Source organism: Panthera leo, chromosome D1 (assembly GCF_018350215.1).
Source record: "Panthera leo isolate Ple1 chromosome D1, P.leo_Ple1_pat1.1, whole genome shotgun sequence".
Lineage (NCBI taxonomy): Eukaryota > Metazoa > Chordata > Mammalia > Carnivora > Felidae > Panthera > Panthera leo.
Genome location: NC_056688.1, coordinates 97,517,353 through 97,659,832, shown reverse-complemented (window position 1 = coordinate 97,659,832; position 142,480 = coordinate 97,517,353). Strand labels below are relative to the sequence as shown.

General features: G+C 52.6%; 1 long non-coding RNA gene across 1 annotated transcript; it reads right to left on the bottom strand.

Annotated features, from left to right (window-relative positions):
* Positions 1 to 93,228: 93,228 nt before the first annotated feature.
* LOC122200804 lies at positions 93,229 to 115,984 on the bottom strand. The gene is made up of 3 exons (XR_006193941.1): positions 115,565 to 115,984; positions 112,187 to 112,288; positions 93,229 to 93,912 (listed from the first exon to the last, which is right to left on the bottom strand). It is a non-coding gene; the product is annotated as an uncharacterized LOC122200804 (long non-coding RNA).
* Positions 115,985 to 142,480: the final 26,496 nt, after the last annotated feature.

Here is a 142,480-nt window from a genome sequence, read left to right as displayed (position 1 = left end):
CCCGCGTTTTCCAGAGGAGATCCTGGTTTTCATCTGGGATGGACCTCTTCCCCTCCGAGGCACGTAGTTTCAAGGAAGCTGTCTCCACCTCTAGCTCCATGGGGACAGCATGTGGCCCAGGTCAGGCCACTTGCTCTTTCCATTCCTCTGGCCGAGGTGATTGGTTCAGGGATGTGCACAAGACTGAGGCCAGGCCAATAAGAGTCAATGGGATTTGATTCCAGGACTTGATTGTGCTGCTAGGGAAATAGACTCAACTCTTTTCTGGCTTTGTCTGGACAAGAGCAAGTGTGGGACTGGAGCTAGGCCAGCCACCTTGCCCCCCATGCAGTGTGATCCTAGGGGAAAATGGAGCCAGCAAAAGGAAGGAGAGGCAAGAGATGGAAGGAAAGAAACCGGGTCATGGCAACATTGTTTGAACCTTGATCAAGCCTTGCCTGAATCCCTTCCCTGTCCTTGGGCTTTCAACTATGCTCATTAATAAATTCTGTTTTTCCTTGAACCACTTTGGGTTGCATTTTCTGACATTTGCAATCAAAAGAATGATGTAGCTTCTTAGAATCTCCCCACGTCCTCTCCCCTGTGCCTCCCCGCAAATGTTTTTCTTGCTACAGACTGTAAAACCCTTTAGTGACTGCCCACTGACCTAGGGATAGATCCCCAAATCCTTAACATGGCCCATGAGGCCCAGCATGATCTGGACCCAGCCTCTTTCTCAGTCTTATTCACTATAATCCAGTCATGCTGACTTCTACTCAGTTTTTCAAACACGGCTCTTTGCTAGTTCAGAGATTTCCCATACAGCATAGCCTCTGCCTGGCTCTCTCTCTCTCTCTCTCTGTCCTAGTTCTCCACCTGATGGGTTCCTACTCATCCTCCATGTCTCAGCTCAAAGAGGACTGCTCTCAATGCAACCAGTCCCTGTTACGCTCTCCCATAGTACCTTGTTTTTATTCTTCATGGCGCCTAACAAGTACCTTGTTTTTATTCTTCATGGCGTACATGACTTGCAGTCAGGTACGTGCACATGCATGCGTGTATGTGAATGTTTGTATACTCCACGAGGCCGGGAGCCATGCCTGTCTTGTTCACCATGCTCTGGCTTATGGCTGGAAGAGTTCCGGGTACATTTAGAGGCTCAGTTAATATTATTTGACTAATGGAGTGAAGAATAGGTAAGGATTAGGTTGGGTTGGGCAATCCTGCCTGAAATTATAACAGAAGCAGAAGTTCCAGATCTGAGCAGAGAGTGTAGTGAAGGGAGTGTAAGAGCCCCACAACAGAGGCTGGATTAGGAAAGGTGGGCCAGCGCCAGACCATGGGGGCCTTGAGTATCTAGCTGAGACATTTAAATTTTTTTTAATGTTTATTTATTTTTGAGAGAGAGAGAGAGAGAGACAGAGTGTGAGCAGGGGAGTGGCAGACAGAGAGGGAGACACAGAATCCAAAGCAGGCTCCAGGCTCGGAGCACAGAGCCCAATGTGGGGCTTGAACTCACAGACTGTGAGATCATGACCTGAGCCGAAGTCGGCCGCTTAACCGGCTGAGCCACCCAGGCGCCCCTCTAGCTGAGACATTTAATATTCAGTCTCCTAAGTGTTTCATGGGGAACACCGGTCGTCACAGATGCTCTGCCAGAAGAAAAGACCAAGTGGATCAGAGGCTAAATAGAAAATAGATTCGATTCTATTCTAATAGACGGATGGAAAATAGATGGATTTTCTAAGACCCTCTGGAAGAAGCACAGCACAGGTGATCATTCCAAGGCTCTGACAAGTCCCGCAGTGGCAGAATCTTAGGTTAAGTGAGTGTTGACTATAAAACTTCTCCCGTCACCAAAAAACAGTTACAACTGTAGGGTGAATATTTCCATATTTATGAGATGGGGAGTGTCTTATAACCGATATGCACATGGGAATATAGGGTTACTTTCAATTCCCTAAACGCTGTTTATTATTTATTTATTTATTTATTTAATCAATCAATAGGGCTTCTCATAACTGACAGTCGCTTAGAATCGAGGCCATATGGCATATCTTGCAGAAGTAATGATCTATGGAAGCCACTTGTGAAGAAGAAAGGGACGTATCGTAACTCGCATTTGGGGGCGGCCATTGCTACAACAATGTGAGTGGATTGCCGGGTGCCAGTACAGGTTAGTTAGAGGCATGAAATCGGGACCTCCCACCCCTACTAGGGTTCCCACTGACAGGTCTTGGTGAGCGAGGTGCGGACTTTGGTGCCTGTGAATAGGAGAATTTAATTAGGACGCTAGGGTATTGTTGAAAGGTTGGATCAATGCCCCCCCACCCACCCCCAGCCCCCGAGGAGGCCTCCTGTCTTCTCATGTGAAAAGACAATCCAGAAGGTGCCTATTGCTTTCATACAGCTGTCCAGAGATGCCTCTTGAGGGTGTCTGGGGGCTGAGGCTGTGCATGGAGCCTTGGGGCAGGCCCATGCTTTCCTCCCACAGCACATCCCGATCTGTCAGGAAATCCTGTCGGCTCTGCCTTCAGAACATATCCAGGGCTGAGGCACCACAGCTCTTCCCCTGGGTAATTGCAAGGCCCTCCTAATTGGTCTCCCTGCTCTGCCCTTGCCCTGTGCAATCTGTTCTCAACCCCACAGCCCAAGAGGTTTTTTAGAAATTAAGTTAAATCGTGTCACCCGTCTGCTCAAAATCCTGTGACGACCCCCATGTCGCTCAGCAGAAAGCCTGCGTCCTCTCCATGGCCTACAGGGCCCTATAGCGTCTGACCTCATCCCCTGTGACTCTCGCTGGTCCTCGCTGTTCCCTCAGCCTGGTGCCTGCTCCCCAGAGAGCTCTGCGGCCCACTCTCTCCTCTTTTGTGTCTCTGCTCGAATGCTGCTTCTCGGTGCTGCTTTCCCCGACCACCTGCTAAGGAGGTGTCCCCCCGGCCCTGCCCCATTCCTGCTCAATTTCTTCTTATCACCTGGCACCTTCCAACATACCGTGGTGGGCAGAGCGGAAACCCCCCAGAGACTCCAGCTCCCTGGCCAGCATACACTTTCTCCTGGGTGTTCAATCAGACACGGATCTAAATGCTGCTGTGAAGGGATTTTGCAGAAGGAATTAAGGTCCCAAATCATTCGTTGACTTTATTAAAAGGGAGATTATCCTCCAGGGGCCTAACCTGGATTAGATGAGCCCTTCAAAGGGACTGGGCTTCCCCTGGCGAGGGAGATTCAGAGACGAGGGAGATTTCTATGGGTGAAAAGCTGTGGGCTTTGAAGATGGAGGGAGTCACATGGCTAAGACCTGGAAGTGACCTCTAAGAGCGAAGGGTAACCCCCCTGCCGATAGCCAGCGAGGAACTCAGCTCCTCCAGCCTCCGTATGAACTTGAAAGGGGACCCTGAACTCCAGAGGGGAACGTTGCCCAGCCCCTAGCCTGATTTCAGCCACGAGGGACTGCAACACCCTTGTGCCTGGACTCCTCGTCCATGGAAATTGTGAGATAATTAGTGTGCGTTGTTTGAAGCCACAGCAATAGAAAGTGAAAACAGAGTGCTACGTATTCCTCTTATCTGTCTCTTCCCGCTAGAACGTATGGGAAGAGATACTGAACTCTTTTGTTTACTGCTCTGTGCTCAGTGCTTAGCACAGGGCCTCCCGTATAGTTGGTGCTCAATAAAGATCAGTTGAATGAGTGAGTGGGAGTGGACCCCAGCCTCAGCACAGCCTTGCCCCCCAGGAGCTCGTCGTCCATCAGAGGAGATGCGTCCCATCCATAAACACCAAGGTGGGAAACGCTAATGGAGCGGGAGAGGCAGAGCGCTGTTTGTCTGCCATAAATCCAGTCTGGCTGCCCAGTGATGATCTGTATTTTCCCAGCCCTACAAAGCACTCTGCTCCGAGGGGAGCATCTTTGGGCTATTAGTGCACGCCTCGGGTAATTAAAGCCAAACCGGCCCCACCTCCCCCTATGCTCACCTCGAGGTTGCTTGGAAAAGCCTGGTCACCCCGTGGTCGCCCTGTGCTGAGAAGGACGGCTTCCGGACACCTACCTGTCTAAGCAATTAACCTATTAAAATGAAAGCGATAAATCCTGGTGCCAAGGTGCGGTGTGGGGGCGGGGCCTCTGTTGTGTGTCTTTCATTTAGATTTCAAAGCCCACGTCCCAGCCACAACGGCAATGAGTCTGTGCGCCGTCTGGCTGCTGGGGAGCAGTCACTGTGTCGAGGTCTGCGATGGGGCTGCTGCTCCCCAAACCCGGCAGCCCTGGTGTGGAACTAGCCCACGGTGCCCTTTGGATGAGATGGGTCAAGGTCACCAGCAGCTTGGGGAGGAGATTCTGGACCCCTCTCTGAGATTTCCATGTTTCCTCCCAGGCTCCCACCCCTCTCTCCAGCCAGGCAAGGGTTGGGGCTGGAAGCCCAGGATCTTACATGTTTAGAGCTTCCACTTTCTGGTTGCAACTGGAGCCCTGAGAGCCGGAGAGGGTGAGAGATTTGCCTGAGGTCAAACAGCAAGTCGAAGGCAGCCTCTGGGCTGGAACCCAGGCTCCACCCACACACCGACTGCTTGTGTGTTTGCCTCCCTGAGGGTCTCTGGGTTAAGTTCACTCCATAAAGGGGAACAAGATCTCTGCTTCCGGCCCTCTGAGGGTCTGTTTATGGTCCCTGAGACCAGGCTTACAGATGCAGGCTGATGTGAGAAACCGGACCCGAGGAGGGGGCTTAGATATCGTGAGCCCCGCAGACTCCAATGAACAGAGGAGGGAACAGGGTGGGTTCAAGGCCTCCTGGCAAATCAGTGGTGAGAAGCCAGGAGTCCCAGCTCCCAGTTACTGTTCCCTCTTCTGACTCCCTCCAAATTGTCTCTCCTAATAGGAAGGAAGTGGCCTATAAGTCAGAAAACTTTGAGGAGTTGACGAGGAGGGAATTCCAGGCGGAGGGGACCGTTTAACACCTTGGGAAAAGCCACCTCAGTTTGCAGAGCCTCAGTTTTCTCACCTGTAAAGTGGGGATGGCTGTAGCTTTCCTTAGGTGGGCTCACTAAATACCACCTTTGTGCTGGGGACACCCGCATTTGTATCACCAGTCCTGACCCTTCTCTCCCCCACCGCATCAACTATATGATTGCGGAGCCCAGTCCCGAATGAAACATCAAGAATTTCGAGACGGCAAATGCCGGAACATTAGACCAAGAATGGGGCTCTCTGAGCTTGGGTCCCTGTGCTGCCTGTCTGTGCGCCCTGCTCTCTGGAGCTCCAGACCCCCACGCCCGCCTACGGATGCCTTGACCCGGAAGCCTCACCGGACTCTGCAAACTGACCTCCACCAGATCGTTGCTCTGGACACAAGCCACGTGCTCACCTCTGCCCTCCAGGCTCTCCCGTGGCCCCTGTTCACTCAGCTACCTGAGTCCGAACCTGGCAGTCACTCGATTCCCTCGTCTCTTAATCCCCAGGTTTAGTTTATTATCAAGTAATTCCCCTCCTCGATTTGTCTTGATTCTGTCTGGTTCTTTGAATTTCCATCGATGGCCCCATCACTTCCCCTTTTCCTCTCCCTGATGTAACTCCCACCCCCCACCCCCACTCGCCCAGCCCAAGTTATCTTATAAAAACAAATCAGGCCAGGTGACTTCTCTGCTTAAAACCTGTCGTGGTTCTTTTTTACATTTAGAATAAAATCTGTTTAAAGAACCCCTTCCTGGGCCGGCTGGTGCCTTCTTCTGCTCACCGCCCTCCAGCTGTGCTGGCCTCTTCCCAGTTCTTCGAACCCTCCAGCTGGGTCCTGCCTCAGGGCCTTTGTATGTGTTGTTCCTTTTGCCTGGAGCACTCTAAAATCTGAGTTTTAATATTCTCGCCCAGACCCTCTTCCCCCTTCCCGACTATACAAAGCGCTGTGGGACTACAGAGAAGAGAACAGCAATGAAAGTGCTTATAGTGTTAGTGCCTGTCAACATTTGTGGAGCCCTTACTACATGCCAGCTGCTGTTATAAGTACTTTATGCATAATTAGCAGAGTCGATCCTGGTGAGAAAACTGAGGCACAGGGAGCTGATGTCAACCTGCTTCAGTCACGTGGCCAGTCAGGTAAGGTGTGGCTCAGAAAGCTTCACAGAGCAGGGAACATCTGGGCTGCGTCCTGTCTTAGCCTCAGACAAGGACTTGAGTGAGGGTGTTTCTCCGGGGAGGCGAGCCTGGGAAGCAGGAGGTGGGGGGTGGGATGGGGGGGGAGGAGGGAAGCCCAATTTGAGGATGAGCGATTGAGCTGGTTGGTCCTGCTTTGGGCAACTGAGGCTCAGTCCTGCCGGGGCTCTTTGAAGGACAGTGTGGAACGCACCTCAGAATTTCACTTCAGAGGGCAGGTGGCTGGGCATTTACCTAGAGACCGCTGCCCGCTTTGGTTGAAGGTTGAGCCGGGGACACGCTTCCTGCTGGGTCTGTGCTTGGACTGGGTGGCCTCGGAGAGGGCACCGAGGCGGGAAGGCGGAGAGGCACCATGGAGACTTGAGGCAGGACAAGCATAGAGTGTCTTCCACAGCTACACTGAAATCAGGAGGTCTGGGGGCGGTGACACGGGACACATCAACCCTCTGCTGCGGGCCTTGAGGGGTGAGTAGAGGTTTGCCGAGGGACACGTGATGAAGGGACACGGGGGACAGTGTGAGCTGAGGGGTGCTCTCAGGCCCCCGCCTGAGTGTTCTGTGTGGGTTCGGCCTGATGGGGTGTTTCTTCCCCGGCTGGACTGACAGAAGCCCGTGGAGTAAGCCCACGGCTCCCCGCCGGTGTTGGAGGAATCACCTCAGGCCATAAAACCCTGTGCAGAAGGCCTTGGACTTGAGAAGCCAGCCGTTGACAACCTAGGTAGCACCTGCTCCCCACCCTGTCTTCCCCACGGTGACCGTGGTCATAATTCAAAGTCCACCGATGGAGAAAACATCCAGTGACTAAAGCTTCGACGGATTCGGCCACGTCTAAAGAGAAATCCGTGTTTCTTTGTCCTAACCGCATCCGCGACACTTGGCGAGAGAGAAACAAAAGAGAAGCCCATGAACGTGCTGGGCGCGATCTCGTCTCCAGACACCGGTTGGGGGCGTGCGGGTGTTGAGGCTTCACCCCTTACTCTGCCCGCCCCTGGCTTGGGAGTTTCATAGCGCATTTGCTTTTTCTTTCTGGCCTGGGAATGACCACAGAAACCACCGGTGTCATAGGGCAGGTGAGAGGTGATTATCCCCATTTTGAAGACGAGGAAACTGAGGTCAGGGGCCTCATCGTTTCTCAGACTGCTCGGACGTCCTCTGGGAACCCAGACAGTGTTGAGTAATAAGCGAGTAATCCCCGACTCCTGGTTTTCATCCCGGCTGCTCCAGCCGCCAGCTTCCCGGCTCTTGAGGAATGTTACTAACCTCTCTGGACCTCAGTTTCCCCATCTTAAAACCGGGATGCTGGTATCCTTGTAGGGCTGTGTGCGGGCCGAATGAGCTAACCCAGGTGAGCGTTGAAGAAATGCTAGTTCTGGCCAATGTCACTGTCACGGCCAACGTCACCGTCACCGTCAGGACTGAAAGGGCCCCCGGAGCTGAGCCCTGCCCCCCCACGGCTGGGGCCGCCCCTCCGCAGCTCCTTGGGCCCAATTGAATCTGAAAACAATGAACCAGCCTCTGGAAGTGTTTCCAATCGTGACAATCAGAGGAGGAAAAAAAAAAAAGAAGAAGAAGAAGAAGAAAGAAAGAAAGAGAAGAGAGTGAGACCAAATTGTTTTCTTCTGGGAGAAAGAAATCTCATTTGGAGGCGCTCTCCGTGGCAGGGAGGCTGCTGTGCAGGGTGTAATACACGATCTGTCCATCTCCAAGCGGCTCCAGAATTGCTGCTGGCATCTCGAGTAAGAAGCTGCCACCGGCCCCACTTCCTATAATATACTAATTAAAGGGCTGTTATTCATATAGGAGGCGGGGAGACCAAGTGACAGGCTGGTGGCTGACCATGTCCGGGCCGGGAGCAGAGGTTGGAGGCCAGGAGGGGATGCCTGACAGCTCCCTGCCTCCCATGCCCCCTGCCCACCCCAGGGCCCAGCGCTCCCAGCCCGTCGCCCCCTGCCCTCGCCCACCCCAGGCCTGAGCCGTGGAGCTGGAGAGCAGAGAAGGAAGGAGCAGGGGAAGAGACTGGACGGAAGCCGAGTGCCCACCAGGTACCAGACCAGGCTCTTGGTGCTCACCGCCTCGCTGCCCAACGTGTCCCTCTTTGGAAGCGGGTTCTGTGGTGAATCCTCTGCGGGAGCCTCAGTTTCCCCACATGCAAAGTGAGAGGTGGGTGGGGGTGGATGCTGGGGGACAGATGAGGTATGAGTGTGAGGGGAAGAGAGAGGGAGGGAAGGGAGTGGGCGGAGGGGAAAGGCGAGGGGCCGGGGCGGGGAGGGGGGAGGGGATGCTGCCGCAGCTGGACCACTGGCCTTGAGGGACCACTGGCCTTGAGGGATCACTGGCCTTGGGGGACCACTGGCCTTGAGGGATCACTGGCCTTGGGGGACCACTGGCCTTGAGGGATCACTGGCCTTGGGGGACCACTGGCCTTGAGGGAGAAGGGGCTTCGGAAGGAGAAACTCCACGGATGCCAGCGAGTTCTGTATACGCTTTCCCACAGCCAGGAAGTGGGGGAGGGAGGCGGCTGAATCCCCCAGCGCAATTTTGGCAGAATGTTCCAGATGTTCTGAGGGGAGAGCAGAGTCCTCGGGACGCGGAAACAGCTGTTGGTGCAAGTTGGGCTTCAGACTGGGGGTGGGGCTGGGGCTGGGACTGGGGGTGGGGCTGGGGCTGGGGCTGGGGGTGGGGATGCGCCCTGGAAGACCAGCCTGTGCGTGCGCGTGCGCGTGCGCGTGCGTGTTTATAAACCTGGTAGCAGGTGATTGGCGCAGGCCTTCTCCTCACCCTTGGGAACTTTCTAGCAGACACTGATTGGCACCTTGAGAGTGCCTACTGGGTGCCAGAGCCCGAAGGTGTGCTGGGCATTCTGCGTGCCTCATCTGCCTCATTTCCTCGATTCCCTCCTCTTTGGAGCGAGAGGATGGCAGGAACCGGAGGCTCCGAGAGGGTACCCCCCCCCCCCCCACCGTGAGGATCACCCCACAGGTGACAAGCAGCCCAACTGGGACGCTCACCTCAAAGGCAGCCTCTTAAAACCGGATGTCGAGCTGCCAACTCGGAGCCCAGCTCTGGTGCTCCGGAGCCGGAGCCGGGAGGGGGGGGGGGGCGGGGGAAGCCACCCTCCCTGCCCTCCAGACATTCTCAGACCGATGGGGAGGCGGAGTCAGAACCAGGCAACGTGCTAGGGACAGGGATAGAGCCACGCCCTGGGTACCCTGGGCCCGGTGGAGAGGCACAGCCTAGCTCGCAGTGAGCAGAAGAGGTTCTGAGTCATCCTTCCAACGTGTCAGGCAGCTTGCAAAGCATTTGCATCTCGGGTATCCCCAGTGCTTGTCGCAGCAACCCCATAGCTAGGTTTTGTGGCTCCCATTTTACAGAGGTGGAAATCGAGGCCCCCAGGGATTGCAAAATATGCTTAAGGCCACACAATTGTGTAGTGGCAGAGCCAGGATTCAACTCTGGCCAACGCTGCCTGACTCTAGATGCTGATTTAAAAAAAAAATTTTTTTTCATTTCATTTATTTTAGAGAGAGAAGGGGAGTGCATGAGCAGGGGAGAGGGGAGAGGGGAGAGGGAGAGAGAGAGAGAATCCCAAGCAGGCTCCACTCCCACGACTCTGGAATCATGACCTGAGCTGATATCAAGAGTCGGATGCTCAATTGACTGAGCCACCCAAGTGCCCCTGATTTTTTTCTTACACCCATACCTAGCCCCCCATCCCACCCCCCCCCCCACCCCCCCAGGAGCAACACCTGCCAAGGGGCTCTTCCCAGACTTTGCTCTCTACCTCAAGATCCCCTGCTGTCTCTAGAGCTGGAGGGTAGAAGGGAGCAGGTTTGGGACCTCACTCTGCTGGGAAAAGGCACCAGAGCTGGGACACAATGGGGGCAATGTGAGGGTGTAGGGGAAGGAGGGGGAGGAGTAATGAAAGAAATGCCTCTGAGTCATTATTCCCCTGAGGGCCATCCCCATGAGGGGTCCCTTTGAGATGTGTTCTTACCCCATCAGCCTCTGGTTAAGTGATGAAAGATGAGACCCTGAGGGAAATAAGCTGGGGGTCAAGAGCCCCCAGGGTGTCTGTTACCCCTTTGGAAATATCAGAAGGACCCCTGGGCACCACTTCCTCCCAGGCAGCCCCTCCCAAGGTTCAGGCCTCGAGTCTGAGGTTGATTCCCCACAGTGTGGTGAAGGATTGAAGGAGGGTCTGGGGTATGATGCTGCATTCTCTTTGGCCTTCAAATCTGGGGCCTCGGTTTTCTCATCTGGAAATGGAGCTCATAGTGTCCGCTGTTGGGACCTCAAACGTTGGCCATGAGGACCCCTGGAAGTGATGGCTAGAAGAAGGACCCAGTGCAAAATGGAAAGTCAAAACTCTTGGCAACGAAGCATCAAGGCATCTCAAGACCGCACCAGCAGAGCATTAGACCAAGCATGGTCCCCGGGGACCGTAGGGTCCCATGCCCATGAAGCTGGCTGTGTCTAGAAGAGCTGTGGAGGAGCAGGGGTTTCCACCTGATGCCTGGGCTCAAGACCAGCTCCTCATGGGCCTTCAGCAGGGGATTCCAGGTGGGGCGGGTGGGTGCAGGGAACTATGGGTAGTTGGGGGGAGCAGGGTGGGGGTGGCTGATGCAGGGCTTAGAGGGCTGAGAAAGGAGGAGACAGTGCAGGTGTGAACACAAACCCTTAGTCCCCACAATTCCCTGGAAGGACCCCACGCCTTTGCCCCAGGAAAGCTAGGCAGAGCCAGATCTCTGTGGGTGCCCTGGGCCCCTGGTCCAGTGGAACCTTGGAGACTGCAGCCCAAGCCGATGCACCTTGAGTACAGCCACAGACAGACCCGAGCTAGAGCGCCTGCTTAAACTGTGCCTGGACTCCCATACCATCAGGACCGTGAGATAGTAACCGTGTGCTATTATAAGCTGCTAAGTTTGGGGGTAATTACAAAGACATCCCATGATAGTAATAGCAACAGGGCTCACTCGTTCGTTCGCTCATTCATTCGTGTCCTGATCCTTATTCATCCATCCATGCATCCACTCACCCATTCATTTGTTCATTCACAGAACCAGCAACTATCCATTAAGCACCTGCCATGTATCAGGTGCCAGGGTCACGTTACCATGGACACTAGACAGGTGACCAGCGCTTTACAAGGAGCCCTTTGTGTGCCATTTATTCTCACACTTCAGCGGAAGGGGATCCTGGGGCCCCTCAGGCCCATCCCTTGACGAGGCCAGCCCTCGGTTGTGACTCCCCTCCCACCAGCAGCTGAGGGTGTGAGCCCCCCTGGCACCTCCCCACTCCCCTCCTGGCCTGTTTGGTTCCCGGGCACTGAGGCACGGTCTGTTCAAGGCCAACATGACTGCCTTGAGGGAGTGGGGTTGGTTCGTGAGCTTCCAGTCCCCAAAGATTCAAGGGTGAGAATCAGAACCTTCTAGACCACTGCACAAAGGAGGCATCTCCAGCCCCTCTCTGGCTCAGGGAAGTGATTTTCCTAGACTCCACACCTGCCCAGCACTCATCCTGGGGATCTGAGATCTTGGAGGGGTGGTGGTCTTCCCACCTGCTTCCAGCCCCTTGGATGTGGAGGAGAGAGCCCTGGTCTGGTCCAGCCCCATCACTGACCCACATCTGCCCAAGCCCGGGGGCAGGGGGGAGGGGGGGCAGGTTAGGCTGAGAAACCGAGTCAGCTGGGATGCTTTCCTTAAGCAGCAGAAGACCCAGCTACGGAGCATAAACAATAAAGAAAGGATGTTATGAGATAAGGAGTCCCTCCATTCGGTGACTCAGCAACACCACCCAAGGCCACGAATTACCCAAGGCCAAGATTCTTTCCTTTTTCTCACTCCGCTGGCTGCAAAGTGGGCCATTCCCTCATGGTCGCGAGGTGGCTGTGTCGGTGCCTCACACAGCTGTAACCAAAGGCAGCAAATGACCTGCTTCCTGTTGCTCATTTCTTCTTAAGAGCGAGGAGACCTTTCCCAGAAGTCCCCGGCAGCATCCCTTTCTTGTTTTCCTGGCCAGAATGGCACCGCATGCCCTCTTGCTCCCCAGCAAAGCACACTCACCGGGGTTACTGGGACTGGCTTAGACCGATAGTGATTCACTCCCCGGGGCTAGGAGGGGCTCAGCCTTTCCCGGCCTCTGAACAACACTGGGCTCTGTTAGCGAGGGAGCTCCTCGCTGCCCCTCCCCTTCCCACGCTGGGCCCCAGCCATCGGGAACCCTCTCCTAGCGCCGCGCCCAGGCGCCTCGCCTCTGGTCAGCCAAGGACAGGGGAGGATCAGAGTTCTCCTGAGACAGAGGACCCAGTGTGGGCTAGAGTCCTGCGCTGACGCAGGAGGTTGTCACAGTCCAGCCCCCAAATCCCTGGGCTGCTGAACTCCCAGCTCCCCTGGCCCCAACCCATCACAGAACCGACTCCCGCTAACACTTATATCACATTTATCAGGCTCTGTCCTAAAACCTTTACACAGGTTAATTATTCCTTACGACAACTGTGGAAATAGTACTGTTATCACCCTCATTTATCAGAGCCGGGAACGGAGACAGATCACGCAGCTAGAGCTGGGATAAGGACCAACGCCGTCCGGCTCCAGAATCTTCCCTCGTCACTGCAGCCCTACTGCCTCCTAGTCCTGGCTCTGTCCTCTTGGTGCAGGTCCCTGGATTCCCGCCTTTCTGGGCTGGTTGGGGCCTCAGGGGCCTCGTGAGGCGGTGGGGAGGGTGGGCTGCTCATCTTCCGGCGGCCGTGGAAAAGTCATGTGGCCTCTCTGAGCCTCCGATTCTCACGATGGAAAGGGAAATCCTAGATACTCACATCGAGGAGAGATGTGAAAATTAGAGATCGTATTTGTAGATAGTAGCAGACGCCCCATAAATAAGCTGTTATCATGTGAAGCCAGAGAGAACCGAGCTTAAATTCCAGCTCCAAGTTTCATAAGCCGCGTGACCCCGGGCAAGTCGCTTTGCCTCTCTGATCCCCTCTTGTCTTCATCAGTAAACTTGAGATAATAACGTTGCCCTTGCAGGGCTGAGTCGAGGGTTAAATGAGGCACCAGCAGCGAAAGCACTTTGTAAACTGTAAAGGGCTCCTCAGATGTGCTGTGTGGTAATGATCTCCTGCCTACCGGTCACCTCTCTTCTGCTCGGGCCCCTTCGGGGACACTTTCTCTCAAAGCAAGAAGCTACTTGTCTAACTCTTTCCTTGCTGCTCTCTGCAGGTGCCGGCTGAGGGTCCCGGTGGATGCCAGCTACCGTCATCTGTCCGTGCGTCCATTCGTGACTCATTCAACAAACACGTGTTAAGCTGCCATTGCGCCTGGTGATAGAAGGTCAACAGAGCAGACGTGGAGTCTCGAAGCTGGCTGTGCAGGGGGAGAGACAGGTGCTAGCCCAGTCACCACACAGAGAAGTGTATTTTACAAACTATGAAGGGGCACAGTGAGCTAGGGACATGTGGTTCAGGTAGGAAGATCATGGCAGGTCTCTCGGAGGAGGCGACACTGAGGCTGAGACACCATTCTTGCCGTGACGAGAATGAGGATGTAGGCTGGGTCGGGGACTCCCTCTTGTCCCTGCGGACCGAGGGCTGTGTTCCAGCCAATCCCGGGTGCTGCCGGCATGAGGCTGACCACAGCTTGCCCGGGCTCCTTCAGGGTCTGCACCCTCACCTCTCTGCCCCAGTACCACGGACCCTCCCGCAGCGGCCACAAGAAAGACTGAGCCTTTCTGGTCCCCGCAGCCCCAAGTCTGTGATGGGTCTCACGCTCTCCTGGACCTCCCCCAGGAAAGCCGGAATCTCAACTAATGGGTCCTCTTGCTCTGGAGGAAGTTTCTACGTTCACGTGAATGTACACATGGGCTGGGCCTCAGTTTCCTCATCTGTCTTATGGGGTAAGCATTCCCCCCCCCCCCCCCTGCGCTGCATGAGAACAACGGAACTTCGGGCTGGAGGCTTCGCGAAGTCTGAGAAGTGCGGGCTCACATCTAAGCCTTCTTTACCTCATTCCCTTCCAACCCACGCCCCTTTCGTTTCCTTCGCTTCCCCCACCCCTCGCTTTCACAACGGGGAGAGTGCTTGCGGGTGCGGGGGATTAAGCCCAGGGTCCCGCGGCTGGTGGGGAGGTTGGGGCTGGCTGTCTGGCCCCAGAGTTCTGGTCCTCGTTCTGGGCCTCTCCCAGAGCTGGGACTCCAGGGTAACTTCTCAAGAGAATGGAAGGGTGGAAGAAGGGTGATGGACAGACAGACGAGGGGAGACAGTGGGTGCTGCCCCCTCTGCCTGGAATCCGCCTCCCCAGATGGGCACATGACTCCTCACTTTCTATAGACCTCTGCTCAGAGGCCGCCTGCTCAGGAGGTTTGTCCCGACCACCCATAGGAAATGGGACGCCCACCGGGCACGGCCTCTTCCCCTTACCTACTCCATAAGTAAAGAAATATGGACTCAGGAATGTGGTTATTGTCTGTCTTCCCGGACTGGAATGTAATTCCAGGAGAGCTGGACTTTTTATCTGTTTTGTTCACCGCAGTGTCTCCACTGCCCCAGTGGCACCTGGCACATAGTAGGTGTTCAGTAAAGAACGGCTGGATAAAGGACTGAATGAATGAATGAACAAATGGATAAAGAGAAGGATAGGATGTCTCATTCTGGGATTTGAACCCTGGTTTGCAAAGGGAAGGAGGAGGCCCGGCCCAGGAGCCCTCCCCACCCCATGGCTGCTGTGCCTGGAAGGTCGCTGGTGTGCCCAGGAGTTCTGGCTCCTTCTTCTCTCTTTCCAGTGTCCTGCCCTGGATCCCTGCCCTTCTTAGGCACAGGGGCTGGTTCTGGAGCCTGGGCTTGCTCATACCTCTCCTCATGGATGGTCCATCCAGTTTTTGAACGTTAGGAGCACTGGGTCAGGAGCAACTCCCACCTCTGGGGCTTCCTTGCTGAGTGACTTTGGGTAAAGTGACCTCACCCCTGAGCCTCCGGTGTCTCGTTTGTAAAATGGGTATCATCTCCAGTCTGACCTGCTCGTGCTGTCGGGAAGACTGAGCCGGATGATACGTGCAGAGTGCTCAGCTTGGCTTGTGAGAAGGGCTTACGAACCAAAATAACACTTTACTGATCCCCACCCTGCACTCTGCATGCTGCTAAGTGCTTCATGGACACTTCTTCCTATCACCCACTGCCCGGGGCAGTTACTAGAATTATTCCCATTTTACAGATGGGAAAACGGCAGCACTGAGGTGTTGAGTTACTCGCCCGAAAGCACAGAGGTAGTGGATGGCAGAGCGGGGACTTAGACCTTAAAACCAAACAAAACGGAGGCAGCTGAGAACAGATATGAAATGATGGAACAGTGAAAGGCGCTCCCGCCTAGGGCCGGGACAGCTGGTGCTGGGTCCCTAACTTGCTGGGTCACCCGGGCTACTCCCGTGGCCAGGTGCTGAGGAAGCCCTGGGGAGGACAGGCTCTCAGCGAGGGGGTCTGGGCAGCAGGGCCATGAGTCAAGAGAAGAAGTTTTGCTTTGTTCCGTTTTTAGAAAATTTAGGGGGGGGGGGGAGAGCGGGGAGCTTCTGGTTATGAAATCAACACATGCTCATTTCAGAAAACATGGAAGTGACTTAAAAGTATAAAGAACAAGATAAAAATGATCTGACGTTTCCCTACCCTGAATATCCATTGCTGGCAGCTCAGTGCATTTAATTCTTTGCTCAACAAATGTTTATTGTGTGCCTCCCATCAGCCAGACGCTTGTTCTGGGCTCTGGGAACCGTGTGAGAACAAGACGGACCTGGTCCCTGCCCCCTCGGATCTGATCAGCAGCAAAACTGACTTGGGGCAGCATTTCCGGGCGGGGGGAGGGGGGGTGGCGCGTGAGGGAGAAACAGGCTCTGGAGGTGGGGCTGGGGCTGGATGTGGATGCCCCAGATCAGGACCTCGATGATGGTAAGGCTTTGTATTCTGCATTCCCTGCCGTTAAGAGTCAGTGTTCTTAATCGGGAGATTTAAAAATTCAGCTCCGGGTGGAGAGGGGCCACCAGGCAGAGGGACCAGCGTGAACAGAGGCGCAGCAACCCCTTGTACTTTGGACCGGGCCCTGGGACGAAGGCCTGGTTCTCCTACAGGAACCCTCTGACCTAGTTTCTTGTCCTCCTGAGTGTTTGCGGCCATCAGAGCCTGGACTCAGGCCTCACCCCACCCCTGTGGCCCAAATCCCGTGATGACGTGAGTCATGGAGGGGGACTTCCTGAAGGGGGGGCCTCCGAGGTCATCCAGTCCTCCCGCCTCACCTAGCTCAGAGGGGGCAAGGGCTCTGCCGAGGCTGTATAGCAAGGTCGGGCACGGCCATGGCCAAGGTTAAAGTCAGGCCTCGTATCTCCTGTGTTCTCTTCCTGCTGCCACCCACCTCCGGCCTGAGCAGCAAGGTCTGGAGGCAGGCTAGGTCCACCTGGCTGGGGGCACTCTGACCTATCTCCTGTCCCCTCCCTTTCTTCCCCTACACGGGCAAGCTGGAGGAGTGGCATCGCCCCTCCTGACGCCATTGGCTGTCATGGTGATCTTGGAATACACACAGGCGGATGATGGCTCTGCCTCGGCTTGCATTTTCTTTGAGAGCCCAGGAGGGCACCGCGAGGCCAGCCTGTCCCTCCGGTCTGCCCCCAGCCCTTGAAAGTCCTCTGTGTCCCTCAGCCTGGAAGAGGGACCTTGGCTGACCCACGGGTGTGCTCACAGATGGAACGAGGTCCGGGCCAGGGTGGGGACAATGAGGTCACCTGGTACCTAATGTCCCCTCCCCCCACAAGTGAGCTGGCCCAGGCATGGAGTCGGGTGAAGAGCCAGAGTTCTCTTTCTAGTATTTATTTTTGTTTTTTTAGTGTTTGTTTTTGAGAGAGAGAGAGAGCGAGAGCGAGCTCATGCAGGGGGAGGGGCAGAGAGCGGGGAACAGAGGATCCCAAGCTGACCCTGCGCTGACAGTGGAAAGCCCAGTCCCAGGACTGGAACCCACGAACCATGGGATCTCGATCTGAGCTGAAGTCGGACACTTAACCAATCGAGCCAGAATTCTCTTGCTTTACGAGGAGGTCAAGGGAGGCACTTTGTTTTGTTCCCAAAGCTGGAATAGTGCCTGGTGCATAGAAGGTGCTAGCTAAACATCTGTCCAAGGGTAACTAAACGAGTGATTAAAGGAATGGAGTTACTTGTGTGGCCCGTGGACGTGTACGTGCAAAGTGCATGGGGACGAACCAGTGTCCTTTTCCATGCGTATGTTAGACGCATACACATACCCGTGGACACCGGCCCACAGACGTGCACAAGGAGAGGGGTGCACAGGTATTTTGTGGTCACTGGGGTTGATGTGCCCGGCTATGCATGCATGTGCATTTGAACCTGGGACTATGTGGCACATACCAGCACACACAGGGAGACTCATATAAGCTAGCCACACTCCTAGTGGTCTTGTGCACACGTGTGTGTAAAATTTAAGAATGAGAGGGATGCCTGGGTGGCTCAGTCAGTTAAGCTTCCGATTTTGGCTCAGGTCATGATCACACGGTTTGTGAATTCGAGCCCTGCATCAGCCTCTGTGCTGACAGCTTGGAGCCCGGAGCCTGCTTCGGATCCTGTGTCTCCCTCTCTCTCTGCCCCAACCCCGCTCATGCTCTGTCTCTCGAAAATAAATCGACATTAAGAAAAAGAATGTCTAACAATATTGAGCATGCCCCTGGCTCTGATTCCTGTGCTAAGTGCTGGGTGGGACTTAGGGATGGCAAATGCGGAGAAGGGCCGGGCCGGGCACTGTCCTCAAGATGCTCATAATCCGTGAGGATGAAGGCCACTTATATAAACAGACCATAAGGGAGTGAAGGAAACCGTGTAGGTGGTGAGGGTGTGTTTGTGTGCGTGCACGAGCCCAAGGGACCCTCGAGCCACCAGAATGCAGAGTCGGATTCCCGGCACTGTGTCCGGGCCACTGACGGACCTGAGTGGAAGCCCAGGAGCAGAGATGAGAAGGACATGGCTCATACAGTTGATCCTTGAACAACCGTGGGGTAGTGATGCCAGAAAGCCACATAGAAGTCCTGACTCCTCAAAATCCGAACTGCTAATAGCCTACTATTGACCAGAAGCCTTACCGATAACACGAGCAGTCAATTAGCACCTATTTTGTATGTTATCTGTATGATATACTGTCTTCTTACAATAAAGTGAGCTAGAGGAGAGAAAACGTTACTGCGAACATCATAAAGAGGAGAAAATGCATTTACAGTCCTGTACTGTAAACAATCCACGTAGGAGCGGCTCATGCCCTTCAGACCGTGTTGTTCGAGGGTCGGCTGTACTCCCTTGCCCGTGCGTACACGCGTGGAAACACCTGCACCCATGTGCACACAGAAGCACATGCCCGTGGGCACACGGAACACCCCCACAGGTGTTCACACATCCAGTTATGCACGCATATCCCACAGGTACTGACAAGGCCTGCAGATATCTCTGACTCCTCCTGAGTTGAGGAGAGGGTGCATTTAGAGACCCCCCTAAGGATCTGGAGCTTAGGGACTCCTCTAAAGAGTCTGTGACATGGCCCAGCTAATCCACGGAGGGTGCGGGTGATGGATGTAGGCTGCATCCTGGTGGCAGGAAGAGGTTTGAAACGTGGCTGAGTCTTAAAATTGGCCCCAAAGGAGGAAGCTTGCTTCAGGCTGCCTTGGGGCTTGCTCTTGTCCCTTTAACCACACCAGGCTCCACATCCGGTCCAGAGAAGCTGAGACAGCTTCTGAAGTCCCTGAGGTCAGGACGAGAGCTTGACTATAGTTGCACGGGGTTCACCCATGAATACCAAGGCTGACTGAGCAAGTTGAAGATCGGTTACTCAAGGGGGAAACTGAGGTTCAGAAAAGGAAAGGGACTGTCGATACTACCCAAAGCAATCTACATATTCAAGGCAATGCCTATCAAAGTAACACCAGCATTCTTCACAGAGCTAGAACAAATAATCCTAAAATTTGTATGGAACCAGAAAAGACCCCGAATAGCCAAAGCAATCTTGAAAAAAAAAACCAAAGCAGGAGGCATCACAATCCCAGACTTCAAGCTATATTACAAAGCTGTAATCAGGTGCTGGCACAAGAACAGACACTCAGATCAATGGAACAGACTAGAGAACCCAGAAATGGACCCACAAACGTATGGCCAACTAATCTTTGACAAAGCAGGGAAGAATATCCAATGGGATAAAGTCAGTCTCTTCAGCAAGTGGTGCTGGGAAAACTGGACAGCGACATGCAGAAGAATGAACCTGGAGCTCTTTCTTACACCATACACAAAAATAAACTCAAAATGGATCAAAGACCTCAATGTAAGACGGGAAGCCATCACAATCCTTGAGGAGAAAGCAGGCAAAAACCTCTTTGATCTTGCCCGCAGCAACTTCTCACTCAACATGTCTCTGGAGGCAAGGGAAACAAAAGCAAAAATGAACTACTGGGACCTCATCAAAATAAAAGGCTTCTGCACAGCGAAGGAAATAATCAGCAAAACTAAAAGGCAACCGACAGAATGGGAGAAGATATTTGCAAATGACATATCAGATAAAGGGTTGGTATCCAAAATCTATAAAGATCTTATTAAACTCCACACCCAAAAAAACAAATAATCCAGTGAAGAAATGGGCGAAAGACATGAATAGACACTTCTCCAAGGAAGACATCCAGATGGCCAACTGACACATGAAAAAATGCTCAACATCACTCATCATCAGGGAAATACAAATCAAAACCACAAGGAGATACCACCTCACACCTGTCAGGATGCTAAAATTAACAACTCTGGCAACAACAGATGTTGGCAAGGATGCAGAGAAAGGGGAACCCTTTTTGCACTGCTGGTGGGAACGCAAGCTGGTGCAGCCACTCTGGCAAACAGTATGGAGTTTCCTCAAAGAATTAAAAATAGAACTACCCTATGACCCAGAAATTGCACTACTAGGTATTTATTCAAAGGATACAGGAGTGCTGATTCAAAGGGGCACATGCACCCCCATGTTTATAGCAGCACTATCAACAATAGCCAAAGTATGGAAAGAGCCCAAATGTCTATCGATGGATGAATGGATAAAGAAGATATTGTGTGTGTATACACACACACACACACACATACACAATGGAGTATTACTCGGCAATCAAAAAGAATGAAATCTTGCCATTTGCAACTATGTGGATGGAACTGGAGGGTGTTATGCTAAGTGAAATTAGTCAGAGAAAGACAAAAATCATATGACTTCACTCATATGAGGACTTTAAGAGACAAAACAGATGAACATAAGGGAAGGGAAGCAAAAATAATATAAAAACAGGGAGGGGGACAAAACATAAGAAACTCTTAAATACAGAGAACAAATAGAGGGTTACTGGGGGGAGTGTGGGAGGAGGGGTGGGCCAAATGGGTAAGGGGCATTAAGGAATCTACTCCTGAAATCATTGTTTCACTATATGCTAACTAATTTGGATGTAAATTTTAAAAAATAAAAAATAAAATTAAAAAAAAAAAGAAAGAAAAGGAAAGGGAATTCTCCAGGTTACAGAGAGGGGGCACCAGCCAATTTGAGACCAGAACCCAGGTCTCTGGGGCACTTAGTATATACAACCCTGAGATGCCTCACTTGGGGTCTGTGGTTCTCAGCAGTCCTTCCTGTCCTCTCAACACAAAAATCAAGGTCTCCCGACAAGATCTTGGACCTTGGGCTCCTAACTCCACTCTGTCTGCCCCAGCCCCTTCAAGCTGTAGCATTTTATGACAAAGCAGGGGGCTGGACCCAATGACCTCCAGATGCTCCATGGGACAGCGCTGCTGGGGGTGCTGAGCCTGTATCTCACATCAAGACACCAAGAGAGGAGGGGAGATCCTGAACCTGGCGTCGGGGGCCTTGATTTCAATCTTTGAACAGCCACTTCTAGCTATGTGACTTCAAACACGTCATTTAACTTTTTCTGTGCCTCAGTTTCTCACCTGTATAATTGGGACAACACTCTTTCCCTCAAGGCCTGGTCTGTAGATTAAACGAACAAACGCACAGAAAGTTCTTAACTTTGTCAGGGAGGTAGTTGTTAGCAATTATTCGTCCGGGTAGAACAGCAATTATTAGACTTGTCTGTATGGCCCACAGCCTGGCATAGGCCTTGAGTGTAGTAGAGCCCTAAAAAGCAACTGGTTATTGCCCAAGGGGCTGGGCCTTTACAGCTATAAGTTGTTACCCTGCAGTGGAAATTTGGGAATGGTTCTGTTCCAGTGCATGCGTGGTGCGTGTCTGAGTGTGGGTACGGGGCTGGCAAATGCCCAATGTATTGCAGCTTTGCCCAAAAGAGGCGACTGATCCCCCTAGTACGTTGGCGTGAGGAATGAGTTTCGACTTCCACCTGCCTGTGATGTATGGGTGTGCTCGCTCAGGGGCTGCGGGCCGGAAGTTTCTAAGCCTGGTGTTTAGGGGCGCCTGGATGCTGCCTCAGTGGGCCCAGCACCTCACCCAACCGCTCTGGGAGGGACGACTAGGGAAGGATCTCAGGGATTTCCCGGTGACGGCTGCAGCACTGGGAGGCCCTACAGGCTGTTGGGAGGTGGGATGTCAGGGCTGAGGGCAGCCAGGGGGCCACCTCGTTTCCTTGGTCCCTCTGGGTTTGAGGAGCCGGGCTCAGCCTGGGAGACTGAGAAAGCTGGGCCGAGCTGGGGCAGATCCTCCCCTGGGCCTAAGGTTGCCAGACTCAACAAATAAAAATACAGAACGCCCGGTTCAATTTGAATTTGAGATAAAGAACAAATACTTTTTAAGTGTAAGTATATCCCAAATATTGAGTGAGATATACTTATACTCAAGAAATTCTGTTGCTCTGAGATTAGAATTTAACTGGGCATCCTGTCTTTCACTTGGTAGCCCTATGTAGGCCCCACTGGTGCCAGCCGCGTGACCTTGGGCGGCTTGCTTCCTCTCTCATGTCTGTGTTCCCTCCTGCACAGTGGGGATGAACTATTACACTCACAGGCTTGATGTCAGGACTGACAAGACTGTATAGACAGGCGACAGACGGTGGTGATTCAGACAGGGAGCTCTAGAGCCAGACTGTTTGAGTTCAAATCCTGAGCTGGCCATGTCCTAGCTATATAACCCTGGGCTTGTGCCTCAGTGTCCTCTCTTCTGTACAAAAAAAAAAAAACAAAAAAAAAAAAACAAAAAAAAAAAAACCCACTTTTCTCAAAGAGTTATGGATAGGATACAACAATAAAACACACACATACACAAAGTGCTTATTATAGTGCCTGGCACATAATAAGTGATATATAAACGTTAGATACTACATTATTATGAGCATTATTATTATTCTCATAATTTTTTTCTGTTCTTTTTTTTAAGTTTATTTATTTATTTTGAGAGAGAGAGAGAGCAGAAGAGGGGCAGAGAGAGAGGGGAAAAAGAGAATCCCAAGCAGTCTCCGTGCTGTCAGCACAGAGCCTGCTAAGGGACTCAATCTCATGAACCATGAGATCATGACCTGAGCTGAAATCAGGAGTCAGACATCTTACCCACTGAGCCCCCCAGGCGCCTCAGTATTATTCTCATCATTATTGATTGTTCCCTGCTCCTCAGTGGCCTCCAAGGCTCTTCCTTCTCGTTGGCCATTTTCACGTTAGTATGAAATAGGTAATAATACATTTTCCAATAGATTAGTCACGAGTGCAGGCTTGAGGAGGGGTGATCGGGAGACAGAACCTGGTGTCCAGAAGGAAAGGGCACCAGAGACCATCAACCCCCACCTCACACCTGACCCTTTGGAGAAGCCAGCTGGGGAAGAAGTGGGAGCACTGGACTAGGAGTCAGAGAACGTGACTCTGCTGTGTGATCTCTTGGTCTCTTGACGCAAGTGGCCCGAAGGCCAGGTAAAATGAGCAGAGATAAAAGTGGCCAGCCTGGCTCCTGAGCTCAGAGGTGAGGATCCCAGGGACCTCGAACAGGCATCTCAAACCTGACTTGTCTCCCACCACACTCCTGGGGTCATCCCCCCACCCCAAACCTGATCCTCCCATAGCCATCTCCATCTCAGGTGAAGGCAAGACTCCTTCCCCGGGGGGTCCGGTCCCAAAGTTCTGCCCTCCCCTTGACTGTGCTCTTTCTTCCATACTCCACATCCGAATCCATCAGGAAATCTCATGGCTCTGCTTCCTCCTGGAAGTCTTCCTTGACCATCAAGCTGGAGTATGGATTGACACCATACTCAGAAAATGCGCGTGGACTGGAGCGTGCCTTTGCAGGGGACAGTTCGGGCGGTGGGGGGCGGTCAGGCTCAGGTTGGACCTGGGCTCTGTGGAGAGGTGAATGGAGACAAGCCACCAGCCTCTCCAAGTAGCTTCTCCATGAAGAAACCAGTTTTGCAAACCACCTTTTAAAAAAAGTGTATTTATTTATTTATTTAGAGAGCCAGCAGGGAAGAGGCAGAGAGAGAGAGGGAGAGGGAGAATCCCAAGCTGGCTCTGAGCTGTCAGCACAATGCGGGGCTTGATCCCACGAGCCAGGAGAGCCGAAATCCTGAGCCGAAATCAAGACTTAGATGCTTGATGGACTGAGTCACCCAGGCGCCCCTCAAAGCACATTCGTTAAAGCTGGTGGCCGGGTCTCTGTCAGCAGCACTTAATTTATCAGCCTCTGCAGGACAGAGGCCTTCTCAGAAGTCTGCGGGCTTCTGTGCCGTCCTGGGGGTCCGCCTTTTTGGGGAGCCCGGGCAGCGGGATTACGCTGTCTCTCAGTCTCCCCAGTTTAGGCCTATTGTATCCACACCTAGGCTAGAAGCTTGGTAAGAAGGGCTGGGGCTGATTTTAATATAAATGGATCTCTCCTTGTTGCTTTCCAGCAGCCTGAACTGCTCTAAAAGGATAATTAATTGGAATGAAAACGCCAGCTTTGGCTCCTTGGAGCAGCTCCTCTGGGGGTGGGGGGGGGGGATTCACAGTTCTCTTCCTCCAGCCTGCGCCCCCCCCTCCCGCCCTCACCCCTCAGGCTCCCCGTGAAGCCTGCAGAGGGACGTCCGGGTCCTGTCCCCCTGTGGGAGAGGCCATGGCATTGAGGGCTTCTTACTGAGTGGCCACGGGCAGGTCAAGGTCAGGAGAGAATGCCAGCAGTGGTCGCGGGGGGCTGGGGGGAGGGCAGTTGGCTCGACCCATGCCATAGGCACTTGGTGGCCCTTTACGACAGAGACAGAGGCACCTCTGCTGGCCCAGCCAATTTGTCTACTTCTGTTCCTCAGAGTTAGGCTGATAGTGAGGTTGGGACATGGGTATCGACAACGACTTCACAACCGACTCTTACCAGGTGCTTACGCACCAGGCACTTTGCAAGCATTCGGTGTGAATATTGACGGCTTCACAAGAACCCAGTGAGCTGGGTGCTATTATCATTCCATTTCACAGGGGCAGAGACTGAAGCACAGAGAGGCTGCGTCACTTGCTCAAGGTCACACAGCCAGTGCGTGGTAGAAGCGGGATGCAAGCCAGAACACGTGACTCCGGAGCCCTTCCCTGTGGCCTGGTGCCCGCTGGAAGGTAGAGGAAAGACAGAGTTCACGTGCCCAGTTTGCACCCATCTGCCAGTCCCTCTCTCCCAGTAATGGCCCCCCTGTAGCCCTCTTCCCATTGCTATTTCCTGCACAATCACATCCCCTCTCCCGGCTCTCTGTCCCTCTCTCTTACCTGCTTTCCCCCCCTGCAAATGGTCCCAATCACGGCTGATCAGCTCAATTGTGAGGATACAAAGGGGACCCTGCATTCTGAAGTGAAATTAGCCGTAATAAAGAACAAGAGTGCTCAGCCTCAAAAGCCCTTGAGAAATCCCAGAAGCCCACTTCAGAATCGCCACCACAGGCTTCGTTTACCTCCTGGGCCTCCCCTAACCCATCTGCTTTCCTCCAGGCACCGCCATCCCACAGGAAAGCACACCCTCCCCCCCAACTTTGTGGTGGACGTCACTGTTTTCCTGTAGGGTTTAAAGACGATTTTTGAGGCTGTGTGGCACCTTATGTTCTCTAAGAAAGAGAGAATTTGTTTCGGAGCTCCAGGATTGCCCGAGCAGGCTTTTGTGGGCTAGCCTGGGAACCAGTCTGCCTTTACGAATATTTTTTCTGTGGAAAATGCTCCCTGGGTCCCAGACACCTGGCTTTTTCACTGACTGGGGTGGACACGGCTTATCAATTTAGCTTCTTATAATCTTAAAATGCCTTTGGCAGCAGAGAGATGAGCTGCTTGGAGGAAAAGAAAGGCCTCAATCTGCCCTCATCCTTCCCTACCCTGGCCCTAAAAATATTAAAATGCCCATCCCAACCTCTCCCTCCCAGAATGCACTTTTTAACGCAGGGTAAACAATGCAGGGGGAGGGGATGGGAAAGGAGGGAGGAGACAGCTAGGTAAGTTGCAGAGAAGACAGCAAGGGGGCAGCTGTATCGATTTCCTAGGGCTGCCTTAACAAATGCCACAGACTGGGGGCCTTAAACAACAGACATTTAATTTCTGGAGGCTAGAAGTCCAAGATCAAAACGTGGCCTCCCTCCTTGGGTTACAGATGGCCGCCTTCTTGCTGCGTCCACACATGGCCTTCCCTCTGTGTAGTCTATGTCCCTGTCTCCTCTTCGTATAAGGACACCGGTCATCCTGGATTAGGGCCCACCCTCATCACCTCATTTTAGCTTAATTACCTCTTTGAAGACCCCATCTCCAAATACAGTCACATTCTAAGGTACTGGAATTAGGATTTCCACACGCACGTTTGGGGGCAGGCTGCGTCATTCTGCCCATAACGGTAGCCATTTGCCCATGTGAAACTTTGAGCGGCCTGTGTGGCCTGGTGGGGGATGTTTCAGCTGGGCATGAGGTGGTCCCCACAGGGCATCAGCCATAATAGAAGGTGTGATGGCCACCTGCTATCCTCCCACATTTGTAACCAATTATTTGGGACCCCAGAGCAATGAAATATAGGTAGAGACTGATTGAGTTCACAGCATCTATAGACATGTGATTGATACCAGGATGCTGCCGTCATTTTGGGAGCACGCCAGGGGTGTTTCAAATTAGTGCAGAGGAATTTGTTGAGAATATAAAGTTGAGGTTTAGGCTACTATCGGTCAAAAAAGCCCCCTCCACTGCAATGTTTCTCAACCCTCATCACTACGTGGCCAGGACAAGTGGCAGGTGCTTTATAGACAGAATCAGGGTGAGCAAGCCCTCCAGTGTCCTTTCCACCCCCAACTTGAAGAGGTTTGCCTTTTGTGTCTTGCCTCATAATCTCATCTCCCTCTGGTGACTGGCCCATGCATCCTGAAACATTTCCGGGTATATCTGGGATTGACTTGACATGATGGAAGCAAGGGTATTGATTGGGTCATTTGATATCAGTAGGTCAAAAGACACCCAAAATGGTGGAAAGTGTACCTATCACCTACGGGAAAGGTGAGACTTCTAAGCCAACAGAGAGCCGGTTAGGCCCAGGAGGACTCTTTTATTTGATGAAAATAGAGGGCAACTGAGTCCCTGATCCCAGCAAACAAGTCAGGAAGAGTAGAGAACAAAGGAGATTTGACTCCAGGCTTTTGCTGCTAAAGAGGGAAACCTACCATAGCCACCTTCAATGGGAAGAGCCTAGGATTTGGGGTCTAGAAGACCTGGGTCCACATCCTGGCTGTGTGACCCTGGGTAAGTCACTTAATCTTTCTGGATCCTCAGTTTTCACATCTGTAAGGTGGGGATGACTGAATGACATCATCTATAAAAGTGATGAGCCCAGCAGCTGGCACATAATAGTGCTTAGTACATAACAGCTCGTTTCTCCTCCCAGTCTGTGTCTCTGGGTCTTTCCACACTCACCTTGCCCAGGCAAGGTGCCTGTCACATCTTTTCTTGCCCCTTCTCTACAAGGTTAGTTATATAACATGACAAAAGAGGCCTGATATATGCAGTATAATTTGACAATTCCTTGGTTTTCCAACCTGTAAGTGAGTGGGTTGGATATGGTGGTATCTGAATTTCTTCTCATCTCTGACTTTCAGGAATGTTATACTCTATGGGGCTGTGAGACCTTGACCTTGGAAATTCTGTTTGGGGCATGTTGGGACCCAACTCATCCTGATGATGAGGCTGGCCTGGGTTCTTGGGGGACAGCTCCAGGCCATACAGACCTCTCCAGACTTACCATGAGGGCGGGGTGGGCAGGGCTGGCACTGGCGACAGAGCTAAGGAATGTTGCTGGAATTAAAACACCAAGTCATACATTGAGTCTATGCTGATACTTTTCTGCGGTGTCTGGGCTGACATCCATGACTTATAAGAATGCTTTATCAAAATAATTTTTTATTAAAAAAAGAAAAATCCATTAAAAAAAGAAAAACTGACTGGGTGGCTGTCAGTTAAGCATTCAACTTTGGCTCAGGTCATGATCTCATGGTTTGTGAGTTTGAGCCCCGCGCTGGGCTTTTACACTGACAGTGCAGAGCCTGCTTGGGATTCTCTCTCTCCTTCTCTCTCTGCTTCTCCCCCACTTGCTCTCTCTCTCTCAAAATAAATAAGTAAACTTTAAAAAAATTAAAAAGAAAAAAAGAAAACTTGTTGCCAAACAGCAGAGCCACATCGTCCAGGGCTCTTTGAGGAAGAACTGGCTCAGAATGAACTCCGAGCAGGGAAATCTGCCTGTTGGCCTTGAGAGACAAAGAGCCAGGGTGGGCCTGGACTCTGAAGGGTTCCTGGTTCCAAGTCTAGTACTCCAAGGTCAAGGTTCCACAGAGGGGTGTGGAATAAAAATGCTTGGAGGCTGGAACTCTGGTCCAACCCAGAAGGGGACCCAGAAGGGTCCAACCCAAGGTCTTGCCGCCTCTGGGAGGGCAGGGCTGGAGCTGTCTTCCTCATGACTGAGGCACTGTAGAATGGAAAAGGCAATGGGCTCCATGGTGTCCCTTTCTTAGGCTCAGTTTTCTTGTTTGAAAAGTAGGGATAACAATGCCTAAGCTAGGGGTTTGTAAAGGGGGTTAGATGAGATGGTATATGGAAAGGTGCCTGGCTCAGTGAAGCTATGGATATAATTCCTGAGAGTATTTTATGGAAGGGCAGAGAACTTGGATTCAAGAGGCCTGGGTTTTGGGCCTGACTCTGTCCCTTGGGTCAGTCCTTTGTGTTCTTTGGGCCTCAGTGTACTCATCCACATAATGAGGATAATAGTGCCTTGCCTGTTACCCTCACAGAGCATTATAAAAAATGACCGAGGGGCCTCTCTTCTGAACAGTGTAATCCTGTACTCCACCAGACAGGAGTAACAACAAAAACTGGGGTTTTTGGAATGCTTGTTAGGAAGCAAACAATAGTCTTTCCATTTTATTGATGAGGAAACACAAACACAAAGAGGTTGAGTAACTTATCTGAGACTGGGTAGTCCAGGCAGCTTGGTTCCAATCTCTCTGCTCTTGACTATTGTACCACATTGCCTCTCTAGAAGGACCATGAGCATGTATAATATTAACCCAGAGCATCCCAGGCCTTCTGCACCATGAGTCTGTCTTAAAGACTCAGCTCTATGAGGACATTCTACTCACAAAGGAGGCTCTGGGGCCCACGAGCAGCTGACGGTGTGGTCCTCTCTCCCCAGTCCTATCCCGGGAGCAAAGACGTGCAACTTCTGGGGAGATCTCTGGGTAGAAGAGCCACACTCTGGGCTCTGAGCTGGTGGATTTCTCCCTCCTAATGTATTAACCTTTTTGCCTAACTGCCTACAAAACAGCCTTGCTCTCCTGGGCCCTGAGGGAATCAGGCTGAAAGTCGAAATGGTGGCTCTCCCACCATCCCCATGAAGCTCAGGATAAAATAGCATATCCCTTCTCCTGGAAGATCTCAAGACCTCAGTCTCTGGGTCACAAAGCCCTAGAGGCTTCTGGATCATCTTCCCAATGACTTGTGAGAAGGCTTTACGGGGCAGCCTGGGTGTCTGTGGATGATAGCCCAGACAGAATTCTGGGTGAGCCTAGGTAAGGGCCCAGCAGGTTATAGGCTGGGCTGGGTGCAGAGAAGTCGATGGCATCTTGAGTCCTCATTGCAGCCACAGAACAGGCTTAAGGGGAGACATGGGGGCTCCTGGCATCTCTAGACAGCACCTACTCTAAGCTCCTCGGTTTTGAGAGATGGAGACTGCGGTCCAGAGATGGGAAGGGAGTCAACCCGAGTCACGCAGCAAATTGTTTGCCAAGTTGGGACTAAACTAGATCTTTGCAAACCCTATAGGCTGCATGTTTGCACCTCCTGCCCCCAGTCAGCAACATAAGACAAGTAGGATAGAAGCCTGGAGCTGGAAAAGGGGCTTGTCCTTTTCTCTGAGCTCTAGCTGCCCTCCCAGTGCCTTTATTACTTAGCATTGCACTGTTTGACCAGCCAGGGCTCCAGGTTTGGGAGGTCAACCAAAGACAGAGGGGCCAACCCTGTCAGAGAGGCCTTAATCAGGGTTCAGCTTTATAGGGATATGTGCCATTTCCCTTTAAAAACAACATTCAACTAAATGGCATCTGGCCCCTTGCCCATGGTCTTTCTTGTGCCAAATGACCCAGCCAGAGATGTCCCAGCTGGAGGTTTCCTAAAACAAGAGACACTGCAATTCAAGAAGGGAGGGTTGCTGAGGAATTGGCTTTAATTGGGCACTTACTATGGGACAGGCATGTACTGAAGGCTATATATAAGCCTTCATTTAAATCCTCATCTAAATCTCATAAGAGTGGTGTGAGAGAGGCATTATTTAGTTCCCATATTACAGAGGAGACAACTGAGGCTCAGAGAGAGGAATCTGTTTGCCCTACGACACACAGCTAGTAGACATCAGAGTCAGGATTCACAATCAAAGCCCTACTTATGGCGTGGGCATGATACTCATCTCAGTGAGTCCGTGGGGCTAAATGTACAGATGACGACACTGAGGCTCAGAGAGGCCTGTATACCAGTTCAAGGTAACACTGTGTTTGGGCCACAGTCAGAACTTGAACCCAGGTCTCTGGTAACTGGGAGTCACGTTGGTTTCCCTATTCCAGGGAGCTGTCCCTGGTGCTGACCCTGGCTCCACACTGTCTAGCTTGACTTAGCCTCCTATCTCGCTTAGATTCCAGCACTAAAGGACCCGTAAAAGCTTCTTTTGATAAAGAAAGACAAAGCCCTGAGAGGACAAGTGACTTGTCCAATGTCATATAGCAGGTCCCTGTGAAACCGGAGTTACCTTATTATTAACTTGATTTCTTGAGGACTTTGCATTTCTAGATTGGCATTTGAATTTTTCTTATCTCCTGGGTTCAGCTAAAATGCTGTTTAAGACCAGACTTGAAGCTTGTATTGGTCACTAACTCTGCTAAAGTAATGGAAAGAAATATCTTACAAGTTTGTGGTATATGCTAATTTGCAAGATGCTTTCACTTTGAATTTTTAAAATAACCCTTAGGAAAATAGACATAGGAAAGATTCAGAGACGTCGAGTGACTTTATTAAGGTCACCCAGCTAGTGACTGGTAGAATCAGGAATTGAATCTAGTTCTTTTTTCTCCTGATTCTGATGTCCCTGAATTTAGGGACAAAATGGGGAAGGAATCTTGCTGGTTTCAGACCTCTGCTTGACTGGACATCCCTCCATCTGAACCTGTGCCTCTACCTTATGCTTCAGCTAGCTAGTTTCTTAGCCCCTCCTGGGGATCCTGACTCACCGGGCCTTGGACAGTTGCCCTCTTTACTGTCATGCCATGAGGGTAAGGGAGGTAAACCATTCACAGCCCATTCCCACCTTCTACTCTTCCTGAGTGGTGTCAGCCTCAGGGGCTCTGGCCAGGAATTCATATGCATACTGGATGGGGGCCCACAATCTGGACCAAAGAACCTTCAAAGACTGGAGAATGAGTGTGAAGGAACCCTGCTGGAGGCTGGGAGAAGAAGACTGTGGAGGCAAATAATAGGAAATGAATGAAATGTTGAGTACCCACCCACACCTCATTCAGCCTGGTGTTCACTGTCATCAGAGGGCAGCATGACCACAACACTCTTTCACAGTGTATGTGGACCTCTTTTAGGATGGCAGGTTGCAAAGATACCTGCAAGGTGGTTGTAGCATATAGATTCCACTTCAATTATGGGTCCCAACCAGGCTATATAGAAGTCTCCACTTATAATCTGCTCTTCTCTGTTAATAAGTATCACTTCCCAAAGTGGGATTAGTGACTGTAGCCACTGTGTTTGTAAGTATGTGTGTGCATGTGATTAGGAACCTATCAGTCAGCCCTTTATTTCTTTTATCTCTTTCTTTTATTACCCTCACCCATCTCATCCCTTCATCCATACAGCGGTGGGTGAGGACCAAGTGACCTAGGAACCCAGGGGATGATGGTGGGAGCTGGAGGGGCACCGGGAGTAAGGAATTTCTTCTCATCCAATCAGGTGATGAAAGAAAGAGCTGCTTCTTCCCTCGTTGCCCCTCACCCCACCCTTTATCTGTAATAAGCTCCCTTTTCCCGGATTGCCACGGAGGAGGAGGAGAGGGTGGAAAATTATTCTTGTTCTGCTCCTAGAAAACTTTAAAATGCTATCACCATGGAAACTGCTCTCGAGCAGTTATGGAGCATGCTTGTGGGAGAGGGTGAGGCAAGAGGACGGAGGTGGGGGGAGGATGAGGATGATGTTGGAGTGAGATGCACAGAGGGGTCTCCATACTACCTCGGCTCTGTTTGTTCTTTTGGTTTAGTTGATGCATGATGGAACCAGGCTATCTGGGCTGAGAAATCTTTCTTGAAGGTGAGTGTGCACAGGTATCTCTGGATTGGAGGAGTCTGGGTCACTGGGGATCTATTCCCTGGTGTGTGTGTGTGTGTGTGTGTGTGTGTGTGAGAGAGAGAGAGAGAGAGAGAGAGAGAGAGAGAGAGAGTAGGGGGCGGGGTACAGAGATAAAACACAAGCTCTGCCCTCAAAGGAATTTGATAATTAGAAGGAAAGAAAGAACTGTCTTCTCCAGAACTTACTACATGCCATGCATTTCATGATACAACTTTTTTTTTTAATCCTTGAATTGACCATGCCCAAACATCCATTGTAACTCCCATTTTACAGAGAAGGAAACTAAGGCTCATGAAGCCAAGTGACTTTTCCAAGGACACACTGCCAGTCAATGGCAGAGCTGGATTTGAGAACTGGTCCTCTGGCTCCAAAGGATCATGATCAGTTATTGTTTATGTTGTGTCTACTATGTGTCAGGCACTGTGCTGGACACTTAATATATTTATAATTCTCATAGGCATGTGAACAGGGAATTTTAACCTCCAATTCACAGAGAAGGAAACTGAAGTTCAGTGAAGTTAAAAAAATTTCCCAAGGCCACACAACTAAGAGGTGACACAGCCAAGATTAAAAGGCAAATGTGGGGGGGGGGGGCGCCTGGGTGGCTCAGTTGGTTAAGCGTCCGACTTCAGCTCAGGTCACGATCTCGCGGTCCGCGAGTTCGAGCCCCGCGTCGGGCTCTGGGTTGATGGCTCAGAGCCTGGAGCCTGATTCCGATTCTGTGTCTCCCTCTCTCTCTGACCCTCCCCCGTTCATGCTGTGTCTCTCTCTGTCTCAAAAATAAATAAAAACGTTAAAAAATTTTTTTTTAAATAAAAAAATAAAAGGCAAATGGGGAAGCCAGGATTTGAACCCAGGTGTGCTTGATGCTGAAAAAAAAGCCATGTCCTTTTCACTGTATTTTGCAACCAGATGATATAGGTGAAGGGGGTGGTCGAACGCTGATAGTGGACTGGGACTAACCTGCCTTGCCTCAGAGTCCATCATGAAGACAGGTGTCACAACATGGGCGTATATTGTCTCTAAGGCCCAGTCAACCCCAGAGAGGTTGGTCCACACATGGGAGGTGAGGAGAAGGCTCCATGATGTGCCCAGTGAATAACTCATCCTAGGGAGACGGTCAATGGCAAAAGGTCCTACCTCAGAAGAAGCAGAGAGTGGGCTTCGTGGAAGGAAATGGTTGAACAGGAGGGCAACTGTGAAGGGCAAAGCCCATTGCAACTTAATTGGGAAGTTCTTCTTTTCCTAGAGGGAAAGGGGAAGGAAATATATCAATCAAAATGGGTTAAGTTATCCTGTGGTAATGAACATCCCCAGGGGTCAGTGGCTTAATACTCTGAGCTTTATTTTACATTCATGCTACGTGGTATCAGTTAGCCTTTGTTGAGTAGCAAACCACTCCAAAAACCAGGGTTGGCTGGGTAGCTCTTGTGGAGTGTGGCAATCGAGATGGAGCTAGATATAAGCCACTCACATGTTTGGGGCTTCAACTGGGACAGCGGGGGCCTTTCTCTGTGAGGTCTCGCTTCCTCCAGAAGGCTAGCCCTGACTCATTTACACGGTGGCTGAGTTCCAAGCCACAAAAGAGAGTAAGCTTCAGTGTGCAAGCACTTCGCAAGTCTCTGCATCACATTTTCTAATATTCCACTGGCCAAAGGAAGTCACACAGCTGAGCAGGGAAGGGATATAGAAATAGACTCCATCTCTGGATGGGGGGAGTAGCAAAGTCATATTGCAAAGGAAAGCACACACGGGGATGGGAGGAATATTGCAGCCGTCTTTATAATCTGCCACATGTTCCTGCATCATGGGTCAGCTGGAGGAATCTGCCCATGTCTTCCTCATTCCAGGACCCGGGCTGTGTGGCTCTCCCTTATTGCTGCCATGACTGTGGAGGCCAGAGAAAGAGAGCATGGTGAGGTGCACATGTGCTTTTAAAGTCTCCCTCAAGGGTAATACACCACTTCTGGGTCTCATTTCATTGGCCCAAGCAAATTATATGCCACATCCAATCTCAAGGAGGGGAGAAGTAGGATCCTGCCATGTGCTTGGAAGGATAACTGCAGACATTTGGGGAACTAATGACTTTAATAACTATTGCAAGCTTCATTTACTGAGTGCCTACTGTATGCCAGGCAATTTAAGAATGTCTCAGAGCGTCGTCCTGGCATCTTTCTTTCTTTTTGTTTGTTTTTATTTTTGAGAGAGAGAGACAGAGAGAGACAGAGAGACAGAGAGCAAGTGGGGGAGGGGCAGAGAGAGAGAGAGAGAGAGAAGGAGAGAGAGAGAATCAATCCAAAGCAGGCTCTAGGCTCTGAGCTGTCAGGACAGAGCCTGACGCAGGGCTCGAACCCAGAACCCAGGGATCATGACCTGAGCCGAAGTCAGACGCTTAACAGATTGAGCCACCCAGGCGCCCCTGGCATCCATCTTTCTGAAGTAGGAAGTATTATCCTCATTTTGCAGCTAATGAAGCAGGGTGGTTGACGAAGCAGCACTAGGACCCAGGTACTCTGACCCCGGAGGTGATGTGCCTTCCAGAATGTCATACTCTTCCTCTAGCTCCTCAGAGAGAGGACAGAGGTGATATTCCACAGGTGACTCGGGTTTCCTGCAAGAAACGTGCATGAGCTGACCTTTATATCATTTGTTTACTTAGACATTTGTTCATTTGATCCATAACTATTTAAGTGCCACCATGGGCAAGAAGAGACTGGGTCCCTGCCATCATGGAGTTTGTGATGTGAAACTCCCACTTCTGATCCCAAAAGTCAACTGTTTCATAAACTGTCAGCTTTAGAAAATGGGGAGTTTCCAAGATTGAGGAAGTTCACAGGGTCCCTATCCTAACAGAGGTTCCCCAGGGATCAGAGGGGTGTCACTTCTTGGAAAGCCCAGGGAGCCAGCAGCCTCAGTGGTGCATCTTGAAGGAGCCACCTATATGCTCAGTGAGGAGCAAACAGTTACTGAGGAACGCGGTCCGTGAATGTGGGCGGAGCCTTTCCTGGCTGTTTCTTGCATCCAGAGAAGTTGGGCTGAGGCCCGAGCGGGAGCCCACGCAGGTGAGTTTCCTGGCAAATGAGAGCTGGAGACAGAGGTCATGGTCTTGGGAAGCCACCACGGTGCTAAGATTTCCCAGTCTATGTAACCCCAGGTGTAACACGGGAACCCAGAGAACTTTGGGATCACCTGATCCAGCCTCCTCTATGCCCCCACCATGCTTCAGAGCATGCAGCTTGGCTGTTGTATGCTCGTCACATGGTCATTTAGCTCCCCCTGGAACCCCTCCAGGGATGAGGAACTCACTACCTCCAGAAGCAGTCTGTTCCAAAGTCCTTCTGATTCTTTGGCTACTTTGCCCAAAAGCCCACACAACCCACATGCCATCAGCTATGTAGAGCCAGCACCTGCCAGGATGCTGTGTGTCCTGGGTGCAATGGCGTTTTCGTGGGCGGGTGGGCTGCTGGTGGGGCGGGGATGTTATGTGAGCCTGCATGGCCCCAGGCAGATGGGCCTGGCTCTGCCAGGCTGTCATTCAGAGATGCCGAAGCCCCAGCTCACTCTGGCTCCCTGCAAAGACAACAATTTATAAAAGAGGAGGTTTGCCAGGGAACAGGGAGAGGCTGAGACACCTGCTCCCTCTGTCCTGGTGGCCAGCCATGCCCTTCCCAGCCTTGTCATTCTGATTGGAGGGGCCCCAAAGGTCCCAGCCCACCAGCTCCCAGTGAGCCCCACCAGTACCACCTCTCTGCCTCAAATGGACCATCTCAGGGATGGGCCTGGGCGTGGGGGATGATGCTCTGCTCAGAGTGGCAGCTCCCTTGTCCAGCCCCCTTCCAAACTCAGCTTCTGGAAAGGAGAGGGCGGCTCCTTTGGGAGGGGTGAGGCTGGCCCACCCCTCTGAACAGGCCGCGGTATCTGTTTCTCTTGTGCAGCCGGCCTCTGGCCACCTGGGCTTACTTCTCCTGTGAGACTGGAAGCCTCTTGAGGGCAGGGACCACGACTGGTGCTTTTATCCCCTGACGTATGGCTCTCGGGATCCTGCAGGAGCAGATATTTGCAGCGCGATGGGTTTGGAGCTGGCTTGGGGGCAGTTTGGAGCCGGGCCAGAGACGTGGGTTCAAATCCCGACTCCGCACTTGGCATTTTCTCACTTGCCAGAGAGGGATGAAGGGTTATCTACCTCTCACGGTTGTAATAACGTTGCATATTACCTATCGTTATATTTTTCACTGTTTAATGAATGACTGAGTTCTGGACTGTGTAGCAAAATGGATGGAGCACTGAATTACGAGTCAGGAGACCTGAGTTCTGCCGCTGTCAGCCCAGAGCAGTGTGATGTTGGGCCCTAAGTTCCTCCTCCCTAAGCCTCAGTTTCATCATCAGCATGATGGGCATGATAATGTCAATGACATCCGTCCTACTTCTTTCAGGGCTTGTTGCGAGGTGGAAATGGGGGAAAACCAAACCATAAAGCCCTTCAAGTGTTTGTTCCAACGACAGCCTTGTCAGGGTGTGACCCTGGGAAGCGACATGCCCTTGTAAAGGGTCGGAGGGTCGAGGGAGTCAAGACAGATGGGCTTCAAAACAATGAACGGGTCCCGGGCGTGGGGCTTCATTAGCCCCCTCACTCACAGTGCGTTGTCCTTGGGGCAAATTGGGTCCCCTCTTGTGCGTGTGTTTCCTTATTTGCAAAATGGGAATAACAATATTTCCTTCGGGAAATGCTATGAGGAAAACCAAGTTTCCTGACTTTCTGGAGACAGAGGGAAAAGTTGGAGTGTCCTCGTCGGGGGGAACTGCCGGAGAGAGGCTTCCCTGGGAGGAAAAGAGTGATGGAAGGGGACAGTCATGGCCACTGCTTGTGGGGTACGTACTGCATACGCTTCCAGGGCTGTTACTGTGTTATTTCTAGTACAAGAATTCCTCCATGAGGACATTACCTTCTTCATTTTACAGGTGGGGAAACTGAGGCACAGAGAGTCATCTAATGTCATAGGTTTGGCAAGTGGCAGAGCACAACGACTGAACCCCATCTTCCTGGCACTGGGGCTTGGCTTCTGCACTCACATCATGCTTTGCCCACAGAGACGTCCGAGGGCCCCTCCATAGCTCATCGTGGAGGGCCTGAGGGTAGCTGGGCCATTTTCCAGAGGGTCAGAGGGCTGGGGTGAGTGGGCAGCTCCCCAGGCTCAGGCTGCTAAAGTCCCTGAAACCCCTTTTAGGTTTTTAGGAAAACCTGAATGATTCTGTCCCAGAGGCAGTTCGGCTTGGGGCGTGGTGGGCAGGGATCGGTGACCCAGGGGGTTAAATCGCGTCCCCTAAAAAGGTATGTCCAAGTTCTAGTTCCCAGCACCTGTGAATGTGATTTTATTTGGAAGTAGAGTCTTTGCAGATATAATGAAGTTCAGGATCTGGAGATGAGATCATCCTGGATTTAGGGTGGGCCCTAAATCCAATTACTGGTGCTTAATAAGATAAAGGAGAGAGAAATTTGAGACACATAGACCCAAAGGAGACCGGAGGCAGAGGCAGAGGCTGGAGTTATGTATTCATGAGCCAAGGAACACCAGGAGCCCCCGGAGGCTGGAAGAGGCAGGGAAGGATCTCTCAGATCCTTCAGAGGGAACGTGGCCCCTTTGGCGCTTACATTTTGGGCTGCTGGCTTCCGGAGCTGTGAGGGAGCACACTTCCGGGGTCGTTAAGCCTGTCGGTGGTAATTTGTTACTGCAGGCCTAGGAAAGTAACACAGGAGACAGGAAGATGGATGGAACTTGGCAAGTGGTCTGGGGTCTGGGGAAGGGAGCTGGTGGTCTTTGGGGTGAAAGGAGTGGGAGGGGTGCAGGGCTAGGGTGATCAAGGCACACTTCCTGCCCTAAGATGCTAGGGTTGTGGGGCCAGCCTTGGGCTGAGAGAAGAGAGGAGCGGGTGCCGATGGCCGGCTGACTCCCTGTGACATATGACTGCAGGTGCACCATCGATTGTGCTGGTCTTCCCTGCAGTCCTGGATGACCTTGCTGCTCAGAGATCTTCTATTTTTCCCCCCCTGCACCAACTCTTTCTGGGGCCTCGGGTGAACATTTTGTTCCATCAGGGACCCAGTTTCCCCATCAGTCAGTGGAGGGGTCAGCTCCCTCGCACAGGTCCTGGAGTCAAAAGGAGAGTGAGGGACAGGAGGTGGCCCCTCAGAGTTTCTCTGCACCTTGGGGTTGGACTAACGTGGAATGTTCTTGGCAGGAGGATCTGGCCTTTGAGATTTCAGGGAGATGCAACTTTTATCTAGAAGAAAAGGAAGGGTATGGTGTGCTTTGTACCCAAAGAGCCTCTTAGGGTGACTTTGCTAAAGAGCAGGTTGTTAATCTCACAGAGGATGGAAAGAGAAGGGATATTCGTGGATGTGGGGAGGAGGGATACTGGTGGGTGTCATCACGTGTTGGATGGGTGGGAGGCTCTAAGCCTGAGCCTGATGCTCAGACATCCTGGCTGGTGGGGAATTGCTTATCCTTAGCCCTGGAGAGTGGAATTAGTCTTCAGCTCTCAGGACAGTTTTATGCCAAATCCCACTTATGGATGGCAGAGGACTCTGGGTTGTGCCTGGTGTTCAAATTAATCATGACGTGGTGGTGGTAGGGGGGCAAGCTTGTGTTGGCCTCGAAGGATGGGCAGGCAGAGGGAACAGTGTGGAACAAAGGTGTGGAGGTACGAATAATAATAATAAAAAAAGCGTTTCTAGAGAAGTGAAGACCTCCCATCCTGGGTAGCGTTGAGAATGTGTGTGTAGCTCATTGGGAGGCAAGGCTGGGGGGCGGGGGAAAGGTAGGGGCTGTGGATGTGGCTGTTTCCTGTGGGTTCTTGTGGTGCCAGCCTTCACTGTCTCTTCGCATTGTATCCTTGTCATAGTCTTACAAGATAGGGACTGCGATGCCCATCTTACGGAAGCGAAAATGGAGGCTCAAAAGAGTTAAGTAAATTTCCCACAGAGCCTGTTGGTGGGAGCTGCCAGACCCACGGGCAGGCAAGGTTTGGAGGCTTTTGAGAGCCAGAAAGAGACGTTTGGACTTAAGGCCATAGGTAATAGGGAGCCATTGTCGATGTCTGAACAGGAGCGTGGCACAACAAAGGCGATGCTGACCGAGACCTGACAGCTGAGTGCAAGACTAGTCATAAAATAACAATACACAATAATAACCATAAGAAGAAGAAAAGGCTCAGGAGTACCTTGACTGTCTTAGCATCCTTGTTTCTCAATCTGAGGGCCCCTGGAGGTAAGGCTGAAACAAAAGCATAGCTGGGGTGGGGAGGGGCTGGGAGGCAAGACTGGGTAGAGTGAGGGAAAGGGGAAGGTGTTGGGGGAGCAGGGAGAGAGGGGACTGATGAGATCAGGTGGCTCGGCAGGGAGAGAGGACGGGTAGATGAGTTTTAAGGGAAACTTGGGGTATGGCTTTTTCTACCAAAGTCCAGGCAGGGCCAGAAGGGCAAGCACATCAGCCTAGGCTTAGGCTTAAGCACAGCAGCCACTACCCTGCTGTGTGATCATGGGAAAAGGACTTCATGTCTCTGAGCTTCTGTTTCCTCATCTGTAACATCCAGAGAATACATCCACTGCCCCCACCTAAAAAAAAAAAAAAAAAAAAAAAAAAGAAAGAAAAGAAGAGAAGAGAAGAGAAAAGAAAAGAAAAGAAAAAAAAGAAAGTTCTGTTATATTGTTCCTCTCTCCGGCCCCACGGTTACTTCTTAGAAGGCAGCTGCAGGGAGAACATCTCAGTCCCTCCAGCCGCTTTCTGCAGACAATGGGGGTAGCTTTCCTTTGAAGAGGGCATCTGAACTGGCCTTGAAGGCAGGGATGCAACCACCGGGGAAAATGGTAGGGAAGAGGCGTTCCTGGCAGAGGGCACAGCAGGAGGAAAGAGCTGAGACTTGGATGGACTTAGCTTCTGAGGTCTTGGCTACTATCTCATTATTTGTGCCTCTAGTGGGTCTGTTCCTGTACGCACTCCAAGCACTGATGGACTCCAGCCAGTACTTAGCGAACCCTTGCAGGTGGGGTTTGCACCCATTTCTCGGTTGAGACAAGTTGAGGCAGAAAGCACATCGCTGCTAAGAAGGGAGAACAGAACGCTGAGCCCCCGTCAGCGCGGTGGGTGGTAACGAAGCTGTCAGGGAGCAGGCTGGGAGGCGAGGGTGTGACCGTAGTCACATTATTTTTGCACCCAAATTGAAATTAAAGATCATTTCGACTCCAGATGCTGCAAAGGCCTGGGTTCATTACTTTCTAGGATTTTGTCCATGCTCTCGTTCTACATTCAATTAGAGCAATTTGAGGTAATTAATTAAATTTGTTATTTGATTAATAAAGATAGAAATTCAGCTAAGTTGCTGCGAAGGGAGGAAGCTAGGTTGGGATTTGCTAGCAGAGGTTTGGGGAAACTCCTTCCTGCCTCCTGCTCTGCCCCCTGGTACCCGCCATATCGTCCGTGGATGCCCTTCCCTTCCGGCTTGAGCCAAGGAGTCAGAGTTTCGGCGTCAAGTTCCTATGTGTGGTTGCGTTCTAGAAGGAGCAGGGGGGCTCGGGTGGCTGGACTAGTGTGGCCTACAGTGGAGAGGTAGGAGATGAGGAAGGAGCGATTAAGGCATTGCTTCATCTGCAGGGGACAGGGTGCTGAGAAGAGACCAGACACACAGCTTGGAACAGGCTGGGAAGGAGCTGGACAGACAGAGAAGTCGGTGGCTGCAGAAACCCAGGGCCAAAGTGCTGCGGTACAGGGCAGGGAGGAGGGGGAGAGCCAAAGCCGGTTGGAGCCGTCCAGAGGCTGGATGCAGAAAACAGGTTCCAGCACGGGCATTTCCACAGAGGAAAAGTCCGGCCGATAGACCAACGTGAGGAGTTAGTGTGGGTCAAGGTTTGAAATTCAGAGGGTTTCTAAGTATGACCAACCCTAGAAACCCCAGAAACTCCAGATCATTTAAAAAAATCTACATGGAAATAAGTCAAAAATTTAAAAATGAAGAAAAGAACTGGGGAAAATGCTGACGCCTATATCACAGATAGAGGCTACATCTTAATTTGTAAAGAGTTCCCATAAATCAATAAGGAAAAGACATACATAAGAAAATCTGGGGAAGGTTAGGAACGGACAGTTTGTAGGAAGAGGACTAGAAATGGCTCTTTGGCATATGCAAAGTTGCTCATTTTCTCCCATAATAAGAAAAATGCAAATTAAAAGTGGGAAGAGGGTCTCCTGGGTGGCTTAGTCAGTTAAGCATCTGACTCTTGATTTTGGCTCAGGTCGTGATCTCACGGCGCATGAGTTCAAGCCCCGGGGGCTCTGAGCTGGCAGTGCAGAGCCTGCTTGGGATTCTCTCTCTCTCTCTCTCTCTCTCTCTCTCTCTCTCTCTCTCTCTGCCCCTCCCCTGCTTGCACTCTCTCTCTCTCAAAATAAATAAGCTTTTTTAAAAAGCGGGCAGAGATATAATTTTTATCTATCAGATTGGGCAAGTTTGTAAATATTCTACACTAAGTGGAGATTGGTATGAAGAAGCGGGCACTCTCTAACTATGTTGGTACTACTTCCATGGAGGGTATTTTGGCATCACGGAGCAAAGTTATAAACACCCATGTCGTTTGACGTAGAGATTCAGCTTCCTGGAGCTTCTCCGACAGATAACACGAGGATTTATCGTGGCACTATTCCAGCTTGATGGGCAACAGCAGGAGAGTCCATGACTAGGAAGCCGGGAAATAATGATGGTAGAGCCAAGTAGTGGAATACTATACAGCCACAAAAAAGAAAGAGGCGGCTCTCTATGGCTTAATGAGGGCAGACCGTTCTTGGGAGAAGACAAAGCAAAGTCCAGAACGAGGTGTATAGGATGCTGCTATTGATGTGGAATAGAAAAGACTGTATAAATACACGTGCGTTTTTGCTTATAAAGGTGTAGACTAGGGGCACCTGGGTGGCTCAGTCGGTTGAGCACCCGACGTCGGCTCAGGTCACGATCTCGCAGTTCGTAGGTTCGAGCCCCATGTCGGGCTGTGTGCTGACAGCTCAGAGCCTGGAGCCGGCTTCTGATCCTGTGTCTCCCTCTCTCTCTGCCCCTCGCCCACTCTCACTTTGTCTCACTCTGTCTCTCAAAAATAAATAAATGTAAAAAAAAAAAAAAGGTGTAGTCTATCCCTGGATCACTAGATCACTTGAAACTGCGGGCGGTGGCTGCCCTTTCGAGAGGGGAACCGGGTGACTGGGAGACAAGAAAGGGAGGGACTTACTTTCCCCTGTCTTTACCCTTTTATGCCTTTTTGAATTTTGTCCAAGTATATGTTTCCTATTTAAAAGAAGAAATAAAATCACAATTAAAAGACCAACCCTGCAGACGTTGACATGGAAGGGTGTGACAAAGTGAGGGTCAGAGATGCACGGGAGAGGTCAGGGCCGAGGCGATCTTTAGGCCCAAGGAAGGTGGGGAGTGGCCTCATCATTACCCTGCCGGGCCTTACCTGCCGGCCCTGGCGACGAGGCCGGGAGGGAGGTCTGGGCCTGGCTGGCTGCAGTGCGGGTGCTGCGCTGGGCATCTTGTGGGCTGGCCTGGGGTGTGGGGCCCCCTGGGAAAGATGAGGAGAGCGAGGAGCTTGGTTCTTCCTTTGGGAAGGGGGAGGCAGATGCCTCCAGGGAGGGCGATATCTAAGGACAGCTCCAAAGAGGGACTCTGAGGCAGACTGAGCCCTCCACTCTTCTCCACCGGTAGGTAGTAGATGGCAGAGAGGGTTCTGGGAGGTGGGTGCTAAGACAGAAGGGGCGGGGAGGCATAGGACGCCCCAGAGGAGCAGTCTGAGAGTGACAAGGGCTCCGCTCAGCCCTGGTAACAAGAGGGAGGACTTGGGATTCTGCCTAGAATGTGAAAGAAGTTAATATTCCTCTGATGGCCAGGGTGGGGCTGGGGGAGTCCTTTCAGGATGTGGCAAAGCCACCAGTGAATCCCACCAGGACAAAGGCAGCTGCTGATGTGACCGGAGGGACCAAGGGCTTTCACATCTCAGATGCCTCCCACAGGGGGCTTCCTCGGGGACTGGAAGTTCCTTTGCACACAGATATTATGGAGCTGCCTCCTCGGGGAGGTCCGGCCTCCTGGTGTAATCCCGGCATCGCCTCAGCCAGAAGGGGGAGGGGACTGGCCAGGAAGGGAGCAGGGAGGGGTCCTCCAGATTCACCTGCACCCGTCACAGGCCAGAGAGGAACGGGGCGCAGGGGGTGCGGGAGGGTTTTGACCACACACACAATGGGTCACAAGGAAGCCGAGTCAGAGCCTCACTTCCAGGGCCAGCCGCACACTCACCAGCTGTCGTGTCCGGGCAAAGCCCTCCTCTTTGGCTCTTACTTTCCCCATCTGCGGAGTCAGGCCGCTTGGGCCTAGATGGCTTCTAATGGGCCCTTTGCACCTTGAGGGGTGGAGCCGATGGGGTTTCATCCAGGACCTGGAGGAACATGGGCGCTGGAGGGGCCGATGGACAGGAGGGCCATGGGGTGCCCTCGTCACCTCTGCCTACACATCTGTGGTTTATAAGAAGCTCCTGGGGCGCCTGCGTGGCTCAGTCGGTTGAGCGTCCGACTTTGGCTCAGGTCGTGATCTCGCAGTTCACGAGTTCGAGCCCCGCTTCAGGCTCTGTGCCGACAGCTCAGAGCCTGGAGCCCGCTTCAGATCCTGTGTCTCCCTCTCTCTCTGCCCCTCCCCCACTTGTGCTCTGTCTCTCTCTCTCTCTCTCTCTCTCTGTCTCTCAAAAATGAATAAACGTGATCCCAAATTAAAAAAAAAAAAAAAAAGAAGCTCTCACTGCATTTTCTCACTTAACGCCTCACAACAGCCCTTGCGACCACCCCCATTTTCCAGATGGGAACCGAGGGCTGGGAGACATGAAGAAGCCTGCCCAAAGTCACACACCTAGTAGGCGGGGCGTGTGGGATTCAATTCGGGGTCCAAAGGACTTCGGGGCATCTTCTTTCCTCATGGCACAGTCCCCTCTTTGTCTTTAGTATTTATTTATTTTTGAGAGAGAGCGCGGGCGCCAGTGGGGGAGGGGCAGAGAGACGGAGACAGAGTCCAAAGCGGACAGGTGCCTCTTTCTAGTGCATTTCTTCGTGGGGGGGGGGGGGGCGCAGAGAGGGGCCTCGTCACAGCCCGCCTCTGGGAGTCAGACCTCTCCATCCTCGTTCTGTGGATGCTCAGTGAGGGCAGGCCTCAGCTGGGCTCTCCACTGGCCGCTTCCACCCCTGGCACTCCACGTGGGGGCATGACATTTGCTCCCTGATGCCCTTATCGTTAGCCCTGGGGAGGCGTGGGCCGCTGCCTTGGCCTCCCCCCTACTCCAAGCCCTTCCTTTTTCCTCCTGACGACCTACCGGCAACCTACCTCCTCCTACACTGGCTGGGCATGGCTGAACCGGCCGTCAGGCAGGGTCAAAGGGCACGGTCTCTCCCTGTCCACAGCCTTGCCCAGTTCCCGCTGTGACCTCGCTGGCCATCCTTTCCCATCACCTGCCGTCTCCAAGACGACCGACAGCTCCTAGTGGGCAGTGAGGGGAGAACGGGGCGGGGACAGGCAGGGTCAGCTCAGCAGCCAAAGCTTCCCGGCTGGGAGGCCACCTGTTCTGTCTGAGAATCTTGGGGGTGGGGGTGGGGGTGGGGGGGTGGGAGAGAGAAGATGAGGCCCTTCGTGAAACACGAGGAGGCCGCGGGGGACCTCCGAGGTGCTGATGGAGAGGCCGTTTCATAAACCAGTGCCCCCGGCTCTGGCTGTTGCCCAGCGTTCACAGAGTGACGGGAACAGCATGAATGTGGAGTCAGAGCTGGACTGGATGTCCCCCTCCAGCTCCGACGAGCCGTGTGACCTTCGGTAGGTTCCTTGCTACCTCTGGGCTTCTGTTCTGATTGGTTTATGGGCTCACTAGGGGCCTGCAATAAAGCGAAATGTGCTTTGTTAACAGTGAAGCTTTAGCGGCTAAGACCATGGGCTCTATAGCCAGAAAGTCTGAACTTGAATCTTAGCCCTACTCTTTGACCTTGACCAAATGATTTCACCTCTGTGTCAGGTGCTTTTGCTGTGTAACAAATACCCCACAACTCAGTGGCTCAGTGCAATGACCATTTATTTAGCTCATGGTTAGGCGGTGAGCAGTTTTAATAGGGACCTGCTGAGATGGCCTTCCGCTCAGGGTAGGGCTCAGCCGATCCTGGCTGGGGCCCTCTCATGTGCCTGCTGTCACTTGGTGGTGCCCCTGGTTAATTTGGCCTCACCTAGGATGACTGGAGCTACAGGGCCTCTCTCCACGAGGTCTCAGCCTCAGCAGGCTGGCCTGGGCTTGTTCTCAGGATGGCTAAAAGGCTTGGAAAGCAGCAAGAGAGCAAGCCCCAGTGCGTAAGCCCTCCTCAGGTCTCTGCGAGCATCGTGCTTGCTCCTCATTGGCCAAAGGAAGTCACACGGGCAAACCCTATGCCAGGGTGGAAGGACACAACCCAAGGTAGTGCCTTAATTCCCCGCCTGGAGGGAAAAGGGTGCCCTTTGCAGCTCTGGATAGAGATTTGGGCTTTGCACGTTCCAGAGCTGGTCCTGGGGTCCTGCCCCCGAACCCAAAAGAATGCATTTGCTCCTCCCACTTCCCTTCTCTCCTCTCCCCACTGGGCTCAGGACACTTCTGGATTAGGAAGAAAGTGGTCTGGGCATGCGCTCACCTGTAAGTGGTTGGTTCTGGGAGGGACTTCCGGCAACTGTTAAACTGGGATCCTAAACCTTCTCCCATCAAAGCTCGCGTGGATCACCAGGGAACCCTATGCATCATGCACCCTGAAATATTTTCTCTGCCACAGTCCACATTTGCAGGATAGCAAATGACCTTCACATGCCTGCTGGGTGCAAGGTAGAGACTAGAAATACTGGGCATGTGATCTGGAATTGGGGTTGGGGATCTGTGATGCCACCAATAGCCAACCAAAGTCCTTTGGACAGTTGTTACCACTCTGGGCAAAATCAAAGGGGCTTCCATCTTGGCACGCTTGTGTAAGCCGTCCTCAGGTAGGGGGAGGGAGACGACTTCACTAGATTTTTCTAAAATCTTGAAAACAGGATTTACACAGCTGCCTTCACAGATCCCACCTTGGCAACCACAAACCTGGTTCACTCCATGATTCTAAGGGTCTATTTTTCTTTCCTTTCCTTTCCTTTCCTTTCCTTTCCTTTCCTTTCCTTTCCTTTTCTCCTTTCTTTTCTTTCCTTTCCTTTTTTTCTTCTCTTCTCTTCTCTTCTCTTCTCTTCTCTTCTCTTCTCTCCTCTCTTTCCTTTCTTTTCCTTTCCTTTCCTTTCCTTTCCTTTCCTTTCCTTTCCTTTCCTTTCCTTTCCTTTCCTTGTAGGCTCTATGCCTGTGTGGAGCCCACTACAGGGCTTAAACTCACGACCCTGACATCAAGACCTAAGCTGAGATAAAGAGTCAGATTCTTAACTGACTGAACCTCCCAGGTAGCCCTTAAGGGGGTCCTTTCTGAGCTCGTCAGGGAGCCCCAGGAAGGTGAAAGGCCATTTCTCATTCATCTAGTCTTTGTTCTCCCCTGTGTGTCAGGCCCTGTCCCAGACACTGGAGATAGGACAGTAAGCCAACTCAGATGGGGGTCCCTCCCTCACGGAATTTATGGTCTAAGGGAAACAGATTCACTGATCACAAGGATAAATGTAAAATTGTATGGCCAGATGGTTTTCTTTCTGAAGAATTAATCTTGTTTCATAGGGCAGTGGGACTCGGGACATTCACTGCCGCAGGGAAGGAATGACCGGGCGGAAGTCAGGAGTCAGGGTCAAAATTGAAGCTTGGGTGTGCGTGGGTGTGTGTGTGGGGGGGGGGGGGGTGCAGGGAGGACAGAGAGGACCAAAGATTTGGAAAGTGTGGGATGCTCCAAGGCTTCAGCTCAGAGGCTGTGGGCGGCAGTGTGGGGAGGAGGCCTGCTGGGTTTGACATTGAAGATGGGCCACATGCTTACTCTGACTCCTTCCTGTGCCCACCCAAACAGGGCTGGAGGGCCTGGGAATGGAGAGGACCTGTGTCGCCATCCCCAGGGTAAAGCTTGGGGAGGGGGAAAGACCTCAGACTCTTCTCTGATCCAGTGTAGCCCAGACTACGTGGTGATTCAGAGCACAGAGTCTCAAGGCAACCTTGACTCTCCTGGGGGCAGGGCCAGCTTTCCCACCCCCCAGCTGAGGGTCACCCTAAGAGCAGGGGTAGCCAACCCTCCCACCTCCCCCTGTTGCTAGGCTCTTACTTGCTTTACTACATGAGTTGTGCTTCTTTTGTTTTGGGGTGGAAAAAGTTCCTCTGAGTGTGACGATTTTTTTTTTTTTTCAACACAAGTGTATTTGTCACCCTGGCTCCTTGAGCTGGGCAGCACCTGGTATTGTTTGCTGACCTCCCGACCTACCCATGCTCGTTCTCTGAAAGAGGAGCCTCGGTGTGGGACCTGGGGGGGCCGGGGGAATTGTCACATATGAGGAGGGAGCAGAGGAACCATTGGCTTGATTCTCAGCCACAGCATCTCCCCAGTCCTGGAGCCACTGCTGGCTGGGCCACCCACTGGGGTCTGCCTTGTGGGTGCAGGGAGAGCCCGGAAGCAGGGCGGGGATAAGACTGGCCACGCCCCTATATGATGGGCACAAGCTGAGCTGTCTTCCCCATGCCTGTTTCCTCATTGGAAAGACTGGAATGCGGGCAGGGTGACCGGGTGAGGTAAACGCTGGAAGGCCAAGGCTTATCATCACAGTAAGGCAAAGAGATTGCAGAGCGGTTCCTGGGCTAAGAGCTGGGCACTGTGGTCACAGCCAGCCTGGGTTATTGTATTTATCCCTCCCACGTCACTTTGAGGTGGACACGGCTGTTATCCCCACCATTTAGATAAGGACACTGAGGCCAGAGAGCTCAAGGAAGCTGCCGAAGGTCACACAGTATTTGGCAAAGCTGGGATGCCCCTGTCGGCTGTCAGATTTCAGAGCGCGAGCTCCACGCCGTTTTCACCCTGTAGGGCATTTACAGAGCTTTGCCGGCAGGTGGGGGCCCAAAGCGCCTGTGAGACTATCTCCTCCACGGGCACAAAAGGAGATTTGAAGCTCCGAGAGAGGAAAGGACTTGCTTAAGATCCCATGGCATCCTAGACACTGCACTGACTTGCGTACAACGTCAAACGCTACGCGTAGCTTTTGGACAAAGGTGTTTGCGTCTCCAAAAAGGGCTTTCTGAGGATGTCAGAAGTTCTCGAAATGGAATATATCCTAGCTCTGAAAAGTGCAGGTCCTGGGGAAGGCCTGTGGTGAGAACAGGGGAACACTTGGGGGCCTGTGAAGTCCCCTCTAAGCCCTCTGGAGCAAATGGAATAAAATGGAACTACCACATCCTTCACCTGCCTGGACTCGACTAGAGAGGGAACAGAGAGGTGCTAGGATGCTGGACCTCATATGCTCACTGCGGCACAGCCTCCAAGAAAGTAACATCTGAAGCTGCCTAAATGTCTGACAAAAGGGGGTTGGTGGATGGGGCATCGCAGGAAGGTATTTGCTCTTTGTCCCTGCTTCCTGCCACAGCTCTGAAGTCCCTTGTAATTTTTTGAGTGTAAGATCGTAGGGGTGTCTTTTGTTCCACGAAGCAACTCTTGGCAGGTCCCTAGACAGCTTAAGGATGTGGGCTGGTTACCAGAAAGACCAAGCCTTGATTAGAAGCCTGGAACTTTTGGCCCCAGCCCCAACCTCTGGGGAGGTTGATTGAGTCAATCACCAATGTCCAATGATTTAATCCATCGTGCCTATGTAATGAGCCCTCCATGAAGACCTCTAAGTGATGGAGTCTGGAGAGCTTTCTGGTTGGTGAGCACCTCCGGGGACTGGGAGGATGATGCTCCTAGAGGGGGCATAGAAAATCTGCACCCCCCCCCAACTGCCCTGCTCCCCTCAATACCTTGCCCCTGTGTGTTTCTTCCAGAGTCGGAGAAGCGGTGTCGAAAAAGGCACCACATATCTTCTCGGTGTCAGGGAGGCAAAAGGCGAACAGTTAAATATCCTACTGTGGTTTTGTTTGATTCTGGAATATAAGACAATAAGAACTGTCTAAAATGGCATTCTAGGGGCGCCTGGGTGGCTCAGTCGGTTAAGCGGCCGACTTCGGCTCAGGTCACGATCTCGCGGTCCGTGGGTTCGAGCCCCACGTCGGGCTCTGTGCTGACAGCTTAGAGCCTGGAGCCTGTTTCAGATTCTGTGTCTCCCTCTCTCTGACCCTCCCCTGTTCATGCTCTGTCTCTCTCTGTCTCAAAAAAAACAAAACAAAAAAAAAAAAGTTAAAAAAAAATGGCATTCTAGAAAAAAAATGTCTCATGGCATGGGAATCTTTTCCAGTATAGAGTTAAGAATATAGTAGGTTATAGCATAGGATGCACCATCTGGTCGCCATTTGGGGGGGAATAAAAAAGAGAATGAAAGACAGAAAGGAAGAAAAAAAGAAAAGTAATATGTATATGTGGTGATAGCTTATTTTCACTTCTTTATGCTTTCTTGCGGTTCCCAAAATGTTTAAGAACATCTATGGCTCTTGTGAGCAGATCCCCATCACGTTCTATGCATTAATACGATTTCTGTAAAACAAGGAGGGGGCGCCTCAGCAGGGAGGGGTCTGTCCCTGCAGGGCTCAGAGAACCTGGCTGGCCGCCTGCCAGGGAGGCAGGGCGACCACACAAGCAGCAGACGGAGGCAGGATGGTGTCCACAGCCCTCCCGGGGACCTCTGAGCCCTTGGCCGGTATCCGAAATGTTTTCCCAGATTGAGGACTGAGACTCCAGACCCCAGGCATCTGCTATGTGCCAGGGTGGGGCGGAAAGCAGACTTGCTCCCTGGGGAGCTTGTCGGTGCCCGCTGGCACCAAATAAGCCACTGGCTCGTTCATTCACTCATTCATTCATTCATTCAACAACAATTTACTGAGCACCTACGATGTACCTGGCAAGGCAAGCTCATGGGGCTTTGTGTTTCCTTCAGAAGGCACGCAGGGCGGCTGGCTCCAAGTTTGGGTTTGTTAGCAGCTGTGCACGTTCAGTATCCAGATGCCTTCCTCCGGGAGGGGCTGCAGATCGGCGAGTGCTAACCCGATCATCCCTTCCGCCTTTATTAGCTGAGATACTTCTGAAAAGCGGGACGTCCCTCCTCTACAATTTTGGCACCCAGCGGCACGGTTTGTATGGGAAAGAGGGGATAAACGCGTGGTTCTTTCTTTTTATTTACCAACGAATTACCTTTTTATGGCGTGACGCTAACGTTAACACTTGGAGAGCACCGACGAATCACCAAATGCTTTTATCAACACTATCTCATTTAATGATCACAAAGACCCTTTGAAGTAGGCACGACAGATGGTGTTATTTTCTTATCTTTTATTTACTTATTTATTTTTTTGCGGATGAGAGAACTGAGGCCCCGGAGTAGTTAAGTGACTTGCTCTAGCTCAGAGAGCTACTAGAAAAATCGTCGCCGGGGCACCTGGGTGGCTCAGTCCGTTGAGCGACTGACTTCAGGTCAGGTCGTCTGTGGTCCGTGATCCCACGGTTTCTGAGTTCAAGCCCCGCCTCAAGCTCTCAGCTGTCAGCAGGATGCCGCTCTGATCCTCTGTCTCCCTCTCTCTGACCCCTCCCCCTCTTGCGCTCTCTCTCAAAGACATAAACATTAAATTTTTATTTTTTTTAAAACTAGAAAAGTCACCAACAGACAGGGAACCCTAAGTCCGCGTCAGATGTTGTTCTCTGTGAATTTCTGCGTTTGCTCCTATGAGATAGGAAGGGGCGGTGACCCTGCCCATTTTACAGATGGGGAAATCCAAGGCCCAGAGACGTTAGCTGACTTGCCGGAGGTCCAATGATCACAACGGTGCTTATTATTTATTGGGTGCTTACTGGGTGCCAGGTGCTGAGCTGAGTGCTTACCACAGAACACAGCATTCTGCCACCTGTTGGCTAATGAATTCTTGCCACATGTCAGGCACATTGACTTTTCATAGCAACCTTATGCTAAGCCTGCATTATGATAAGCGGACTGAGGCTCAGCGTGGCTGGCCCTGCATGATGCTGCCTCAAGCCAGTGCACCGCCAGGACTGGAGCCTAGATCTTTGTACCCGTGTCTGCGCTTCCTCTTCCCCTTTCCAGCCTCCACAGCATGTCTGGCAGGGAAGAGGGAGCTTTTCCCGTGGGCGAGTAGCTGCCTCCTGCCTTCTCCACCCTCCGATCACCCACCAGAGAGAAGCCAGAGACCGGCTGCCGCACTTGGCGTTAACTGACAAGGAGAGAGCGCGCCCACAGGAAAGGGAGAAAACCTCATTACCTGGCAAAAGAATGAGCGCTTTTAGTGCCTACACAATGCCTTCAGATGTAGCCGACTCGGGCCTCTAATTGTTGTTCTTCACTTTTCTTCCAGAACCAGGATATTAAACCCGTTCAGCCACACAGAGATTGAAAGGATGCGGAAGCCCCAGGGCCTGCCCGGAGGAGGCCCCACCTCTGTCACCCGGCCAGCCTGGGTTCCCTTCAGACATCATTACAGGGCCCTAAGTCATGATGGCCCCAATAATAGTTGTGATCCCGGGGCGTGTTGCTGCCGCCGCAGGCTGGCACGAACGGTCGTGAACGTGAATCCTTAAAGCCACGCTCCATCCCTTAATGAGATGCTGCGGCCCGCTTCCCGCACAGAGAGGGGCCCTTTGGCAGGCAGAGGAGTTGGGGGAGAAGACGGGAGGAGGAGGAAAAACAGGAATCCAATTAAACCCTCAATTCGAGCAGAGTAAATGAATTTGACTTTAGGTGATCAAGAGGGAGAAAACTTCTAATTAGACGCACGGCAATCCTGGGGCTGAGCACGCTCATGACCCGCCCTCATGCCCGCCCCAGTCACTTTTTAGATAAATGTTAAGGATTAGAACGAGATGTAATTAAAATCCGTCAATGCCACACACTTGCTGCTGATGGGGTTTGATGACCGCTCACCCACGTGCTGGGCAGGAGCTCCCGCCCCGTGCCGAATTTCTGTGTTCTGATTGGCTCTTGTGGCCAGCCAATCCCTTTGGAGCAGGAGGAAGGTCGAGGGCGGGGCATGGGAGTGGGGCGGGAGGGGCAGCCCCCTCCGGGTCCTGCCCTCGAGAGGGCGGGGCCTCTCTGGACGCGGGGCAGATTGGCCAGAGGTTGCCCCCCAGACGGTGGCCCGCCTACACATGAGCTTCTAGAATATGACGTGCATTTCGGACACTGCCAAATCTGAGCATGTCGCATAAATATTTAGGTTTTCTGGTTTCTTTTGAAACATCAGAGATCTGGCAGTACCGGGCCTGTGTTCTCACACAGCGGACAACTGGCTCAGGCCGACCCACAGCCACCATTTGAACAGGATGTTTGTGCCCCAGTTCATGACATCTCCGGGGTGGTCTGATTCACCCATCAGTGTGGCCGTTGAGCCCCTTGAGGCATTGGAGTGTGCGGGGCTCTGACCTAGGCCTTATCTGTAGGGGTCAACTCTTATCCAAAGGTCAACTCTGAATCCCGCCCCCTCCAACACCCCTTTGCTCATGCTGAGCCCTCTGCCTAGAAAGCCTTTCCTTACATGGAATCCGGAAGCACCATTCAAGGCTCTGTTGAAATGCCACCTCACCCAGGAAGAATCTCCTGTCTCCCCAGTAGGGATTCATCTCTCCCTGTGCTAGCTTTTGGAGCTCTTGGTGCCTGCCCCCAGGTGGCACCTCTCTGGCGTGTTATGGTGAAAGTACTTGGCCCAGTGGGCTGTGACCTTCTGAGCAGAGTCAGGCCTGATTCACCCCGTCCCCCTCTCGGTGTCCAGAACAGGGCCTGGCCCAGGGGAGACCCCCAGTGAGCATGAATGGAGGGAGCTGAGCCCATCCGGGGGTTAGCAACAGCCTGGGCCAACATGGCAGGACCAAGGCCATCTTGGCTTCTTTTCCAGGCCCTCTCTGCACCTTTCTTGTCTCCCTTACCTCTTCCCTTTGCAGGCCCCAGACTCCCTGGCTGGTAACCCTTTACAGGGAGCTGTTGGGAATTAACACTTCGCCACGGCCAGAGAATTCACCTTGCAAATGAGAACGAAGAGAAGCGGCTCCCGACATGACAGAAAGACGGGCTGGTGGTGGAATGATAGGCACGTGACCGTAAAGAGGTCCGTGGGAAAGTTCCTTTTGGAAAGCGGAGGTCTACCAAGCGACACATACAGCCCATGATTTGTGTTACAATCTACTTCCCTTACTCCGCTATGACCCGGTGTCACAGGGCAATTCACTTGACCTCTCTGAACTCCAGTGCCCTCGCATGAAAAATGATGATAACAGTACTGCGGTAGAGTGCCCGGCCATTAGTTTTTCCTGATTGCAATGTAAGTGCCTGACATTAAGCTTTTGATTGCAGAGGCAATCATTTCAAAGACATCCATCCAGAATAAACACAACTAGATAAAGAACCAGCCCTTCTCCGCGCACCCCCCGCCCCCGCCTCGACACCACGAAGTCTCCCTTCTGGAAAGCCCTGGGTGACCTACAGAGCTGACTGCTGGAGGGGACTTGTGTTTTCCTCCTGACGCTTCCATTTACGCTTTTAGGTTTTATTTATTCATTAAAAAAAAATTTTTTTTTTAACATTTATTCTTTTTTTTTTTTTTTTTGAGAGACAGAGAGCGAGCAGGGGAGCGGCAGAGAGAGAGAGACACTTAGAATCCAAAGCAGGGGAGCGAGCAGGGGAGCAGGGGAGAGAGAGAGACACTTAGAATCCAAAGCAGGCTCCAGGCTCTGAGCCGTCAGCACAGAGCCCGATGTGGGGCTTGAACTCACAAGCTGTGAGATCATGACCTGGGCCGAAGTCGGAGGCTTAAGTGACTGAGCCACCCAGGCGCCCCTCTGCTCTTAGGTTTTAAGTTCACCAATAAAGAGTGAACCCACAAAGCTCTAGGCACCCCACCCTCAACCCCAATAAAGGCCAGGTCTACACGCTCGCACTGTCCCTCTTCCTATGACTCTGCTGTGTGGCTCTGGGCACACGATGTGCCCTCCAGGGCTTGTAAGTAACGGATCTTGTTTTCAGGGTTCCCTGGTGGTTGTTGCTGAGGGGAATCTTGCAATTGCAGAAAGAACCCCAAGGGCTGGTGCAGCCGTGACATTGGCTGCCGTCAGGGAAATGGCTGCGGTCACCACAAGTAGCCTGGGGCCCAGGGGTGGCCTCCGGGCATTCTTAGCTGGTCGTAGTGCTATGGATAGGCTGACGCCCGCACAAAACAAATGCCTTGTGCACATTTCCTAGAGAGTGAAACTCTCCCCGCCACCCAGCCATCCCTCTTCTACCCATCTATGCGCGAGGCACTGAAAACCTGTGTCACTCAAGGACTCACACAGGAATGTCCACAGCCGGATTATTCGTGCTTCAGAACAGCCCCAAATCACAAACACAAATGTCCACCAACCGGCGCGTGGATAAGCAAACTGTTGTATATGCCTGCAGTGGAATACTGTTCAAGCCTTAAAAAGAAACAAACGACTGTATACACCAGTAGATGGATGAGCCTCAACACGTTATGCCGTGTGGAAGAGGCCAGAAACAAGAGGCCCCAGAGCGTAGGATTCCATTTACACAGACCGTCTAGAGAAAGCAAATCCACAGAGGCGGAAGGAAGGTTAGCCCTTGTCGGGGGCAGGCAGCGGGTAGGTCGGGGATTAGCATCAAATGGGCCCGAGGGATCTTTCTGAGGTGATGAAAATGTTCTAAAACTGATGATGGGGGTCGCACTCTTCTGGTAAGTTTACGAAAGACCATTGCACTGTGGGTCGATTTTCTGATATGTAGGCTACTCCTCCATAGCGTTGTAAAAACATCACGTTTGCACGGGACAGTGCTGGAACGTGCAGAAGACAGCACACTGGTGGTGCCCGTGACCGTCCCCAGCACACCCCAGGTGTTACCGTTGTCCTTCTTCAGAGCTGTCTTTGATTCCGGATGGTTTCAATGACTGGGGCCAGACAGCTTGTGAGTTCTGGTTTTCTTCTGGGGTGATGCCTTTTTTTTTTTTTTTTAACTTTTATTTATGATTGAGAGCCAGAGAGAGACAGAGCATGCGCAGGGGAGGGGAGAGAGAGAGAGGGAGACACAGAATCCGAAGCAGGCTCCAGGCTCCGAGCTGTCAGCACAGAGCCTGACGCGGGGCTCGAACCCACAAACCGCGAGATCGTGACCTGAGCCGAAGTCAGTGCTTAACCAGCTGAGCCACCCAGGCGCCCCCGGGGCACTGCCTTCAGAACACTAAATATCTAGACGTCACCGGTGCAGGCTTCCCTGGCATCTGTGTATGGCCTTTGATGGCCTTACACCTGCTTCCTAGGTCACTGGGGTAGCCTCTGGCCAGGCCTCCATCTTGCCAGGGGTTCTGCGTGCTTCTCTTTTCCTGCACTTGCTGCCAGGCTGCTCTTCAAGAGGCCCTGCGCTCCCAAACCTTCACTGGCTCCCAAGTGCCTGAAGGAGAAAATGGAAACCGCCAGCCCGCAGGCTCTGCTGTGGCTTTCCTCCTGCTCTGGGATGCCCCTTTCTGCTAGTCCACCTTCAGATAACTTTCTCCCTGGCCCTGGGACCTGACTCCCTGGGTTCCAACCCCGCATTGCAGCTCAGGCTGTTCCTCCTGTCTTCCTGCTGTCCCAGTCCTGAGGCTGCACCCTCCTCTGAGCACGGGACGCAAGCCACACTCATTTGGGAGGAGGAAGGAAGTTGGGAACCAGGCAGACCCAGCTGGTTCTAGGCCCGGCTCTGCCACCTAGTGGCCCAAACACCTAAATACCCCAAGCCTCAGTTTCCTCGTATGTAAAATGGGTATGGTATTGATATGTAACATACGGAGCTGGTTAATGTCTTTGTTATTCGCAAGATCGTGATGTCCAAGAGTGCAGGGATCATGAACTACACGCCTCCCTGCCCCCTCCAGAGTGTAAGCTCCTGGAGACCCTAGGACAGTGCCTGACTGCTACAGGGCTGTCTTCAACGTCTCATCTGTGAAGGAGTGAATGGATATTTTGGTTGATTTTTTTCTAGGGCCTGGTATGTGTTCGGTAAATGCCCCTCCCTCCCTCTTCCCTGCCATTCTTCCCGCAAGCATTTTTTGGGTGCCCACCATATGCTGGGTGCTGCGTGTGGGGTTCAGGCTGCAGGGTAAGAGCTGGGAGGGCTGTCACTCTCCTCTCCTCTGTCATTGCCTTGCCCTGACCGCCAAGCCTCCAAGCCTCCCCTCCAAGCTGCTTCTGGCCCTTGGGACTTGGTCTCCTTGGCGTTTGACTCCTTGGCTTTCAAGTGTGGAGGCAGACCGATATAGTCATTCATTCATTCATTCATTCACTCGACTCACAGTTCCGGGAGTCCCGCTTTGTGCCAGCCAGAGCAGGACAAGCATCCCTGCTTTCAAGAGCTATTTTCCAAGGTGGGGAGAAAGAGACACAGCAGTAATAATAACTAAATAGGCTAACTATTTTTTGGAGTATGAATGCTACAGAGAAAATCAAGCAGGGAAGTGGGTGGTGGTGACAATTTTGAAGAGTGTCAGGGCGGACCTCGCAGAGAAGACAACACAAGAGCAGGTGCTTGAAGGAGGAGCCAGGCTAATATGTGGGGGTACAGTGTTCCAGGCACAGGGAAGAGTAAAGGCAAAGGCCCTGAGGTAGGAGACTGCCATGTCAGGAGCAGGTGGAATGGGGGGAGGTGAGGATAGGGGGGTGACGGAGGCCAGATGGGGACCACGGCTGGGACTTGAGCCTTTGCTCTGAGTGGAGAGGAAGCCATTGGGTTGTTTTAAACAGTGAGGTGAAGTGATCGGACTTAGTATCTTCAAAGGATTCCCCTGGCTGATGTGTCGACAACGGCAGCTCATGTGATCGAGTCCTTTCCCCTTTTCAACTCATTTAATCTTCTGAATACCATAAGGTGGGTGTTATTATCCCCATTTTAGAGAGGGGGACAAGTGAGGCTCCAAACGACAATCTACGCAGGTTCACACAGCCCCGAAGTGATAGGGCTGGGTTGGAGTCCAGACAGCAGTCCGGCCCTGGCACTCGTGTGCTTTACCACGGCTCTGCTTTGCCCCTTGTGTGGGTAAGAGTGCAGCTGTGAGTTCAGTGATGGACTTGAATGCAAAGCCTTGTTCTCCTTCCTAGCCGCGTGGCCTGGGGCAAGTTACGTAGGCTCTCTGTGTCTTAGTATCTTCGTCTGTGCACTGGGCATCACAATACCAACCTTAGAGGTTGCCAGGATAAGACCCGCTCCCTGGGGGTACAGTTCTTTGTGTGGCGGGGTAGGCTTTCCCTATGAGCTGAGAGCTGTCGGGCCACTCGGCCTGACCCTCCCATCCCTACCCTCACTGCCCGTCCTGTCGCCAGCAAGGGATGAGCTGACCTTTGAAGACGGTTTCTCACTGTGAGGCCTTGGCCCGCTCTCTCCCTTTCCTGGGGCCTCTGTTAGCCCTTCTGGAGATGCGGTGCTGGCCTATATCTCTCTCATCTCTGCAGCTTTAATGATTGCCCTCGGGAGCCTGGGCCTCCCCTATTCCCCCCACCCCCCCCGCCCCCGCCCCGCCCCTGCCTGCTCCCATCCCTGCAGTTCGGTGCCAGGGCTCCAACAAAGCACGCAGACATGGAAATAGAGACGTGGTCAAGTCCCTAGCCCCTCACCCTGGGCCCTGCTGCTGGGGAGACAGCCTTCTCACAGGCTGGAGAACGTTTAAACCCTTTGCACGTAGGAACTTCACTGTGAGAGCTGCTGCGTGGTCGGGTCGGGAGCAGCTGCACTGCCTCGGCCTGCCCGAGACCCCTGGGGGCCTGAAGCAGATGGCTTCTCTCAGAGTCTAATTATCCACCCGCCCAGAGCCCCAGACAGGCCCTCGTGTGACAGTCGTCCGTCTTCCTTGCCCTGGAGAGGGAGCGGAGGAAGGAAGGAGGGCAGTGTGCAAGCTGGCCCGCGGAGGTGGCTCTGAGTGAGAGAGAGAGAAAGAGAGAGAGGCCTGGGGAGCTGCTGATGGGAAGGATCATCTACCGCTCAAGCTCACCCTTCTATCACAGCACCAGTCATGCCGGCTTATGTCAAGATTTCCATGTCTGTCCAGATGCCCGAGAGGCCCGGAGCTGTGTCCAGTTCATCTAGTGTCCCCAGTGCCCTGCACACAGCACAGTACATAGTTGGTACTCCATAGCTGGTTGCTGAAATGAATATGTGATAGCAACATCTTGCCACTGAGTATTTTCTTTCCTCCCAGGTTGTTGTCAGGGCTTCTGCTTGGCAAAATTGAGATGAATGAAGTTCACCTTAGAGCCCTGCCCACTTTACTCTCCGAGTCCTTGTCGCTTTTTATTTGGCAACTTCTGTCTTCTATCATCAGTCAGTTGTCATGGAAAAAAAAAATGATCAGGGTATCTAATTTATACTAAAGTGAAAATGGCTGATAGGACTCTCCGTCATTCTTTACATTTCTCCAACGGACAATCTAAGACATAGAGAGCCTATGTAACTTGATCTGTAATGCAAAGGGATGAAACTTAACGGCCAACCGAGGGCAGTTCAGTGCCCGCCTCTAGCCTGATGTCTTAGTACATACTCAGTTTTTAGCTCCTCCCAGTTTCCCCATCTTGTGCATTTCTAGTTCTCCCATACCAGGTAGCTCAGTGGCTCATTGGAACTTCAGAGATGATCCCAGCCATGCATAGTAGGATGGGTGGTCCTCTAGCTTCTGCTTGAAATCCCCCAAAACAGGAAGCACGAGTGAGGGGGAGCTCACTACCTTTAAGGCAGCCCATGCCATTATTCTGCCAAAGGCTAAAACTTCCCGCCATTCGTCCATTTTGCCCCTCATCTGGCTTCTGGAGCAAGAGTCAAATGGGGTAACTCTGTCCCCTTTCATATCATAGCCTTTCCCCCAAATAAAAACCTCTGGACTTGCTGCTTCCCGAACATACCCTGAACGTACTTTCTTCCCTCTGAGCCTTTGCTGCCTCTCGTTCTGTGCCCTCTGTCTCCCGAGGTCACTTTCTAGTCTGAGGACATAGCTCACTCTCGGGTTATTTGCAGAGCAGCTATGATGGACAGCACCCAGAGCCCAATGACCTTGTGATTCTTTCCCAGCTCGAGTTTTCAGAAATCCTTTGAGGAATGGGTTTGGGGAGTTCTGACTGTTGGCGTTGGTGAAATAACGACACGACCGCTGACTGTTTTCCATATGCCAAACGCCGTTGGAAGGAGCCTGTCCCGTACCGTCTTAGGGAATCCTCTCAGCAATGCCTCGAAATAGGCACGATCATGATCCCAACTTACAGACGGGGAAAACTGAGGCACAGGAATGCTCTATGATGTGTCCCAGGTCAAATAGCTAAAGGCAAGGGAGACAGGATTAGGCCTCGGGTGTCCGATTTCATAGACTATACTTTGCCCCCCGAGATCTGCCAAACATGTGATCTTGCCACCACGTGGTCTGTGCGTGTGTGTATACCGTGACACCACACACACGCACACGCATCACACGTATACACACGTGTGTTAGGAGGTCCTTCTCCAGCCCTGCTGCAGTGGCCGAGGCAATAGCAGTTAGGAGACCAGGCTCCAAACTGTCTATTCTACCCGTGGTGCCCATACAACTGGGACTCATGCCCTGTGCTTACCTCAGGCTTATCTTTCAGTTCCAAATGTTCTGCTCATTTTATTATTATTTTTTTAATTTTTGAGTTTCTTTTTATTTATGTTTTTAAATGCTTATTTCTTTTTGAGAGACAGAGAGAGAAAGCGCACATGTGGGGGAGGGGCAGAGAGAGAGGGAGACACAGAATCCGAAGCGGGCTCCAGGCTCTGGGCAGTCAGCGCAGAGCCTCACGCGGGGCTCGAACCCACGAACCGCGAGATCGTGACCTGAGCCGAAGTCGGACGTTCAACCGGCTGAGCCACCCAGGCGCCCCTTAATTTTTTAAATGTTTTTAAAATGTTTATTCACTTTTGAGACAGAGAGAGAGGGAAGGAGAGAAGGCACAGGGAAGGGGCAGGGAGAGAGGGAGAGAGGGAATCCCAAGCGGGCTCTGTGTTGTCGGTGTGGAGCCTGACGCAGGGCTCGAACTCGCAAACCATGAGATCATGACCTGAGCCAAAATCAAGAGTCGGATGCCCAACCAACTGGGCCACCCAGGTGCCCCTTTTCCCGTTTTTACTTATCTGGCCAATTCCTCCCCAGCCTTCAAGATTCAGCTCAGATGCCACCTCTCCCAGGAAGCCTTCCCAGAACCCCCTCTTCTAGGTGCTGCCCTAGAGTCCTCTGAATACCCATCCTCATGGCACCTACTGCATGGTCCCCAAATTAGCTTCTCAAGGGCAAGGTGCCTTGTCTGATTCTCTTTTGTTCCCCACGGCCTAGAATAGGGGCTGACACATCAGAGGTGCCTAATAAATGCTTGGCCAATTCAACTGAAGCCACCAGCCATGGACCGTGGGAAATACCTCCAATCCTCTAAGCCTTTGTTTTCCCGTCTGTACATGGGGAATGATGATAGCTGCCCTCTTTACCCTGTAGGGGTTTTGCGAGGCTCCTACATAAGTCTACATGTGAAGGTCCTTTGTAAGCGGCAAAGCCTGAGCCTACGTAACGTGTCAGGGAGTTGACGGCGAGTCTTTACCCCAGGTCCTCTGACCCAGCACGAGCACCTCTAGCTCTCTGAGCCTCGGTTTCCTCATCTGTAGCACGGGCCAGGCTCTGCTAGAGGCACAAGCGTGTCGAGGGCCCGCTGGCACCCACGTTCTCCTCTTGGGAGCTCCCAGCTGGAAGGCTGGATTGTCTCCCACTAGCGAAGGAGAGGAAGGTAACTTGTGTCAGCGTGGACGGGACAGCCGCCTGAGCAGAGGCATTTTGCTCCTGGTCTTTTGAGATGGAGGGAAACAAAGAAGAAAACAGAGAGCGGGACAGAGAGAGAATCTCTCGCTCTGTGGTCGCGGCATTCCCGAACAGAGGCGCACGTGCACGTGACAGGGGCACTGGGAGGTTCTGGGTGATCCCGGAGCTTGGTGCAGCCAGAGAAATCTCAGCGGGGAGCTCACGCCACGCGGGAGGAGCCCTGAGGCCTTTGATGCCAAAGTCGCCTGAAGTCACAGAACCAGAGTCTGAGCTGGAAGGGACACTGCCCTCAAGCCCAAAGAGGTCAGGCGAGGTGTCCCCACTGCTACCTGACCCATCACCTCCTCCCTGACCCAGCACCGCCCTCCTCAGAGCCCTTCCTGGCATTTACTGGATATAACAGAATTTTGTTCCACGTAGAACCGAAGACGGAAGGCGCTCGTCCCAGTGCTTTGTGAATGTCAGCCGGCTCATTTACTCACCATAATCCAGAGAACTGCTGTCATTATCGTCTCCAATTTACAGATGAGGAGACTGAGGCCCGGGGAGTTTGCACACCTGGGGAGCGACTGAGCTGGGATTTGAACGCAGGTTCCAGAAGGAGGGGTAGCACACTGCTCTGAACACTGGAAGAATGGAAGGGGTCAGACTGCCAGCCCCAGCAGTCAGAGCGGGGGGAAACCGTGCCTCGGGGGCCGACACAGTCCTGGGGGGAGTTCAGGGCTCAGGGTGGAGACTGCGTAGACCTTGCTTCCAGGCTTAGAATGGGGGAGCCCCCGAGAAGGCAGCGGGGGCTCAGTCATGTTATGAGCTCGGGACCAGCCAGAGCGGTGAAGAGGCTGGAGGTCCCTGTGGGAAGCCACTGTTGCCCGGGACAACCGGACACCTGGCCCAGATCAGACGGAGGCTTGGGGCGCTGAGAACTGCGTCCTCTGACTTCCCCAGCTCCCCTCGCTGTGCTGTCCCCTTGTCGCCCACCCCTCCACCCCCCCTCAGGGCCCTGACGCACCTGGCTTCCTCTGCCAAGATTGTTCATCCCTCCCCCAGAACCCACCCCCCTGTGCCGGTTCCTTCCCAGTGTTTCCCATCCCAGCCTGAACCCCATCTTCCTCCTCCCCACCCCCCCCGCCCCGGGGGCGGGGGGTAGCTCTCAACCCCCAGACTGAGTCAGCTCCTTCTGCCGCACATGCTCAGTGCGTCCTGTAATGCCTCGCTTGGAGCTCTCTAGCTCACCTGCAATTAAATGATTCATCGTGCGCTTGCAATTTCTTAAATAGCTTTCTTGGCCTGCGCACGTTTAAAGTGTAAAATTCGATACCTCTTGACGTAAATTTTCACTCGCGAAACCATCGCGGCAATCAAGATGGTAAGCACACCTGTCTTCCCCAAAAGGTTACCTCCTGGTCCCTGTATTCCCTCCCTCCCCCCCGACCCTTGCCCCCATCTAGCCAGCCACTGACCTGCTTTCCGGTTCGTATTTTCTAGAATCATTGGGCAGCCCTGTAGTGGAAACGCGTGTTGTCCAGCTCCTTGCCCTCAACACGGTGTCGAGATTCGTCCACTCTCTTGCGGGGATCCGCGGTGCTTTCTTATGGCAGAAGAGTATTTCCTGGCCTGGATGGCTAACCATTTGTATCCTCAGTCCCCTGTTGATGGACACCTGCGTTGTTTCCAGGGTTTGGTTGTTATAAATAAAGCTGCAATTGAGATTCGCGTACAGGTCTTCGTCGGGACGCACATCTTGGTCTCTGTCGAGTAGATACCTGGGTGTGGAACGGGTGGATGGTGCAGTAAGTGTATGTTTCACTTTTGGAGAGATTGCCAAACTGTGCGTTGAAGGGGACCTACCATTTAACACTTCTGCTGACAACGTAGGTGAGTTCCGGTCTAGCGACTTCCTGCCGACGCTCGGGGCCGGCGATCTTTCTCGTTGGAGCCGTGCAAATAGGTGTAGGGCAGTATCTCGCTGTGCTTTTAATTAATATTTCCCTAATGAGTGCCGATGCGGAGCGTCTTTTCGTTTGCTTGTGTGCCCTCCGTAGATCTGATCTGGCGAAGGGCCTGTTCAGATGTTCGTTATCGTTATCAGTATTTTAACTTTTAAGATCTTAATTTATTTTTTATTATTTCTAAATTGGGTTGTGGCAGTTGTGATCTCAAGCTCCTTCCCCCTTCTGAGGCTGGGAGGTCTCTGAGGGTAGGACCACTGTCTGCTCTGCTCACAGTTATAGACGAGGATCCAGAGCCCAGCATAACGACAGATATATAGTCAGCACTCAATAAACTTTGAACACATTTGAATCAATTACTGAATGTGTGCATGTGTGCACGAATGAATAAATGAAGGGTGTTTCTGTCTGTGGCTGGACTTAACCAGAGATGCATGGAGCAAAGGTAGGAGAACCAGCGAAAGCCTTGGAGAGGGCTCAGGTGGGGTCAACAATGGAGGGGAGAAGTGGAAGACGAGAGAACAAGATGGAACCTACAGACGCTCAGCCTGGGTCCCTGCGAGCAGCCCTCCAGACCCCCAGGGTGGCCAGAAGCTTTTATGGTAAGCTAATTCTACCTAAAGTGTCAAGGACTTCTGGGACCCATTGCGGGTCCCAGCCTATATTTCTCTGTTATCAGCCCTCTTCCCTGAAACCGGGGGTCTTGTCCCGGAGGAATGACTGATCTGCTAATGGGGAGTGACAGGCATAGTGAGAGGCCCGCGGGGAGATGACAGCTTCACTCACAGCTGTGTGCCTGGCCCAGCTTGAACAGTCACAGACTTCGAACATAAAGTGGTGTCGCCTCGAGGGCTGAATTGAGCCCGGAACATGAGACTGAAGCCACTGCGAGCTTCCTGTGAGATGAGGCTGGAGCCCACAGGGGAAACCTTCCCAGAAGTCTGAAAACCGAACTCCTTCTCCCTCCTCCTCCGAGGCAGGTGTCAGGCTCACGAAGGCCATCACGCTCCGCCTTTAAGAGTTCGTTTCCAACAAGGTTTTACAGCGGTCACTGGACTGCGGGTAGGTGGCAAAGGCATTAATTGGTTAAAAGCAAATGTTAATTTCTGGTATATGTTGCGCTTCAACGCGAGGATGCCTGGAAGTTTCGGACGCAACCTCCCTGGGGATGAATGTTGGAGAATGAGGGCTTTACCACCTCGCAACCCCTGCCAGAGACCACCCCCCCCAACCCCGACCCTGCCCCCACCTCTGCCCAAACCCCGGCAGCCCAGCCCTGCGCAGGACCCAGGAGCTTTACAAGAGCAGTTCAAGGTCCGGAACCGTGAGAGCTCCGCCCCCAGCAGCCTGCATGGACTGTGCTGACCCCGCCTTCCAGTCAAGTACAGGACAGAAGCGATGAACCCCACCCACGTCGCCGTCCCATTTTGCTCCACGGAGATGGAGGTAAATGATGGCGGTGGTCGCCAGGGCTGGTCGCCAAGTATTTCTGGCTGGCTGCCTTCTGAGCACGTGGTAGGATTACACTTCTTGGACCCCCCCTGCCGTTGGGTGGGGTCAGGTGGCTATTCTGACCAGTGCATTGGGGGCTGAGGTGACGTGGGTCACTTCTAGGCTCTACTATTTAGTTACGGGTTCGGGTCTTCCAGAACATTCTCTCCCTCTGCCATTTCAGCCAGCAAGGGGTGAGAGGACGGCTGCTCCGCTAGCCTGGGTTCCTCGGGGAGAACGACAAGGCCAGAGCTCCCGACTGACCTGTGTGCGCGTGAGAAATTAGCTCCTGTGGCGGTCAGTTCGTTGCTGCAGCGTCCCGACAGAGGTGGAAAAAAGTGACCCCCTTTGTGGGGCATCCTCCCTGCTTCCAGCCAATTACATCAACTATCTCATTTAATGCACGCAACATTTCCATAAAGAAGGGGGTGCAGCCGTCCTTGCTGTTGTCACAACTGTCGTGTTCCAGATGAGGAGACTGACGGTGGAGGGGAAACAGGGCCACCTGAAGTCACCCAACTAAGACAGGATTTGAACACCTACCCCTGATTGAAAGGCTCATGCTTTTTCCAACAAACGACACTGTCTAAGTTGCCCCCAGACCAGTCCAGTGGCTTCTCCTTCCTGGGAATGCCTAGGCTCTGGCTCTCTGGAGCTAGGCTCTTTGGGCTGGAGCCAGGGAGTGGGGAGACCCTGAGACGCTAGACACAAGTCAGGTTGTCCCCGGGTGCCGTTCATTCAGCCATCCACCCATGCATTCAGGCAGCAAACATACACTGAGCATCTGCCTCGAGGCTTCTTCGTCACGGCAGAAACACCTGACCAAGCCGGGGCAGGGGTGGGGAGAAGAACCACGGACCAGGGGAAGGTAGGACAGAGGCACAGGGGGCGGGGTTGTTAAGGATAACGGATAACGAGGGCACTGCCATGGGAGGGGGGCCGATGTGGGGCGGGGTGGGCGTGATAAGGCTCGGGGTGAACAATACCAATAGGCACCTTACGTTGAACACCTACCACGTGCCCCGCAGTGTGCGAAGGATGCTTCCTGTACAACATCACTTCCCTCTCACAACTGCGCTCTGAGCTGGCCACCCATCTCCCACACGTTACAAAGAGAGAGTTGAAGTCACTTGCCCAGCAAGCAGCAGGGTCGGGATTCGAACCCACATCTGTCTGTTCCAAAGCCCGTGACCTTGCCCCACAATGTGCCCTGTTTCTCCTTTTGAACTGATGGGTGTCTGCTCAATGACTGTGCACGTTGGGGAAGCATTGCCCTTCCTCTAGGTGGGGACGAGTGAAAGCGTCCTGGTGTGGACTGGGAAAAGGGGGAAAAGGGACTGCTCAGCAAATATAGGGCAGGCTGACCTTTAAAAAGACACCTCACCTTGGCTGACCCCCTTGTAGAGGGAATCGCCTGCCTACCTGTCCCGGGGTCAGGGTCTCCTCGGGTGCTGGGGATAGACTCTGGCTTGAGGTCAGCGGGGAGCCCAAGGCTGAGGCAGGTGGCGGGTGTAGCCAAGTCTGGTTTCCAGGAGGATGGCCTCAGTGCAGGGGGAGGCTTGCAGAAGTAGGAGGGGTGGAGGGAGCAGGCAGAGAGTCAAGATGATTTAGGAGGTGGAGTGGACGGGATGTGGTGGCTAAGAGGGGAATCGAGTCGATGCTCAGGTTTCTGGCTGGGACAACTGGGTCGGGTCTGGGGACAGCGTGCGCGTGGAGAAGGGGCTGCACGGAAGGAGGGAGCCACGTCTCGGTGCTGGGTGGGAGATAGGGTCAGTTTTGAAGATGTGGATTTGGAAGTCGCCTTCAAATCTTCGAAAAGAGAACCCCGCAGATTTGTGTCTGCCCTTCTCTTGGCAAACAGCCTTAGCTCCCTCGACCGCGTCTCATCGTGGGGCAGTTTGTGTGTTTGGGCACCCTCTGTCCTGTCTGCATATGCCACCTGGAGTCCTGCACTCAGGACCGAGCACCCAGTGGGACCGACTGCACCGTTGGTGTGACCACGTGGGGAGGCGGTCATCCCCTCCTCGTCCGAGAGTACGGTTACCAGGACTGGCAGATTTCTTCACGGGTGTTTCCCTACAAAGCATCCTCCTTCCAACCCCTGCCCTGCATCGGTCACCTCTTGGACATGACTTGAGTCCTCCTGACCTCACCTCTTACTCCAGCCACTGCTGCAGTGACCAGTTCCACACGGGCTTTGTGCAGATATGATCAGACAGCCCTGCCTTCAAGCCCCGGCACATGCCTCTCACTTCCTATCCTGTCGCTCCTTTGGGAGACGCCTACGGGAGCCTTCTGACGCCTGATCAACTCCAAATATGGGGGTTCATGCTGACGGGGCACCCTGGATCAATGAAGGTTGGGGGCTGATGGGTCATGTTTCCCTGGACAGTTCTGACACGCATTCCTTAAGGCCCCTCGGAGGGTCAATTTCATGACACGCCCTCCCTCTCATATCCCTCCCTCTCATTTCACTCTCCCTGTCCTGTTCTTTGCATCCCTGGGACCATTTCTCAAATAAACCTCTAGTACTTGCCTTTGTCTTGGGCTCCTCTTTGGAGAAAGCTGGGCTAAGACACAACCAGTCTTGGGACGCCTGGGTGGCTCAGTCGGTCGAGCGTCCGACTTCGGCTCAGGTCATGATCTCACAGTCTGTGAGTTCGAGCCCCGTGTTGGGCTCTGTGCTGACAGCTCAGAGCCTGGAGCCTGCTTCGGATTCTGTGTCTCCCCCTCTCTCTGTCCCTCCCCCACTCATGCTCTGTCTGTCTGTCCCTCTCTGTCAAAAATAAATAAACTTAAAAAAAAATTTAAAAAAATAAGACACACCAGTCTTTTCTAAACTTAGCTCTTGGTTCTAAAGTTGGCTCTTTGAACGGAAGGATGAGAATTTACATTTATCTAGGTTACATCAAATATAAATCCAGAATAGTCTGGTATCTGAACAAAGGCAGAGAGGTCGGGTCAGGAGGATCGGAGGGCTGACCTTGCCATGTGTTTTTATTTCCCAAATGGGGGAAAGGGGCTCTGTTTCCTTTGGTCGCTCAGAGAGTCTCTTAGAGGGCCTGGCCATTTTTGCTTGCTTCTGGAAGCCTTTGGAACTTTCCTGATGCTTCCTTTTTAGGTTTGATCTGAGAATTAAAAAGAAAATATTTATCATTGGGCAACTTATTTCACTGTTCCTTCCTAGGTGTCTGAGCTTGGAGAAGTAACAGCCCAGAGACTTTGTTTTCTGGCAGAATTATAAAAAGGACAGTGGGGTGGCAACCCAGCAGGAGGCCGGGAGGGATTAGGGGAGAAGCTGCTGCCCACTGGGAAGGAAATAAAGAGAGCCAGCCCATCAGAGTCTGGGGAGGAGCACAGGTCACCGGTGAAGGGGAGGGAGAGCCCCTGTTTCTCTTTGCACCTGGGGGACTGCAGCCCAGAAGATGAGGCAGGCAGTATGAGGAGCGTGTGGAAAGGCAGGTCTGGGGCCGGAGGAAGAAAGAGGCTAGCTGGGCATGAAAACAAGTGGGCCAGGTTAGGGGGCCTGCAGGGGTGGGGGTGCTGGGTGGTGTAACCCTCCTCCCCTGAGTCGTGCTCCATGACAGGGGAAAGGGACGGGGCACAGAAAGGTCAGCCCTGGTGATGCAAACCCCAGGAGAAAGGTCTTCAGGTCTGACTAAATACAGTCATAGACAGACATCGCAAATCCTTGTTCCACTAACAGATCAGAGCTGGGGAGAGGGGACCATAAAGATGTAGAAACAGCACTAGCCTGAGTCTCGGTTCTGTCCCTTATGAGCGCAGGACCCATCGCTTAACCTCTCTGGGCCTCGGTTCCCTCATCTAGAAAATAGGAATGATAATGCACACCTCACAGGTGGCAGGGAGGCATGATGGTTAATTTTATGTATCAATTTGGTTGGGCCACGACTGACATCTGGCCCAGTACCCATCTAGATGTTGCTGTGAAGATATTTCGTAGATGAGATTAATGTTTCAATCAGTGGACTTTGAATACAGCAGATGACGCTCCATAATGGGGGTGGGCCTCACCTACTCAGTTGAAGGCCTTAATAGCCAAGGGTTGACCTCCCCCAGTGAGGAGGGAATACTCCCAGCAGACTGCCTTTGGACTTGAGCTGCAACATCAACTCTTTCCTGGGTCTCTGGCCTAGGCTGCTAGCCCCTCCTTCGGATTTTGATGTGGGGCTTGCCAGCCCCCCACAATCATGTGAGCCAATTCCTTAAAATCTCTTTCTCTGTACACACACACACACACACACACACCCTGTTGCTTCTGTTTCTCTTGGAGAACCCTAATACAGAGGAATTAAATGATAAGACTATAGTGGCTGATGCCCGACACAAAAAGTACAGACTGTGGGATTCCATTTATAGAAGATTCTAGAAAAAGCAAACCTAATCTATAGTGACTGAAAGTAGATCTGTCATAGCCCAGGCTGGAGCTGGGAGAAGGAACTGCAAATTTGGGGGATGATGGAATGAGAACGAAGAGAATGCATTTATTAAACTCATTGATTTGTACCCTTGAAAGGGGGTGCATTTGGTGTTGGGACCACTGGAATAGACACATACAAAAGAATGAAGTTGGATCTTTTCCTCGTATCATAGACAAAAATGGATTCAAAATGAATCATAGACCTAAATGTGATAGCTCGAGTTACGAAACTCTAGGGAGAAAATAAAGGAGTACCTCTTGGATATGAACCCCTTATCAGACCTATAACTTGCAAGTATTTTCTCTCATTCTGTAGATTGCCTTTCTGCAGAAGGCTTGCTTTGCTGTGCAGAATTTTAGTTTCATAGAATCCCACTGGTGTTTTTTGCTTTTGTTTTTTGCTCTTGCTTTCCATGTCAAATCCAAAAACTCATTGCTGATGATTTCAAGGAGAGTACTCCTTATGTTTGTTTTCTGGAGGTTTCACAGTTTCAGATTTTACGTTTAAGTCTTCAATCTGTTTTGAGTTGATTTTTGTGTGTGGCGTAAGGCAGGGGTCCAGTTTCGTTCCTTTGTGTGTGGAGAGCCAGTTTCCCCCGCACCGTTTATTAAAGAGACAATGGTACCTCCTTTGTCCCTTTGTCGTAAATCCATAATCATATACGCACGGGTTTGTTTCTGGGCTCTCAGTTATGTCCCATTGACCTGTGTGTCTGTTTTTATGCCAATACCGTACTATTTTGGTTACTATAGCTTTGTAATGTAGTTTGAAATCAGGAAATGTAATGTCTCCGACGTTGTTCTTCTTTCTCAAAACGGCTTTGGTTATCCAGGGTCTTTCATGATTCCATACAAATTTTAGGATTTTTTTTTTTAATTTCTGTGAAAAATGCCATCTTGCTAGGGATCGCACTTAATCTGCAGATTGCTTCTGTCAGTCATCAGGGAAATGCAAGTCAAAGTCACAATGGGATATCATCTCACATCTTTTAGGAAGGTTATCCTCGAAAAGATGAGAAGTAACACGTGTTGGAGAGATGAAGAGAAAAGAACCTTTGGGCACGGCTGGTGAGAATGGAAATCGGGGCAACTACTTTGGAAAACAGTATGGGGGTTCCTCAAAACATTTCAACTAGAACTTCCGAACGATGCGGCAATTTCTCTCCTGGGTATTTACCCAAAGGAAACGAAAGCAGTCCATCAAAGAGATAGCTATACGCCCACGTTCGTTGCAGTATTATTCACAAGAGCCATAATGTAGAAACAACCTAAATGCCCATCGACGGACGAACGGATAAAGAAGGTGTGGTAGAGACATACAATGGAATATTATTCAGCCAGGAGAAAGAAGGAAATCCTGTTTGCGGCAACGTAGATGCATCTTGAAGGCATCGTGCTGAATGAAATAAGCCAGAGAAGGATAAATACCACATAGTATCACTTACGCGGAGAATCTAAAAAAAAAAAAAAAAGTGAAACTCACCAAAGCGGCGAGTAGAAAAGCGGTTGCCAGGGCCTGGCGACGGGGGTGGGTAACAGAAACAGAGAGAGGCTGATAAAAGGATACAAAGTTTTAGCTAGAAGATGAGTAAGGTCTGAGGATCGAATGTAAAACATGGTGATTATTGTTGATTACCCTGTGGCGTATAATTGAAATTTGCTAAGAGAGTAGAAATTAATGTTCTCACACACACACGCGCGCACACACACGCAACCACCCACCAACGTGGGAGGTGATGTGATAATTAACTAGGTGGGGAGAATCCTTTTCACAATGTATATCCAGATCCAATTAACTTTTAATTATCTTAGAATTTTGTCACTTATACCTCAATAAAGCGGAATAAAAGGAAAAAAAAAGAGTTTTGTTGTATACAAATTATACTTCACTAAAGTCGAATGAAGATTCTAAAGTGTGTGGGTACGCCTGCTCCCCCATCTCATAGAGGAGGTAACAGGGGTTAGGTGCCTTGCCCAAGGTCAATGGCTATACCGCCAGCCCATCATGACCACTGCAGGGGCTGGGGGCCTAGAGGATCCTGGTACCCAGAGGTCCTCTCATCCCCTTGGGCTTTGATCTGCATCGGGCCCCATGTCTCAGATCCCGCGGGCCCTCTCCCAAGCCCCGGGGCAGTATTTCCACCCCCTCTGGCACATCCGCTTCGGTGAGGCTGTCCTCCCAGAGTCTCCGGGACCCCAGGAGCTGGGACTCTCTTCTCCTCACAGGTTGGTGGGTGTCAAGGCCCGAGGCGCTGACTGCCCCACAGGCCGTGGGCCCCTGGCTGTGAGTCAGACCTGGGTTTGAGGCCTCGCCCCATCTGAGTTGCCGTGTGACTTCTCTCTTGGCCTTGGTTTCCTGTTTATAAAACAAAGGATCAGACGGTGTGATCCAGGGTCCATGCGGCCTCCGAGCTGCGTGGGCCTGAGCAGGCCAGCGCCTGTGGTGTGTCTGAAGGGGAAAGTCTGGGCCGTGACAGCATGCACTGATGAATTCAGCCACAGCTGGCTTTGTCAGCCCACCCCGACCTTGGTGACGTGACGACACAGCGTTTCGCTTTATAAGCTCGAGTTCCCTGGTTGAAAGACCGCCTAGCCGTTTTCAAATAGCTTCTGTCTCCCGGAGGGCCTTCCAGCTTTCTGATGGCGACTGTCCACCCCTCCCTGATCTCCCGCTGTCTCAGCAAGCCGGGTGGGATTTCTGAATATTAAACAGGGAGGTGACCGTGTGACCCTTCAGGAATGCTTTCACCACGCTGCGTTGGGCTCAGAGACCACGTTGGGATCCGTTCCTAGGTTTAACTCACGTTCCAGGGGTTTTGGCTAATAACAGATTTATCTGCAGAATGAGAGAACAGACAGAATGAGCTAGAGCCAGAGCTGAGCAAGACATGAGGGGCAGATATGAGAAAGAGAGGCAGGGAGACCGATAGGTGGGAAGTCGTGCGTGGAGTTAGAGCCTGAGGTGATACGTACCTGGGTGTGAATCCCGGCTTCACCTTTTACTACTTGTCTGAACTTGGATAGAACTAAATCACTGGGTTTGGGGGAGGATTAAAAGTTAAGGTATGGAATTCCTGTAACAGTGCCTGACATCTAATTGGCCCTTAATAGACGTTCCTTCTCGACACCCTCTACCATCGTCTCTCTCGCTCTCTCCACAGGCTGCTTGCCCTTTGGGAGCAGGGACTGTGTCCTATTCATCTCTGGGTCCTGGTTCCTGGCCCAGGGACTGCCCTACAACTATCGGCGATCGAAGGAGCTCGATGGTGGGTGAAGTGCTCTGAGGGGCGCCAGCCTGTGGAGGCAGCGGGCCGTCACCCCAGGGTGCAGACCGAGGGGCAGCTGTGGCTTGTGGAGAGACCCTTGTGTACTGATCCCACATCCCTTTTCTCCTGGGGCCCAGGTCTCTGCTAGTCCCCCGGATGTGCACTTCAGAACCTCTGTCCCTCTATCCGGTTCCCTGTCCAGTTGCCGTGGAAACCAGCGGTTTCACACAGGACAAAGCACAGGGAGACTCGGCAAGGAACAGAAACTTGCAAACACGTTACGCAGCATAAAAGAAAAAAAAAAAGAGGGTCTGGGAGACTGTATGTAATAAAGGTTTTCACGGCCACTTGTGTGGGGGGGCGGAAACCCAAACCTTCACAAGCCCCAGCTGGAAAAGGGTTTTGTCACTGTACCTATGTATTTTTTCTCTTATTCTTTTTTGTTGGTGTTGATGGCTTCCCCCCCCCCCCCCCACCACCCTTGGAGACAGACCTTAGCAACCCACAGCTCAGGAGTGCTGCTGAATCCATTGCCTGCAGTCCCTCCTCAAATGTCTCTTTATTCAAGCCTCTTCTTCTCGCTCAGAGTCCCTAAAACTTCCTGGGCGCCTCCGCTGCACGCGTCTAAGCAACACTGCTTTTGCTTCCTAATGTTAGGGCATAAGGTAGGGCCAGAAAGAAGCGGGAACAGTGTCCTCTCCACCTCTCCAAGAACTATAGCCCTTATGCTTCTGGAAGCCCCTCTCAGGCTAATTTTAAAGCCCTAGCATGGCGGGAGACTTCCATTTCTAGCCAAGAGAGAGCAAGAGAGTCCAGAGTTGCCCTCAGGCTGAAGACATAAAAAAAAAAAAAAATTGGACAAAATATAGGAAACGACTGTTTTTCGAACTTTGGACAATAGGCAGTGTAGGACTGTGAACCCCGACAGAAAGGAAACAAACGAGGTGAGCCCTGTGATTGCCCCCAGTTAAATGCCTGAAGGCAGTTTCCAGGCTGCAGACAGGGAGAGGAAATCTGGACAGAACTCAGCAGTCTTGCTGACTTGCAGAGACCAAGATTGAGGTTTGTGGAGGATGAGGCAACTAGAGCTTGTTGAACATGATGGAGAGAGAGTGAGAGAGAGAGAGAGAGAGAGACAGAGAGAGAGACCTAGCTATATGCAGAGGTATGCTGTCACGTATTTGGCTGAACACTCTATGGGCTGGAATAAGTTCACCTGGGAAACCAGTAGGCAGAGAAATTCCCAGAGCTCACAGAAGACTGGGAATAGTTTCTATTCTCAGGGTGGCTGGACCTCAAAATACGTGGGGCATCAGATAAAGTCCTAGAAATCCTTAATAATACAGCTACATTAGCCTTAGACTAAATGCTACTTTGGATCTGTCCTAACAAATCTTGAAAAGCAAGACTCAGAAGGATCCAACTGATCTCAAATGATTTAATTACATGCCCCGATATCTTTAAAGAAATACAACAAAACCCAGGACCCCCAAACCTAAAGTTAACTTGTGTTCTGGGGCACCTGGGTGGCTCAAGTCAGTTAAGCATCTGACTTCGGCTCAGGTCATGATCTCATGGTTTGTGAGTTCGAGCCCTGTGTCGGGTCCTGTGCTGACAGCTCAGGGCCTGGAGCCTGCTTTGGATTCTGTGTCTCCCTCTCCCTCTGTCCCTCCCCCACTCACACCTGTCTCCCTCTTCCTCTCAAAGGTAAATAAACGTTAAAGAAATTAACTTGTGTTCAACATTTGATATGATCCATAGCCCAAAAGAAAAATTAATCAATCGAAACAGATCTGAAAACAATAGAGATAATGGAATTAGCAGGTGATGGTGTTAAAACAGGTATTACAAATATGCTCCATATGTTCAGGAATGTAGATGAAGAATTGAATATGATAAGGAGAGACATGAAAAATACAAAAAGACCCAAATGAAACCTCCAAAGATAAAAAATACAGTGTATGAATTGAAAAATACAATGGATGTGATTAAGAACAGATTGGAAAGTGAAGAAGAAAAGATTGGTGAACTTGAAGACAAAGCAATACAAACTCTCCAAAATATAGCAAAGATTTTACAAGATTTAAGAGAGAGAGAGAGAGAGAGAGAGAGAGAGATCGATCAGTGACCTGTGGGACAGTATCAAGTGATCTAACTTTTTTTGTGTAGTTAGAGTCCCAGAAGAAGAGGGAAGAGGGGTGGAAATGGAAAACAAACACCATCATGGCAGATTTAAATCCAAACACGTTAGTAATTACATTAACTGTAAATGGCCTAATGCCCCAATTAAATGGAGAGATGATCGTGTTGGTTAGAAAATCAAGGCTCAAGTTATATGCTGCCTACAAGGAGTTCATTTTAAATATAGAGACTTGGATAGATTAAAAGTAAAAGAAAGGGAAAAGATCTACTATATGAACACTTACCACGAGGAAGCTGGAACGGATCTATCAATATTAGACAAAGTAGACTTCAGAACGAGGAATAGTAACAGGCCAATTCATCAAGAAGACATGCTAATCCTGTATAAGCATGTAATAAGAAAGCCTCAAAATACCTGAAGCCAAAATTGATGGGATTGAAAGGGGAAACAAAAAAATCTACACTTACAGCTAAAGATTTCTACACTGCTCTCTAAGTAATTGATAGAGCAAGTAAACACAAAATCAGTGAGGATATAGAAGACCTGAACAACACTGTTAAAAATTGACTTAGTTGACATTCATAGAATACACCACTCAAGAACAACACAATACAGATTCATTACAAGTGAACATAGAATGTTCACCAAGCTCAACCACATACCAGGCCATAAAACAAGTCCCAATAAAATTAAGAGGATTCATATCATATAAAGTATTCCCCCTGACCACAACTACAACAGATTTAAATTAGAAATCGGGGCACCTGCGTGGCTCAGTCAGTTAGGTGTCCGACTTCAGTTCAGGTCATATCTCACGGCTCATGGGTTCGAGTCCCATGTTGGGCTCTGTGCTGACAGCTGGGAGCCTGGAGCCTGCTTCAGATTCTGTGTCTCCCTCTCTCTCTGCCCCTCCCCCATTCACATTCTGTCTCTCTGTGTCTGAAAAATAAAGAAATGTTGAAAAAATTGAAAAAAATCAGAAACCAGTAACAAATATTTAGAAAAATCTTCAGCTATTAAGAAATTACAAAAATTTTCTAAATAATCCACAGATCAAAAAAGAAATCACAAGCAAAATTTAAAAATATTTAAAACTGAATGGAAATGAAAACACATAATGTCAATATTTGTGGAACGTAGCTAAAGCAAAACTTTGAGTGAAATTTAAGCAATAAATGTTTATGTTACAGAATGAGAAAGGTCTCAAATCAGGGATCTAAGCTTCCAGGTTAAGAAACTAGAAAAAAAAAAGAGCAAACTGAACATAAAAGGCAAATGGTAGAAAATAATAAGGATAAGGGCAGAAATCGAAGAAATTGAAGAAGACAGCAGAGCAAATCATTGCAATGAACAGGTTAACAAAATGACAAACTTTTAGCCAGACAGATAAGACAAACAGAAAGTAAGAGACTCTTAAAATATGAGGACAAACTGAGGGCTGATGGGGGTGGGAGGAAAGGGAGGGTGGGTGATGGTATTGAAGAGGACATCTTTTGGGATGAGCACTGGGTGTTGTATGGAAACCAGTTTGACAATAAATTTCATACATTTAAAAAAAAAAAAGAAAGTAGACAGGGGGCTCAATTTGCCAATATCGGAAATGAGAAAGGGGACATCATTACAGATCTTATATACATTAAAAGGATAATAAGGGGATATTATGAACAATATTTGGCAACTTAAATGAAATGGACAAATTCTTTGAAAGACATAAATTATTGAAGTTCACTCAAAAATCTATAGCCAAGTAGCCCAAATATCCCTGTAGTGATTAAAAAATTGAATTTACAGTTAGAGACTGACTTTCTTATAAAGAAATCTCCAGGCCTGGAGTTCACTGATGAATTCTACCAAACATTTAAGGAAGAAAGAATACTAATTCTGCACAAACTCTTCCAGAAAATTGAATAGGAGGGAAGACTTTCCATTCTTTTTGTGAAGCCAGCACGACCCTGGTACCAAAGCCAGATGAAGACATCACAAAAAAATGAAAACTGCTGACTGGGATGTCTCATTAAGTCAGATGCAAAAATAACCCTATCATACGGAATCCAGCAATACATTAAAAAGATGATACATCCGGAAAAGTAGGATTTGTATCCCAGGGAACAACCTAAGTGTCCTTCAACAGGTGGCATCCCCTACATCATGGGATACTTCTCAACCACAAAAAGGAACAAACTATCGGTATGTGTAACAATCTGAGATGAATCTCTAGAGGATTATGCTGAGTGTGTGTGGGGGGAAGGGGCGGGGAACCTAACAAACAATGCATATTCTATGATTCCGTTTATATACCGTTCTTGAAATAAGAAAATTACGGAATTGGGAAACAAGGGCTAAGGAAGGGATGGGTATGGGAGGGACGTGGGTGTGGCTGTAACAGGGCAACAGGAGGGATCCTGGTGTTCCGTATCTTGACTGTATCGATGCTGTTGCCCAGGTTATGAAATTGCACTGCAGTTGTACAAGATGTTACCACTGGGAGAAACTGAGCAGAGGGGACACGGGATCTCTGTATTATTTCTTCAAACTGCATGTGAATGTACAATTGTCCCCAAATTAAAAGTTTAATTTAAAAACTTTAAAAACTTTAATTTAAAAAGTTTAATTGAAGTTTAATTGAAGTTTAGTTTAAGTTTAATTTAAAAACTTTCATTTAAAAACTCTTGATCTCAGCTCAGGTCTTGATCTCATGGTTCATGAGAGTGCAGAGCCTGCTTGGGATTCTCCTTCCTTCTCCCTCTCCCTCTCCTTCTCCCTCTCCCTCTCCCTCTCCCCACCGCCTCTCTCCCTCTGCCTCTCTTCATGGCTGGCATGCACTCTCTCTCTCTCTAAAATAAAAAAAATAAAAAAAAATAAAAAAGTATTTAAAAAAAGAAAAGGAACTGATATATACAACAGCATAGATGAATGTTAAAATATGCTAAGAGAAAGGAGTCGGTCACAAAAAGGTATTGACTGTATGCTTTCATTCATATGATATTCAGAAAAAGGCAAAACTGTAGGAATAGATCAGTGGTCGCCGTGGATTGGACTCGGGGAGGAAATGACTGTAAAGGAGCAGGAGAAGACATTTGGAGGTAATGAAAACGATCTTGACTTCAGCAGCAGTAGTTATAGGTCTATATTTGTTAAATGCATCAAATTGGACGCTGGAAATTGGTGCATGTTATTGTTTGCTCACCATACCTCAACCACACTGATTGAAAAAGTTCTATGATGGTGAATCTGGAAGACATCTTGGAGATTAGCTAGTCTAACCACCCCCATTTGAGAGGAAGTGAAAGTGACCAGGAATGTGGATGGGGCGGGGAGCTTCAGGAAAGTCCCAGGCGGGGCATGCAGGGAGGGGGACAAGGCACCTGTCTGGCTAGAGCACAGGGGAATAGGCCATGAGGGAGGGGGGTGGGGACAAGGCTGGTCACATGGGAGAGGAGACACTGCCCAACACTGGACAGTGTTGTTCGCTCGATGGCACCTTTGTACCAGTTAGAAAAAAAAAAGTCATCCTTCTGAGTGAACCAATTAGAAAAAAGGCACTTCCTCTGGACTGACCCATTAGGAAAAGAGACAGCCTATGGGCGGATTGATCAGTGAAAAGTGCCCGCCGGGGAGCGGATTTGACCCTCGCTCATAACCTCCCAGCCCAATGCCACGCCTTGCACAGCTGAGGCAGGCCTGCCTGGATGCCCAGCGGTATTATCCGGGCAGGTGTCCTTTCATGGTGACAGTTCTCTTAGTGGTGTGCAATCATCCTGTTTGCAGGTACCCAACCGTTGTCCCTCCCCTGGGGTATGGATTACAGCTGAACCCTTGCCCTTGCCCTCTCGCCGTTGGTGTTTTGTGTGTTCCTCCCCAGCGCAGGTGGGTTAGAACGTTTTGGGCAAACGCCCAGCAGCGTGTGGACTCGGCAAGGTCCTCCCCTGCCTGTGTCCCTTACAGAGTCCTCCAGCATGGCACTGGTCCGTCCGGAAACATCACAGCATTCCTGGTCCTGTACCCCGCCGTGGGCTCTTCCCCCCGCCACACCAGAGCACTCCTCTGCCTGTACGCGGTGCAGTTCTCTCTGCCCTCTTCCCCATGCCATTCCTAGGCTGTGGTTTTCCCTACAAACTCCCTTCATGGCAGACATTGTCTTGTGAAAAGCCAGGGCGTAGAATCAATTAGTTTCCCATTTCAATCAGAAGCTATGTATTCCTTTGAAAAAGCAACCGGTGCCTCGGTTTACTTATCCCTGCTAACAAATGTCTGGGGAGTCTCTTTCTCTCCCCTTCAACTCGTATCTGCCCACAGATGTCAGCCTCTGCTCCCGGAACTGAGTCTCGGGGCCAAGGGAGGCCACGGGAGCCATCACTCTTGCCCTGGCCCCTGCTCCAGGGTCTCGGAGCTTGAGACGGACGCGAGCCCAGTCTCCGGAGCCCCCGCCTGCTTAGCTGCAGTAGAGAGAGAAAGTGCAGGGCCGCGAGCCTGTGGGTAGATACCCATCAGAAACCATGTAAGCCAATTTTCCAGAATTTCCCCGGGTGGGCTTTCTAATGACTCGTAACAGGCTGGAAGGCTCTCCCACAGCCCCAGGCATCAAACAGCCCCTTGCCCATTGGTGTCAGCTTCCTGGGGGAGTGGGAGGCCTTCTCAAGGAGAGCTGGGCTGGACTCTGTGGTCTGAAGGCCAGGTCAAGGGCGAATGGTCCCCAGGAGTTGCCGTATGCCCTGGGCGGTCTATGGGAACTCATTTATTAATCCAACAAGACTTACGGAGTAGCGGACACACACTATGGTAGATTTTACATGTCGACTTGAGTGAGCCATAGAATGCACGGAGAGCTGGTTACACATTATTTCTGGTTGTGTCTACACGTGCCAAGCAGTATTCAAGCTGCAAATATACAGCAGTGAACCGAACATACGACAAATTCCTGCATGCAAGCCACTTCTCCCGTAGCGAGGGAGAGGGGGAAGCATTGAGAAACAAATCAACATCTGTTAGTTGTCACAAGGTCTATGGAAGAAAATAGACCAGGGCGGGTGGGGGAGGGCACTATGGTTCTTAACGGCGTGGCCGGGGATGGTCTCACTCAGGAGCTGACATCTGAGTAGGGCCTGAATTAATTGAAGAAATGGTCCAAGCCAGGACCTAAGGGAACAGTGTTTCAGGTAGAGGGACTGGCGATGGTAAAGACCCTGGAATCACAGCATGCCCGGAGTGTTTGTGAAGCAGCAAGAAGGTCAGCGTGGCTGGAATGAAGTGAGCGAGGAAGGTGTTGTCTGTCTAATCCATCATCAGCTCCAGCGGGCCGTGCCTATAACACACATCCCAGATCTTTCCGTTTTGCTCTGCCTCTAGCGCCATCACCTGAATTAAAGCCACCATCCCCTCACCGGGACCAGTCTTTCCTCCACTCTCCCTCCTCTTCCATTCACCCTCCATACAACAGCCAGAGTGATCTTACTGGTCAGTTAGTGATACATTGGATGATTGCTCCCAGCCTTGCATTTCCTCCCTGTAAGAATTGTACAGCCTTCACAGTCGTATACCCTAGTGCCTCCTATCAGAGTAGACACAGTATATTTCCTGGTCCGGCTGCTGATGGGCTCGGCCATGTGCCTTAATTTGCCCAAGGGGACGTTACTGGACAGGATGCAAGCAGTCACTTTAAACGAGCTTGTGTCGTTTGCTTGGAATTTTACGTAGCTATCATCTTCCATGAGAAGAACATACCTCGGTAACCAGAATGAGAACCATAGAAAAGACCTAAAACCACCCATTAGTGGGAACCACCAGACACGCCAGCTGCCTTGCACACCGGTGAGAGAGAAAATAACTTGTCAAGATCCACTGAGATTTTGAGCGTTGCTTGCAACGGAGCCTCATGGCAACACGCTCTGATGAATGCATTGCCGTTGTATTTGTAATAAGTCCAAACTCTACATGGCCTGGGTCCCTGCTGCCCACCTGCCAGTCCTGCTCCTTTCCACATGGTGTCTTGCCCATGGAACATTCTCTTTAGCTCTTGAGAACATTAATCAATGTTACTCCCACCTCAAGCCTTTGTACAGTCTGTTCTCTCGACCTAGAAATCTCTTTTCTCAGATTGTGCGTGGTTGACTCTTTCTAGTCTGCTCCAACGTCTCTGCCCAGATATCTCCACCTTAGAGTAAGCAATCAATCACTCTGTTTTCTTCTTACTGCTTACCGCAACTTACCGAAACTTGCTGCTTGCTGAAATTATGTTTTGAAAAATTATGTTGGCTTGTTTATTGATTCGTCTCTCCCTCTAATATGTAAAAACCAAGGAAGCAGTGACACTGTTATGTCCAACTTTGGTTCCTAGTGCCTGCAACAATGACCGACGAAAGCTAGTTCTTTGAAAAGGTTATTAAAATCGATGGCCCCCTAGCAACACTGAATAAGAGAGAAAGCACATATTACTACCATCTGAAATGAAAAAAGGACACCACTGATCACCTTACAGACTAACAATAAGAGGATATTATGACCATGAAATTAATGCCAAAGAATGAAAACATTTTAAGCAGATGGACAATTCCATGAAACGCACAACTTACCAAAAAGACCCCCCAAAATCTGAATGGTACCGTATCTATTGAAGGTTGAATCCATAATTTAGAATGTTTTCACCAGGAAAACTACAGGCTCCCATGGCTCCACCAGCAAATTCTTCCAAACCTTTAAGGACGAAATAACGAATTCTTCCAGGGAACAGAAGAAAGAGAGCATTTTTCAGCTTGTTTTATGATGCCAACATAACTTGGATACCCAAATCCGATAAGGACGTTGCAAATCGAATCTAGTGATTCATAAAATGAATAATACAGCACCACCAAGTTAGGTTTATTCCAAGAATGCATCAACTGAGGCGATCGAGGAGTTTTCTTCTTTGTTCTGTTAATGCCGTCCATTGTAAAGATTGAATATTAAACCAACCTTGCATTCCTGGAATAAACCCAAGCTCAGAGAAAAATCAATTCTACATGGCCCCAGGGGTTTTCTATTACCTCTTGGACCCAACGTCCTATTGTTCTCCCTCAGTTTGCTCTACTCCAGTCACGTGGCCTCCTGCCGTTCCACAAACACCCAGGCATGATCCTGCCTCAGAGCCATCGTACATGCCGTTCCTTTGCCTGAACGACTTTTCTTCTAGGCAACCACATGTCTAGCTCCCTCATTTCCTTTTCTCAAAAGCTGCCTTCTCCATGAGGCTTTCCTGACTTCCCTATCTAAAACCTCTCTCTCTCTCTCTCTCTCTCTCTCTCTCTCTCTCCCACCCCTGATGATTTCTAGCCCCTTTTCCTACTTCACTGTTTATCTCCAGCATTTACTACCATCCAACACACTGTACGTTTTATTTATTTTGTGCGATAGTGGATTTTACACGTCAACTTGACTGGGCCACGGAATGCACAGAGAGCTGTTAAACTTTATTTCTGGGAGTGTCTGTGAGGGTGTTTCCAGAAGACATTAGCATGTGAGTCGGTGGGTTGGGAAAAGCAGAGGTCCCGGTGTGGGGGGGCACCATCCCAATCTTTGAGGGCTTGGATCGAGCAAAAAGGCAAAGGAAAGTTAAATTCTCTCTGTTTCTGACTGATGAGCTGGGACGTGGATCTTTTCCTGCCTTGGAGCTCCTGGCTCTCAGGCCTTCAGACCCAGACTGGCTTCTACACCATCAGCTCTCTGCCTCTCTGGCCCTTGAATTACACCACCAGGCTTCCGGGGGGGGTCCAGTTTGCAGACTGTAAATCGTGGGACTTCTCAATCTCTCTAACTGCATGAGCCAATACTTTATATGTACATTCTTTTGGTTCTGTTTCTCTGGGGAACCCTGACATGCACTTCATTTGTTATGTGTCTTCCCTAAGTAGAGCAAAAGCTCCATGAAGGTAGGGATTTTTGTCTGTTTTTGTACTGCTGTATCTCCAACATCTAGAACAGTGCTTGGAACACAATTAGGCACTCTTAATAAATATCAGAGGGTATGAATGAATGTCCTCGATGTCCTTCATAGCAGGACATACACGGAGAAAACACCCACGGAGGACCTACTATACCTCTAGGGGTGCTGGGGATATAGAGTTGAGTCAGGTCCCATCTCTGCCATCCAGCATGTGATAGGTTGGGCGCGGAGCACAGGGAGATTCGGATACAGAAGCAGTTCAACTCAGTGGGTCAGATGCAGCTGATTTTCATTATTTAAAGGAGCTATTCTCTATAAAGCCATTGTGACACCGAATTAGGGAATACTGAATTGTTGCTCCTAGTGAAAATACAGTGTTAGTTTCCTGCAGGCTTCCAGTCACAATACTTTTGTCAACCAATCAGTACATAACCTTGTTTTATGCATGTTTCTGTTTAAAGACGCCTTCACAGGGATTGTGGGTTCACTACACTGGGACTCACGGCCAACAACGCTAGTATTCGTGTCTTAATGGAACATCTCTCACACATATATTTTCATAAGGTTCACCACTCCATGCGTGTCTGTGAATGAGACGGTATTGATTTTGGGGGTGAGGTTCTAGCAAGTAGGCGAATTCATAAATATGGAACCTGCTAATAACGGTGACCGAGGGCACTTCGCGGCTCAAGTACGACCCGCTGGCACCGTCCCAGACCAGGACGGGGCTGAGAGAGAAGCACGGGCCAAGGCGGGACGGGGCGGCTGCTGGAAACCCCGTCTCCAAAGGAGAGGGAGCACCTTCCCAGAGCTCCTCCCTGAGACCGTTTCCCCCACGCCCTCCCTGCCACCCTCTTTTGACAAACACATTTTCAATCTGCTAACCACGGCTGGTTTGAATGACTTGAGTTGTCAGGTCTGATTTTGTTCTCGGAAAGTCAATTTTTATTCTTAATTCTCCCAATCTCTCGGCAGAGCTGACAGCTCCCCGCAGCGTGTGGGCCACAGCCAGGGGAGATCTGGAGGAAAAAGAAGACCCTCTTCAGGAACGAAGCTGCTTATGTGGATTTGCTGACAGCTTGGATGGCTTGTCTTTTCTTCCGCTCTGCGAGCATTTGCGGGGGGGGAACAGCCCAGGGGTTTGAAGTCTGCAAGTCCATGGCCGGGGCTGAGTGCTCACGTGAAGTCCTCATCCCCCATCGGCGATGCCACAGGGGTTTCCAGAGCAACCACGGAGGGCGGCAGAGCATGGGGGGAGGGCTTCAGGTGGGAGGAACACAGCAGAAGCCCTCCTCAGCGTGGGCCCTTTCTCCAGCTACTCCCACAGCAGGAAGCAGGTGCGAGGGAGACAGGATACAACCCCACTTGCTCTCCCATTTTCAGCGGTGGGATTGGGTGATTTGGCGACGTGCTCTGCCGGATGGCCAAGAGTTCATAATGCTCAGAGAAGATGGGTGTGGTTTCTGCATGATTTATCTTTTTCTTCATTATTCCCAAGATCTCATACTATTAAAGCATTTAAGCATCCTGGCCATCAGTGAGCGAACATTTACCGAACATCTCCTAGGTGCCTAGCCCTGTGCTGGGTATTGGGGACACAGAAGTGAACAGGTCAAGTGTGGCTCCTGCTCCCCTTAAGCTGACAGTCTAGAAGTGGAAATTAACACATGCTGTTTTCACTGCAAACGGGACAAGAGTTACAAGGAGAAATTTAGGGGGCAGGGGGAGGAGCTATTATAAAAGAAACTAATTTAGTTTGGGGATTCTGAGAAGGCTTTCTGGTGGAAATGGTATTTACACTGGGACTGGAAGTAGGAGCAGAAAGTGGCCAGATACGAAGCTTCCTGGCTGAGGGGGGATAGCATGCGCAAAGGCCCTGTGGTAAGAAGGCCAACTCATAGAAATCTTAAAGATCATCTTGACCTACTCCCTTCTCTATTTTATACATGAAACATCCGAAGGGCAGTGACTTGCTCAAGGTCACACAGTGCATTGGAAGCAGGACTGGGACTGGGTCCCGAGAGCCTATTCTCAGTGCTCAGCTCTTTCGCTGGTTCCCATCAGGCCTAGAGGCCTCAAGCTTCTCCCAATTTCTCTCTGTCGACTCACAGGTCATCTACCTGACTTCTCTCCCTCCATCCTCAGCCCTAGATGCAGTGACTTGAGGTGGGGCACTGAAGACTTGTGAAATAAGAAGAAATCCATATATTGGTCTAGTTCCTGACGAAAGGGCTCCTGAAACCCTTGTAAATAGGGATGCTAAGATAACCTTTTGCTCTGATATTTAGTCTTTGGCCTCAGTTACTGGCACAGAGCTCCTAAAGCTTTTGTAATTTTCTAAGTGATAAAAATGGTAGGAACACTCTTGTTCTGTTGTGACTCTGGTTCCTGACACAGGGCTCCTAAGTCCCTTGGAATTTCCTGGGTGATAGGAATGTCTTTTCTTCTAAAAAGGTGACCCTGGCTGGCTCCTGAGTGGGGGCTGGTCCCCGGAAAGACCAAACCGTAATTAGAAATTTCAGATTTTCAGCGCTGCCCCCCCCCTCACCCCCTCCCTGTTCTCCAGAGAGGGGAGAGGGCTGGAAATGAAGTTAATAATTAATTATGCCTGTGTAATTAAGCCTTTCTAAAAATCCCAATGGTACGGGTTCAGAGAGCTCCCACACTGGGGAGCACATCTATGTACCAGGAGGGTGATGTGCCCCAACCCCCAGGGGACAGAAGCTTCTGCACTTGGGTCCCTTCCGGACCTTGCCCTCTGTAGGTCTTCGTCTGGCAATTCGTTCGTACCCTTTATCTTGTCCTTTATCACATAATCAACTGGTAAACACAGGTAAGTGTTTCCGTGAGTTCTCTGAGCCGTTCTAGCAAATAACCAAATCCAAGGGGGAGGAAGGAGGTCAGGGGAACGACAAGAAGTTGTGGGTAACTTGGGGACCTAGCACAGATCGGCATCTGAATTGGGGGTGGACAGCCTTGTGGGACTGAGCCCTTAACCTGTGGGATGTGAGCTTATCTCCGGGTAGAGAGTGTCAGAATTGAGTTAAATTGTAGGATACCCAGCGGGTGCCACAGAATCGCCCTTCCCCCCCAACACCAAGTGATGCTAGAAGCATTATATGATAGTAGTGTGAGGGTAAGGAGAAGCACCCAGGAAGAGTGGGGTTTTCCTCACGCAGAATATTCGTCAGGGGGTAGGCGAGAGAGGAGAACCCTTGGTCCTTGAACACGTGCTGCTGTGGCCGTGCACGTTCCCCAGGCTGACGATGGCGTGGGAAATGGGCCCAGGGGCGTGTGTGAGACTGCCTCCTCACCAACATCAGAGCCAGTGTCTCCCTGCCCATGGCCCTGCATGTGGCCCTGGGGTGGGCCGGGGGTCCCAGTGTCAATGTCCTTCAGGGAGGAGTGTGGACCCTTTTGGTTGGAAGCCTCGCTGGCAGCCCCTGCAGGACTTGGGAATCCCAGGAGCTGAAGGGACTCCAGCAAAGGACAGACTCAGATCGGAGCCACGAACCCCCTCAGGACGTTCCAGTAGGTTTTAGACAGCCCCCAGTGCTTCCTTGTTGTTCTACTGAGGAGGTCCACAGAGGGGAAGGGATATATCCACATCTGCGCAGCGACTCAGAGGCAGGGCAGGGGTCCTGAGACTTGCTCCGGGGGTCTCAACACATTTGAAGCAGAGGATTATGGGAACCTTGAAGACTCCATTGACCACGGAGCTGACAATGCCTACCACCTTCCCTCAATATTTGCAGTAGCGAAAGACAGGCGATTCAACAGTTCGGTCAGATTCTGACGGCATTGGAAGAGGGGAAGAGGCATCCATGGATGCAAATATTGCCCAGGGACAAGGAGGCATGGCGTCACCGGCTGTGTGTCCCTGGGTAGGTCAGGTATCGTAGCCTCAATCTCCTCATCTCTCAAATGTGAGTAGTGATCCTGATCCCACAGTGTGGCTGTGAGGGTAAAATGAGATAGGAGTTTCCTCTCCTCTCCTGCCACCATTTGGTCTATAGCTCATGATGTCTGTCTCCCTCCCCCTCTCTCCCTCTGTGATGGTTAATTTCATGTCAGTTTGGGCCATGGGCTACCCAGACATTTGGCCAAACGTATTGGTTCTGTGAGGATGTTTCTTGATGAGACTAACGTTTGAATGGGTACACTGGGTAAAGCAGATTACCCTTCCTAATGTGCGTGGGCCTTATCTCATCAGTTGAAGGCCTGAATAGAACAAAAAGGTTGAGGAAGAGGGAGACCGTCCTGCCTGACTGCCTTGAGCCAGGACGCTGGTCTTTTCTTGCCTTCAGAGACTTGAACTGGAACGTTGTCTCTTCTTGGGTCTCAAGCCTGCTGGTTTTCAGAGTAGAATTTACATCACTGGCTCTCCTGGGTTTCCATTCTGCTACCTGCAGACTTAGGACTCTGCAGCCTCCGTAACCTCATGAGCCAATTCCTTACAATGAATCTCTTTCTGCAGTCAGCCCCTCGCACAGTTGAAAATCCACCTATAACTTTGGATTCTCCCCAAACTTAACTACTGATAGGCTACTATTGACCAGAAGCCTTACTGGTAACAAAAAGTCAATCACCTCGTATTTTGCATGTTGTATGTATTACATACCGTGTTCTTACCGCAAAGTAAACTTGAGAAAAGAAAGAAAATCATGGGAAAAATAAAATACATACCAGACCGTACTGTAAACAATTTGCATATAAGTGGACCCACACAGTTCAAACCTATATTATTCAAGGGGCAGCTGGGTATGTATATATCCATCCCACTGCTTCTGTTTCTCTGGAGAATCCTGACTAACACACCCTCCCTCTGACCCCTCGGGTTCAGTGACTCAGAGGCTCCTGGGCCTCCAGGTCTGACACCTGCAAAGAGTCTGTCCCCAGGCGTCCTTCCAGAGTCCCCGGCCTGACCCGATCCCTTCCCTCTCTCCATCTCTGCCGTGGCGCATATCCTTGCCCCTCACCCACAAGGGATAAAAGATACTGATGAGGCAGAACCAGTCCAGAATCCTGGGTCCAAGTCCTGACTCAGCCAGCAACTTGTCGAACTGAGAATGAGGACCGAGGCTTGCCGTCTGACGGGGCTGACGGTTCCTCACTGCCCGCCCCACAGGATTATCCACGGGGATGGAAAGAGGATTGTGAGTTTTCTCCCTCCCCACCCCTTTCGAGGCTGCAAGGTGTGTGTCTACAGGCTTCGTACCTTGTTATTCCTGGGCTAAGCCGCGGGCTTAGGATCTCACTCCTGTAATGTTCCCCATGAATGTTTGATGACCGGCTGAAGGAGCATATGAGGAGTCTCTGTGTAATTACAGGAGACACCTGTCAGAGGCTCCAAGACCCAGAGATGTCCAAAGACGTTCTATTAAATGAGATGGAAATTAAATGGCAAGCCAGGCCGGTGTGCTGGAGGCAGAGGAGGACAGCTCTCCGGGATTCAGGGGCGTCAGCAGGCTCTATTCCAAATATGTTTCTGAGCAAACGGCGGAGCCCGGTGAACCTTGGACATGAAGCTCTTTCCAAATGAGTCTTTAATAAAATTTAGCCTAATACAAATTGAGCCTAATTAAATTGTACCCGTTGAAAATGCACTGCCGTACGTCTGAATGATGAAATCGGGATCAAAAAGCAATAGAGGAAAGATGCGAAGGTAATTTTCCACTTGTACTGAGCAAGCTGGGATCTCCGAATTGCGGTTGCGTTGAGCGCCCACCCGGGATCATTAAAGGGCCAGTCCTCCAGGTTTATGGGTTCTCAAGGTCAGCACCGCCTCTCCCCTCCCTCCCTTCGGCTGCCTGCCCCTTGTCCTCCAGAGAAGGCAGAGGAGGGCAGGAAGGGCTGGCAGACTTTTCTCCGTCCCTGAAAGCACGGAGCGTACTCCCTCCTGGAGGCCTCTGCTTCCGCTGTCCCCCGCTGCCTGTAGGTCTTTACGTGGCTGACTCCTTCTCGCCATCCACGTGAGGGCTTATGGACGAGCTCCCCCTGGCAGCTCCCCAGGCCCACCCGCATCACCCTCTCACCTGCTTTGTTTGCTTCAAAACACACCCTGTCTCTAGGAAACATCCCTTGTCTTGGGTCCCTATCTTTCCACTTCTCCCCCCACCCCCCAGCCCCATCCTGGTGTCCAGATGTAAACTCTCAGAGCTCAGGGCTTCATCTGTCTGTCCTGTTCCCTGCTCTCTGACCAACGCCTTGACCCTGAACAGGTGCTGAGTACTCATCGAATAAATAGGCATCAGAGCTGGAGGGTCCCAGAGGTCAAGTAGCCAACCCCATTGGGAAGCCCAGAGAGGGGAAGGGGCTTTCCAAGACCACCCAGTGGCTGTTGGTCAAAACACCCTTCTCATTTCTGTCCCATCAGCCAGAATAGCGTGGGAGGTCGTCTGGGTCATCCAGAGGGTGTGGGCCTGGAGCGGGGCCACCTGGATTCAAGGCCTCCCTCTGACTTCACTGGATGTGTTGACCCCCCTCCCCCACCAGTTTCAGAACCCGAGTTCGCTCTTGTATGAAATTGAGATGCCAGTGGTGACCAACCCCACGGAGCCCTGCACCCAGCCCCGCAAGGTGATGTTAGTATCCCTGCCGTCAGTGGAAGAAGCAAAGCCTCAGGGGGTTCGGTGACTTGCTCAAAGTGACACGGCCAGCTTCCGGACTCAGGTCTCTGCCCTTGCCGCCGCCCCAGGACAGCCAATCCCGCCTCCCCCCACCCCCACCCCGGAGTCCTCCCGGCCCCTCCTCCCCCCAGTGCCTGATGATGGATAGGGGCCGCTGGCTTCCGCTCACCCGCCTCTCTCCTGACAAGGCTGCCTCCCGTCAGGTCTGAAAGGCAAGTTTACAAGATAGATTTAAAAGCCTCCCAGACAGGGGAGCTGGTTTACATGCCTCGGGGGCCAGTTCAGCTCTCCGCCTCTAATGAAAACAGACTCCGGTTCCCAGGGAGCTCTGAAGAGGCGTGGGGCTGAGAGCAGGAGGGGACGCTTCCCTGCAAGGAGGCGCCCGGCTGTCCTCAATCTTGGGGGGCCCCCAAGAGCCTTTCAGTCAGTTCCCCCTCTTTATCTACTCTGTCTCCCCTTTCCAGAAACACTGCAACAAGGGTCTCAAATGCGGGGGGGGGCGGGGACGTGGGTGGGTTCTGGCCTATAGACGAGATGGGATGACCCAAATAGTGATTTTTTTTTTTTTTAAAGAATTGAGCCAACATTTAAAAGTCAGATGATCTCTTATTTAAAAAATTGGATTTGTACCTTCCCTTTAAAAGTATCAAAAGGCTCTCCAGCAACCCCACGATTGGCACACGCGGCCCCCTTGCGACGGGGAGGGGGGGGGGTGGGGACGCTGGGGCAGAGAAGCAGCCCCCTCTCTGAACAGGGCGGGTGTTTTCTGCGTTCCTGCCGGTCCCACCTCTCCCATGCTCCTCTGCTCCTTCTCTCATTTGCATTTCCTGCTTGTTCCCTGTACAGCCCCCGTTGTGCCCTACAGCCTGGTAGGGACTCAAGTCAGTGCCACCCGTTTCACACATGAGGACGCTGAGGCCCAGAGAGAGGAAGTGACTTGCCCACGGTCACCCAGAAAACTGATGACGCAGCCGGGCCCAGGGCCCAGGGTGTCCTCTCCTGGGGAAGCGTTTGCTGTCCTGAGCAAGGCCTGCGCACTGGGTTTCTGGCAATTTCCTCCTTTGGCGTCTGGAGGCAGCCACAGCCTCCTTCACGTGGCTCCCGTCCCACAAAGTAGCTGCCAGGAGAGCTTTGAAAACTCAGATCTGATCTCATTATGTCACTCACTTCCCAGCTTTGGGAAGAAAGAACACTCTTCCTACTCTAAGGATACAGTCAGCCTCCTTGGGATGACATTCGGGGCTGAACTCTGCTGCCCGGCCTACTTTCCGCCTCACCCTGTCACCCTGCCCAGCCCTCCCCGGCAGCCACGACCCTGTTGGACCCTTCACTCCTCCCCCAAAACATCTCACTCTGCCCCTTCCTCAGGCCGCAGGCCGTTCCCCTTCTGCAGATGAGATTCTGCTCAGCCTTCAAGGACTCATCATGTCACTTCCTCCGAGAAGCCTTTCTTGACCCCCCCCCCCCCGATCCCAATCCAGGGCCCCCAAGTCAGAGTTAACGACGTCCCCCCTCTCCTTCGCCACTCAGTTCGTTCCCTCATTACACAGCCCAGATGGCTCTGTGGTCCTGCCCTGAGGAGACATATTTGCCTTATTCACCTGCTGGCCTATTGATAATAACATTTGCTGAGTGCTTGGTGTGTGCCAGACGGAGCCTTTTACATAGATGAGCTCATAAATCCAATAGTCTTTTGAAGTAGCTTGATCTCCCTATTTGTTCAGCGGAGAAGGTAAAGAACAGCAAGGTTCGGTAGCATGACTAAGGTGGCTCAGCCAGGGAGTGGCCCTGGCAGGACCCAGCTTGGATCTGGAGTCCCAGGTCCCGCCCTCCACGCTGTAGGTGAGGGGCTCAGAGCCGGAGTGCGTGTGCCTTTCGGATCCAGGGCCCTGCTCCCTTGCCAGATGAGCCCAGAGGGAATCCTCAGGGTCAGGGCCAGGGAGGCAGCTTCTGGAACAATTTCCCCAGTTCTCAGGAGCTCAGGCCTATTGCCCGATGCCCACCTCCTGCCCCTGCCCCAGCATTTTCCCCCTCTCCCTCTCCCTCTCCATCTGTACCCCTCATTGTCCTCAAAGCCCAGAAAGCAGCTTTCCTTGTGGGGCCACCATGGACCAGAATGAACTAGTCGAATTTCCCCAATTCGGCCCCCAGCCTCCAGGCCTTTATACCTGCTGTTCCCTCTGCCTGTGCTTAAGACCCCCCATACACTTGCCCTTGTCCTTTCAGAGGCCAACACCACACTCCTCGCCTGGCCCCAGCCTGCCGACCTCACCGCCTGGGCAGCACAAGCCTCCCTCTGTTCCTCACACGGACCAAGTACTTTCCTGCCCCAGGTTCGTGCACTTGCTTCCTGTCTGCCTGGAATGCCTTTTCCCTGCTTTCCCATCTTCTGGTCATTTGAGTCATAGCTCAAATGTCACCACCTCAGGGTAACGTGTGCCCGGTTGGCACCTTCACAGCAACAAGGGCTGATTCACATGGCTGTCTTCTGTCCCCCCTGCGTTGGAGCCTTGGGAGGGCAGAGGTCACAACTGCCTGGCTCACGGAATCCCCAGCACCTGGCCCAAAGCCCAGCACACGGTATGTGCTCAATAAATGTCTGAGTGAATGCTAGGAAAAGAAAGGGGAAGAGAGAAAGTGAGAGGGAGGGAGGAAGGAAGGGAGAGGGGCAGGAAAGAAGGATACAAGGGAGGGAGGATGGAAGAAAGGGAGGGAGAAAGGAGGGAGGGAGGGAAGAAAGGGAAAAGAAGAAAAAGAGTGCCCAGGTCCTGAAACTCTTGCTAAGTTGCCAGGTCGCGCTTTGAAACCAGCAAAGCATCTTGTCCCTGGCCCAGGGAAGGGGGGCAGTGGGAACAAGAACAGGTAGGGAACAGACATCTCTCTTTACCCTCCAGAGGCAGCATCTGGGTGCGGCCCATCATTGGCGATTGCTCTCCAACTGAGACTCTCTGCCCTCCCCGACCCTGAGAACAAGGGTGACAAATGAGGACAGACGCCCTTGCACGTCATGTGCACTGGGGAGGGCCAGATAACGGTCAGGCTGGGCCTGACCAAAGGCCAAATTGAGGACAAGAAAGATTAGAGTCTGAAGAAGACAGACGTCTGGTGAGCGGGGGGAAAGAGCGGCCCCCGGCAGGAAGGCGCCTGACGCGGAGGAGAAAGGCTGCGGCCACCGAGGGCCTGTGTGAACGGCCTCACTGCTGCCTGGTAACACACGACTGTGACCCAGATCACAAATCAGAGTCGGGGTCCAGAGATTAGCGCTGGAATTAAGTCCCGTGAGAATTCAAGGGGAGAAAAATTCACATAAAATTTAATTTAAGGATTAAGCGGTCATGCTTTCCGGCGAAGTCATTCTTAAATCGCCCTGCATTTGGGCAAGCTCTCCTCTGCGGGTCCCCAAGCTGGCAGCGGGTGGGTGACACACGGTGCCGCCTGTCTCCGGGCCCCTTTTCTCAGGTTCCCCGGGGAAGGGCTGGCTCTGCCTGCTTGACCCCTGCCCATCAGTCAAGCCTCTGATCATCTTCTGCTATTGGGTCACGGAGGGAGGTGAGAGCAAGGAGGTGTGGAGGGTGCCGGCAAGCCCATGCCCCTGCGGGATTCTAGAACCAAGGCTCTGCCCTGTGGCGCATCTGCCCGCTACAGACACTATCATGCCACCAAGCGGCGCTCTGAGCAGGCGGGCCATATGCAGGATTGAAAGGGAAGACCTCCAAGAGGCCTTAGAGATTCTCAAGTCGGCTTCTTCCCAGAGGAGGAGAGCAAGACCCAGAGAGTAGAAGGGATCACCCTTAGTTAAATGTCGGGGCTGGAATTGGGCCCCAGGGCCTCTTGACATCTGGGCTTTATTCCTCAGTGACAGCGCAGGACGTTCACGTAGGTGGTTAGAGCCAAGTAGCATCTGCCCCAGGACGCGGACTGGAATTATGAGAAACAAGATACGTTTTGTTCCCCCTGAGGCTGCCCAGCTGGCAAGACGTAATGCGAGACCGGCTGGAGCTCACCTTTGTCATCAGCTGGGCAGAGTGACCTGAGAGTGAAGCCAGAGGAACCAGAGCAAATACATGGACAGAGACGACTCCGGAGGATATCATTTGAGCACCTGGATCCAGCCATGCCTGAATGCAGTGGCCTTGGTTACATGAGTCAAAACTTTTCAAGTCCAAGACTATTTAAAGATTTTTTTAATGCTTATTTATTTATTTTTTATTTTTATTAAAAAAAATTTTTTTTTAACGTTTATTTATTTTGGGGACAGAGAGAGACAGAGCACGAACAGGGGAGGGGCAGAGAGAGAGGGAGACACAGAATCGGAAGCAGGCTCCAGGCTCTGAGCCATCAGCCCAGAGCCCGACGCGGGGCTCGAACTCAGGAACCGTGAGATCGCGACCTGAGCTGAAGTTGGACGCTTAACCAACTGAGCCACCCAGGCGCCCCAATGCTTATTTATTTTTAAGAGAGAGAGAGAGGGCACGAGCAGGGGAGGGGCAGAGAGAGACGTGACAGAGGACCTTTGGCTAACAGTGGAGAGCCTGATGGGAGGCTCAAGCTCACAAACCGTGACATCATGACCTGGGTTTGTGACTTGGGCCGAAGCTGGATGCTTAACCGACTGAGCCACCCAGGCGCTCCGGTCTAAGACCATTTAAATTGTGTTTCTATCATTGGCGACTATACAACGAATACAATTTCTGTCTTCTGGAGGAGGGAAGCCAGGCTTCCAGGAATGGCCTGCAAAGCTCCGCATGACTTGGAACAGTAACTCCACATCACTCTTCTCCACCCCTACAATCTAGGCTTCTTGCTTTAGCCACACCAAATGGCACGCTCGTGCCACCCAATCCTTGTGCCTCCGTGGACGCCTCCATCTCCCCCAAAGTGGCCAGAGAAGGTGTTCGGCAAGATGAGCCTTTTGATAGATTTCCTGCAATCCCTGACTTGCCTTAGACTTGCAATCCCTGACTTGCCTAGAGCCTTGGTTCTAGAATCCCATCACTCGGGTTCAGAGCCTGGCTCTGTCCCTCCCTCCTCATGCATCCGTAAGAAGGCTCCTTACCCTCTCTGGGCCCCAGGCTTCTTTTCGGTGTTTGGGTTGGATTTCGTGACGTGGTATCCGTAAAGAGCTGGGAACGGCGTCTTGGCACTTTGTAAGCACCCAATAAATGTTGGGTGTTATTATTCACTGCAGAGAAAACGAGGCGAAAATTAACAAGAACTCTGACGAGGACCTCTCGTACCTTTCACTACGACTCTGTTTCATATTAAACGGTGTTTTATATGAGTGCTTACGATGTCGCCCTGTTTAATTGATTTAGAAGCACTTCTGAAAGCTTGCCGTTGCCCAGAGCACAGGTACGCTGTTTAAACGTGATTAACAAAGATGTTTGTGGTCATTTTATAAAATGTTAAGCATCAGGTCTTTAGTGAGGAACATCATTACATCGTTTCCACGGGAGAATTGGATTAGATTTAGATCATTTCGACTAATAAATGCATTTTACAAGCCCAGGCTCTCCCAAGCTGGGTGCAAAAAGTCGTTCAGAAATGGAGGCGCTCCCTAGGGACCTGAGCTCCCAGCCCTGCTCAGTTCCTGGCATTGGCCCCCAGAACCAGGCGGAGAAGTTTCACGTGCCACCCTCGTGCAGCCAAGTAACATCCTCAGCTCCCAGGAGGACAGCGTGGTCCTGTAGGACTCTTTCTACTGATTTAAGGCTGGCCTACAAAGGCTCTGGGCTCCCCCTCTCCCCAAGTGCTCAGGAGGGCTGGAGGGAGGCCCGGTGAAGCTCAGTCCCCGCAGGCCGCCTGGGTACCGAGCACCGTGCTTTAGTGTATTACTTCCTTCAGCCTCACGGCATCCTGTGAGAAAGGCGCTACGATCAGAGCCATTTTACAGATGAGAAAACAAAGCCCACAGAGGTGAGCTGACTTGTCCGCAGTCACACAGCACTGGACCATGGAGTAGAGGCCAGATCAATCTCAGCCCAAGGCCTGTGCTCCTCCCAGCTGGATGCTGAGCCAGTCTCTGCTTCGGTCCCCACCCTGTGCCCCGCTGCTTCCAACTGCCAGCCCTGGTGGAAAATTCCAACACAGGTTATCTCTTGGGGAACACACAGAGGACCACTTCTTGCCGTTTTTAAGCTACCGAAATCAACTTTCAGCAGGATCTCTGCCATGAATACAAGTGGGGAAGAACAAACCACGATCCATATCCTCCTGTGACTTACTCGCAGGCTACATGGATGGCAGGTGAGCTACAGGACCCTGGAAATGCTCCTCCAAGGGTGTTATTGGATGAACTTGGATTGTGGGTTCAGAGAGCTCAAGTGGGGCCTTGGCCTTCTCGGGAGTGGCTGCCTGTTTGGGGTTGTCTCACTTTATGCGGAACATCAGGATGTCAGGAGAGCCTCTGGGGACTCCAAAGAGTGAGGTTGTAGGCTGGCTCTGGCCCCTTCTCCACCAGCCATCAGCAAGAAAGGAGGGCAGCCCTCTGGCCCGAATCCTTTACCCTGGCATGCAGACCGCCTCATAAAAGAGGTGACTGCTGGGTTGGCCTCTAATGACAACATCAGTGTTCTTTCCTTCCCCGACTCCCCTCTGGAGGGCGAGGACTCCAAGTACCTCGAGGGGAGCAGAGCTACAAGGTGGAGAGACCCTGGGTCCCTGAGTCTCGTGTGGAACAGCACTCGCTCTCTTCTGCTGATCTGTTTTGGACTGAGGACATGACTGAATCCTCAGGAATTCAGTGACTGAGATTCGGAGATGTTTGTTACGGCAGCTACCCTACACTGACTGATACACTTTCCCTTCACAGACTCGCTCCTGAGTCTCTTTCTCAACCTCCTCCTCTCACCGAGCCTCAGGTTTTGCCATCTGTTTTCCGGTTTCCAAGCCCACCTCATCCCGGGGATAAGTGTCCTGCTACCCTGACGACAATGCCAGTGGTCAGTGCTCCTCTCTGGTTCTTCCAGGCCTCCTGGGAAGTGACCGCTTAACCTCCAAGGAGCAGGAAAAAGCAGACAAAGATCTTCAGGCTGAGAGCTGAGTCTTGAGTGCCAATCTGGGATCGACTACCTACCTGCTGCATGACTGTGGCTAAGCCATTTCCCCTCTCTGGCTTTCGGTCGCTCCTTCTATAAAATATACAAGATAGACTTTTAACCTTTAATAGTGGCAGATAAGGGGCGCCTGGGCGGGGGGCCATTTGGTTGAGCGTCCGACTTCAGCTCAGGTCACGATCTCACGGTTCGTGGGTTTGAGCCCCACGTAGGGCTTTGCGCTGAAGGCACAGAGCCTGCTTAGGATTCCCTGTCTCCCTCTCTCTCTGCCCCTCCCCTGCTCGGTGCTCTCTCTCTCTCTCTCAAAAATAAACAAAAAAAAAAAAAATAAAAACTAATTAAAAAAAATTAAAAATTGAAAACTAAAAAGATTTTAAATAGTGGGAGTTAAGTTGGATTCAATTGCTAAAGAAAACTCACAGGACCGCAAATGACACTGCTCACAAGTCCACAGTTTGTTACAGAGAAAGGATATACGCAGTGACCGCACAGAGGCCAGGGTGGACTTCACAACGGGGGCTCCGGAGAGGACAGGTGCAGGCTCCTACCGTCCTCCTTCTCTAAGGGCGTCCCATGGAACACCTCCCCACTGGGGAGGAGTCTCAGTTTAGGTATTTTCTTATTTTTCTGGTCATGCAGGCGTTCCCCTGCTACATAACCCGCCTGCACAGTGGCGCCCTGCAGGGGGGCTCCCCAAGACCAAGTGCGAATCGTCGGTCTCACTGGGGCCCACAAACGATGCTGCCAGGCTGGATGGAGCTGCCCTGAACCCCCTCTGTCCCCTGGCTACCAAGGGCTGTGTGATGTGACAGATACTGGTTTCCAGGGAGAGGGATCCCCCAAGGGGACCCGCCTATCGCTCGGGATGCGGGTAGGAGAAGTCCTTTGATTCCCGTCCTGGGTTCTACAGTTCTTGGATACTTGGACTTGAAGAGCGGAAAGGATTCCGGGTTGGGGAGGTGCCCGGCGAGTCAAATCAGTAGATGGGGCACGCTGCTGTTCAGACCTCAGAAGAGCAATTATTCCCTCCTCTTTTTGTGCAAGAAACCTTGGATCATAAACACATTGATTTCCTATCAGGCAGACAAGCTGGGCTGTGGCATGAACAAGCCTCTCAGCATAGAGGGGAGGCCTGGCTAAGCCCCCTGGTTTTGCTGAATCATCTCGGAAAATGCTAATGCTGGCCCGGGGAAAGGCCTCATTTGGCCCAGAGCCTGGAGCGCCCCGCCCCCCCCCCCCCCCCCCCCGCCTCCCTGCCGTGGGCTCTGCCACAATCCCCCCAGCTCCTCCTCGAGTGGGTAACAGGACACCTGGTACTCTTGTCCTTGGTGCTTTGTTGGCTTACATCCTGCCCTGAGCAGCGTTTTCGGAACACCTGCTGCGTGTCTAGACTTCCACCTGCATTACCTCACTCAATTCTCACATCTCACGGAGGTTCATCCTCCTTGAAAGATGCGTCTGGGACCCTGGGACGAAAAGGGACTTACCCAAGGTACTGACCTTGCGGGAGTTGCGGCTGGGAGGCCAGCTCAGGTCTCGGACTCTACCTTAACCTCCCCATTCTTCCCGGCTTCCCCGGGGTGTACGGTCTGTGAGGCTCACGCCTGCCCCTGCACCAGTGCAACCTGAGTCGGACGGAACATACAGGGCCTGGGAGACCTCAGAGCTGGCAGAACGAGTTCCTGGTGGAATTGCCGGGCCATTCTGACGCCTGATGTCTCTTTCGGATGCCCAACCTCGTTTCGCAACAACCTTTCCCGAACAGTAACGTTCTGAGGCCGGATGGATGCCCATTTTCCGGATGAACAGACGGAGGCTGCAGGAGGTGACGACTTCACCATGAACAGAGATCAGGTTCAGGGCCCTTCCGGGTGACTTCCTCGATGCCTGACATAACACCTTCCCCAGTAGCGGGCCTCCGTTCTTGTTGTCAAAAGAATTTTTGAACCAAGTGTGGATTTCCCATTTCTTTCCTCAAGTTTTGGGACTTTTACAATGGTGGCTTCAAAGACCGGAGCCCATTGGAACAAGATGAGGCTGTATAGACCATCCAAACCCCTTATCATACAGACGAAGAGACCAAGGCTTAGAGAGGGCCAGCGACTTGCTCACCATCACCCAGTCAGACGTAAAACAGGCAGGAGATTCCTTGCTCGGTGCTCAACGACCTGATTGATCTCAAAGGTTTCCCATATAGGGAATGGTAATGAGCCAGGAGAAACGCACTTTGCCAAGCGCCCCTTGGGGTGGTGATAGGCAGAGAGGGGACGCCTTCCTTCTCAGAGCTGCCTCTACTGAAAGGAGGGGCAGGAGCAGGGCCTGGGAACCAGCAAGCTTTTCTGCGGCTCAAGGGGAGAGAGAAGGCTTCGGGAAGGCCTCTCAGGGCCTTCATGGAGCTCCTCGAAGGGTCTCAGAACCAGCAGGAGCCTAGAGGCAGAAATCAGTCCTCCAAGTTCATGTCAGCCGGCACCAAAGGGGAAAAACCTAGGCTCTCGTCCTCATGCAGCTTCGGGTCTGCCCCTCAAATCCCCGCTCCCTATACACATGAAACTGCAGGAGTGCCAGCCCCACCTAGGAAGGGTGCAGGCTTCTCCAGCTCCCAGCTCGTCTGTTTTCTGGCGTTTTCTCCCTGCGCCTCCTGTTCTGCCTGCCCCAGGCTGCTTAGCTTCTCTTTTATCTCCTACTGTCTGCTCCCTGGCCCCCCCCACGTCTCTCTATCCCGGACTCCAGCAGCTCTCTCCATTCTCCATCCCTCTCTCTGTCCGCCCCCCTCCCTTGTCTCCCCCTGATGGCCTGCCTCTGCTGGCTCTCTCCCCCCAAGTCTGTCCTGTGCCCAGCTCCTCCTCTGGAGGGTCCCTCCCCATGGCCAACCAGCGGGCTGTGAAAACACCCGGGCCTCATAACCCGAAGGGCAGGATTGATGAGAAAATAAATTCCTGATTAGTGTTTTAATTTTAAGGATCTTTAGAGGGGACTAAACAGCAAGGGAGGCTGGTGGAGAAAGTCTGCATTATTAAAACCATAAATCCTCTGCGGGAGGGGTGGGGGGCGGGGGAAGGGGCCTGAAGGAAAGTGGAGGGGAACAGAGAGGGCTTCCTGGGGGACAGGGGAGGGGTTGAGGGGTTTTAGGGGGTGGAGGCCAAGGGTGTGGGGTGTGCCCTCCCTCCACCCAAAGAGGCTTCCCTGGAGTGGGGGTGGGGGGCGACAGGTCCTTCTGGCTGCCAGCTCCCGCGTGGGGTGGGGGTGGGGAGATGCGAGCCCGGTTAGTTCAACGCTCTCTCCAACTGGCCTGTGCAGCCTGTGCCCCCTCAGCCATGACTAGCAGGAGAGGTGGGAGAGCACGGAGGGAAAGCACGTGGATGGGATTAGACTCCCCACCTTCAATCCTGGCTCTGCTCCGGGCCTCAGTTTCCCCATCTTTTAGGAGGAGAAGACCACGGCCCTGCCCGTAGATGTGGGCGACAATGAAATGAAATAATGCACACAGACTGTGGCGGAGGCGGCCCCTCCGTGGGATTTTGTCACCGAGGGTCTTCAGGCCCCACTTTAGAGAGAGGAAGGCTGTTCCTCCTGAGAAGGGAGCCTGGAGCGGGGCCCTCAGGAAGAGCCCTGGCGGCCATCTTGGGAGGGCGCATGGAAGTCTCTAGGGGTGAAGGCAGGGTGAACAGAGCTGGTGAGCCCAGCCATGGGGCGAGAGGGAGGCTTAGCCTGTCGTGCCAGGAAGAGGAAGGGAAAGAATCCAGCCGGCCAAGGAAGTGTCTGGGGTCTGGGGTGGCCTCTCTTCTCCCCTTTCGCAGTAGGACAGCTCTCACTGGCCAGAAAAGGTCACAGTGTCCAGACTCACGGACCCGGGCAGGGCTCTGGGACCCCCCGCAGCACATTCTTGGCTGTTGGTGCCAACTTGGCCCCTTTACAGGCTGCCCAGGGAGGAAGAATTTGGCTGCCTGGGATGGAAGAGGCTGGCTGGCCCTCGGCCTGGTTTTCCCGCTCCCCTTGGGAATGTGTCTATATCCTGGCTCATTCGAGGTTCAGGACAAGAGCAAACGATGGCACGGGATTCCTGCAGCTCAGACCCACGGTGGGTTGGCGCGGCGAGTGTCTGAGGAACGGACCGCTCGGGTTCTAATTCTGGATTTGCCGCTCTCCTGCTGGGCGATCTTGGGAAAATTGCTTCCCCTTTCTGTGCCTTGCTGCCCACGTCTGTAAAGTCGGGAGACAAATGCTCGGAGGCCCGTTGCCAGTCTTTCCCCCAAACCTCAGCCTGGTGATCAGGCCTGGTGTGGTGGCCGCTGCCCACCTGCCGGGTGCCCCAGGCTGGGCCCCATCCGCCCAGTGGCATGCGTGGCCACTTCCTCTGGGGCATCAACTGCTGCTCCCCGGGCAGAACGCTTTGCTATTTGGTCTCACTCAGACATGGTCTGGCCACCACTGGGAGTCCTCTCTCGGGAATCCAAGCCGTACGGCCCATCCCGCCCTGGGCCTCGTGAGTAGTCGCCCCCACCCCCTGCCACCAATACTGCTCAGTGCAGCACTTGACTGCTTTACGTGCGATCCTCCAATATCCGCTCCCCCCAAAAGCTGTTATTATCACCCCATTTGTAAAGAAGGAACCGGAGGCTCAGGAAGCATCGTGGCTTACTCAACATCACACAGCTCATACGAGGTGCGGAGGGATTTGAACTTCCTCTACCTGCACGTAGGCAGGGTTCTGACAGGTGGGGATGAGGCAAGGAAGCATCTGGAGGGGTGGATGAGGAGGGACCAGGGTGACCCCAGTGTAAGAAGAACAGGGGAGGGGAGGGGGAGGCAGGGAGGAGACAGGGGCCAGGGAGGGCACCTTTCTCTCTGCTATCACTGGCAGCTTGACGTGGTTGTGAACCCTTCTGGAAAAAAGATCGGGTCAGGGCTGGAGCACCAGAGAAGCAGCCCAGAATGAGAAGCAGACCATCCTACCCCCCCGTCCGACTTCGGCTCAGCTCACGATCTCACAGCTCGTGAGTTCAAGCCCCTCGTCGGGCTCCGTGCTGACGGCTCAGAGCCTGGAGCCTGCTTCGGATTCTGTGTCTGCCTCTCTCTCTGCCCCTAACCCACTCGCATTCTGTCTCTGTCTCTCTCAAAAATAAATAAACATTAAAATTAAAAAAAAAAAAATCCCTAGACCGCCGCTTTCTGTGTGGTCTTAGGTAAACAGCTTAACCTCTCTGTGCCCCAGTTCCCTCTGGAAAATGGCAACAATAGCACCCACCTTGCCGAGCTGGACTGAGCACTGGATGAAAAGATAAGCAACGAGTGGAGCTCTTTGCACGTCCTGAGACTCGAGCGGTGGCTGTTTTCAAGGTTGCGCTGACCCTGTTTTAAGCTCGGGTGTATTTGGACGGAGTCCTGCCCGCGTCTGCATTTCTCTCTCCTGCTCTGTGACAAGGGGGAGGTGGACCGGCTGATCCCAGCAGCCCTTCCGGCCCCGGAGAGATGACTTGGGCTGGGCCAGCCTCCCGCTGGAGCCACAGGCCTAGACGGGGAGCCCCTTGGGGGCAAAAGGGTTTCGCGCAGTGGCATGTTCCTGGCTGCAGGCAGAGCGAAGGAGCGATTTGTCCTGGGCCCGAGGAGTCGCAAACCGGAGCGACAGGAACGCAAAGGAACTGGCCGAGGAGAGATCATGTTCACCGCCAAGCCAGGAGGAAGGCGGAGGCAGGAAGGCCTGGCTGTGCTGTGTGTGGCCCGGGTCCTGGGAAAACTGGGCAGTGGGCCTGGGCAGGGAATCGTGTCGGCCTGTCTGGAACCCCAGGCCTGCGTTTCGCAAACAGCCGGGGACCTCTGAGCTCAGGCCATGAAGTCAGGACGCAACCCATGTTTCCTTGCTTTTAAATCCAGGGAGCTGGAGACAACTCCCTAGAAGCAAAACCACAGGCCAAGGGCTCTGTCGCCCTGCTGGGCTGACAGCTATCTTCTACCACTCAGGTGCCATGGGAGCTGACTCAGTTTCCCTGACCTGTCTGAGCCTCAGTTTCCGTCTCCGTAAAATGCGGATAACGACAGGGCCCACTACAGAGGAGAGTGTGACAGGCGTGCATCAGTGGCTAGCACGTGGCAAGGACCTCCTGAACCTGAGCTAAGTGGTCTCATCCCCCCCTCACCAAAGTGTGGTGGCTGCCCCCGGCACAGATGTGAAAACTGTGCCTGGAGACAGCAGGGATTGCCCAAGGACGCAGAGCTTGTAAGTGGGGCCCGGGGCCGGCTGACTCCCAGGAGACCCGCCCCGTGACGAGTCCCCGGAGCTCTGAGCGGGGGTGGGAAGGGGGAAGGTTTTTTTCCCCCCAAATTCTCGCCGTGGAGCTGAGGGAGGCTGTCAGGGTCCCGGCTGCCCCGGAGCTGTTCTGGCGTTAGGACGTCTGCCCGGTCCCTTTTCCGGTTTTTATTTTATTGTTTACAGCTACAAATTTTTGAGATGTTGCTTTATTTTTGAGAGGGGAGTGGAGGGGCAGCGAGAGAGGGGGACGGAGGATCCGAGGCCGGCTCAGTGCTGACGGCAGCGAGCCCGATGTGGGGCTCCAACGTGGGGCTCGAACTCACGAACCCACAAGACCCTGACCGGAGCCGAGGTCGGACGCTTAACAGACGAAGTCACCCAGGCGCCCCGCCTTTTCCTATTTTTAAATAACTCTCCCTACTTCCTGAGCCCTGTCATAGGTCGGCAGTCACGCTAGGCAGGCCACCCGCGTGACCTCGTTTAATCTTGACGACAACCCCGTGGGGTAGGTGGTCCTTGCCCCCAACCACACGGCTGGTCAGAGCCACCAGGCCTGGGACCGGTGATCTCTGCACCTCTGCCTTCCACCCAGCTGGAGCTCCTGAGTGTGACCATTAGGAACCTGTTCTGCGCCTCAGTTTCTCTGTCTGCGAAACGGGAGGGATAAGGATAGCGCCCACATCTCTTCCAAGACTTCGGTGAGGACCAACTTGGTTGACGCACGCGAAAAACATTTGGGACAGTGTCTGATTCAGAGGGAGTTCTCCCCAAGTCAAAATTAGCTGTGTTCAGCCGCAGGTTGAGGTGGGTGGAGCTACTTAGCGTCTATTTAACAAACATTCGTGGCGCATTTATTAGGTGCAGGGATTATACACTTAGTCCATTTAATGCAGGGACTGTAGTTCATTTAATCCTCACAAGCACCCTCTGAGCTAAGTAGGAACTGTTCTAGGCTTCCCCTGTTTCCAGATGGGCAAACTGAGGCACAGAGAGGTTAAGAAAGTTGCCCAAGGGCAAGCAGGCTTCGAACCCAGCCTTATCTTCTCAGCAGCAGAAGCTTCTGGAGCAGTGGGAGACACCCCCGAGGCCTTGACGGCACGGCACCCAGGGCAGGGGGGGTGTGGAGCTCTGCCTTCCCTCTTTCGCCTGTGGCTGGCCAGGCCAGTGGTTCTGGTCCTCATGGGGCTCACTGCTCAACTGGCTCAGGGTTGGGCTGACTGGTAGATTGGAAACTGGAGCCGGGAGACCTGGTTCTGGCCTCAGCTCTGCCATTTTCTAGCTCCGGGGCCTTGGGGAGATCTCCCTAGGAGCCTCAGTTTCCTCACAGAGATGTAGTAAGTAGAGATGTAGAGCCCGGATCTTCCACGTCCCAGCCGTTGGCCTCTTCTCTGGCTCCAGCTTTGGGCCTGTGTATTGGTCAGCGGTTACCGTAATAATGCTACGAAACAAACCATCCCCAAAGTCAGTGAGTGACAGCAGTGAGCAGTAATTCTCACACGCGTGGGCCTGCAGGTTGACCACGGTTCTCCTGATCTAGGCTGGGCTCAGCTGGGCGCTCTCTTTCAGACTGCAAGGCGGGCTCGGGTCCCTCCACACACGTTCATTCTCGACCCCAGCTGACGGGCGACAGCTGCCCAGGGGAACCTCTTTGTACAGACAGCACCGGCACGCAAGGGAGCAGCTCAGTCCACATAAGCACATGCCAAGCCTCTGCTCTGCCATGTCTTCTGATACTTCTCGTCAAAGCCAGTGACACGGACAAGCCCAACTTCAGCGTGCAGGGGGGTATACACTGTGCGCGGCGGCCGAGGAGGGTGATAAGTACTTGCTGAGTCATAATCCAATCTGTCGTGGCTGGAAGACCCCCCCAACTAGAATGTTCAGGTAGGGAGAGGCCCATCTTGGCCACTGCTGCCCTCCAGGGTTCGAGTGTGGAGTCAAGGGGTAAGCCCGGGCTGGGAAAGGAGGCTGTAGAGGAGGTGAGGTCTAAGTACGGGGTGTTGTTTTCGCTGCCTGCCCCTGGGCGAGCCCTCTGTTCTTAAAACCTCCATTCTCCACCTGCACATTGTCCCTGACCCCCTTCCTAGGGCCCTGCCCGGTGGCGGCCCGTCCTCCCCGTCCCTCCCTCCATGTGGCTGGCTTCTGCGCAGCACAGAACGAGGAGGCCCCGCCACACCCAACTGGCTGGCATTTCAGCTCCCAACACTTCTCCCCGAGAAGCAGATCTAATTTCCGCCCTGTGAAAACACGGTCGTCTCGCACCCAGGCAGCCCCCGCCGTGGGGGCAGCCAGCTGCTTCCACCGTGGAGGAGGGGCACAAAGGTGGGGTAGAAATCTGGATCAGGACCCTCTGCAGGCACATGGATGCCGACGCATGGAAAAGTATTCTTGGTCCTGGGGTGTGGGGTCTGACAGGGGAGAGCCGCAGGGACATGGGTGATGGCTACGAGTGCCAGGCTGAGCCAGGCCAGTCTTCAAGGCCTTTGAGCAGCGTCCCCTCTCTAGACCCCAGTGTCCTCGTCTGTGCAGCCAGGTGGGGTTCTGGAAGACCCTTCCTAGCTCTCATGCCTTGTGGCTCTAAATGGACCTACCTTTGTTCACAGGTGGATTTTTGTAACTATCTTTCTTCCCCCTCTGGCCTTAGACATATGTGATTGGTTCCATCCCTCCTCTTCCCCTGCCACTAGGCATGTCCCCCCCCCACCCCACCCCCCAGCTAGCTGGCTGCTGGGGATGGCAGTGCCTTTCTGGAGCTTGACACAGGCCAGAGGGCAGGCGGGTAGGTGGAGGGAGGGTGGGGGAAAGGGGGCAGATGGGGCCCTGATTCTTGGCAAGGCCCCCTCACGGGGGCTGGCTCCATAGGGCTCAGCCAACCAGGGCCCTGGGGATGAACAGGCTTTTCCAAAAAAGGTCACCCCGTTCCCAGAGACTCCCCCCGGTAACCCTGAAGGTAGCCCCACGTGCCCTCATAGGCCCTCTGAGAACCCCGAGCCAGCCGCCAAAAGCTGGGCTGAAAAGTCCCAGGGGGCAGGGGGCAGGGGGCAGGGCAGAACTGGTGGACTTCCCCTCCAGAGGGGCCAAGGGCGGTCTCCCAAATGACAGACCTCCTGGCACAGCCCCTCTCCCTCTGCCAAAGGGAGTGGGGATCGCAGTAACAATTACCCGCAAGGGAGGCTCCAGCCCCACCCAGCCCCAGCTGTCTGATTGGCTCCCACCCTCTGGGGACTAAATGTCAGCTCCCCCCCCCCCCCACTTCCCAGCTTGGTCCCTGAGCGTCATCCTCTGCACACTCCCTGGCAAGCTCAGCCACCCCCATGACGTCAGGGACCAGCATTAGAAGCTGCTGTCTGCTGCCCTCTCTCCTGAGGGCCAACGTCACAGACAGACCCATATGAAAAACAGGAGTGACTGTCACCACCCCCAGGCTTGAAAGGGCAGGGGAGAGAGGAGCTGCCCGATGGGGCAGCGCGCTGTGTGGAGAGGGCCACCTGGAGGAGCTGGGGCGTCAGTGGGGGGACAGAGCCCATCGGAGGGGGAAGCAGCAAGCCCACTCGCTCTCCTCCTTCCCTCGGCTCTCCTGCCCCGTTGATGGAACCCAGCCAGAAGCTAATGGGTGAGGGCCAGGGAGCCTGTGGATGCCTCCCATGCCACCAGCCTCCCAGGACACGGAGTAGGGGGAGAAAGAGGGGCGTGGGTTGAGGGTCTGGAGGAGCCAGTGGAAGATGCCCAGCTCAGGGAGGCCGAGAAGGAAGAAGCCGTCGGGATCTGCTAAGTTTCCACCGCGTGCATCTCTTCACCTTTGGGCCTTCTCTCCCCGTGGGCATGTGGGTCTGGGAAGTATCAGGGCTTTGGATTCAGATGGACCAGAATCAGAATCCCAGGGCTCCACGTCGCTGGCTGCATGACCCTGAGCAAGTTACTTAACCTCCTTGTACCTCAGTGTTCTCATCTGTAAAATGGGAACGAGAGCACCCACCTCAAAGCGCTGTTGAGAGGCGAGTGAACGGATGTACGGGGCGTGTCCGGAACATGGTAAGTGCTCGATAGATGGGTCTCCTTTTCATCCAGATCTGTCTGTTCTCCATCTCGCGGCTGGAGTTGCAGGACCTCAGAGCTGCTCTCTGCCCCCTGGTCTCAGCCCTGCTAATTCGTTCTCCACAAGGTCCCAGAAAATCTCTCCCTAAGACCCCACCAGGGTACGTTATGGCCTTCCCCAGAGGGAAGTTCAAGTTCTGCCCAGAGGATGAAGTTCAAGTCCGTTACTGTCATAGTCAAAGCCATTCAGCTTAATCCGCCAACCACACCTTGCCGATCCCTCCCTTGGTCCCCTTGCCCAAGCGACATTGATCTACTCTGTCCCCACTGTCCCCGAACAGCCTTTAGGTCTCCAAGCCTTGCTGAGGCTATCCCCTCCACCTGGATGTACCCTCTCCTCTCCCTCTCATGAGACTCAGGTGCCGTATGTTCCTTGAAAACTCCCCCTCACTGCACCCAAACGTAACCACCCGTAGCACGTCCCTCACGCTTTTATGTAGCACCCACTCCGATCTTGCCTACTGGCATGAGCTGCTGTGACGTGTCTGTCCCTCATTAGTCTCTGAGCATTAAAACATTTTTTTTTCGTGTTTATTTCTTTACTTTGAGAGACAGAGGGCATGTAAGCACGTGCGTGCCTGGTGAGCACCCAAGCGGGGGAGGGGCAGAGGGAGAGGGCGACAGGAGAATCCCGAGCAGGCTCCACACCGTCAGCCCGGAGCCCCACATGGGGCTCGATCTCACGAACAGCGAGATCATGACCGGAGACGAAATCAAGAGTTGGACGCTTCACTGACTGAGCCACGCAGGCGCCCCAGTCTTGAGCATTTTGAAGGCCAGGCTTGTGGCGTCCTGTCCGGCTGTCCGCGATCCCTAAGCCAGTGCCGGACGTGAGTGAGGACCACCTGTGGGCCGGGGTGACCCATAGGCATTCCTGCTGATGCTTCGGGGAGCCTCATCAGGCGCCGGTGCCATTATCCTTTGGTTTACTAATAAGGAAACTGAGGCAGACAAGTTTGCCTTAGGCCCCCTTCCTAGGCAGTGGAAGGAAAGCCTCTGGACCGGGGGCGTCTGGGCTCTGAAATCCGTGTTTTGCCCACCCCCTAGGGGATCCAAGAAATATTTGAAACCTGGACCAATGGATGAATGAATGAAACAGAGATGGCCGGACCTTGGGGAAGTCACTCCCTTTCCCTGAGCAGAAACTAGGCGCTCAGGGAAGGTTGCTTTCCTGCCTTTCCCGACCTCTTCTCACGCCCTATCTTTGGACATGATCCGCTTTCCTGGGCCGGTGGTGAATCCCCTCTGGAACCCAGCCTGGTGGCAGGGGCCTCCCCAGGGGGGGAGCAGGGACCCACGTGGCTGGGACAGATGCGGTGTGGGGGGCCCCCAGCCTGCAGGGGGGTGCACACGGCTGCCGTGACAGCCTTGGCAGCCAGCGAGACGAGCATCTCAAGGTGTCTGCTCCAGCCCCCAGCGCGGGAGGGAGGCGCGTTACAGCTACTTACTGCCTGGAAGCAGGGGGTCAAAGAATGTGGATGGTTAAAAGGGTGTCTTGCCCCGAGGCCCCAAAGCGCCCGCTCACAGGGCCCAGGTCACCCTGTGGAATGTCTCCCTTCGTGATGGAGACCGTGATAGGAGCGATGTTAATATGTGAGATTCTGACACGGATGTCATTCAGGCCTCAAAATACCCTGCCGCCAGCTGTAAGGAGGTGGGCGATCCAGACTGAGAAACGGATTTGGTCTTTCATCTATTCGTTCCTTCGCTAAAATATTCTGCCCCGAAGTCTTTGCGTGGCTCCTTGTCGAGATTCAGGTCTCAGCCCAACGGTCACCTCCTCAGAGAGGCTACGCTGACCGCCCTTCCCGATGGAGCCCCTCTCCTTCCATCCTGCCCGGAGGCCGTAACATCTTGACGTTTCATTTCGCCACCGCACCTTCCAGTAACCGAGGCCCCCTCGTTTATCTGTTTGTTTACTGGTTCGGGGTCCGCCGTGCCTCCAGGGCATAAAATCCTTGAGAGGAGAGATCTTGCCTTTTTGTTCACTGTTCTGTCCCCCAGTGCCCGGCACCGTGCCTGGTCCATGGTGGCCCCTCATCCACCCACCATTTGCCAAGAGCATCCCCCCCCCCAGTCGTCAGACCGGTGCTGGGGCTCAACCGTGGCCCGAGTGCCGCCCCCAGGGGAGTCTGGCGAACGGGGTAGGGGGTGTGTATTACCCATGCGTTTCTGATGCTCTGACATCTGGGGCCTTTGTGACCCTGGAGGGACGACCCCGCCCTGGGCTGGCCAGTTCCTTGAGAGCGTAAACCACTGGCCTGTGAGTGTGCTCGTTAGGGGCAACCCAAACAGAGACATATTACAACCACCTCATTTATCCCTCATATCTGGGCCGCTATCCACCTGTCCTAATCACCCCGGGGCCAGATACGAGACAACTAGCCCCAGAGCCCAATGAAATTACTCAAACTCGCCTTCTTACCTGCCCACCGACTCTTCCCTGTGGAAACCACAATACAGGGTCTTGCCCCTACGCTTCCCTCCCACTCGCGCTGCGTCCTGACCCGCCTGCTGCTTCCCTGCGTGGCTCCCCATGATGTGACGGTCCCCTCCTCTTGGGATCTGCGGGTGGCAGACTATGCCTCGATCTGCTGGCCTCACCATACCTGGATAACCTACATTATCCATGAAACCTACATGTGGCAACAGGCCACGGGGGTGAAGGCAGGCCCACGGGGCTAAGGTGATGCGGGGGCAGGACCCAAAAGTAGTGGCTGCGGGCCTGCGTGCAGGGTGACCCGTGTCCACCCCCCCCCTTCCCCGACTCCTCTCACTCAGGGACTCAGGACCCGACTCAGGACTCACTCAGTCCCGGCCCACCCCAGCTGTCAGCACCCCCACCCGGCTCTTTGCTGAATCACGGAAACAGCTGCTGTTTGGGCTGCGGCCCCTCGACTGAGTCGCACCGGCCCATATTGCCCCCTGTCCCACTCTCCCCACCTCCTGCACCCGCGGGTGGGGCTCCATGGGCCTGATTTCGAGGCTGGCGGGATCATCGCTGCACTTGGCGCCCACGAGTCCAAACCCCTGGGGATTCGGACTCCACCGCCAGTTTCCTAACGGAGACTGAAGTGGTGATGGAGTGAGGAGCAGGGCCGTGCAGTAGGGGTGACAGGTGCAGACGTGGGCCCTTCTGGGTCCCCAGAGGCCTCATAGGCTTATCTGTCTTCCCCTCTTGTTGTCTCCTCAGGGACCTGGCCTGAGAGCTAGGAAGAAAGACAGGGTCCCCCTTGCGCTGGCCTGGAGGGAACACGGGTGCACGGAAGGAGGCCCTCCCATGCCCCGGGCCGAGTGCCTTCGGGCCAAGGTCAGGATGGCTAAGGAAATGGACCAGACCCTTGACCTTCTGCAGCCGTGGCCTGAAAGAAAATAACACAGGCTCTCTGGGGAGATGGCCCGTGGCCACGGACATCCACGGCGCATTTGTTCCATTTCTTCATCCACCCGTTCAACCAACATGTTTCCAGGACCTACTGGGAGTCGGTCACGTTCTGGGCGCCAGACCTGCAGCCGCGCACAGAGCGCCCCGAATCTCCGTCATCGGGGTGTCCAACTTCTGTCAGGGGAGACGGCCGTGAGGGAACAAGGAAATAAACATAATGTCTGTCAGCGATGCATATTAGGGAGCAAAGTGAGCAGGTCTGAAAGCAGGAAGCACCGGGCAAACAGAAGGGAAGGCGAGGAGGGTGCATCAGATGTGACAGGGCATAGAAGGGACACAGCGGGTCCCACCTCGAGACAAGGGGGCTGGCGTCGCTCTACAACAGCCCGACCTGTCGCACCGAGCCAAGCCCGCCGTGGCCCAGCCGAGGGCAGCGGCCGTGTGGTCATCACTCAGATGGCTCGAGGAGGTGGGGGGCCCTGTGCGCCAAGATGGCCGGTAACTCGCGTTCCATAAGCCCCGCCTACGTGTGCCGGGCGCGGTGCTAAGGGCTTTGCTTGCACCGTCCGGTGTTCCACGAGAAAGATGCTCGATTACCCCCTTTCACGGGGGAAGACACTGAGGCTTCCTTGCTCCAGATGAAGCAGCTAATAGGAGAGACTGGAATTAGAGCTGCACCTGTCTGATGTCAGAGCCCGTCTTAACCTCGTCTTGCTGCTGGGTAGGGTCGTGGGTGACAAGGCTGCAGAGACCGAGGAGAGGTCCTGGGCTGGGCCGAAGCCCACATTTGGCGGAGGAGGCCACTCTGAGCTCGAAGGACCCCTGCCTTGGGTGTCTGGAGAGCCAGATCCCGGGCCCCGCTCTGCCTCAAACTCACTCCCCAGCCCAGGACCAGCCCTGGGGCGGTAGGGTCCTTGTCTGCGGCCTTCCCTTCACGCGGTCATGAGGACCAGATGAGATCAGGTGGGAGGGGACCCTTGCACAGCTCACGCGGCGGCTCAAATGTCCCTTCCTCAGCGAAGCCCTCCCTGACCACCCACCTACCTACAGCATCCCCAGCTCTGTCCCCACCTCTGCTTGGCTTTTGCCTTTGCTCCTATTACCGTGTGGCATGTTACGGATACTTTGTGCTCGCTTGCTTGTTTCCTTTTTCTCTCTCTCCACTCCGTCACCTGCCACTTGCCCTGGCCTCACAGCATACCTCCAACAATCGGAAATGTCTGTATTGCCCCTAAACCCACCGCTCCCTTGCGCCTCTGTGCGTTCGCTGCTGTCGTTCCCTCGCTACAGAGTAACCTTTCCATCCTTCTGAACCTTCTCCTGGCTTATCAGGTGTCCCTTCCTGTGGGTTCCCCGTCATCCCTTGGTGCACCTGGGGTACCTTGGACTGCCCCAGAAACCGCACCCTCCAGGCAGCATGAAAACCGGACATTTGCCGGTGATTGCCCACGGGCTTGTGCATTTCTTCATCGCTGAGCCGATGCCTGCACCAGAAGGTGAGCGGTCAGCGAGGGGCACAGAACGGCTCACGGCAGGATAAGCCGTCATATAAAACAACACGGGCCCCAGCCTGGGCCGTCTCAGTGGTAATGGATGGCCCTGGGGACTCCGGGCCCTCGATTCCAGCCGTTGGGGAGAGATCTGGACCACAGGATGAGTGCATTCTTTCCCGATGTGGATCGCATCCCAAACAAAGATGCTTCTCTTGGCCGTGGCTCCGTGTGGATCAGCCACTCGCTAAGATTCTGTCTGAGAAGGGTCTGGGGTCTTGTAAATCACCTGGTAGTCCGTGGGTGGTGGATGAAGAATGAGACGGCGAGAGATCGCCGGTCAAGAGAACGAGGTCCAAGAAGACAGTGAATAAATGGGTAAAGTCTCGGAAACCCTGGCTCAGGAGAGAGAGAGAGCAAAGGCCCAGGTAGGAGAGCCTGTTGCCCATCCTCCCCTAGTCACCAACCGGCCGTGTGACCTTGGAAGAGGGACTTCATTTCTCTGGGATTCAGAGTTGACTTTTAAAGCTTCAAAGAAAGCATCTGTAAACTAGACTTTGTCTCACAGAAAACTGGATACCTGGAATGCTGGGTTGGGAAGGATTCTGAGGTAGACACTGAGCTTCACGGGACATTACCATGATGCATTGGTAACGTCTGTCTTGCGCATAGTCAGGAAGGTGTGTGTCGTTTCAGGCCCAGAGCCTCTTTCATAGTCTGACATTTCATAATTCTATGACTCCAAAGAGCTAAAGGTTGACAGTGTGCGTGTGTCGAGGAAGGAGGGGGTAGAAAAGATAAGAAAAGTAGGTTCCGAAGCTTGGGTCAGACCCATGGAGAGCTCCAAAATAAATGGAGAGGCTTAGCAGCTTTGGTGCCCACAGAAAGCACACCCCGGGATACTGGTTTGTTTCCCGAGACGGGGTCTAAGACCCACTCCCCCCAAAGTATGGCACCTTGGCATACTGAGTATGTTACACTGAAGGAGTTTGAGAGGATGACAGGTCAGAAGGCTAAGTCAGAGCACCGGCCCCTCCACCTTTCTTTCCGGAAGCAGATCATGTGAGTGGCGCCCTCTTTAGACCTGGAGGAGAGGAACGTCCTTATCTCTGAAGACCAGGGAATCACCCAGAAGAACGCTAACAAACAGCCTGCTCTGGATGCCCGCAGTTTACAACACATACCTCCCGGTATCACGTTCCTCCACAGCTGTCCGCTCCTCATCAAATGTCATGCAAACGTACACGGGTCCGTTTCTCTGGGACTTCGCTTCCTTGTGGAGGCTCCTGTGTCACAGAAAACTTACATTAAATAAGTTTGCATGGTCTTCTCCCGTTCATCGATCTTTGTGAATTTAATTTTCAGATCCAGGCAGGGACCCTAAGAGGGTCAAGGAGAACTGTTTCCTCCCCTACAAATGTAGATGGTAAGGTTAAATGCCGTTCCGTGAACTTTTGTTTCAGTTACGTATGTATATGTGAAGAAGGTCATAATTGATTTAAAAAAAATTTTTTTAATGTTTATTTATTTCTGAGACAGAGAGAGACAGAGCATGAGCGGGGGAGGGGCAGAGAGAGAGGGAGACGCAGAATCCGAAGCAGGCTCCAGGCTCCGAGCGGTCAGCACAGAGCCCGACGCGGGGCTCGAACTCGTCAACTGTGAGATCACGACCTGAGCCAAAGCCGGACGCTCAACCGACTGAGTCACCCAGGCACCCCAGGTCATAATTGATTCTTAACTGTAGCTCATGGTCCAAACATTTGAGAGACTGTGAAGGAGTCGAGTGACTAAATATGCTTTGTGCAGGACAGTCCTGGTTCAAATCCATCATTCTGGCATAATTATAAAACACCTCCCTTCACCCATGTGGTGATTTAAAAATATGTCAGCACGCCTTTTTTGGATACTCTTTCCTTCAAAATGCGAGGCCTAATTCTCCTCTCTTTGAGTGTGGGTAAGACTTAACAACTGGTTTCTAGTGAATAAAATATGGCGGAAGTGGCAAGATGTCACTTTTAGGACTATGTCATAAAGATATTGTGGCCTCTTCCTTGCACTTTCTTGGATCACTCATAGTGGCGAAAGCCTGCTGCCACCTCGTAAGGAAAGTCAAACACTCCTACAGAGGCCCACGTGGTAAGAAACTGAGGCTTCCTACCAACAGCCACGTCAGCCATCTTGGAAATACATCCTCCAGCCCAGCCAAGCCTTCAGATGACAGCAGCCTGGCCAACATCTTGGATGCAACTTCCGGAGAGACCCTAACCCAGACCCTCCCGGCTAAGCCACTCCCCAACATCTCACCTGCAGAAACTGTGAGATGCCAATTACTTGTGGTCTTACGTTTTAGGGTAATTTGTTACCCAGCACTTGATAACTGATACACTCTCAAAGTTATCACCTTTGGCTGAAAATCGTATGGTCACTCCATAGAGCCAAGACTTCCAAGATCCTGTGGAGGGTCCAAGGATCAGGCAGAAGAGAAAAATCGCAAGGAGACTGCAGAGGGGCCAAGTTCCTTGGTTTACCAAAAAGCGGGGAAGGTAGAAGGGTGGATTCTGATCACCACAAAAAAAGGTTTAGACTGGTTGACTAGACAGAAAGTCCAGAGCATCTGGAAAAGAACATGGCGTGATCCAAGGGCCAGACGGGCCTCATCAAAGTCAGGTGTCCCCTAGTTAAACACTGCCCCCCTTTCACAGGATGACTGGATGGCAGACCGTAGGATACAGAGCACATTGCCCAGCTCAAACCTGTCTGGTAATTTTGCCAAAGACTTGGATGAAGACACGAAAGATGTGTTCATCCAAACCTCGAAAGCACAAGTTATTCTGATACAGCTGATTTATGATCCACAGCTCTCTTCCCAGGCGGGATGCTGGGCCAAAATCAACAAGAAGAAATTTAACAGTAATCAATGTAAAATCTGGTACTTTCAGAGGAAAAAAAAAAAAAAATCAATGGTCCCAAGGAACAAGCCCAGGGTGGGTGGGTGGGGCCGGCTTGGCAAAATTCCACTGGAAATGATCCGGTCATTTGTATCTGACCCCTCAAGTCAGTGTGAGCACAGACAATGTGATGTGGCTGCTGAAACCGTGGACCGTTCCTAGCTTAATGGGGGGCGCTGGGAGTGGGGCAAGTTCCCTTCTGTGGCGCTGTGGGTTCAAATCTGGACCCCGCACTTTATAGGAACAGTGTCCAGAGGGGAGGTCCAGGAGGGGGCAGCAGGACCTAATGTCCTTGTGTGGGGACTATAGGGGAACTATCGGGGAAGCAGCGTGGGACAGGACAGGAAGCCGGGCAGGGACAACGGGGTTGTTGTGGGCCATCTGGGGCCGGACCTGGGAGGAGGGAGGAGCCAAGTCCAGTGGGTAGAAGGGATGGGGTGGCGGGTTTGGGGTTGCTGAGGGGAGGGGAGTTCCTCTGTGGCTGCTTGGGCGGTGGCCACAGCTTAAGCTTCCATCACGGGGGGGGGGGGGGGGGGGGGGGGGGGGGGGAAGCGAGTAGAAGCCAGGTGGCCCTCAGTCTGGTCCCAGTAGGAGACTGGACCACAGGAGCCCAGAGTCCCTTCCCCCTTTTGTCCAGACTCAGCCTTGGTTTCCACGGGGGCCTTCCCCATGGTAAGAGACGCTCTTTGGTCAGGCCGGGGGGAGGACGGGCAGAAGGGACAAGGGCAGAGAGACAGGCAGAATCTGCCTGGGCCATGCTACGGGGCTTCGTGGACACCACACTCACAGAGCGGACGTCAACTCCTGCAGGCGTGCATCACACGGGCCAGCGAGTGAGAGGGAGGGAGAAGCTGGGGAACCAGCCGGGCCCACGTGTCATCCCCACCCCCCACCCCCACCCCCAGGCTCTGCAGGGCTGCAGGGAACACGACCTCCGCACGTGTGCGCACATACGCGTGCACGCACATGTCTGCCTTCACACGAAGGCTCACATACACAGTCACGTGTGTTCCCACTTCACTCATCTGCCTGCGCCACGGGTTCAACCCCCCCGCAAGGGGGTGAGCGAAGCAGGACCAAGCAGAAGGAGGAATTGGGCCGGAGGGCGTCACGACCGCGGCCGCGCCATCCCCCGGGGAGCTCTGAAGCTGGGACGGCCCTTCAGAGAAGTCCAGAATTGAGGTGAAGGGGCTGGGCCTTCCTATCCCCGCGTGGACCGGTCTCTGGGCACCTGTGTGCCAGAGGTGGCTGTCTCCAGCCCAGGGTGGTCTCTAGAGGCGGACTGGCTGGTCGCTGGATGAGTGGTGATCCCAGATTTGGGCAGCATCACGGCGTCTACTCCCCTCCGGCGAACACGCACCTGCACCCACAAGCCTGGCTGGGTTTCTCAGCCTCTCCCGGGGCCTAGCCCTCCCAGGAGGGGAGGAGGCAGAGGGGCCCTGCCAGGAAGGCTGCCTCCCTGCCCAGGGAGGGGAGGGGTGGGCGCAGCTCTGGGCGGGACTAAGGAGAGGTCTGGAGCCCCCGGGATGAGTGCGAAAGGCCTGCTTCACCAGTTTCATACCCTCCCCGAAGAAATCTCCACGAACCGATCTCCCTCCGCTCCATTTTTTATACCTTTGATCTGGCCGTGGAGCCGGGGAATCGCGGAACCAGTTCTGGAAATTGTCTTTGGTAAACTCTTCCCATGACAACTGGCCTCCTTCTCTCTGCTGTCTAATATCTACAGTCTCGGTGTCTCCCAGGCCAACGCTCAGCCAAAAATCTCTATTTTCATATCTGGTTGTCCAGGCGCGGACTGAAGCACAGGGCCTCAGTTTGACCACCCAGGCTCCAACGCTCGCTCCGCCCTCACTGGAGGACCTTGGTCCGATTGGACGATCCGTCTTGCGTCACTTGCGTCACTTGCCCCACCTGCAAAAGGGAGTAACACGCCCTGGAGTGCCCTGGTAAGACTCCGCGTAGACCCCTGGCAGGGTCAGGGCATCCCAAGCTTCCTGCTGCAGGGCTCCTCCAGCCCTTCCGTAACCACACAGCTCAGAGCTCACGCCCTCCCCCTTCTCCTCCCCTGCCCTCCCCTCCTCACCCCCAGGCTCTGCTCTGCTCCTGGAATAGATCTCGGCCAACGCTGGCCTTAATTGTGTGTGTTTGATAAATGGCTCTGCGAGATCTCCTCCGGGCGGCAGCTGCAGACCTGAGTCAGGATGGAAAAGCCCACGAGGAAGGTTAGGAGCACAGAGTCCAGGCTGGGCTAAGGATGCAGGGCCCCTGCCCCCTCCAACCCAGGGCGCTGGGGACGGGGCAGCCCGCTCATCACCCCTCTGCAGCCGCTCTTGGGGAGTTAGTAGGAGTGGCAATCTGAGAGAGCCTACAAGGATCCTTGGAGAACTGCCCCCGCCCCCCCCCCCCCGACTCTTATTTTCACAAATGAGGACGGTGAGGCCCAGAATTGTTAAGTAACTTGTCCGGGACACACAGCTAATAAAAGGCAGGCTTGAAACTCAAATTTAGACCTTCTGCCTCCCCACTGGCCCACTCTGCCTCATTCCACAGCCCCCCAGCCAAGGTGCTTCCTCCTCTGGGCGAACTGGACTTGCCGACAAGGTTGAATTGCCCTCTGCCAACCTTCTCCCTTCTGAAATGCTTCTGGGAAGCATTTCCCGTGACGCCCAGTCATGGGAGCTCAACCCCTGGAGCTTTTATTTATTTTCCATGTGACTTGGGGTGATTTGCAACTTCTTCCAGCCTCGGCTTCCCCATCTGTGAAATGGGGACGCTGCAAATTGTAACTGACCTCGCGAGACAGATGTGGGACATACGACAGCGCAGTGTATTGAGCAGAGTGGGGGCACAGGGTAAACTCAATGCTAGCCTTACTGTTCCTGGTCTCAGTGGACAAAACATTCAATGCTTGAATGTAAAGATCTAATTGGCTTTATTAGGCGATTTATGAATCAGGCAGCGTCCCACCTAGCAAGTAGAGGGGAGCTCCAAGGAGTTGTATAAAATGGATGGTTTTTAGAGGAAGGTCAGCGGGGCAAGGAAGTTACTAGCAAAAGGAAAGGAGCCATTGTTTCAGGCAAGGTGGCTTTCTGTTAGGGGGAAAAGCAGAGAGGATCTTATCATGCAGATTACCTCATCTGGGCCGAAGGAGGTGGGGGAGATAGCGAGGGCCCTGTGACAGATTACCTCATTGGCAATGCCCAGAAGTTTCCCGACTGACTGGTTAAGAACTACATTTCGGGGGGAGGTTGAAACTACAGTTAGGTTAGGTATTAAGCCTGGGTTTGATGACCGGGCCTCCCATAAGTGATTCTATCTTATGCTGGTGGTTTTCTTTTTAACACTAGTCAGGGTTCTTGGGGCTTCCTTATACGGCTGGGCAGTTTGCACACTGCACAAAAGTACTCAGCAAGAATAAGTGGGGCTGAAATGCAGCCTGTATTCCCCCCCGCCCCCCAAGCTGTGGACCCTTGGAACTCTTGTCTGTCCCCAGGAGTTGCCATTCTAATTCACCTACCCAGCAGCCCGGTATGCCCTGGCCATAATTGGAAACGTACAGGGCAGGACTCCAAACTACTTTCATCTGGAGGCCGCAGTGCCTGAATTCCACCATTTAAGCTTCCCCTTGGGCCCCATGGTCATTCTTGATGTTCCAAAAATCCCACTTAAAGTGAAACATCCTCCGGAACAATAACACCCTAAAAATAATGATGCCTTATCATCATTTTCATTATCCTGGTCACCATTATTTCAAACCTTGAGTGGAGGGGCTTCCCTGCAGCCGGAGGCAGGAAAAGCCCTCCGGATGGGGCAGCGGAAGGAGCCAGAAGGAGCCGGGAGTGGGGAGCAGGGCGCCGAGGTGTGAGGCAGGCCACGGCAGAGGCCCAGACTTCTGCCTTCCCCATTTTGTTTAAGCCCGACTCCAGCAGGAGGAACAGGCCGACTGGGGCCCCACCAACAGCCACGGCAGCAAAGGCTCTGATTTACGGGGAGCCCCACTCCAAGGAGCAGTATTAACGCCAGTGATGAAGCTGTAGTCCCAGAAGCAGCTCCATTTTAAGGGGAGTGAGGGACACATTCCACGGGACTGAATCTGCAATGGTGAGATTTCAGACAAGGGAGAGAGGCCTTGGGGAGATTATGGGGCCCCGGGTCCTTCAAATCACACCCCAGAGGTGGCTGTCAGCATCATGGGTACAGAAGGTCTGTCTTGCAGGTGGGCTTCAAATGACACTGCAGAGGTGGGGCGTCTTAGGCCAGAGCCCCAGGCGCCGACCTGACCCGAGGTTTCCCATGGGAGTGATTTATCAAGCAAGTGCTCCCCCGAGGAAGCCGCCGGGCAGTTGGGACAACAGGAGGGGAAGCTGAAGAAGGCCGGCAAGGATGTGACCTCAGGTCCCATCACAGTGGGGGCAGGGGCAGCTTCAGCTGGCAAGGACATCTGGGGGTGTAAGTGAGGCCCCGAGGTAAGGCGGCTGGAACTTTCAGATGCCGAACCCATTAGTCACTAGCGAAGTGCAGCCCAGGGAGGGGCTGCAGGATGTAAATCCCCGGGATTTCTGGTTTCTGGCCTCGCAGCAAAGGGGCAGAGCTGGAGGGCAGGACAGTCCTCAAGAAAAGAGACACGGGCACTGGCTGCTGGAAGGGAGAGCACACACTGAAGCCCAGCACCCACTTCCGGGTCCCCTTGCCCCCATAAAGGGGGTAAAAGGTAACAGGATCAGCGCTGGGCGCCTACAGTATCTGGTGTCTGATGGATGGGGCAAGGGGGGGGGGGTGGAATCTTAAATGCCCCCCACCCCAGCCCCCGTGGAGGAGTCTTTGCTCCAGGAACGAAAAGTTTTCTAATATTCCAGGTCCAATTTTCCACTCTCCCCGTGCTCTAGGAAACATGCTCTGTGTCCCACTCTCTCCTTGTTGAAATCCCCAGATCACGGGCAGATGGACAGGTGGGTTCACCCTGAGGGCCTCGATGCTGGGAGGCTCTACCTTAAGCATCCAGGTCCTAGGCTACCATGGCTCTCTAGCTGCTGCTTTCTCTCTCTCTCTCTGTTTGGAATGACTACTGTTTGCAAATGTTATCGAGTAGAGTCCGATCACTAACGTAATTCAAAAAAAAAAATCTCACACACCTCAGAAAAGGGGAGCATCACAGACACGCGTGCTGCAACCGATTTTCCGGCTCCCTGGGCCCCCCTGCAGCGAGGGCTGCGGTCTTCACACCAGTGCCCAGGCCAGCCTGGAAAAGAGCAGGATAAATGGAGCTGCCGAAGTTGGTTAAATAACAAAAACTCAACCGAGTACGTTTTAAAGATCTAATTGGCTTTATTAATCGATTCATGAATCCGGCCGCGGCCCATCTAGCAAGTAGAGGGAACAGAAGATGAAAGGTTTTCGGAGGTAGAGAAGGAGAGGAGGAAAGGAAATTGTTAGCAAAGAATCCACGGTTTGAGGCCAGGCAGGTTGCCCTCCTAGAGGGCACAGAACGGGTCTAAAATAAATTTCCTGGTGCTGGTCAGGGAATTCCCACGTTGACTGGTTAAAGGTTACATTCCTGGGGCGTTGAAACTACAGTTAGTTTAGGTAGTAAGTCTCGGTTTACCGACTTGGGGTCTTAACCTACGTGACGCCACTTTGGGCCTTCAGTTTTCTTTTTAACAGGGTGAAGGATTGCTCTCCATTTGCCCTGGGACTAAACTGCCCCCCAAACTCCCAACGCAGGTGTATTGGGTTGAACGGATCCCCTCCCCTCCGAACCGATGTCAACCCAGAACCTCAGAACGTGATCTTTTTTTGAAAACAGGCTCTTTGCCAACGCAGGTGGTTAGGAGGACGTCGTACTGGTGTAAGTTGGGCTCTACATCCAGTACCACTCTGGTGTCCCCGTAAGAAACGACAGAGGCACACGCAGGGGGAAGCCAAGCGAGGGCGCAGGCAGACTGGGGTGATGTGTCTACAAGCCAGGGTGCGTCGTGGATCGCCAGCGCACCCCAGAAGCTGGGAGAGGGCGGTGGTGGGACACATTCTGCCCCAGGCTCCAGAAGGAACCCATCCCGACAGCACCTGCATTTTGGACTTCTAGCCTCCAGGACCGTGAAAGAAAAAGTTCCTGTTGTTTGAGGCCATCCAGTTGATGTTATTTGTCTAGGCCAGAGGACAGGAGGGTAAGAGGAATAGGAGGGGCGGGGAGGGGTGTCAGCCCTCAGCCCCCCAGGAGACTCATGCCTCCAGGCTCCAGGAGGCCCGAGGAAAAGCTCACCCGGGCCCCTCTCCCTGACTGCGGTACCCCTTTGCCTGAGGCCGGAGAGAACTTTGTACCCTTTAGATTCCACCCCCCACCCCGCCCCAGACCCTGAGACACAGGGACCCGTTTGGATCTGCCAGTGCATGGAAGAGTCTAGTTTCTTTTTCTTTTCTTTTTTACATTTATTGATTTTTGAGAGAGAGAGACAGCGTGAGCGGGGGAAGGGCAGAGAGAGAGGGAGATACAGAGTCCGAAGCAGGCTCCAGGCTCTGAGCTGCCAGCACAGAGCCCGACGCGGGGCTCGAACCCACAGACCGTGAGATCATGACCTGAGCCGAAGTTGGACGCTTAACCGACTGAGCCACCCAGGCTCCCCGGAAGACTCTAGTTTCTAACTGGATCTCCTGAGACCCTGGGGGTAGGCTGGACGTGTGAGTCGGGTTTTCCAAGGCAGCAGAACCAATAGAATGTGCATGTATATACGTATATATGTACATATGTATACCTATATTATATAGATATAGGGAGAGAGAGAGGAGATTTATTTTAAGGAATTGGCTCATTTGATTAGGGAGGCTGACAAGTTCAAAAGCTGCAGGATGGGCTGACAGACAGGAGACCCAGGAAAGAGCTGATATTGTGATTCAAGTCTGAAGATCACCCGCTAGGATTCCCTCTTGCTCAGGGGAGGTCAGTCCTCTGTTCTATTCAGACCTTCAACTGATTGGATGAGGCCCATCCATCTTATGGGGAGCATTGTGCTTTCATCGAAGTCCACTGATGTAAATGTTCATCTCACCCAAAAACACCCTCACAGAAACATCCAGAATGTTGTTTTACCGAATAGCTGGGCACTTTGGCCCAGCCAAGTGGGCACATAAAATTAGCCATCACAGTGGGCAAGTGTTATGATCTGCCGTCTAGAGAGAGGAAAACTAAGACCCAGATAGGGCGAGTGATTTACCCAAGGTCACAAAGCAAATTAGCTGTGATTAGGAGTTATAAAAAGGAGGTTGGGCTGACAATGAAAAAAAATGGATTCAATTCACATCCCCTCTGGGCCAGAGCTTTAAATCTTTGTGGCGTTCCTGCACAGATGCAATGAACGAGGATAAACATATCCCCTCGGGATCCGCATTCGTGTGGTACATTTTGCTTTTATGAAATCCCGCAAGGCAGGAAAAACAGAGGCCACCGTGGAATGAACATTGTTTTGTGCCAGCAACCATAGTGGTGACAGTAAATCATCTCAGTGACGCTCTGAAGTGACTATCGTTGCCCCCATTTTCTCGACGAGGAGACTGAGGCTCCGAGCACTGAGGAAGCTGCTGAAGCCTCATAGCTAATAGGTTGTCTGCCTGGCTCCAGAGTCTTCCCCCTGATCTGTGACCCACTCTCGTCCTCAACACGTCCTAAGCCCGTGCTTTGGGCAGTGAACCGTGTCTTCCAGAGCACGGCTGGGCATGTGGCTTCGTCTGGTTCTCAGAGCAGCCCTGTGGGGGAACAGGAACGGGTTCCGTCTTTCAGAGCAGGACCCCAGGCGTGGGGAGGTTAACTGACTTGTCCAGCCTCCCATAGCTCACCAGTGTCTTGCCCAGAGCGGAACTTGCAGCAGACCTGATGTTGGGGGTAAGAAATCACAGCTCCACCATTAGCTGGGTGTCTGCTGTGTTTGAAATATACATATCATCTTATTTTCTTAAATTTATTTTAAATATTTATTTTTGAGAGAGAGAGAGAGAGAGAGAGGGAGAGAGCACATGTGCACGCACACATGCTGGGGAGGGGCAGAGAGAGACAGGGAGACACAGAATCTAAAGCAGGCTCCAGGCTCTGAGCTGTCAGCACAGAGCCCGATGCGGGGCTCGAACCCACGAACCGTGGGATCAGGACCCGAGCCGAAGTCGGATACTTCACCGACTGAGCCACCCAGGCGCCCCGAGGATTCAAGGATTCGGCATTTTGCAGTGTCATTTCACTTAATCCTCCCTACAAGGCCATGAGGTAGGCAAAGGTATGACTCCCATTTTACAGACGAAGAAACTGAGGCCCTCAGAGGTCAAGTAACTTGCCCAAGGTCACACAGCTACCAAGTATACACGGCTGGGGTTTTGATGCAGGAAGCCTGACGCCAAAGCCCAGAGCCTCACCCAGTGTCCTGGGACGCGTTCATTCACTCGTTCCTTCAATAATCTACGCGGTCTTGGTGCCGAGGTGATATGCTCTCTCCTTCTGTTTTCCTTTTCTTTCCCCACCATAGGGAAGTAGATAAGGGGTAGGCCTATACACTCAGCCTTGAACTCTCTCGATTTGAACCTGTTGGTCTCCCAGTGGGGTATGACGACCACCAACGAGCAGACAAAAGCCTTCAGAGAGTGGAAGGGTGAGAACAAAGCAATTGAGGGAGGCCTGACGACAAGGGGAAGTCCTGTTTAGGGTGGAAACTTTCTGGGCGAAGCTCTCTGAGTGACAAGGAAGACCCAAGAACAGGGGTAGCTGGGAAAAAGAATATTCCAGGTAAGAGCAAAAGCAAGGGCAAGGGCCCCGGGGTAGGAACGAGGTGTTGTGTTGGATGGGCAGTCGTGGCCCGGGTGGAGAAGCCTGGTGAGAAATGAGAAGGCTCTGAGACGGGGCGAGTGAGAAGTTCGGGAGGCCTGGTCGCACAGGGCCGTTGCTTCAGATGTTCTTGGTGCCGGCAGTCATTTCTCCCGCCCACCCCCCTTTATGTGGCAGAAGCCTGTCCTCGTTCGGATGCTCCTCTGTCTTCATCCCACAACTCGGGCTGTTTAGTCTAAGACGGAGGTTGGCCAACTTTGAAGGGCCCAGATAGTAAAGATTTGGGGGGTGGAGAGCCATATGGTCCCCGGTGGCCACGCCTCCTCTAAGCTTGTGCCCACACTCTGGAGGCAGAATCCTGCCTTAAGAGAAAGACTCCCCTACAGGGCTCTCTGTCTCTCTCCAAAGTACACGAGAACTTAAGAGGTAGGCGCCCAAACCCTGCGGACTGGTGTGAGGGTGCCCATTAGGCAGCACACCAACAAGTGGGCAAGCTGGGCTCTCAGCAAACTTTATTCACACGAGGCGAGAGAAGGGTTGCTGGTGCTGACGGGCAAGGGGGTACCTGTAGGAGCAAACCCTTGAGAAGGTGACCACCTGTCCCTTCAGCCCATGCCGTCTCCCTCTGCGCTCCCCCTCTGGGCCAAGCTCTCTCCCTTCTAAGCATCCCCACTGGACCTGAGGAACCACAGTGCCCTCCACTTTGGGACACGGGTGACTTCATGCCACACACACCCAACCCTCCTGGAGCTGCTGAGTGGGCCATGCCCACAGGAGTAGGAGGCAAGGGCCTGGGGTCGGCAGGGATTTCTTTCTTCCTTTTTTTTTGTTTTTTGTTTTTTTATGTTTATATTTATTTTTGAGACAGAGAGAGACAGAGCATGAGCGGAGGAGGGGCAGAAAGAGAGGGAGACACAGAATCCGAAGCGGGCTCCAGGCTCTGAGCTGTCAGCACAGAGCCCGATGCAGGGCTCGAACTCGTCAACTGCGAGATCATGACCTGAGCTGTCAGATGCTCAACCCTCTGAGCCACCCAGGCACCCCTTGGAGTGGAGCCAGGGCATCCTCAGGACACGCCCCCCGCCTCTTCCCGCCCCACCCACTTTTGGCCTTTTCCCTCTGACAAAAGAGAGGCAATGGAGCACAGGCAGAGGGAAGGAAGGAGGAAGGGAGCCCCTCTCCCCGCTCTGGCAGCTCCCGCAGCGAACCTTCCACACATGACAGATGCTTACGGCTTTAGACAATGAAACGGATCATCGCCTTCTATCTTAAGCTGGGGTCATTACCCCTCAATTCTGCAGAGGCGCATCCGAGGCGTAATTTTTTGCTGTTTGCATATGAGATCATTTCAATTAAAGAGAACTGGAAACATTTCCCTCCATTTCTTTAGCAAACAGAGCCTTATTGCCTTCCCACCCAAAAAAGCAAAGAAGCCAATATTACGATCTAAAAACAAAAACAAAAACAAAAACAAAAACAAAATAACTCTTAAGCAGAGATGGGTGGGCTGTGGGGGGAAAGGACATTTGTACGTATAGGGATTTTATCAGGAAAAACACATCTGTCACCTTCTGCTATAAGTCACTGAGCAGTGGAACTAATCGAAGTCATCTAACTAACACAGTGGGATCACCCTTCTTTGCTCCTTAGTGCTCCTCAGATCGTCGGCCAGTCTGATTTGGTGCCAGGAAGACTATTCCATTTGGTGGAAAGGAAGTGACTCGGGAACTGGCACCACTACCCCCCCGCCCCGTCCCCCGCAGTCACCGGGTCACAAGAACCACTGGGGTTGATTGCTAAAATATGGAGTGTTACGCTCTGCCCTTGAGAATAGAATCTCCAGGGAAGGGCGCCGGAGAATCAGTATCTTTAACATTTACTCCCGGCGGGTGCAGGGGGGGTTCGGTGTATGATATAAATGATGCATAGGCAGGGCGGGGAGGTTGCCTGGATTGAGAGGTCAGGAGAAGCCAAAGTCATAAGGCAACAGAGCCCAGAAATCAGCAGATACCTCGAGGTAGGAAAAAGAGTTGAAGGTGAAGACGCCAGGTCGTGAAGGGAGAAACAGACCCATAAAGAGCGTAGCTGACTCAGTCGAGTGGAGAGAAGCCTTGGAAGGAAAGCACGCGACGTTAGCCCGTGCAAGAGGGAGCAAAAGCAAGTGTGCCAACCAGAAAGAAGGTGGCGTAATGGTTATCAGCAGGCAAAGTAAAATGCAAGATTAAAAGCACACATCCGTGCAAAGAGGCACGTCAGGCGACGCAGGGCATAGTTTGCAGAGAAGACGTTATGGTCACAGACAACACAGCCTCGAATACAAGGGCCACAGATACAATTGAAGTGGGAGATCTTGAGCCCGCCCTTTTCAGCACTGGACAGATCCAGTCCATCAAAAAGCTGTCGGTTTTGGTAGCCACTCACCCTATGTGGCTTTTGAGCACTTGAAATACGGCGAGTTGAGATGTGCCGAAAGAAGGAGATATAAATACCAGATCCCAAAGACTGGTTAAAACAAACAAACAAAAAAGAAAGACAGAAATAAAGAAAGAATGTGAAGTATCTCATGAGCGCTTTTCATGTGGACCGTTTGCGGAAATGATGGCATTTTGGGTGTATCAGCAAATCGAGGTCATATGTGTCGGTTTGAACTTTTTTGGTATGGCCGATAGAAAATGCCAAATTACATATGGGGCCTGCACTGTTTTCCTCCCGGATGGCGCTGATGCAGAGGAACCAAATATACGCCGCAAGTGGGTCTTCGATTTGTTATTTATAAGATAAAAAAAAATACAACAACAAATCTTACTGGCAGGGTTGTTGTAAGGACTAAGTGGGATAGCCTAGTGTCCTGTTTTCTGAAAAGATAAAATTAAAAGCCAAACAGAGGTGAAGGGGGCCCACTCATTTTGCCTCCTGTCCCTGCGCCCCGTGCACACGGAGCGTTCAGTGAAAACTCTTGAGGCAGAGCTCCCCGGGGAGACAGAGTCCGGCTGGAGGGGGCTGTGCCGGAAGTGAAGATTTCCATCCCTGGGGATTCTACTCTGTGGCTTTCAGCTGGACGCTACTCCAGAGGCCTCACAGCGCCTCGACTTGGGACGGCTTCTCCTCTCTAGATGCCTTAGAAACAAGACATTGAACTTCAGCTGCTCTCAGGGAAAATTGCAGACGATTGCCACGGCACAGTCCCAGCAAGTTCGAGCCAGAGGGCCCCTGGGTAGTCATCTTGTACAGTTGAGATAACCGAGTTGTCCCAGTGGATCTGGAATATTCCTGGTTGTAGCACCGAGAGTCCCACGTTCCAGGAAACCTCTCAGTCCTGAGCCACCTAGGACGATCGGTACTCCAGGGGTGAAGGTCCTCACGTCCAGGTTTCACAGACCTTGCCTTGTGAGAAGAATCACCACGGGACATTTGTTAAGATACAGATCCCCGGACCCACCTCCTCCTTCAGAATCACTAGGGCCACAGCCCCAAATTGGGACCCACCCCCAACTCCACAGGCGTCTCGACATCCAGTCAGTTTTGGGAACACAAATGGGAACAATTGTTGTGTTATGCGGATGGGGAAACTGAGGTCCAGAGAGGGGCACTTGGGTGAAATCGATACCTTTAAAGGGCCTCCTTCCTCATAATGATTCCAAATGATGGTATAAAATGGGCTGTAAAGCAGGTATAAGAAAGTTAAACAACATTCCGATGTTCCCTCGTGGAGTCTATTTGATTGAACTTTTTTTAATATAAAAAGCATTTTGTAGGTGTCCTCCTCCTTTGCTGGTGCTCATGGCCCAGACTTGGTCTCTCTCCTGGATGGTTCATCCTCAGGCAGTGCCCAGGTGGACGGCCCGGACCCCAGGACCTTGCCATGACAGGTGGTACCTGAAACCACAGCTGTTTAGAGAGCTCTGGGTTCCTCTCCCCAACCTGGGAAGCGGGGTTTCTGCTCGGGCCTGCCCAAGGCATGGGATGTCCCTCTGGCACACTCCTTCTAGGTCCTTCCTGACACAGGTAGTACCCAAGGATAGTGCAGGGTGAGGAGCTCCTCCTGAAACACTTGTGTGGAAATAGGGGCTGGTAGGGAGAAAGTGGAGGGACCCGGACCCCATGAATCCTCTGTCACTGCAGGACACCATAGGGTAAACGTTGGGACCCTTTGGTTACCAGTTGAGTGAAATGAGAGTCATCTTTTTTAAAAAAAAATTTTATTAATTTATTTCTTAATGTTTATTTATTTTTGAGAGGGAGAGAGAGACAGAGTGTGAGTCAGGGGAGGGGCAGCGAGAGAGGGAGACACAGAATCCGAAGCAGGATCTAGGTTCCGAGCTGTCAGCACAGAGCCCGATGCGGGGCTCGAACTCGCAAACTGCGAGATCACGAAGCCGACTGAGCCGAAGTCGGACGCTTAACCGACTGAGCCACCCAGGTGCCCCAAAAAGAGAGTCATCTTTTGCAATACACAGACTACTTACTATGTGTCCTTTTCCTGCTCAGTCACGCTCAGTCAAGCCTGATATTCCCATCGCTTGGTCTCTCGGTTGCCAGATTTTTCCTTTCTTGGAAAGGAAACGGCGTGTGGCATGGAATAGCTCTTGCTCTGGGGCTGGACAATGTGGTCCAAAGTCCAGCTTTGCCACCTACCGGCAAATCACTTAGCCCCCCTGGATTTCACAGCTCCCGAGTGAAACGAGGCAACAGCACCAGTCCTTCAGCATCACTACGAGGATTAAAGGTACAGTAGGTAAACGTCTCAGGCGCACGGTCAGAATCCATAAATAATAGTAGCTGCATAATCATCACGATGTCCATCAAAGTGCCTGGTGTATATTAAGGGCTCGGCTCCTGTCTCTGAGACAGACTCCACTCCCCAGTGACCCCGAGTCCCCAAGGGGAGAGTCTACACAAATAAAAAGAAAGGTATGCAAACAGACAAGCAAAGACATCCAGGCAGTTGGTGTTTTCTGGCTGTGAGGCCTGCCCTAGTTTATTTTGGCAGCTGCCTCCGCCATCAGTATGGAGGCAGAAATGGCAGTAAAACAAATGGATCAACCAAGGAGGGGAGGCCGTTTGGTTCCAGCTTCCAAAGGAGAACCCAGCTGTCCCTGCGGTTGAGATGTGATGGGTCCCTAGGTTCAGATCCGGCCTTCACATGCTTGCCCTCCACATAGAGGGATGTTTCCAAGATCGCTGGGCTGGGAGGAGTTCAGGTCGTTGTGCTAAATTCAGGGGTAGCCAGCCATATATTTGCTCGTGATCCCGCAGTCTGGTCTGGGCGCAGTGGCTCTACCAAAGGTCATCTGGAGTCATTCTTGCGTGGCTGCATTCATACGATGGTTTGGGACCAAGATCCAGGACGGGCTCTTGGACATGTCCGGTGACTCAAGGTGCTTCGGTTGAGATGGCTGAGGTGGCAGGGGGAGGGCGTCTCTCTCCACGTGGCCTCTAGTCCTCAAGGAGCCCAACCCTGGCTTCCTCGAGCGGAGTCTGTGGGCAGCAGAGGCCGTAATGGGAAGCTGCATACCTCTTGAAGGCTCTGGGACTCCCACAAGATCACTGCCGCCATATTCTATTAGCCAAAGCGGTCACCGGTCAACCCGCATTCAAGGGGTGTTAGACTTCATCTCTTCAAAGAATCCACATCAAGGATGTGGGTACGGGGAGAAGGGATTCATCAGCGACCATTCGTTACGACTGACCCCAGCAACACAGGACGTTCTCTAGGATTCGACACTCAAGGCCCTGTCCTCTGGTTCCAATACCCTTTCACCATCCTGGTGAGCTTCTATGCTCCGGCTTCCTTCTCTGAGTGCCTCAGACCCTTTCCCTCCTTTGGGCCTTTGCCCGTGGGTCACCTTTGGCAGGGCTCAGTATGAACGACACAAGCCCTGGAGTCAGCCTGGAGTGGGGCACCCTGGCTCCACCCCTCACTCCCAGCGCCATGACCTTGGGCAAGTACCTCCACATCTCCGAGCCTCATTCCCTCCACGGTTGATGAGGACGCTGAGGCCTGCCCCCATCAGATGGCTGTGGCGATGAGGTGAGAGACAGCAGGTCAGGTGCCTGATGGAGAGCCCGCCCGGCACTGGGAGGTGACCGCTAAGTGGCGGTCCTGGCCCGCTCCATCCGTCCTCAGCCGCCTCCACATCTCTGCCTGGTGCACACCTACGTGGTTTTCTATGGCATATCCTTTGAAGGTTTTCCCTGGTTCCGTCCAAGCCTCACCTCAGGGAGAAGTAGCCACTCCCTTCTTTCGGCTCCCGTGGCCCTCTGCAACACCCCCACTTATGTCCCAGGGCCACGGTGACGTGTACACGTGTGTCTCCCCGAGTGGCAGCTCTTGTATCCAGGAACTGCTTATCATCCCTTTATCTGCAGGGCCCAGAACATGGCACGTGCTCTGCACGTGCATTCAGGGAATGAACAGGTGGATGTCTGGGTTCCCAGAACTCAGGGACGCTCTTGTGTGCCTAGCACCCATTTCTCTCACGCCCGACTGCCACGGAAGAGGAGTGGAAGAGAAACAGGCATCGGGTCTTTGTTCCAGCCGTGGGGCCTGTGGACACGTGATCCAGGGTCACGATGGCTGCTCTGGGTACAATGCCTGGCAGCTGCTGAAGCTCCGTCTGCCATCCCTAACTCCTGAGGGCTGCACAGCTCGAGAAGAAGGGGAGCCGTGCTCTTCCCGCAGGGCCGTGGTGCATTACAAATTCAGGCATCAAGCAGGAAGGCTACAGCTCAGTGCCCATGAGATAAACGCACACAGCTCGTTTGCACAGAGCAAACATGCTGGCTGCTGTCAGCTTTGTTGGACCCACAGGGACCACAGCGTGGGGATCAAGGAGGCTGGCTTCAGGCAGACGGGCCTCACCCTTCCGGCTCAGCAGGAAATAGTCCTTGCCGCTGAGACTTCCGGGGGGTAGGACGGAACTGGGTTCCAATTCCAGCTCTGTCACTCAGCGATTCAAACCTGGGCTCATCTCCTCTCCTCTCTGAACCTCCAATTTGTTCATAGGTAACAAGGGGATTATGGGAACTCTTTGGAGAGGCCCCGGTGAGGATCGAATAAGGGAACATAAGTGGTATATGATGGGCGTAGTATACGTGGGTTTTTCACTGCCCCAAAAACCTTCTCAGGTTCTCTGATCTGTGACCGTGGCTCTGGCCGATAAATTATTCCATCAAAGAAGTAACTGAGCTTGTTAAGTGCCTTCCTAGACTTTTAACGAAGTTTATCGGATTTTAGGAAATAGCAAAGTATAGGTGTTAGGGGCTGCTAGGTTCACTCACTGGGCATTAAGTATCAATGCTAATAATGGGGCTAACAGATGAGCATCTAACATGAGCCTGCGATTATTCTAAGCATTTTATTTTTTATTTTTATTTTTTAAGTAAAACCCATTTTTTAATGCTTATTTATCTTGAGGGAGAAAGACACAGAGCACGAGCAGGGGAGGGGCAGAGAGAGAAGGAGACACAGAATCCGAGGCAGGCTCCAGGCTCCGAGCTGGCAGCACAGAGCCCGACGCGGGGCTCGAACCCGCAAACCGCGAGATCATGACCTGAGCCGCAGTCGGACGCTTAACCGACGGAGCCAGCCAGGCGCCCCTCTAAGCCTTTTACATACATCATTCGGTCTTGGCAACCATACTGTGAAGTTGATGATATTATTTTTCTGGTTCTATGGAGGACAGAAACTGAGGCCCAGAGAGGCTGAACACCGTTCACGGTTACACAGTCAGTTAGAGGCAGAGCCTGGTTTCAAGCAGGTGGTCTCGAGCCCCAGCCTGTGTCTGAACCTCGGGGCTATACCGTCTACGAGGGGCTCATTCTGGGTTCCCAACCTGATGGCATTTACAGTGCTAACTGTGCTGTCGCAAATGACAAGGACAAGAGTACCTGATGCTCGCAGAGCACTTACCCTGTGAGTGCACCTGGCTGAGGCTTGGGTGCTCGAACCCACAAACCGTGAGATCGCGGCCTGAGCCGAAATCAAGAATCGGAAGCTCAGCAGGCTGAGCCACGCAGGCGCCCCTGGCAGAGCCCGCCTTTAACCAGCACGTAGCTCTTACAAGTGCAGGATGACGCAGGTGCACGAGTTTCTGGAAGCGCCCAAGCTTAGTCTTGGCACGTCGTTATTCAACCGGCGCAACTCAATTCCAAGACACCGCACGGGGCAACCGCTTTGACCTCAGGGCTCCCCACCTACACGGCAGCTTCGCGAGGGCAGGTCTCCTTCCTGAGCCCACAGCGGCTGCTCCTGCCCAGCCCGTCAGCCTCATGCCGCGTCCTTCCCTTCACCAGAGGGTCTCCCTAGGGGCAGGACTTAGCCACCTGGGTCCACGGGCCTCCAGAGGATCATCTGGATAGAATTCAGGGGGTCAGAGAACTTGGAAGGGAATAAGAAAAAATCATAGCTCTGCGTTCACTGATGTCGACTGAGTTGAGAATTTCCTTTAGTTGTGCGTCACCTCTAGAAATCACATATAAATTCCTCTCACGTTGTATAGATGCAGGTGCCTTGAGATACCACTTATGCCTATCACTGCCTCGAAATTATGGTGCTTATTAGACCTGCCTCTGGATCTTATTATTGAATGCTTTAATAAAGAAGCACATATCGCGCTAAATTATAAATTTGTGGTTTTAATATTTTGATACTATTTTTAATGTAATTAGTACACCTTCTAATCCAATATATTTTTATTGGATGCATTGAAAAACAATATTCCCAGGAGTCTCTAGTCTTTATCAGACTTCCAAAGAGTCCCTGGCTCATGAAATATTGATAGCAATCCTTTGAGGTAGGACTCTGTTATCGCCTCTCATAATTCCCATTTTACAGAAGAGAAAGCTCGGGCACAGGGAGGTCAAGGATACGGCCCAAGGGTACACAGTTAGTAAGTGAAGAACACGGATGTGGATTCATGGCAATCTAGAGCAGAGCCCGCGTTCTTGGCCAGCACACTTGGTCTAGGCCCCCTCGGTGCCCTTGTAGGCTTCCAGATCATTCCTCCCTGGAATGTAATCACTGCTTTATCTCTTGGCAAACTCCAAGGACCCTGAGCATCTTGAGGGTTGGGACTGGTTTTATTGGTCTCTGAAACCCTGGTGCCTGAGCCAATGTTGAACCCAGAAAGGGTTCTAAATAAAAGTTTTTGAATGAATAAACCCACAATGCATCATACACTGTTGAGCAAAGACCCCTTTTTCCTGCCAGAATCTTTAGTGCATTAACAAAAAGGCCCCAAACCAAATAATTTGTCCACATTTTATAATGGCATCAGTATCGAGTTGTGCATTTTTACAGCACTTTTGATGTGGCCAAGAATTTTTATATCCCTTTGACTTGAACCTCGAGTGTAAATTGGTCTGGACAGGAATGAGGCACTTGCTTTCACAGAGTAGTAAATGGAGGCTCCAGGCGATTGGTTCCAGGCAGTAAAGCACAGGGATGAAGGGCAGAGGCTGGGATCCCAGCAGTGGCCTGGATTCAAGAGCAGCTCAGCCACGCCCTGGCTGACCACGCACGAGAGCTTCACCTCCCAGAGCCCAGTGACCTCACCCGCAGGACGGGGACAGCTACAGCTGCCATGTGGAGTTGCCGTCAGCCTTACAAGGGAGGGTGCGTGCTGTCCAGAACAAGTTTCTGGCATGCCGTAAAGGCCGCAGTAAACAGTATCGGCCCCCCAAGATCAGGGGAAGGATGTTACGGTGTTGGTGTTACCGCAGGGCCAATGCCATCGAGAGCGTGTGCCGCAGCCGGGTTAGAATTCAATTCTCATGCCAACTCAGCCACACGGCTGGAATAAAACCCCATCCTTCCCTGGACCTTGGTTTCCTGATCCGCGAAACACGGCGGGTAAGACAGGTTCAGGATGCCTGGGCTCCAAGTGCCTTCTTCACATGAAAGTTCTGTGCAGAGTCAACTTGGAAAACAAAACCGGGGGCTGCCCAGTGTAGAGACAGGGTGGGACCCCCCACCCCCACCCCCAGGAGCTCTTGGGGCACTGCTTGAAGTCAGCTGGAACAGCTGGTTTAGCTGGAGGTCAGCACGAGAGAGTAAGGGCGGGTGTAGCCCTGCAGCCCTGTCTCCTTTGGTGTGGGGAGTTACAAAGGAAGGTTGTGTGTGGCTGGGGGGCTGTTGGTGGATTTCGGCGTCTCTAGACGGGCTACCTCGTAAGGTAAGGTAGCCCGCTTTCATCCGTGTTCCGACTTCTCCAGCCCAGCTCTTAGAGTGTGTACGTCTTTAAGGAGAGTCGGGATCTCCCCACCCCAACCTGTTCCCTTCTTTCCTCTGATTCCCACTGTCAGGATTGGGAGCCTCGAGGCTTCCTGGGAACATAACATTGATGCAAAAGGCTGACTCCACAGGGCCTCTGCCAGGGGACGCTCTCGGGAGCTGAGCAGGGAGCTGGGCCGGTGGAACCCCCTCCTACGAGATGGGTCCACGGGCCCGCGGTGTAAACGGCCTTTGGTACGTCATATTGTTAAACCGCGGCGCGGGGAGACCGGAACCGGGTGGAAGAACGCAGCGGGGTCAGCCCAGGCTGTGGCGAGGCTCGGGGAAAGCCTATCGAGCAGATCTTCTTTCCCAAATGACTTTCCTCATGTAAAATTGTCTTCTATTATTGCTGGAAAAGGGGTTTTTAAAAGAGGTTAACACGCGACTTAATGAATATGGAGTAATAATGTTCCTTGTATCAAATTAAAATTCTAAGAGTGCCACACGAAACAAGTACATTAGGAGTATCCGACATTATGTATGATTATTACCGGACTGCTTGATTGCCCTACATACTTGGGAGTAAAAGAAACAGCTCCAAGTGTTGCATTTGAATTGGCGAGTGGCACCCTCACGGTGAGAATCTGGGCAGGCCAGAAGCATGCCCACCCCGCTCAGGAATGTCCTGCGATATTAAGATACATCCTCATGATAAACCAGAGGCATAACGGAACCGATAGGCAAGAGCATTGTTTCCGTGGAAGCAGGGGGTAGAGAGGGGTACGGACGAGCTGGGATTCCTAAGGGGCTCTATCCTTATGCTGCGTGACCTTAGGCAACTCACTACACCTTTCTGAGCCCAACACTGTTATGTAGTCTGGATAAAGGACCGCCGTGAGGGTACACCGAGGTTCCAGATGTGACGGCACTTTGGAAAGTCTAGTGGGTGACTGAGTTCTGGGGATTGAGGATGATGGAAAGGTCTTTATGACAATTGCTTCCCTGTTCTCGCTGCTCTCCCACTCCTGAAGTCCGGCTGCCATCTATAACGCTTAATAACAGTAACCCACACTTAGTAAGTGCTCACTAAGGGCCAGGTATTATTTCACTCGGTTCTACTGTAACTTTATGTGCTAAGTATTGTTATTAACTCCATTCTATAGAGTAGGAAAGAGAGGTTCAGAATGGCTGATAAGCCGCCCAAGGCCACGGGACCAGTAAGCAGCAGGGATTTAAACCCAAGTCAGAAGACGCGAAAACCTCTCAGTTCTTATGCTGTATTCGCCTCTAAAATACGCCTGACAAGCTGCTTCCAAACTGTGCTTGAACACCTCCAGGGACGAAGGGCTCATTACCACCCTCATCCCTATCCTCACAATGAGTGCTCCCCCCTGACACATAAAGCATTATTATGGTGAGATTATTATCTGTAAAATAGAGTGATTGGAGTAGATGCTCTCTTAAGGTCTATTCCAGAAACATCACTTGGAGAGCACAAGCATTTACCGACAAATCCAGCCTGGCTGCGGAAGAAAGGATTAAACATCTCCGTATGAAAATGGAACGCAGCGAGTAAGAGGTGTGTGTGAATGGGGGCAATTAATCCTCTTTTGCCGATCACTATAAAAAAACATTTGCTGGAGAGGAGGCATTTATTCCCTGCAGACACACGGTGCGATTTTAAAATATCTCCACAGAAGGAAAGATGACGGAGGAAATACAAATCTATTAAATGTGCAGGGCAGAAGAAAAAGGGGCTTCCATAAAAGGATTTCTAAAGCATATCAAAGGCTTCTGGGGTCAGCGAGGGCTGTCGGAACACTACCAATTAGAGCTAAATGGGAAACCGGCTTAAATCTCAAAATTAAAGATTAAGAGCACCAATTAACTTGTCTTCTAACAGAAAACATAGCCCTTAATGCTCAGTGTAATTTAATATTTCAAAATTATGACCACAAGCATCTAAGGCTGCCGTTCGACAATATAAAATGGACAATAAAAATCTCCGCGGGGCCTTGGCTATCCCGGCCGAACGAACGGGCGTTGAACTACGCGGGTACAGGGTGGCTCTGAAGTCACAATGGCTGAACTGGCCCCGGGCACAGTTAGAACTCGCCCCAGGACACCTCAGCTCCGTTTTCCAAAGACCCATTCTCTGGCCAGCAGGAACCTTTTGATTTGTGTTTCGCAGGCTTTAATAAGGTGGATTATGCTGATGTGAGTGGAGGAAGCCCCCAGCCGTGCTGAGAGGGGCCTCAGACTTTTCCGGCAGATTTCTCCAAAGCAGGGCTTTTCAACCTTGAGGAGCTTTGAAAACGCCTCACCCCTGGGCCTTCATATAGACCGCAAGCCCCGGGCATTGGAATTTTTTAAAGCTCTCCGTTAATTCTCACTGGCACCCGGGGTTGAAAACTGCTCCTCTGAAATATTGTGGACCCACCGCAGAAGAGAAAGCGGACATCTAGAACATAGGGAAGCCTTGATTTATGCTGGAGTCACCAGGATGATACCGCCATGCTGACAGTGAGCTGTGCAGATGAGCACACGGGCCCACGGAAAAATTTCCTCCGGGCAGGTAGGAACTGGGAGCTGAGTAGAGCACAGAATTCAGCCTCTGACAAAGTCTTGGAGCATAAAACCAGAAATATAAAAAGCCCACGGCTGAGAATCTAGGTGTCTGGGGACACCCCTACACGTGTGAGGCCCCTGTGGGTGACTGGCCTTCCTAAGGAGGGTGAAGCTGAAACCCCCATGTGGAGCTGTCCAGGACCTCCTCCTGGCCTTGAACCAGCTTCCCCGTCATTTCTCCGTGACTCTTCTCCCATTGCCTGGGTAACAGCGTGGGGCACTGGGCACGTTCCCAACTCTGCAGACAGATGGATGAACTCAGGGTGCAGAGACACCATTTAAGGAGTGATCTTGGGCAAAGAGCTCCCCACCTCGAGCTTCCTCGGTTTCCTCATCTATAAAACACAGATAATAACAGGACTCACGGGGTTAGTGTAAGGACCGCCTGAGATCAGCCCTGCGGGCCCCCGGCGAGGCGTCTGGCTTCACGGATGTCCCTTCACAGACCAGCTCTCGACATCCACCGTGTATCACCTCGTGCCTCCCTGCCGCCGTGCTTTCGCCCAGCCAGGACCCTCCACCTGGAGTGCCTTCCCTCATCGTCCATCGCTCCCTGTCCGATCCCACATTATTTGCCCTGATGCTGGGTTAGATGCTACACTTACCCCTCGCTTTTTTCTCTTTGCTTCTTCTCCATTCCAGAATTTAGATTTTAAACTCTCCAACAGGACTGCTCTCTCCTCTGACCGTTCACTTCACCTGCGTCCTGGACCCCTACTTTGCAATGACCATCGTCTGCCTGGATCACACCGTCACTCTCCCCCCCCCCACCCCCGCTGAGGATTCCTTGAGGATAACCGGTGTGGCATTTCATCTCCTGGAGGCCAGTGTGGAGTCTCAGAAAAAGCATGTGCTTTGGCACGAATCCTCCCAGCGAGCCAAAGAGGTAAGCCCTATTCTTATCCCCACTTTACAGATGAGGAAATCGAGGCGGAGGTTAAGTCACTTGCCTCAAGGCAAACAGCTCTAGTTCAGAGCCAGGGCTCGAGCCCAGTAGGCTGGGCTCCAGAGTCCTGGCTCTTTACCGCTTTGGGATGCATCCTTGCAGAGTGAGGTGAGAAGAGACAGGAGGGAGAAAGGAACGACCAAAGAGACTGGGTTATGGCGACACCCTGAGCCCCAGCGGGAGCAGGGAGGCTGTCATCAGCCTCAGGGGGCCTCAGGGAGGTCACCTGAGCCCCGAGTTTCCTTTCCCATCACTGTCTGTGTGAACCACCGAGGACGGGCTCAGAGGTCACTGACCAAGCATCTGGTCCGGAGCGATGCCCTTGTGCCCAGACACTGCCCAGCCCTCCTCCAATCTACTTGGATGGGTGGGTAACTCTGAGTCCCAACCTTCCCCCAACCAGAAGGTGGGGGGCCCTAGGCATCTAGAGTGATGGTGGCGACATGAAGGAAAAGACCACACCGTGGCCGAGGGCAGACTGAAAGAAGAAAGAACCAGCTGGAAACCTCCCATCTAGCAGGGCCTGTGTGAAACGCAAGCAGTAACATACCATGTGGCCCACGATCCCGTGGGCTGGAGCTCTGCTAGAGCAAAGCAGCACTCCTTCTCCCCTTCTTTCTCATGGCCGGGCTCCAGCGCCCTCCTCTGATCCCGCTGGTGACCGTCCTCCGGCCCACAGCCCTTCCCACACACCCCTCTATAATGACAGTGGTCACTCTGCCTTACGCTTATGCCCATGGCCTGCTTGGTCGTGCAGACCGTGCTGGGCTTGAAGATCAGGTCCAGTCTTATTCATCGGTCTTCGCCAAGCCATCCCCCCAGGATGTGCCCGGTAAGCCAGGGTCGGCTGGCTGGATGGTGCCCCCCGCTAGACAGATCAGCCAACTGGTGCACATCACCTCGACCCAGGGGGCCACATGAATTCTGAGGCCTGCACAGCTCCTGGGAAGTCTCCTTCCCTCTGCCCTCTCCCCACCAGCTCACTCTATGCTGCTGACCATCCTGCCTCCACCACGGTCGTTAACTGGGTGGGGGAAAGGTCTTAGGTGGCTCACTTAACTCCTCTGAGCCTCAGCTGCCCCATCTGGAGAAGGGGGCCGTAGTGCCTGCCTTACAGAGTCATTCGAGGATACAGTGAGCTGCCATTGAAGGAGCCTCGCACAGGCCCTGGCAACAGGAGACTCCTACAGTCACTGGTTTCCTGTTGGGATCCTCCCTTCCAAATCGCAAAAACAAAGTGCCTCCGTCTGGCCCCGCTGGTGTCCTTCTGCTGGTTCCTAGGCAGTGCGGGGGCTCCAGGGTTACCCCGCAGGGCCCTTCTCCCAGCCTCCTTCACGGTGATTGTCATGAGAACAAAGCCAGGCCTCATACGGATCTCTCAGGACCCTTGCCAGGGGGACGTCAATCCCTCCCCCTCAGCACAATGAGGGCCCTTTGCCTCCCCACTGTCACCTCCCCCCGGGGAAGGCTGGTGTCACGGAAGGGCATCCAGGGGAGGATGCCCTGGGGCAATACCGAAACCTGGTGCTGGTGGTAGTCGTGTGCCCTCCCCCCCATCCCGTCCCGACCCCCACCAAAACTTCTGAGGGGCTTCCGCGCTGCAGACCCAGGGGCTGAAACTGCTCTTCTGCAGAAACAGCCTTCACAGACCAAACCAGAACAGGGACAGTTTGAAAACTCAGTGATTTTAGGCCCAGAGAACTAAATGTTCAGAGGAGAGCACAGAGCAAGGTCTGCTCCATGGAGGGGGGGCTGGGGGTGGGGGCGGACACTAGTGCTTCCCCCCCCCCCACCTCCCGCCCCACCGCCAAGTAAAACGTAAGTCGTTTGGATTTTCCGGCTTGCCTTCCTTAACAGTTCATGGAGGGGCTGCTTCTACTATTTGTAACCTTAAAAAAAAAAAAAAAAAAAAAAAAGACAAAACTCCTTGAGGTGTTTTTCCAATTCTTGGGACAGCCCTTCAGGGTTTGTTTTTATGTTCACAAATTCATCCTGTTCTCCTGGCAAAGCCGAGAGGCGGGCGGCCATGGTTCTCTTCCTTGTTTTCTAGATGACTAAGTGGAGGAGGCTCAGAGAGGTGAAGACAGTTGTCCCTGGTCACCCAGCTAGCGAGTGCTGGGCTGGGGTCTGAACCCCTCTCACCAGGAATTGGTAAATTCCCCTTTGTGCCCTGGGGCTTCCGGATTGGGGGCGGGGGGAGCGGGGAGGGAGGAGAGAGAACAGGTTTCGGGCTTTTTCTACTTTTCTGTCTCTCTCCCTCACCAGCTACAGGGATGGCCGGCCCAGAGCAGAGCACCTGAAGGGCTGTCTAGAAGGCAAGGAGCGTGGGAGGGGAAGAGATCGGGGACATTCACTCGTGGGCTAACTTCTGTTCCTGTTCCCCGTTGCAGGTACTTGTTCCTCTGCCATATCACTTGGGCTTCCGCATAGTTTTCCTTTGAAGAAAGGGATAAACAGCTTAAAAATCATTGGGAACCAGCGCACCAGACCAAGCGAAGTCCGGGGCTCGTGCCTGGCGGATGGGCGTGTGATAAGGTGGGTTTCCGTGCAGGCCGTGGGGAAACACGAAACTCACAAACCTAGAAGAGACTGGAGAGCCTCAGAGCCGCCAGCGCGAGTGGTGGGGGGCGGTGGCTCTTCACTGAATTTGAATTTAAAATCCTTAGCCCTTAAAAAAAAAAAAAAAAAAAAAAAAAAAAAAAAAATGGGCAAGACCCACCGTGCTACCTCCCAGCGGCAAAACCCCGGGGAAGATTTTGTAAGATGTGGGCCTGGCCTGGCCTGAGGGGCGTGGCCCGCTAGGAAGGTCAGCTCCTGATGCCCCGCCAGCAACTCTGACCTCCAGGCCGGTCTGGGAGGTTTGCCCTCATCCAAGCAAAACACGTCAGACCTGGGCACCTCGGGTCAGCCTCGGGCAGGCAACCTGGCAGGGCCACTTAAGAGAGGCAGGAGTTTAAGGAAGTCTCTGAAGTCGCTCAGACATCTGCAGAGGCTAAAACAGCAATTTCCTCTTGGTGGCGGGACATGGTGTTCCCAGAGGAACACGTGGCCCCCAGGTGCTGATCGGCCACGGCTGTTGTGTCCCCGACCCGCTTCCTGCGGCTCGGCCTGCTCAGAGCCAGAGTGAACCTGTTTGACAGTCCACACGGGAGCAAGGGCCAGGGCTGGGGTCACTGTGACCAGTAAGACATGGCCCATGCCCCCCATGAGCAAAGGACATGCCGGGAACTTCTGTCCCCTTAGCCAGTGGGGTTCTGGAAGTAATGACTACAACAGATGCTACAATTTGTTGAGAACTTACTATGTGCTAAGTGCTTCACATGCATTCATTACCTCATTGAATTATTACCACCCGATGTCAGAGAAGTCCTATTGCTCCATTTAACAGATAAAAAGACTGAGATTCAGAGAAGTTAAGTCAAACAGTAAGTGGCAGAGCAGAGATTTGAACCCAAGTTTAGTGCCTAAGACTTCACCCTTGATCACGGTTCATTATCCAGACCCAAAGTATCTGGAGTAGTGGGACCCCACCCCTACCAAGGCTCCTGCCTTAGTTTCTCTGCACCATACATTTTCAGGGAGACAATGTCCCCCCGACTCAGGGCGCAACAATTGCTTCCGGGGGGGGGTTTACAAAAAAATCTTACTTTTTAATGTATAAAGCACTCATACAATATATAAACAGATATATAGCATATCTGTAGTATTAAAAGTTTATGGGGGGGTGGGGGGGCTCCGATTAGAAAAAAAGTGCCTGGAACATAGTAGTTGCTCAGCAAACAGTCGTTCCTTCCTTCACTGCCCACTGGAGCCAGATGTGAATCGGTCCCATTGGGAGCTTTGCATATTAGCCCCAGTCTCGGCCCAGTCTCACCCAGGTCCACCCTCGCTCCGTGAGCCCTTGTTGTCCAGGCCCCAGCAGGCTCGACGTCAGAGTCTGCTCCCATTAGGACCCAGGTTCACCCCCCCGCCCAACATCCTTGTTTCCTCCTGGGAGGCCCCAGCTCCCCAGAGTTGGCTGTTGGGACTCGTTACAGGTTAAACAGGTACAGGCTCAGCTCAGCTCCAATGAAACTGAACACTTCATGTCCCTGTGGTCAATTCTCCCAACACAGGGAAAAAGGTAATTGTCAATTAACGAGCCCATCAACTGAGGCGGGAGGAAAATCAATAGCACGGACCAATACGAGTGTTCTAATGCCAGTCAGGATTCCGGGAGCGGGAGCCTTTCAAATAGGTACACGGAGTAATTGGCTGCTCCCTTGTGACCCGTCCCGCGGACTCTACAACTCTCCAATTAACATGTACCGTTGACAGGCACACAATTATTTGGGTTCACTGTGCCCCAGCTAGTGTTTGTTCAATCAGAACTTGCAAATACACAGAAAGTGCGCAGAATAGCAAACGTGGGATGGCTCTGGGGGAAGCCAGACAGCAAGTGGGTCTTAAAGGAACCCTGGACTTGGGATTTCTCTTCCAGAGAGCTGCCCCGAGTCTCAGCTCGGATGTTGGCCCACAGCCCTACTGTGGCCGGCCCCTGACTGGACCTGTCCTCATCCCACTGACGAACTCAGAGGGGGCTGCCCAGGGCTTGGCAAGCACTGTCTCCTGCGATCTACTGGAAGGATGTACCAGGTGACTATCGTCCTTTGCAAAGGAGGAGCCTTCTGCCTGGAAGGCCATTTCGCATCTCTCCCACCTGGATCATTGTGACCCATCCAAATCAGTCTCCAGATCCTCGGGGATTCTTCCTGGATTTTTCCAGGCAGGGCCCTTTTCCCTGTGCACCTTAGCTTCCTGGGCTTCCTTCTCCCTTAGCACGTATCCCGTTGGGTTACCCCACTGTTTTATCTCAGCGTGCCTCCCCAAAGAGTAACTGAGCCCTTTGATGTCGGAGACTAAGCATCTCTAGACATCATCACTAGCAGAGAAGGGACTTAGTAAATGGCTGTTGGGTGGACGGGAGGGGTAGGTAGTGCAAAAAAAAAAAAAAAAGAGTTGGCGAGTGGACGGGTGGACTTGTGGGTATACGGCAGAGCAGATGAGGAAACGGAGAGACTGGTTGGGAATGAAGGTGGGTAAGAGCGGAGAGGATAAGTGGGGGCATATAAAGAGGTTGGGGCTGGGAGGTCAGTGGGTGGAAGGATGGCTGAAAAGACAGATGGGAGGCTGGCTGGATGATGTTGGGTGGTATCTGGAAGGCCATTTAGCACTGTGGTTAGCAGCGAGGGCCCTGGAGCCAGATGTCTTGGGTTCCACCTAAGCTCTAGTATCCCCTTGTCTTCTGGCTGTGTGACGGTGGGCAAACGAATCATTCTCTTCGGGCCTTAGTTTTATTACCTTGAAAATGGAAATAATACCAGAACTTCCCTTTTAGCTTGTTGCCAGGGCTAAGGTATACCTGGGAAACACTTAAAGCCGTGGCTGACACGAAGGAGGCCTGAAGAAACATTAGCCACTGTAATTTTTATTATTGTCACCGTACCTATTGAGAGAGAAATCAACAGATGTGTGGAAGGATGGCTGGACGGGCAGATGGCTGGATGGATGGGCAGACGGATGGCGGCGGGACGAGGGAATGAGTGGGGGGACAATCTAATGCACACACAGATGAGTGGAGGGTGGGTGGAGGAGAGGAAGGGAGAGGATGGGGGGTTGGACACCAGAATGGATGCTCCGTGGGAAGGGCAGCAGGTCGAGCGATCGCAGGGAACCCTGCTCTGAACTCACCCCCAAGGCGTCAGAGTCTGCTACCTGTCGCACTCCCGATGGGAAATCCTATCGGAGTCGTCCCTCCCCAACACCTAGGTCTGCTCCTGCTCTGGCTCCTGACAGTTTACAAGCCAAGCTGTTCTCTGAGGTTCTCGTGGCACTCAGCAGCTGGTCACGCAGTCCCTGTCCTCCCTGTCACAGAGCCATGCCCAGGGCCAAGCGGGCTCT